This window comes from Cherax quadricarinatus, chromosome 80 (assembly GCF_038502225.1).
Source record: "Cherax quadricarinatus isolate ZL_2023a chromosome 80, ASM3850222v1, whole genome shotgun sequence".
Lineage (NCBI taxonomy): Eukaryota > Metazoa > Arthropoda > Malacostraca > Decapoda > Parastacidae > Cherax > Cherax quadricarinatus.
In genome coordinates this window covers 13223179-13367357 of record NC_091371.1, presented here as the reverse complement: position 1 = coordinate 13367357, position 144179 = coordinate 13223179, and the positions used below count along the sequence as shown (strand labels likewise).

The 144179-nt window shown below is 40.5% G+C and overlaps 4 protein-coding genes across 5 annotated transcripts in view; 1 reads left to right on the top strand and 3 right to left on the bottom strand.

Moving 5' to 3' along the window:
* The window catches only part of eya (eya transcriptional coactivator and phosphatase 2), a 427289-nt gene extending 363392 nt beyond the window's left edge, over positions 1–63897 (bottom strand). For both annotated transcript variants that reach the window (XM_070102143.1, XM_070102145.1), the window contains exon 1: positions 63717–63897. The gene's annotated coding sequence lies outside the window, so the exon portion shown is untranslated. The remainder of the gene's footprint in view (positions 1–63716) is intronic.
* A 13286-nt stretch (positions 63898–77183) lies between these two features.
* On the bottom strand, positions 77184–86979 carry Sil1 (Sil1 nucleotide exchange factor). The gene is made up of 8 exons (XM_053796526.2): positions 86764–86979; positions 84890–85118; positions 83304–83590; positions 81853–82078; positions 80847–81019; positions 80120–80272; positions 79616–79840; positions 77184–78045 (listed from the first exon to the last, which is right to left on the bottom strand). Exons 2-8 carry the CDS (start codon positions 85101–85103, stop codon positions 77824–77826), a joined length of 1500 nt encoding a protein of 499 aa, XP_053652501.1. The 5' UTR covers positions 85104–85118; positions 86764–86979; the 3' UTR covers positions 77184–77823.
* A 293-nt stretch (positions 86980–87272) lies between these two features.
* On the top strand, positions 87273–100779 carry twr (signal peptidase complex catalytic subunit SEC11 homolog C twr). The gene is made up of 5 exons (XM_053796525.2): positions 87273–87431; positions 90072–90181; positions 91314–91463; positions 91571–91748; positions 93822–100779. Exons 1-5 carry the CDS (start codon positions 87381–87383, stop codon positions 93870–93872), a joined length of 540 nt encoding a protein of 179 aa, XP_053652500.1. The 5' UTR covers positions 87273–87380; the 3' UTR covers positions 93873–100779.
* Positions 100780–105184: 4405 nt separating this feature from the next.
* On the bottom strand, positions 105185–125299 carry LOC128702324 (uncharacterized). Its single transcript, XM_070102136.1, has 4 exons — positions 125171–125299; positions 117276–121558; positions 115622–115785; positions 105185–110128 (listed from the first exon to the last, which is right to left on the bottom strand). The coding sequence occupies exons 2-4, from the start codon at positions 121414–121416 to the stop codon at positions 110105–110107; spliced, it is 4329 nt and encodes a 1442-aa protein (XP_069958237.1). The 5' UTR covers positions 121417–121558; positions 125171–125299; the 3' UTR covers positions 105185–110104.
* Positions 125300–144179: the final 18880 nt, after the last annotated feature.

Here is a 144179-nt window from a genome sequence, read left to right as displayed (position 1 = left end):
ACAGAAACACAAGATTAATTGATCTGTACATTTCGAACCCTTTATGAAAAGGATCCCCGAGCACTGGGTACTGACGAGCCTACTGTGTAGGCGAAACGTTTCGGAATAAAGTTGTCTAACTGTTGCATATGTGTCTTACCTAACAACCTGTCGGTATTGTATACCATTTTGATGTTCATTTAGATACATTCTTCGCGTACATACCTTGTGTGCACCTGGGAAGAGGTCAAGTGAGCCTCGCGTACATACCGTGTGTGCACCTGGGTAGAGGTCAGGTGAGCCCCACGACACCTGACAGCACTAGACACGCATTAACCAAATATCTTCAATACTAATCTTTACAGGAATTCGAAGTGGTCCACAAAGTGAGGAATCTCTCGTGGAAGCCACGTACAACGTGCACGTTTTTCTTAGTAGTGATCAACATGTGTGTAATAAATAGGAATCCATTCCTTTATCGAATACGTTATAAGTCTTAGATCTAGACTGTTTTACTGATTGATGATGTAGAATTTGCACTGCTAAGAATAAACAATAACTCTGCCAGACATCAAAAGCACTAACACTCGGGAGCCCTGCTCAAGGGTGTTCCGGGGGCGTTGACCCCCGGAACACCCTTTAGGTATACCCTTGTAATTGTGGATCTTGATACCAAAGTAACCAGGATGGAAGGAAAAAAAAAACTACGGAACGGGTGAGGTTTGAACCTAAGGCATGTGCATCCTTAAACTTTAACGCAATAGCCTGTGAGTTTTAGCACTCGCTCGCCATTGGTTCAAAACCCCAACCGTCCCGTGGTTTGTTTGCAACTGTGTTATTACGATTTCGTGAGTGAGGATGGAAAGTTTCCCTACAAGTATCTGCAGGCATCCTGACGCCTCCCAAAACCCTCTGAATATCCAAACAACAAACAACACACATGCAGTAAGCTTTATTACAAAGCTCCTCTATGCAATGTGATTTTTTCTGTGTATGCAATTGCAAAAAAAAAACTGAATAGCAGGTGGAAACACCTTCATATTACGTGATATTTAATTACTGGATTAGCCTTTTCAATTGCATTTGCAAATTAAAATGCAATATAAAGAAAAGCTTAGTAAAACAGCCGACTGTAATTAAATTTAATTCGGAGCAGAGAATATATTCCTGTCACAATAATAATATTTTAATTAACACGTGTATGAAAGACGAGATATGAGGTGTTTGAGCTCCGTAAACATTTATTATTATTTAGATATATTGCCTCGTACTGGAGGTGGAGTGTCGCGCCCGCCCAGTCTTCCTGGTCACACCTATACTAGCAAGACTTACCTCAGGTTAACCCCAAAGGGTTAATAACCCAAGAAAAGCAATGTAGATAAATGGTCCAGAGAGCTGACAAGTTGATAAATTAGACATGTGCAACACTTGGGTATCTTTATTGAGGATCCTGAAGATCAGGAAGCTGATTATATCGACTCCAGGTTGAGGAACTGATTACCTCAATCTCCTTCTGATCTATACTATTCTTCTTTGTATTGGACTGATGAAGTCACTGTGTGCAGAAACGTTTCCACAATAAAGATACACAAGTGTTGCACATGTTTCTAATCTATCACGTAAGGCAAGTAGAGTGGTTTATTACCGTCAGGGTCTTTTGGTCTTCTTCCCCAGGATGCGACCCACAAAAATCGACTAACTCCTCGTTATCTATTTTCTGATAGATGAATAGGAGCAGCAGGTGTAAGGAGAGTTGTTCATTCGTCTCGATTCGCCCGATGATTGAACCCGGATCTTATCGGCTGTGAGCCGAACTCTGTCACTAAGGTATAAAATACTGACTATAGCAACAGTAACTAGTGGTCACAACCTCTACACCAAACTGCTGTTAACCATGAACCTTGAAATTTTACATACATTACCAACATTCAACGCCGACGCTTCATAAGTTTACATATATCAGTTACAGGGTAGTGTAGGAGCACCCTTCACCTTCACCACCACCAGGCCAGGACCTTGGAGTCTTTCCTAGTTTGAGGATGTGTCAGTGGTTGCTGCTATGTGAGTTTCAGGATTCATCCCACTCTCCTAGGGAACCCCCCCATCCCTCGAGTTCCTTCCACCTGTGGGGTGCCACACCTCAAGAACACTCCCTCCCTCCCTCTCCATCTCCTATGACAAGCTTCATACCTGAGGCCTTCCCTCCAACAGGAGACGCCATACCTCAAGAACACTCCCTCCTACACCTTAACAACACTCCCTCATCCTCCTCCTCCTACAAAATTTACACCTGAAGTCTTCTCTACAGCAGGAAGCGCCACACCTCAACAACACACTCTCCTCCTCCTGTACCTCCTCCAACAAGCCTGGCCACGGCCATTACTTAACAAATGATCCTTCGTGGAGTTTTTTTTATGTCTTGACTTGCATAATTTGCAGTGTTGTTGCTACCACGGGAGTTATGGTGTTACGGACTTCATAAGGATATCATTGTAAATGTTTTCTTTCAAAAAAATTAATATGCATTTGTGTGATTGGCATTTGGAACTGTTTTAATAACGTGTTAGTACAAGAAGCACTAGTGATTATAAAGTTAAGTTATGGGAGAGAACAGTGATATGAGATAGCATTCAGTGCAGACTTCCCGGACCTTGCTTGTCTTTATTCAGTCTTTCATCTGAGTACATTATATGTGGTAAATTATGGTACAAACCTTGGTAATTGATACCGACAAAATGGTTTAAAAAAGACAGGTGAGCAAACACTAAGACATATTTATTAGAAAACGTTTCGGTCCTGGGACCTTGATCACTTCTAACACACTGTTATTAAATAGTGTGTGTGTTAGAAGTGATCAAGGTCCCAGGACCGAAACGTTTTCTAATATGTCCTAGTGTTTGCTCAGTGTCGTAAATCATGTCTTCTCTGGTTCTTCTGTCCTTAGAGTCCTAGGAGTGTAACACTGCGGCTCAAGGGCCGAATACAGCACCCCGAGTACTTAGTACAGCCACACTTAAGTGTGTTGCCATATTTTTTTTTACTTAATTCAGTGCACACATGAAATATGCTAGGAGGGCGTAGCCCCCCCCCCCCCCGTCACAACCCTTCACTGACTCTAGTCAGGTCTTATGCCACCAAGCTTAAATTATTTAACAGTTGTAACTGATGCCGAGTGTAAACAAAAAAGAAATCATGAGGGCTACACACACACAGAATTCTGGTCATGTGATCATGTAATCAGATTCATTTTTTAAGCCTCACAATGCACTCTCTTTAATCACCTTGCGAACCCCTACACGTCCTCCAGATTCTTGACGTTTTATCAGTATAGGTTCTAGACATGTTCTGAATACTCCAGGATGGTCCGACATATAGGATCATGAATGGCACTTGGTTCAGGTTTCTGAAATATAATCTTGGGTAATTCAATCGCATATTCACTGCGTAAGTTATTCGGCTGATGTGTGCCCCAAGTGAGGCTTGCAGCCTCGGTTCCTCTAGTCTGTACTCATCTTCCGGTTTTCCTTCTCCTCTCCCAATGTTTATACTTTGCATTTGCTAGGGTAGATTCTAGCAGTCGCCTTTCTTAACACCCCTGCACTTTGTACAATGTACAGGTTATATTATTCCCTTTGCCTTGCCTCCCCGGTATCTGATCTCATTAACAGAGATACACAAGACTATATTTTTAATGTGTGTGTGTGTGTGTGTGTGTGTGTGTGTGTGTGTGTGTGTGTGTGTGTGTGTGTGTGTGTGTGTGTGTGTGTGTGTGTGTTCGTTCCCGTGGTGTGGGGTAAAGAGGCCTATACAACACCGTGAGAAGGCAGTTTGTCAGCCAGTGCTCCTTGTTCTCGCCCAGATGACATGATTATGGAGGCAGTTTTGTTACCGTCTTGTAATAGTGTGAGCCAGAGAGAGGTCAGGAGCCAGTTCCGTGTGTGTGTGTGTGTGTGTGTGTGTGTGTGTGTGTGTGTTGATTACCTTATGTAGCTACATGAGAACCAGAGAGTGTCGGGAGCCAGTGCCCTTTAGTTAATAATCCGTTATGATGGCTCCCAAGACTCCACGGGCTTTGTCGTATATACATCCCAAACCGTAAATATGTCAGGCACATGTGCTACTGTTGTTCATCTTTATTTACGAAAGGTTTCGCCTTCTCAGGAGGCTTCTTCAGTCGAATACTGAAGTGGCTAATATTAACGATGGTAGAAGCAGTGGAAAGGTAAATATGAGGCGATTAGTCCCTCACATAGCCTGGATTACTGTGATCGAGGTGTTTATGTATACTGTTTATATTAAATACTTCCTCCCTAAATTACCCTCTCACTCCCTTCTCTGAGTAAATGTTTTCTTAAATCTCTCTCTGGCACATTAAACTGTTCAGCTTCCTTCTTCCATATTTGTGTTCCATCATCTTTGTTTCGCCTTTGTGTCCCCTCGTTCTGGTCTTAAATGTCTATACCTCCCTCCGTAACCCCCCCTTTCTGTCTCTGTGCCTGTGTGTTTGTCTGTCTGTCTCTCTCTCTCTCTCAGTGAAATCTGAGAGTCGTACAGAAACTTGATTCACTGCACAACCCAACATTAGTGTTGTTGTAGTTAACCGTCGTAAATTGCTAAATATTGACGCTACAACAGTATTGTGTGTGTCAGCTGGGTGGCAGTGACCTGCCAGGAAGGAGCTAAGAGTGACCTGCCAGGGAGGAGCTAAGAGTGACCTGCCAGGGAGGAGCTAAGAGTGACCTGCCAGGAGCTAAGCGTGACTTGCCAGGGAGCTAAGAGTGACCTGCCAGGAGCTAAGCGTGACTTGCCATTGAGGAACTAAGCGTGACTTGCCAGGAGCTAAGAGTGACCTGCCAGGGAGGAGATAAGAGTGACCTGCCAGGGAGGAGATAAGAGTGACCTGCCAAGGAGGAGCTAAGAGTGACCTGCCAGGAGCTAAGCGTGACTTGCCAGGGAGCTAAGAGTGACCTGCCAGGAGCTAAGCGTGACTTGCCATTGAGGAACTAAGCGTGACTTGCCAGGAGCTAAGAGTGACCTGCCAGGGAGGAGCTAAGAGTGGCCTGCCAACGAAGAGCTAAGAGTGACCTGCCAGCGAGGAGCTAAGAGTGACATGCCAGCGAGGAGCTAAGAGTGACTTGCCAGCGAGGAGCTAAGAGTGACTTGCCAGCGAGGAGCTAAGAGTGACCTGCCAGCGAAGAGCTAAGAGTGACCTGCCAGCGAGGAGCTAAGAGTGACTTGCCAGCGAGAAGCTAAGAGTGACCTGCCAGCGAAGAGCTAAGAGTAACCTGCCAGCGAGGAGCTAAGAGTGACCTGCCAGCGAAGAGCTAAGAGTGACCTGCCAGCGAAGAGCTAAGAGTGACCTGCCAGCAAGGAGCTAAGAGTGACCTGCCAGCGAGGAGCTAAGAGTGACCTGCCAGCGAGGAGCTAAGAGTGACTTGCCAGCGAGGAGCTAAGAGTGACTTGCCAGCGAGGAGCTAAGAGTGACCTGCCAGCGAGGAGCTAAGAGTGACCTGCCAGCGAGGAGCTAAGAGTGACTTGCCAGCGAGGAGCTAAGAGTGACCTGCCAGCGAGGAGCTAAGAGTGACCTGCCAGCGAGGAGCTAGGAGTGACCTGCCAGCGAGGAGCTAAGAGTGACTTGCCAGCGAGGAGCTAAGAGTGACCTGCCAACGAGGAGCTAAGAGTGACCTGCCAACGAGGAGCTAAGAGTGACCTGCCAGCGAGGAGCTAGGAGTGACCTGCCAGCGAGGAGCTAAGAGTGACTTGCCAGCGAGGAGCTAAGAGTGACCTGCCAACGAGGAGCTAAGAGTGACCTGCCAACGAGGAGCTAAGAGTGACCTGCCAGCGAGGAGCTAAGAGTGACCTGCCAGCGAGGAGCTAAGAGTGACCTGCCAGCGAGGAGCTAAGAGTGACCTGCCAGCGAGGAGCTAAGAGGAGTGAACTGCCAATTGTACAGACAAAACGTTTCAACACCATTCTTCGTTGTCTAGGACTGACGAAGCCACTGTGTGGAGAAACGTTTCCTCGGTAAAGATACCCAAGTGTTGTTAAATTAGACACATGTGCAACACTTGGTTATCTTTACTGAAGAAACGTTTCTCCACACAGTGGCTTCATCAGTCCTATACAAGACGAATGGCGAAGATCAGAATGAGTTTGAGATAATCAGTCCCTCAGCCTGGAGTCGATGTAATCTGATTAGGCATCTAATACTATTTCTCCAGGGCTGATGGACTGGTTACATTATCTTCATTTCATTACTACACCTGCTGCCTCTCTATTTAACTGAAGAAGCCTGCTATGCAGGCGAAACGATTCAATAATAAAGATACCTAACTGCTGCACACATGTCTTAATTATCAGTGTGTTACCGAGAACAGTTTTCTCATTTAAGAGGTTATCAGTGGGTGGGTAGAGGGTCGTCACACCGGCAGCAAGAACCAGTCTGACCAAGCAGACACCAGGTTAGAGCAAGGGTGTAAATAAACAGTGAAGTGTATGTCTCTCAACCCAGAGGTTTATATCAGTCAGTGTATATACACTCAGAGGTGTATATCTATCAGTGTGTATATACACCGAGTGGTGTATATCTTTCAGTGTCTTTGAGTGAATATAAGTCAAAGTATATATATATATACATTGATATATATATATATATATATATATATATATATATATATATATATATATATATATATATATATATATATATATATATGTATATATATATATATATATATAGACACACGTGCAATTTTAGGATATATGATTGAAGAAACGTTCCGTCACGGATGGTTTTTAGGGTGGCAGTGGCGAAATGTACTCACAAGAGTAGTCTCACACCGCATCTGTGTTATATTTCCCAGCTCGCTGTATTTGTTATCTCTTGCACACCCAGAGTTGTATACCTCAGTGTACAGATACGAAGAGTTTAAATACCCAACTTAGAGATTACAAGTAGCAACAGCAGTGTTACAGGTAGCAACAGCAGTGTTACAAGTAGCAACAGCAGTGTTACAAGTAGCAACAGCGGTGTTACAAGTAGCAACAGCAGTGTTACAAGTAGCAACAGCAGTGTTACAAGTAGGAACAGTGTTACAAGTAGCAACAGCAGTGCTACAAGTAGCAACAACAGTGTTACAAGTAGCAACAACAGTGTTACAAGTAGCAACAGCGGTGTTACAAGTAGCAACAACAGTGTTACAAGTAGCAACAACAGTGTTACAAGTAGCAACAACAGTGTTACAAGTAGCAACAGAAGTGTTACAAGTAGCAACAGTGTTACAAGTAGCAACAACAGTGTTGCAAGTAGCAACAACAGTGTTACAAGTAGCAACAGTGTTACAAGTAGCAACAGCAGTGTTACAAGTAGCAACAACAGTGATACAAGTAGCAACAGTGTTACAAGTAGCAACAGCAGTGTTACAAATAGCAACAGTGTTACACGTAGCAACAACAGTGTTACACGTAGCAACAACAGTGTTACAAGTAGCAACAACAGTGTTACAAGTAGCAACAGCAGTGTTACAAGTAGCAACAACAGTGTTACAAGTAGCAACAACAGTGTTACAAGTAGCAACAACAGTGTTACAAGTAGCAACAGCAGTGTTACAAGTAGCAACAGCAGTGTTACAAGTAGCAACAACAGTGTTACAAGTAGCAACAGCAGTGTTACAAGTAGCAACAGCAGTGTTACAAGTAGCAACAACAGTGTTACAAGTAGCAACAACAGTGTTACAAGTAGCAACAGAGTTACAAGTAGCAACAACAGTGTTACAAGTAGCAACATTGTTACAAGTAGCAACAGCAGTGTTACAAGTAGCAACAACAGCGTTACAAGTAGCAACAACAGTGTTACAAGTAGCAACAACAGTGTTACAAGTAGCAACAGCAGTGTTACAAGTAGCAACAACAGTGTTACAAGTAGCAACAACAGTGTTACAAGTAGCAACAACAGTGTTACAAGTAGCAACAGCAGTGTTACAAGTAGGAACAGTGTTACAAGTAGCAACAGCAGTGCTACAAGTAGCAACAGCAGTGTTACAAGTAGCAACAACAGTGTTACAAGTAGCAACAGCAGTGTTACAAGTAGCAACAGCAGTGTTACAAGTAGCAACATCAGTGTTACAAGTAGCAACAGCATTACAAATAACAGCAGTGACAAGAACAATGGTACAAATAACAACAGCGTTACAAGTAACAAGAGCATTCGTAAGAACAGTGTTACAAGTAACAACAGCATTACAAGCAAAATCACCGCCATTACAAGAACAGTGTTACAACAAGGACAGTGGTAACAATAGTGTTACAAAGAGAGAGAGAGAGAGAGAAAGAGAGAGAAAGAGAGAGAAAGAGAGAGAGAAAGAGAGAGAAAGAGAGAGAGAAAGAGAGAAAGAGAGAAAGAGAAAGAGAGAGAGAGAGAGAGAGAGAGAGAGAGAGAGAGAGAGAGAGAGAAAACCTGGGAGAGTCGAAGACCTGACACTAGACTCTCTTTTTTTCCCTTTAGATATGTAACCAACCACTTAATTATTACTCTGAGAGCACTCTGTTTACTGACAGAGTGCGTGATAGTGTGTGTGTTTGTACTCAGTGTTGTGCTTGCAGGAGGTTGAACACAAGCTCCTGGTCTCGCATCTTACCCACTTCAAGCCTTGTTTAGTAGGTTCCTGGGCATCAACACACTCAACTTCAAGAGTTCTCAGTTCTTACGTCAAATGCACTGTAGGAGTGCGTCATGAGAGTGCGTGTGCTCCTGGAACGTTAGTGAGTGCATGAGATGCGAGTGCATGAGATGGGAGAGAGTGCATGAGATGGGAGTGCATGAGATGGGAGAGTGCATTAGATGGAAGAGTGCATGACCTGACAATGCGCATGAGATGGGAGCGATGAAGAGCGTCCTGGCAATGTGGGCGAGTATGGGTGGAAATGGGGTGAATATGGGTGGGAGGGTGGGTGAATATGGGTGAGTGTGTGGGTGAGTATGGGTGAGTATGGGTGGAAATGGGGGTGAGTATGGGTGGGAGTGTGGGTGAGTGTGGATGGTAGAAGCTCCTTGGTAGGGGTGGCAGTAACAGCCTGGTTGATCAAGCACTTGACAAACCACAAGGCCTTGTCAAGGACCGGGCCTTGGAGGCGTTAACCCCCCGGAACACCCTCCAGGTGAGTGGCTACTGGCTCCCTGGCAGGGGAGGCTACTGGCTCCCTGGCAGGAGTGGCTACTGACTCCCTGGCAGGGGAGGCTACTGGCTCCCTGGCAGGAGTGGCTACTGGCTCCCTGGCAGGAGTGGCTACTGGCTCCCTGGCAGGAGTGGCTACTGGCTCCCTGGCAGGAGTGGCTACTGGCTCCCTGGCAGGAGTGGCTACTGGCTCCCTGGCAGGGGAGGCTACTGGCTCCCTGGCTGGAGTGGCTACTGGCTCCCTGGCCGGGGAGGCTACTGGCTCCCTGGCAGGAGTAGCTACTGGCTCCCTGGCAGGAGTAGCTACTGGCTCCCTGGCAGGAGTAGCTACTGGCTCCCTGGCAGGGGAGGCTACTGGCTCCCTGGCAGGAGTGGCTCCCTGGCAGTAGAGGCTACTGGCTCCCTGGCAGGAGTGGCTACTGGTTCCCTGGCAGGGGAGGTTAGGGGAGGCTGACTCCCCCTGGCAGGGGAGAGCTCCCTGCTACTGGCTCTCTGGCAGGGGAGGCTACTAGCTCCCTGGCAGGGGAGGCTACTGGCTCCCTTGCAGGGGAGGCTACTGGCTCTCTGGCAGGGGAGGCTACTAGCTCCCTGGCAGGGGAGGCTACTAGCTCCCTGGCAGGGGAGGCTACTGGCTCCTGTATCGTGTTCTTCGTCAACTTCAACGCAAATAAAACTGTACTTCAGAGTTTTTATGGTGAACCAAGTGGCCAGCTGTTTGCTGCTGTTGCTGCTGCTATCTGCTGCTGTTACTGCTGCTATATGCTGTTGCTATCTCTTGTTGCTGCTGCTATCTGCTCCTGTTATATGATGATGTTGCTGCTGTTGCTGTTACTGCTGCTATATGCTGTTGCTATCTGTTGTCGCTGCTATCTGCTGTTGCTCCTGCTGCTGTTATACGATGTTGTTGTTGCTGCTGCTGCTATCTGATATTGCTGCTGTTGTTATCTGCTCTTGTTGCTGTTTTATATTGCTGCTACTATTGTTATATGCTGTTGATGCTGCTGTTGTTGCTGCTGAAGTTAACTGCTGTTGGTGCTACTGTTACCTGCCGGTGCTTCTGCTTTTATTATCTGCCGCTGTTGTTGTTACCTGCTGCTGCTACTGCACTGCTGCATACATTCTACTTAATCTAATGAGTATTTTGTAAGTCATAATCGTATCTCCCCTGTTGTTAGATTTAACAAGTGTCTCCTCGTGGTTCAACTTCCTCCGTGATAATCTCGTTTAGTTTCCTGGTATGTTTGACCAGGTGAGGGTTCAATGCTGGCGCCGCGTACTCAAACATTTATGTTTAACGTCTTAAATGAATCTTCATTATTATTATAATCAAAGGGGAAGCGCTAAACCCGGAGGATTATACAGCGCCTGTGTTATTGCTGTTCTTACTGTTGAACAGCGGTTTAGTGCCGATGAAGGTAGCGTAGGTAGCAATGATACGGCCGTGGACTAGATTGGCTTTAATCGGGTAGGAGTGAGTACACAACGGGCAGTGTGAGGGAGTGACCGCAAGCCAGTCCGTGGAGGGGGAGTACTTGTGTACGTCAAGTCAGGAGTCGGGTGGTCTGTGCTTCCCACCGACCTAGGTAGGCCTACAGAGGGCAGCACTGAATGCCGCGAAATATGAACTAGTCAGAGCAGACGGCTAGGCTGTGTGCTCTGACAGTACAGGCTGTCTACACCTGGGGGGGATAATGTGGAAGGCATTCAGGCTTAATTTGGGGAACTGGAGCACAGATCCAATTCCGTAAATCAAGAGCCCCTCACCAACATCAAGGAACCTTCCTTGAGGGGAATGAATCTTCAGGTTCTTCTAAGCGGCTCTCGGGTTATTTTTCTTTACGTTTTTTCGTTTTTTTTTTACTTGTCAGCTGTGTCTAAGGACACATGTAAAAAGAGGTATCCGATGGTCCTAGTATCCAACCCATGTGTACGCCATAAGAGGTAAGCGTTCAAATTTGAAAGTTTTCTATTTTTCCTCCCCTCAAAGGTCTCTTGATGCTGGTGAGGGGCTCTTGATCCAGGGAATTGGATCTGTGCTCCAGTTCCCTGAATTGAACCTGAATGCCTTCCATCTCCCCCACATGCGCTGTATAATCCTATGGGTTTAGCGCTCCCCATGATTATAATAATAATAATAATCTAGTTTTCCTGGGCCACCTAGTTGCTAGATGTGTTGCTGAGCTCATTGTATCTTGTTTCTGGCAGCAGTGATGATGTATGATACTGACTACATGATGAATAATACACATGCACAACACCTGCGTATCTTTTATCATGGTATAAACCTTGGTAATAAATACCGACAAGTTGGTTTAGAAAGACACGTAAGCAAACACTATGACATATTTATTAGAAAACGTTTCGGTCCTGGGACCTTGATCACTTCTAACATACAGAGATAGAAAGACATTATATATATAGGCGGAGAGTGAGATGTGACGCACGTGACCTGAGGAATGTCATAAGAACATAAGAATAGAGGAACACTGTAGAAGGCCTACTGGCCCATGCGAGGCAGGTCCTTATCAAAACAACCTCTGCCTATGATGAGGACGGGTAGACGATGAAATCATGTGACTCCTGTGTTGTTGGGTTGGTGCTGCTTAAGTATCATGTATGCCAATGTTTTTGAAATTTTGTAGTTTCCAGTGTTGCGTTCTATAGTGTCGGTGACGGCGATTAGTGAGGCTTCTAGGCACCGTCGGCGTCTGAGGTCTGGTTCGGTGAGAACGAGTTGTGCCTCGTTCCAGTTCATCAAATGCCCCGTGGAGTCTCTGTGGAGGACACATGCGTACCTTACATCGTCTCTGTTAGAGGCATTTCGATGTTCATTCAGGCGGACTGCACATTTCGATGTTCATTCAGGCGGACTGCACATTTCGATGTTCATTCAGGCGGACTGCAAGATCTCTGCCTGTCTCGCCTACATATTTCTTGGGACAGAACCCACAGGGGATAGTGTAGACGCCTGCTGCAGAAGTTAGAGGTGTGGGGCTGCGTTTCGTAGTGAGGTCTTTGATAGATGATGTGTTTATGGTGGAAACGTTGATGTTACTCATAGCAAGTGCCCGGCGAGTATTCGTGGCAACATCACCACATGGGAGTACTATCAACTGCTTAGGGGGCTGTTCCATGGGCGGTTTGTTGAGGATAGCTTGTGCCTTGAGTCTGCAATCTCGGATGAAGAAAGATGGAAACTGAAGACGTGTAAAGGCTTGTGTTATGTAAGTGTATTCTTCTAGAAAACAAGGGCTGGAGATGCGAAGAGCTCTCAAGAAGCCAATGAGGACTCTCTTAGTGCGGGTGTCTTGGTGTGAATAAAAGTGTATAAGATCGTCCTTGTTGGTAGGTTTTCTATACACTTTGAAGAGAAGTTTGTCACACTCGGGAGATCTGCATAGTAGAACGTCGAGGGAAGGAAGTTTGCCATCATTTTCGAGTTCAAGTGTAAACTTTATTGATGGTCCAACTGCATTGATCTTGTTGAGAAGGGCCTGGATATTGAGACGTCTCGGATAGAAAACCAATGGCTAAGATACGTTGATGATATATTGGTTTTCTATCCAAGACGTCTCAATATCCAGGCCCTTCTCAACAAGATCAATGCAGTTGAACCATCAATAAAGTTTACACTTGAACTCGAAAATGATGGCAAACTTCCTTCCCTCGACGTTCTACTATGCAGATCTCCCGACAGTGACAAACTTCTCTTCAAAGTGTATAGAAAACCTACCAACAAGGACGATCTTATACACTTTTATTCACACCAAGACACCCGCACTAAGAGAGTCCTCATTGGCTTCTTCTTGAGAGCCCTTGTTTTCTAGAAGAATACACTTACATAACACAAGCCTTTACACGTCTTCAGTTCCCATCTTTCTTCATCCGAGATTGCAGACTCAAGGCACAAGCTATCCTCAACAAACCGCCCATGGAACAGCCCCCTAAGCAGTTGATAGTACTCCCATGTGGCGATGTTGCCACGAATACTCGCCGGACACTTGCTATGAGTAACATCAACGTTTCCACCATAAACACATCATCTATCAAAGACCTCACTACGAAACGCAGCCCCACACCTCTAACTTCTACAGCAGGCGTCTACACTATCCCCTGTGGGTTCTGTCCCAAGAAATATGTAGGCGAGACAGGCAGAGATCTTGCAGTCCGCCTGAATGAGCATCGAAATGCCTCTAACAGAGACGATGCAAGGTACGCCTGTGTCCTACACAGAGACTCCACGGGACATTTGATGAACTGGAATGAGGCACAACTCGTTCTCACCGAACCAGACCTCAGACGCCGACGGTGCCTAGAAGCCTCACTAATCGCCGTCACCGACACTATAGAACGCAACACTGGAAACTACAAAATTTCAAAAACATTGGCATACATGATACTTAAGCAGCACCAACCCAACAACACAGGAGTCACATGATTTCATCGTCTACCCGTCCTCATCATAGGCAGAGGTTGTTTTGATAAGGACCTGCCTCGCATGGGCCAGTAGGCCTTCTACAGTGTTCCTCCATTCTTATGTTCTTATGACATTCCTCAGGTCACGTGCGTCACACCTCACTCTCCGCCTATATATATAATATGTCTTTCTACCTCTGTATGTTAGAAGTGATCAAGGTCCCAGGACCGAAACGTTTTCTAATAAATATGTCATAGTGTTTGCTTACGTGTCTTTCTAAATCATCTTTTATTATCTCCGGTTTCAACACCTAACAACAACTTCTGGCTTGAATTGATAAAGATATACAGGTGTTTCACATGTGTCATGATACCCAGGTGTTGCACATGTCATGATATCCAGGTGTTGCTTATGTCTTGACCCAGGTGTTGCACATGTGTCATGATACTCAGGTGTTGCATGTGTCTTGACATCCATGTGTTGCAGGTGTCATGATATACAGGTGTTGCACATGTCTTGACCCAGGTGTTGCACGTGTCATGATACCCAGGTGTTGCATACGTCATGATACCCAGGTGTTGCACGTCATACTACTCAGGTGTTGCACGTGTCATGATACCCAGGTGTTGCAGGTGTGTGTTGATACCCAGGTGTATCATGATACCCAGGTGTTGCAGGTGTATCACGATTCCCAGGTGTTGCAGGTGTATCATGATACCCAGGTGTTACAGGTGTATGATACCCAGGTGTTGCACGTGTGTCTTGATACCCAGGTGTTGCACACGTCATGATACCCAGGTGTTGCACGGGTGTCATGATACCCAGGTGTTGCACGTGTCTTGATACCCAGGTGTTGCACGTGTCTTGATACCCAGGTGTTGCAGGTGTATCATGATACCCAGGTGTTGCAGGTGTATCATGATACCCAGGTGTTGCAGGTGTATCATGATACCCAGGTGTTGCACACGTCGTGATACCCAGGTGTTGCACGTGTCTTGATACCCAGGTGTTGCACACGTCATGATACCCAGGTGGTGCACACGTCATGATACCCAGGTGTTGCATGTGTGTCATGATACCCAGGTGTTGCACGTGTCTTGATACCCAGGTGTTGCACGTGTGTCATGATACCCAGGTGTTGCATACGTCATGATACCCAGGTGTTGCACACGGCATGATACCCAGGTGTTGCACAGGTCATGATACCCAGGTGTTGCACACGTCATGATACCCAGGTGTTGCACACGTCATGATACCCAGGTGTTGCACACGGCATGATACCCAGGTGTTGCACAGGTCATGATACCCAGGTGTTGCACAGGTCATGATACCCACGTGTTGCACACGTCTTACTCGTGTATCTAGTTTCTGTCGGAGTTCTCTCAATTCTTCCTTTGCTTTCATAACTTCTTAAGTGTTAGTTGCTAGCTCCTTTCTTTACTTTAACAATATCTCTCCAGATCCCACAGTAAGTATCTCTTTGAATTTCGTGTTTAATTCTTTGTATACCTCCCTATCATCCTCTGTTACTTTCCCTCCCTCCTTCTTGAATCTTATTACCTGGTTTCTTACTTTTATTGTTCTCACGTAGCCATGAATTGCTTTCTGCAATATTTACATCTTAGCTGCTATGTTCTGTTTAGTCGAGTTTCTGTTTCCCTTGTTTTCTCTGCTCTTCTGCTTACCTCATTTTTTGTGTAGGCTCTCCTTGTGTGTTAGTGAGAGAGAGTGAGTGAGAGAGAGAGAGAGAGAGAGAGAGAGAGAGAGAGAGAGAGAGAGAGAGAGAGAGAGAAAGAGTACCCTTCTCCAGAACATCACTTCATCTGAGATCATTTATTCCCAGGATGACTCGAGTATGGAACACATTCGTACATCATTATGATGTCAACAAGATAAAGTCAGTTGATCAAATGAAAATGCTGGCCCACAGATGGCTCCAACTTCATCCTGTTCCCTACTTGTATGTTTCATAACAATAAAAATGCTTTCAAATGAGCTGATGTAGGTAACAGCTCTTAGATTGTCAATAAAGTTAGGAATCCTTAACCTGTAAATAGCTTGTCAATAAAGTTAGGAATCCTTAACCTGTAAATAGCTTGTCAATAAAGCTAGGGATCCTTAACCTAACCTTGTCAAACCCTGTGTAAGAGAGAGAGAGAGAGAGAGAGAGAGAGAGAGAGAGAGAGAGAGAGAGAGAGAGAGAGAGAGAGAGAGAGAGAGAGAGAGAGAGAGAGTAAAAAAAAAGTCAATATCTGATGTTTGTATCATATTTCCTCAGCATAAACCGAAAAGTCACACACATCTGTCAGTTACCTTAAACAACATTACCACCAACCATCATCACAAGGCTTCCTTCCTTCCTCTCTCCCTTCCTTCCTCAAAACTTACCCCTTCATTCCCTCTTTCACCCTTCCCCTAGTCCCTCACTTTACCTCTCTTCACATCCATATTCTCCTTCCCCCCCCCTCACTATAACTCTCTCCATGCTCTCGCTCTCCCTCCCTTCCTTATGTTCTTTCTCACTTTGTGCTTCCTTCCATACACCTCCCTTTCCTTGCATCTTCCCTTCCCGTCCCTCCCACTTCTCGTAATATCCCACACCCGTCTCCTTCACGTCATAACCCGCTCTGCTCATCACCAAATATTTTGTTTCTGAGGTAAATATTGAGTGAACGCCCAGCGTGGAGAGAGAGAGAGAGAGAGAGAGAGAGAGAGAGAGAGAGAGAGAGAGAGAGAGAGAGAGAGAGAGAGAGAGAGAGAGAGAGAGAGAGAGACAGAGACAGAGACAGAGACAGAGACAGAGAGAGACAGAGAGAGACAGAGAGAGACAGAGAGAGACAGAGAGAGACAGAGAGAGAGAGAGAGAGAGAGACAGAGAGAGAGAGAGACAGAGAGAGAGAGAGACAGAGAGAGAGAGAGAGAGACAGAGAGAGAGAGAGAGAGAGAGAGACAGAGAGACAGAGAGACAGAGAGAGACAGAATGATGCTGACTTATTATCCCAGGTTACAGTACTATGACTATTATTATTATCAGAATTAAGTGCTAAACCCAAGAGAGTCATGCAGCATCTCAGGTTATCAAGCTGGATCATTTACCGGGACTCGAACCCAGCGAAACGCAAATCGGCGAGTACACAACCCGTGAAAAGTCTTGTGGACAAGTCGTAAATCCTGGACGCTAGCGAAAGAAGTATCTTCTGGTCATCTTACTGACCTTGCTTGAAGGCCCCGTGACCTTGTCTGTCCGCACCCTTCCCCTCCCTCACCCCTTCCCCTTCCTCTGAGACAAAGGAAAACCTGTTCCTTGCAGACGAATAAATTGAATAATTGTAGAAGTCATTTACGTCAACAATATGGTAGATAGAATTTCAACCATTACCAACGTAAATTATTGTAATATATACAACAGACTGCCCCCAGCAGCGGTAACCTGGACATTAAGTAACTCGGTAGCTTAAGACACTTGTAATTTTAGTACCCAAGACAATCTGGCCCCGAATGAGGGTTTAAATATATTAAACCACGGAACGGGTGGTGTTTAAACCCATGGAGAGTGAGTAGTAAAACTCCACCCGTTCCGTGGTTTGTTTACAATCGTCTTAGTACGATTTCGTGAGTTATAAATTTATTATACAGTGGAACCTCAGTGTATGAACTTTACTGGTTCCTAGGTGGTGTTCGAACTACGAAAGTTCGAAGCCCAAAACAGCTTTTCCCAGGCTTTATCATCCTCAGATGAGTCAGTTCAACATCCTGGAGGATGGTGAACTGACTCTTCCAAAAGTCTTTGAAAGTCAGGTCAGTGTCAGAGGTCACTTCAAAGCACTTTGAAACAGGACTTTCCTGTAAAGTTTTTTACAGCTGAATTTTAATCAAGTCAGCGCGTTCGGACTCCAGAAAAAAACATCCAAAGACTGGTTCAATTTTCTAATCAATATTGTTCAGACTCCGGTTTGCTCGAGGTTCGGTACGTTCGAACACCGGGGGTTTGAGGTTCATAAACCGCAAGTCATGTTCTTGAAGCTGCAGTTCACTCATACACTAACATCCATAATATGCGAATTAAACTTTTAATGGTCAATAATAACCCACATGGAGACAGACTCAGAAGATATTTCCATTCCCTTCTGAGATCCTCTTCATCTGCTGAAGAGGATCCCAGAAGGGGGTCGAAATATACAGACCAATGTGGATGACCATGTGGATGACTGAGCACTGACACGTGTTTATTACGTTTTAGTTATCCATAAACTGCCAAGTGTGTATATAAACACCTTTACATACATATCTCGGTGTATATAACTGTGACCAGGCGAGGCCTGGTCATGGACCGGGCCGCGGCGGTGTTGATCCCCAAAACACCTTCCTGGTAGGTATACCAGCTGAGCAAGTGCCTGGACAAAGCCTATGGCCAGTCACTTAGTCCTTGCACTCTAAATTCCTCGCGCTCCTCTCGTGTGAGCTAAAAACAATCTTTTGGAACAAAATTCTTTTGTAACATCGAGTTTAAAGTCTGGGACACAGACTCCGAGACTCAAAGAGCAACAAAACTCTTTAATCTTTAGCGTCTTTGTTGTACCCTGATATCTCCTTCAAGGAAAAAAACAAGAGAGATAATATTTCATTCAGACTTTTAACTCCGGAGGGTTAGCCACCCAGGATAACCCAAGAAAGTTAGTGCGTCATCGAGGGACTATGTCTTATTTCCACTGGGGTCCTCAATCTTGTCCCCCAGGATGCGACCCACACCAGTCAACTAACACCATTGATACCATCTTCCTTGCCTCAGAGAATTTCCCCTTCTACTTGTTGCTGTCTTGCAACACTGCATAGCTCCTGACGACGCACGTGTGAAAGATCTAGAGCTAAAAAAATATCCTCCCCATGTGGCTTATTCTGCATATGCTATACATCTCTTGGACTGCGGTGTTATAAGCCATACTTAATGTGGCTTTCCAGGGTGAGATGTCACAAGAATACTCGCAGTTTAGTCACTGACTCCACTGGGAGGCCAAACTAATATTGTCAGGAATTAATGAAGTGGCCGAGGCTCTGAGGCAAGGGGAAGGGTCTTGACAAGCAAGTCTTCGCTACTAAACTGCCACCAACCCCACCACTATAACCACCACCACACCACAACCACTAACATCACTACCACAACCGCCCCACAAAACCCCTACTACCATCACTACAACCATCTCCAGCAACTTCCTCACTACCACCTCCTCCGGGATTTACCACCGCACACAACATCTGCTAAGTCCGACCTAAGGAAGCTCTGATATTAACCCTTTGTGCACCCTGATACACGGGCGCAAGTCACCTAGGGGACCACTTTTTGTATACACCAGTAGTGTCACCGTAGAGTCGCAGCCACGGCATGTGATATTCAGTTTCAGACAATACGAAGCAGCAGAGTACAGACTTTGGGGTCCAGGGACACCAGTTCGAGTCCCCTCCCTCCCTCTCCCTTTCCCTCCTTCCTTCCTTTCCCTTGGCTCTCCTCCCTTCTGCAGGTCACGGTAATGCCTCCAACGCTAATATTTACAACTTTATTATTTTTTTTATTCCGGCCATTCTTTCTCATTAGGCCGAGACAATGTTGGGCGAGGGAGCCGTAAATGGCTGGCAAGTCTCGCGTTACCTGCGGAGGAAGACAACTTCTCTATCACCATCTTTAACACTCGCACACATGTGCGTGTGTGTATACTTGAAAGTATATATGTATGCTTAACAATTCACAAACGGGCGAAATTATTTACAAACAGCAGGATTCCAACCTGCAAACTCGGCATCAGAGTACACAATACTTTATCCACACAGCCAGTCTTGAGTCTGCCTGTGTGGATAAAGTACTGCATACTCTGTAGGTTCAAATTCTGCTGTGGACAGAGATAATATTTGTAAATAATTTCGCCAGTTTGTGAATTGTTAAGCATACACATACTTTCAAGTGCACACACACACACACACACATACATCTAGAAAGTGATGTAGTAGAGGCAGGATACATTCACAGCTTTTATGAAAAGGTACGACAAGGTTCTTAGGGCAGGGAAAGAGTGGACCTAGTAATGACCAGCGAAGAGGCAGGGCCAGGCGCTGTGACTCGACCCCTGCAACCACAAATAGGTGAGTACACAGATACACACACACACACAATTCACACACACTATTCTAACAGGTCAAGAGAAAGGAGAAAAGAAAACATTACTATCTTGTTACTGTTCATCACATGTGAACGATGTGTTCAGATGAGGTGTGAGTATATATATGAACATAAGTATTTATAACGTTGAACAAATGTATATGACGGTATATATGTATGTATGATAGTAGATGTATCTATTGGAAGATAAGTATATGACGGTAGATATATGTGTGTATGACAGTAGATAATTGTGCCTAACGATAAGTGTATGAATGTAGATAAATACGGTATGTTTAACGGTAGACAAGTGTTTGTGTGTTGGAAGATATATGTCTGACGGTTTATAAGTGTGTCTGACGGTAGATAAGTGTAGATAAGTGTGTATGATGGTAAAGTGTATATGATGGTAGATAAGTACATGTATGATGGTAGATAAGTACATGTATGATGGTAGATAAGCATTTATGAAGGTAGATAAGTAATTATGACGATAGATAATTGCGTATGTACGAGAGAGAGGGGGGGGGGGGGACGTGGGGAGGGGAGGTATACGAGGGATTGGGGTAGGGGACGCTACTGGATCTGGAGTGAGAATGAATGAAGGAGAGTGAACACTCAGTGAAGAAGTTGATATCCTCGAGGGTGGAACTGGACTCCACCATGACCATGGAGAACCATGTGTTGAACCTTGAACCCTTGGCACATCTCAACTTAAAAAAAAAAAAGAGGAGCGTTAAGGCGTATCTTGTACTTGCTCCTCAGCATGGTCTGCAACACTATATGATATACAAGTCCGCTTGCACTTGTCGTGTGCAACTTTCCCTTGGGAAGGCCACCCCATTTCAACCATCTCCAAGCCCTATTCTTTTGGAAGGACACCCCTTTCCCCTCACCTCCCCATCCATTTCTTTTGGACGGCCGGCTCTTACCCCTCACCTCCCCTTCCATTGCTTTTGGACGGCCGGCTCTTACCCCTCACCTCCCTTTCCATTTCTTTTGGAAGGCCGGCTCTTACCCCTCACCTCCCCTTCCATTTCTTTTGGACGGCCGGCTGCCCTCGCATCTCTTACTCTATATCATAAACTGGTTAAGTCTCCCAGCTCAGGCTGACAAATTTCATTACCTCATGTACGAAACACATCCTGTGTGATGGAGTATGACAGGCAAATACCTTTCTTCCCGGCTTGACACAGTTTCTGGAGAGCGAAACGTTGCCAACGTTGCACGTGTATCCTTTTACTTAATTTTGTACCCATTAATACATGAATGTGGCCGTGAGAAGTGCTAAATACGTAGGGGTCAAACCGACAAGATGGGGACTTAGATACATATGCAACACCAGAGTATCTTGAAGACGTGTGGCTAACCAGTGGCTGATTACCTCATCTGCTGTCTTCGTACCGTATTGTCCAGCATATAAGACGAACGAGTGTCTACTGTATGCTGGCACGATGTTTCCAAGCAGTTGTAACGTAACGTTAGTAAACAACTGCTAAAGCGTAACCTAAAGCCTTGAGCATATAAGGCGCAGGCTGATTCTCCAAGTCTTTTTACGAGAAAATAAAGCGCGCCTTATATGCCTGAAAATACAGTATATCATCTCTCTATTGAATAAAAAACAGCCATTGGTTGGCTGTTTTTTATACCCAAGTGTTGCACATATGTTTACCTCCTCAAAATTAGAGGCAATTAGAATAAAAAGGCACATTACCGTGATGGAACAATACACGAAGAGGAAGAAGAAAACGAAGAGGGGGAAGAAGAATGATGATGATGATGAAAGAAGAACTACAATATGAGCTGCAGCAACAACAACAACAGTAAGCTACAAGAGTCGTGCAGCTGAATCCCTAGACAGTTATAAACACTTAATCAGTTCTCTATCAATTCAGGACGCGCTCTGCACTAAGCCGTCTCCTCTATATACTGACATTATTTTCTACCGTGATTTTTTCATATTAAATTCCCTCTACAGAATTTCTATAACTCACACTTTTATCCCTTCGGCTTTTACCACTTACACTTGTATATAAGTGTCAGGAACCCACGTTAAGGTTCCACTGTGGAGCTGTAAATCACAATATATCTGAGGATTTTGTCTCCCACAACCCAGCTGTCAACCTTGCGCCACAGCCAGATCCATTTCAACATTAGCGATTCTTGGCATAATTCTTTTGTAATTTCTTCCTTTGTCAGGGAACGGTGTGAGTACACGAGCTCCTGGGAGTGTGCCCTCCCTCTCCTTCACACCCACCATAACGCAACACTTGCTTGTTGCGGGTTACCTGCAGCAGTGTTAGTTACCAGTTGTCATAGGCACTTTTTGTTAGACACTTGGCCTGTTTTGTGTGGTGGGACACCTGTAGAAGTGTGGTGGGATACCTGTAGAACAAGTGTGGTGGGATACCTGTAGAAGTGTGGTGGAATATTTGTAGAAGTGTGGTGGAATATCTGTAGAAGTGTGGTGGAATATCTGTAGAAGTGTGGTGGAATATCTGTAGAAGTGTGGTGGAATATTTGTAGAAGTGTGGTGGAATATCTGTAGAAGTGTGGTGGAATATCTGTAGAAGTGTGGTGGAATATCTGTAGAAGAGTGGTGGAATATCTGTAGAAGTGTGGTGGAATATCTGTAGAAGTGTGGTGGAATATCTGTAGAAGTGTGGTGGAATATCTGTAGAAGTGTGGTGGAATATTTGTAGAAGTGTGGTGGAATATCTGTAGAAGTGTGGTGGAATATCTGTAGAAGTGTGGTGGAATATCTGTAGAAGTGTGGTGGAATATCTGTAGAAGTGTGGTGGAATATCTGTAGAAGTGTCGTGGAATATCTGTAGAAGTGTTAAGGCTTTTCCTCCTGCCTGCCCGCCACACCCAACAATGACTAATTTCTAGCATTACACCAACATCTCGCCTTTCTTAAACATCTGCAGGTTGATGAATAAAGCATATGCAACATCTGGGTATCTTTATTGACAGATGGTGTGCTCCATTATCGAGCCATGAGAATGGAGCCTTTTATATTGGAGCCAGTGGAGAAAGTGGACAGGTGCAGCAGTCTAAGACATCATTACATGTGGGTGGGGTCCACTACTTGAAGTAGGTCAGACTCATAAGGTAGGTCAGATGGTTTCCGTAAAACATGTGACTGTCTTCAACTGCTACATTTCTATACATCTACAATTCCACTGCTAAATCTATGATCTACCTTATGGGCCTGATTTATTTCCATTAGTGGGCCTCGCCCATATATGACTATAAATTCAATTGCTGCACCACTCCATTAATTCCACTGGTTCCAATATAAAAGTCACTGTAATAGACTGATAAAGCCACTGGTGGGTTAAACGTCTCTCAATAAAGATACCCAGATATTGCCCAAGTGTTATATTGATCAACCAACAAGTCTTTGAAATTTTGACACAGCCTTCTTGAAGATTACATATTTTCGACTGTATTAAAAAATAGGATTTGGTCCACAGACAACAGCATACACAACATACCTAACATGAATGTTAGCCCCGCCTATGTATCTACAGATCGACACACAACATACCTAACATGAATGTTAGCCCTCCCCCCCATGTTTCTACAGATCGACACACAACATACCTAACATGAATGTTAGCCCCGCCTATGTTTCTACAGATCGACACACAACATACCTAACATGAATGTTAGCCCCGCCTATGTTTCTACAGATCGACACACAACATACCTAACATGAATGTTAGCCCCGCCTATGTATCTACAGATCGACACACAACATACCTAACATGAATGTTAGCCCTCCCCCCCATGTTTCTACAGATCTGCACTGCACACACATACATAACATAAACCATACCACGGGCAGGGATAGAACTCGCGAGGTTAATGTATGGAGGGGTAGACATCTAGTAAAGAGATAGAAGGCACTGTTGGCATCGATGTGTCCGATCAGTGTCCATCATTTCACTAATGGTGTTGGAGCCAAGTGAAAGGCTGTGGAGTGCTGTCAGGAGATTAGAGACTTTCAACTGGTCATGGACCTGGCCGCGGGGACGTTGACCTTCGAAACACCCTCCAGGTATACACTGCTTGCAAGGCCACTGTTACTTGCTCTATGGTGGGTTAACTGGAGGATATTAGTTAGCATTTGAAAAGGCTTATGGGGCGGCCTAGATTCCTTCCATGCACTGTGATTTTACACAAATAACCCGCACATAAAAGAGAGAAGCTTACGACGACGTTTCGGTCCGACCTGGACCATTGATAAAGTCACACAGTGTGACTGTCAATGGTCCAAGTCGGACCGAAACGTCGTCGTAAGCTTCTCTCTTTTATGTGCGGGTTATTTGTGTATTGTTCCAGTCACGGTATTGTGCCTTTTTTTTTGTTATTTACTGTGATTTTATTCATGTCCACTAATAAAGATTCTGCTGTGCTTACTAGGATACAAACATCTTGCTTGACGAACAGGCAGAAAAGGAGAGGGAAGAAGACTTCCCCTCTATTTTAATAGCTTTGTGCACTATAGCCATCCAGTTAGAGGGGTCACACTGCTAAACACCTTCCTAATACTCGATCCATGTTTACCAAAGAGAAGTTCTGATCCAGGGTTGTAGCATAAGTGAATAAACGGTTAAATGGAAGGGAAATGTTGGTACACGGCTCTTACTGCAGCAACTCTTATGCATGAAGTGAAGGCATTAACGAAGTTTATAATAAAGGGGATATTAACAAGGTCTTGAGGATATCTCTCCAAGAGAGAACCCGCACTAATGGATTTAAATTAGATAAGTTTAGATTTAGAAAGGACATAGGAAAGTATTGGTTTGGAAGGGTAGTTGATGAGTGGAATCTACCTAGTTGGGTTATTGAGGCTAGGACTTTGGGTAGTTTCAAATTTAGGTTGGATAAGTACATGAATGGGAGGGGTTGGATTTGAGAGGGACTTGCACATCGGAGCTTGTTTCTTGGGTGGCATTGAAAATTGGGTTGGTCAAATGTTTGTTAGTGGGATAAATTGTGAAGGACCTGCCTAGTATGGGCCAACAGGCCTGCTGCAGTGTTCCTCCTTTCTTATGTTCTTTATTTAATCAAAGATTTATGGCAAGTGAAGAGAGTAATGCACGCGCATGCAGCGTTGGCTGCTGTCTCGCAGCCTAGTGGAGTCTCACGCCCAATCTAAGTTGGTTTCAACAGGGTATCTGCATCCTAGGTAACTTACACTATGATAATTGTACTTATGTGTACCTGTGCCTAAATACTTACAAGCTGATGCTACCTCGGCAACAAGGTTGCGGGGGAAACTGCTAACAGCAAGGGTCTGACTTTTCCATCGTTCTTAGTGCACAGAGGAATGCACAAAAAGAAGAAGAGAGGTCTAATGTTTTCGGGGACACCACCAGCGAGGCCAATATTGGTGACTTGTGAGCTCGGACACGAGACTGCATCATCTTCAAATGCTGGATTGAGCATTTGTTTTGTCGTGCTTTTAACTTTTTAAAACACCTGCAGATCCAGATGGGAAGGACTCGTATACAAGTACATGTGTGTGTGTATGTGAACATAAATATATATATATATATATATATATATATATATATATATATATATATATATATATATATAATATATATATATATATATATATATATATATATATATACACACACACACACACACACACACACACACACACACACACACACACACACACACACACACACACACACACACACACACACACACACACACACACTCCCGAAAAAAAATATTAAACCTCTCAAAATATTTGGTTAGCAAGGATGCTGGAAAAAAATATATATATCATGATTTGCGTGTGTATAGAGCGCCTCGTTAGCCGCGCCTGTCAGCCATTATTGTTTAAATAATACAATATCCCTGGCACTTTATTGTATCCCTCGCTCCAAAAAAATACATAGCAATTGTAATACAATATTGGAGGCCGTAGAGGCGACCCTAACTGTCGGAGTTTCTTTTATAGTTTGATGATGTTTTCACAATGGTAAAAGGTGATTACTGGAGCCAGAGTAACACGATACCAGGCACAAATATTTGTTGGCGATGGGGTAGTGCCCCCTACCCCTATTGGGGAGGGAAGGAGAGGATTGTTAGCGGCCCTGTGGGAGGGGGGAATTCCCATGAGAGATGGATGGGGGCTGGGCGGGGGAGATAGTTAATGGGCTAGAGAGGGGGGGTAGGGTAGTTAAGGGGCTGGGGGGACGGAGGTGATAGCTGAAAGGGAGGGGGAAGACTGAGAATATAGCTAACAAGCACTGGGGGGAGTTACCTGGAGGGTATACCGAGGGTCAACGCCTCGGGAGCCTGGTGCATGGCCAGGCCTCCTTGTGGATCAGGGCCTGATGAACCAGGCTGTTACTCCTGGCCGCACGCAATCCAACGTACGAGCCACAGCCTGACTGGTTAGGAACTGACTTTAGAAACCTATACAGGTTCCTCTTGGAGACAACTAGGGGTCTATTGTTAATCTCCTTGTGTATGATGTGAGGATGCTGAATAGTCTTGTGTCCATTACACTTACTGTCTTATCTTTCAGTGTATTCTCGGCACCTCTGCTTTTCACTGGGGTGATTTCAGTGTACGGACTTGGGACCAGTCCTATGAATTTCCGGGTGTAGATTATGCTACATCTTTCTCGCCTGTGTTCCAAAGAGTACAGGTCAAACGTTTCCAGTAATTAAGGAGCTTGACAGAACTTGTAAGTGCAGTGAAGTTCTTTGTACATTCTCTAAATCTGCAATTTCGCAGATTTCATATTCCATCCTAGAGAGAACAAGTGTCCTCAAGAGGATTATCATTGGCTTGGCATCCCTTGTTTTGAAGGTTCTCATTATCCATCTTATGATTTTCCTGGCGGTGGTGATAATGACAATGTTGTGATCTTGAAGGCGAGATACTCTGACGTCATCACTTCTAAGTCCTTCACATTAGTTTTTCACAATATGATGTAGCTAGAATGTTTTTTATACTCTGTTCTAGCTTTTATTTCCTTATTTTTTATAACGGTAAACACACACGCACACACACACACGCACACACACACACGCACACACACACGCACACGCACACACGCACACACACATACGCACACACACACACACACACACACACATACACGGAAAAGGATCTTGGGGTGAGTATAATACCGAGCACATCTCCTGAGGCACACATCAACCACATAACTGCAGCAGCATATGGGCGCCTGGCAAACCTAAGAATAGCATTTCGACACCTTAGCTAGTAATCGTTCAAGACTCTGTACACCGTGTACGTCAGGCCCATATTAGAGCATGCAGCACCAGTATGGAACCCACACCTGGTCAAGCACGTCAACAAAGTTAGTCCCGGAGCTAAGGGGTTATGTCCCACGAGGAGAGCTTAAGGGAAATCAACCTAACGACACTGGAGGACAGGAGAGATATGGGGGACATGATAACGACATATAAAATACAGAGGAATTGACAAGGTGGATAGGGACAGGCTGTTTCAGAGACGGGACACAGCAACATGGGGTCACAACTGGAAACTGAAGAGTCAGATGAGTTACAGGAATGTTAGGAAGTATTTTTTCAGCCATAGTGTTGTCAGGAAGTAGAACAATCTTGAGGCAGGATCCATAAATAGCTTCAAGAAGAGATACGATAAAGCTCATGGAGCAGGAAGATAGTGGTCCTAGTAGCGACCAGTGAAGGAGCGGGGCCATGAGTTATGAATCGACCCCTGCAACCACAATTAGGCGAATACAATTAGCTGAGTACGTATACACACACCTGCATAGAAGTAGCCAGTCACTGCAGTGTCCACAGAAGTTCCATCATGGCCTCCACATACCCCCAGTGAAAAGTAGGGGCGCCACTGGTACACTAAGAGAAAACACTAAGTGTCCGGGGCCCAAGACTGTTCAACAGCCTCCCACCAACAATAAGGGGCATTACGGGAAGATCCCTGGTTGTCTTCAAGAGGGAGCTGGACAGATACCTAAAGACGGTGCCGGATCAGCCGGGCTGTGGTTCGTACGTTGGATTGCGTGCGGCCAGCAGTAACAGCCTCGTTGATCAGGCCCTGATCCACCGGGAGCCTGGTCGTGGACCGGGCCGCGGGGGCGCTGATCCCCGGAATGCCCTCCAGGTAAGTACTACAAACATTCCTCCCTCACCCTCCTCTTCCATCAAAATTCTTCCCTCACCCTCCTCTTCCATCAAAATTCCTCCCTCACCCTCCTCTTCCATCAAAATTCCTCCCTCACCCTCCTCTTCCATCAAAATTCCTCCCTCACCCTCCTCTTCCATCAAAATTCCTCCCTCGCACTCCCCTTTCATTAAAATTCCTCCATCACCCTCCTCTTCCATCAAAATTCCTCCATTACCCTCCTCTTCCATCAAAATTCCTCCATCATACTCCTCTTCCATCAAAATTCCTCCCTCACCCTCCTCTTCTATCAAAATTCCTCCCTCACCCTCCTCTTCCATCAAAATTCCTCCCTCGCACTCCCCTTTCATTAAAATTCCTCCATCACCCTCCTCTTCCATCAAAATTCCTCCATTACCCTCCTCTTCCATCAAAATTCCTCCATCATACTCCTCTTCCATCAAAATTCCTCCCTCACCCTCCTCTTCCATCAAAATTCCTCCCTCGCACTCCCCTTTCATTAAAATTCCTCCCTCACCCTCCTCTTCCATCAAAATTCCTCCCTCATCCTTCTCTTCCGTCAACATTCCTCCCTCATCCTCCACTTCCATCAACATTCCTCCCTCATCCTCCTCTTCCGTCAACATTCCTCCCTCATCCTCTTCTTCCGTCAACATTCCTCCCTCATCCTCCTCTTCCATCAACATTCCTCCCTCATCCTCCTCTTCCGTCAACATTCCTCCCTCATCCTCCTCTTCCGTCAACATTCCTCCCTCATCCTCCTCTTCCGTCAACATTCCTCCCTCATCCTCCTCTTCCATCAACATTCCTCCCTCACCCTCCTCTTCCATCAATATTTCCTCTCAAGGAGGGGGTGGGGGTAATGACCCTCTATACTTGTAAAAACCTTGATGAAGGCCAAACTACCCTAACTCTTCCTTGGATCAAACAGTTTCAGCTCACATTCGCTAAGCGTTGTATGACCCCTACGGGTTTAGCTCTTGCGTATACGCATAATATCAGTAAAGCTAACAAATTTCTCATTGGCTGGTCGAGGATTTGCAGGCGGAGTCACTCCTACCTCTGCCGTCTGTCAAAGACTCAAACTCTAATTTAATTGGTGCCTTGGCTCTGGATGGGCGTGGCTCTGATAAGTAAGATCCTTATCAGCCAATCGATGAAATGCATCAACCTCAGAGCCAGATGTTATCGTTAATCCTGAATTATTTTGCATCAATCACCCGAAGTAAGACAAAGGTAGGGACCAGTGTTTACCCACTCTTGTACTACTGGGGGGGGGAGAGTGGTGTGTGTGTGTGTGTGTGTGTGTGTGTGTGTGTGTGTGTGTGTGTGTGTTTGAAGGGGTTGATTCAAAGCTCCTAACTCGTGTGTGCATATATCTCTGCTGGTGATATAAAACTACTAAGAGAGTTAAGGCTTGGAGTGCAGAAATAATCTTCACTGAATGCAAAAGTGATCTAACAAGTTGTTGCTGGAGTTCAATCCAGATTAATACGAGATCATGCGGGCTGAAGAAGGTAACGGAACCTTCGGTCCGCCAGAGACAGTACAGCCCAAGAGGAGAGAAGCCGCAAACATCAGAAAAGATAAAAGGAAATCCCACATGAGAATGATAGTCTACAGATTATATTTCCTTGTTTTTGTTTTCTGTGGGACTGCCTGTCTCTCCGTGCACTAGAATCACTGCAGGAAATAGATCTGGGGCAAACAGAGCACCAAATATACATATTTATTACCTGAGGTACATAAACTGTAAAAGAAAAAATGATGTACCCTAATTTTTTAAAGGGGTGGACAGGTAAGCCAACTTAAGTCCTCTGTCAAATAACCAAGAGTTCCAGTGGTGGGTCATCATATGACTCAGACCCGTGTCAGGAAACACTTGTCCTGGTTCCTGATAAATCTTACCTAACTCAAACTGCTAAAAGTCAGCATGATATGGAAGACTAGCAAAATTCAGAGAAACTTTCCAGAATATGAACAAAGAATCCTTCAGAACTTTATATACGTGAAATCCTCGCCTGTTTAAGCATGCGCAGAAACTCGAAAAGGTTCAAAGATTTGCATCCTGACTAGGCCCAAAACTAAGAGTGACATATATTATAAGGAGTGATGAAAGGAATTTAATCAGACGACCTTGTCGGAAAGTCTACAGAACACATGATGACGATGCAATTTTTTTTGTAAGATGAATTGATAGGATAGAAAACGACAGAATATTTGAATAAAGAGGACTAGCGACAAGTGGATACAGGTGGAAGCTGAAGATGGATGAACCATAGGGATGTTAGAAAGTATTTCCTTGGTGTCATTATTACTGATAAAGTGGAATGAGTTGGAAGAGGAAGTGGATGAGACCATCTCAATACACAGTTTCTAGAATAGATATGCTAAGGCAGAGAAGGTTATGAAATCGGTAATGTCTATAAGAGGTGAGACTCACCCCCAGCAACACAGTCTGATGGATCAGGCCAGCAACCATGAGGCTTCTGGGACCGGGCCGCGAGGAAATGTGACCTCCGGAAGCGACTACAGGCAACTTACAGGTAAATGGTCACAGATGCAACTTGACAAAGCTCCTGGAGAGCGAAACGTTGCTATAATAAAATGTCACGTTAGCTGCAGCTGTGTTCATTTACTTAATATTTTGTAGGTAATTCTACCATTATTAATAACTTGTCGGTAACCTATTACCCCTTCACTACCGCCACTCTCCCCCTTCCCCCCTCTCGTGCCACAGACACACCTCTCAGAGCATCCCCCACCCCCTCAACATCCTCCTCTCCCCCACCACCCAGTGATCCGAACATCAGCGGCGAGAATGGCTGTGGCCTCCCCAGTGTCCGGTTGCCTGGGTAAATATGGCAGCTCTCATCTACATAACCGGATTATGACGGCAGTGGCAGCGTCACGTCCGTTGTGGTGACGCTCTGACCATGATGGGTTGTCATGGTCACGCTCACAGGGGTGAGAGAAGGGGCACCGCAGAGAAAGGTAGAGGGGCAGAAGACGGAAGGAGAGTGAGGAAAGCGGATAGGAGAGAGAGTAAAAGTATTAGGAAAGTCTTATGTGGAATAAAAAGGAGAACGAGGTGCAAAGGGAGAAGACTGTAATGGAAGATTGAGGTAAATGAAAGAGAAGAGGGGAGTGAAGGAGAGAGAAGAGGAGACAGGTGTGAGAAGAGAGGGGTGGTCACTCTCATGGACAAACAAAGTAAAAAATGAGAGGAAAGATTGACTGCTTTATATTACTTATATAACATTAGAACATATGAAGAATTAGACACGTGCAACATCTGGGTGTCTTTATTTGTAAATGAGGTAATCAGTCCCTCAACTGAGGGACTGATTACCTCGTCTTTTGTATGTAGCTCTACAGTCTTCCCATTATGTTCTTGAATTTGCAATGATAAAGCCACTGGCTGGCGAAACGTCTACAGATAAAGATACCAAGACGTTCCACTTGTGTGTAATTCTTCATTTTGTCAATATTGTATACCATTCGTGTACAACACTAATACAGGTTGGTTACTCTGCACTATAAACATGTATTGCTTCTCACATTATATACGTGACCCCACTCACTGTCATACGAAATAAACATCTTCACAAAAGAAGCAAAACTATTTAACGTCAATTACGAACATGTCTATAATTTGTTTTAAGTCACTGACTAAAAGTCAAAGCAAAATGAGACAAAAGGGTAAATATTCCCAACATTTACGCCGAAAAGATGCTAGCAAGCATTCTCCGGGGAGACTGGCACTCCTGAAGAACAAAGGTGCCTGCCCTCTGAACACAAGATGCACCACCACACTAAGATGACCCAACGTTGAGGAGTCAAAGGAAGACCTGGTTTAATTAACTTGGAAATTTACTGTGCCCTTTTTGTTTGTTAACAAAACTCGATACAACCATAGTATGCTGTTACCGTCTTCTCTATGGTAGTTACTCAGTGGGAACAAAAGCTAACTCCGTTTTCTTGTCACATTCCATCACGCAGGATGGTGCTCATATAAGGTGTTGAAATCTGTCAGCCTGAGATGGAGGCTCCAGTAACACAATGAGGATATCGTCAAGTATTCCAGCAAGGGTTCATCAAGTACGGCTCCTTCAAAGGCCTCTTTTTAGCATAGCTGGAATAACTATCACTTGGAATTACCATCTCTCACAACACTGTACCTGAGGAGTGTTCCCAGGGTCAACGTCTCTGCGGCCCGGTCCACGACCAGGCCTCCCCCCTCGGTCCACGACCAGATCAGGACCTGATTAACCAGGCTGTTACTGCTGGCCGCACATAGTCCAACGTACGAACCACAGCCCGGCTGATCCGGCACCGACTAAGTATCTATCCACCTCCCTCTTGAAGGCAGTAAGGGGCCTATTGGTAATTTCCCTTATGCATGGTGGGAGGCTGTTGAACAGTCTCGGGCCCCGGACACTTATGGTGTTTTCTCTTAGTGTACCAATGGCGCCCCTAATTTTCATTGGGCAGGCGATGCAAAATACCCCCAGACTTTTACTTTCGTAGGTAGTGATTTCTGTGTGCAGATTCGGGACCATTCCTTCTAGGATTTTCCAAGTGTAGATTATGATCTCTTTCTCGCCTGCGTTCCAGCGAGTACAAGTCAAGTGCTTCCAAGCGTTCCCAGTAGTTGAGGTGTTTGATGGAACTTATATGTGCGGTAAAGGATCTCTGTACACTCTCTAGTTCTGCAATTTCACCTGCTTTGAACGGAGATGTTAATGTACAGCAGTATCCCAGCCTGATCCACCGGGATCAGACCGACTGAACAGGAGAAATGGAATTTTTATGAAGATAGCTTCATCATTCCAGAGCAGCGAACAGATCTCATAAGTTGTGGTATTGTCTGTAAATGAAGTAAGGTGTGAAGAGAGGGGAGAGGAGGTACTTCTGTTACAGTTGCTAATTCTGCTGATGGTGGTGGTGCTTATACTACTGATGGTGGTGGTGACGGTGATGGAGGTGGTGGGAAAGAGAGGAAGATGGGGTGGTGGGTGCAGAGCTAGTGCTGTTGTTGCTACTGCTGCTTCTACTGATGCTACTACTACTACTACTACTACTACTACTACTACTACTACTACTACTACTGCTGCTGCTGCTGCTGTTGACGCTACTAATGGTGCTGCCACTACCAGTGACTCTGGTGGTGGTGGTGGTGGTGGTGGTGGTGGTGGTGGTGGTGGTGGTGGTGGTGGTGGTGGTGGTGGTGGTGGTGGGATAGTGCTGTTGCAACTAGTACTAATGGGTCTGCTGATGGTGCTATTGATGGTGCCGCTGACGGTGCTCTTAATGGCGCTGTTAATGGTGCTGGTGTTGTCTGCCGATCTTTAAAAAAATATCTCGTCCTCGTCTTGGGTGTCAATTACGGAACATTATATGATACATTCACCAGCTCAAAAATAATACCATCAATTCTGATGAACTGCGCCTTCATTATTTTATGTTAATTAAAATAAAATTAAAAATATTAGTTGTAAACAAACACACACACACACACACACACACACACACACACACACACAAGATGCCATAATGGTTTATATGATGAAAATATGAAACGAAATAGTTACATATAAGGTCATAAAATATTAAAACATAGATAAAACAATATTTCTTAGTTAGATAAATGGACACATGTAACTAATATGTCATTTTACGTTACGGCTTGACGAAAACAAACTTGCTGAGCTCAAGAAACTTTAAAAATTTTGTTTTGGCACAGTGGAACAATGGGATGAATTACACCGGAGGCAGCTACAACCACCGCAAATTTAACAAAAATTATGCGACGAAATAATTACCGTATATGGGAGAGCACGAGAAAAACTGCTTGTGTAGCTACAAATATTGAATTAGTGCCACAACCCATCTACTACAAATACTGAAATAGTGCCACTACCCACCTGCCATAAATATTAAATTAGTGCCACTAATCACCTTCTGAGTTTCCCTAGAATTGTTCTGGTTGGCACTAAGAATGCCATACTACAGTACGACTACCTGTATGTTGACACTCAGTACCTGAACACTGATGGTAATACAATGTCCACATGTCGTCATTCATGTCAGCGTTGCACACATCTGTACTGTGGATTATGTACCTCTGGAATCTTAGTTCCAGGCTCGCAGCTCTTGCAGTCTGGCCTAAGACCAGGCCTAAACTGGAAATAACTAAGGCTTACTAAGTAACACGCGGGAAAGTAAAGACAAATGTATATTCAATTTCAGCAGAAGACTGTAAGGTTGTAATGTTCGTGTTCGTCAGGTAGAGGTTTTTGTCACTCCTTCCAGAGTGCAAAACGTTTATCAGGCTTCGGTTTAACGCTTATATGACAAGAAGCACCCTTTTCGGATAGTTACTATCACCTTACTATCATTAATAAATGTGTTTTCACAAAATAAACTATTACGAGTATTAAACAGAAGCCTATTAAACGTTTTGCACTCTAGCAGGATTACCAGTGTCTTCTTTCACGAAGATATAAAATACAAAGTCCATCTAACAAACTTCTACTCACACTCATTGTACACGGGAAACTAATTCCTGTGTAATAAGTTTAATAACATCAGTAAATAATAAATAATTACATCGTATTTACATTAATGCTTCTGCCCCCTCCTCTGTATTCGACTGAAGAAGCCTACTGTGAAGGCGAAACGTTTCGGAATATAGATACCTGTTGTATATGCGTCTTATTTGTCAATATAGAGTCAAATGTACTTCTGTTAATCTTTTTAGATCTCAATTCACAGGATAAACCGGCCGCTACAGCCTACAAGCTGGATATAAGGTACACATTGACCACTCGCTCCAATCTACAAGATGGATATAAGGTGCACACTAAACCAGCTGCTACAACCTACAAGATGAATATAAGGTGCACATTAAACCAGCTGCTTCAGCTTACAAGATGGATATAAGGTGCACATTAAACCAGCTGCTACAGCTTACAAAATGGATATAAGGTGCACATTAAACCAGCTGCTACAGCTTACAAGATGGATATAAGGTGCACATTAAACCAGCTGCTACAGCTTACAAGATGGATATAAGGTGCACATTAAACCAGCTGCTACAGCTTACAAGATGGATATAAGGTGCACATTAAACCAGCTGCTACAGCTTACAAGATGGATATAAGGTGCACACTAAACCAGCTGCTACAGCTTACAAGATGGATATAAGGTGCACATTAAACCAGCTGCTACAACTTACAAGATGGATATAAGGTGCACACTAAACCAGCTGCTACAGCTTACAAGATGGATATAAGGTGCACACTAAACCAGCTGCTTCAGCTTACAAGATGGATATAAGGTGCACATTAAACCAGCTGCTACAGCTTACAAAATGGATATAAGGTGCACATTAAACCAGCTGCTACAGCTTACAAGATGGATATAAGGTGCACACTAAACCAGCTGCTACAGCTTACAAGATGGATATAAGGTGCACATTAAACCAGCTGCTACAGCTTACAAGATGGATATAAGGTGCACATTAAACCAGCTGCTACAGCTTACAAGATGGATATAAGGTGCACATTAAACCAGCTGCTACAGCTTACAAGATGGATATAAGGTGCACATTAAACCAGCTGCTACAGCTTACAAGATGGATATAAGGTGCACATTAAACCAGCTGCTAGAACCTACAAGATGGATATAAGATGCACACTAAATCAGTTCTGATATGCTTTCTTGAGCATTTCACTCGTAATTTTGGTGTGGCGCGAGGTCGTGGCGCGGGGGCGATGCCGTGAACCAACAACAGGTGTATAACAGATAATATCACAACGCTGGGGTACAGGAGGGGTGATGAGAGCGGCACTGGTGTCGTATGGGTGGGTGAAGATGAGGAAAGAGGGGTGATGGGAGGGGAAGGGGCGGAGTAGGGGTAAGTGGGCGAAAAGTGGAAGAATGGGGGAGGGGTGGACTTGTAACTGTAGTGGGAAAGGAGTGGGTTGAGGTGGGTGAGTGGGTGATAAGGATGGGGAGGCGAGGTGAGATGATGGGATTTGGAGGGATGGAACTTGGACGGGTGGTGGGGGTATTGGGTGGGCGAGTATGGGGGAGGGTGAGGGCACGGTCTAGGGGCTTCCCTGGGGTCAAGTGTCGTGGACGCAGATTGGCTGGGCGGTGCCCCAGGGTGTTCCTGGGTCAGGTGTCATGCCCAGGCACCCCCCTCCTCTCCTTCACCCCCTTCCTTTCCTCTCCCTCACCCCTCCCTCTCCTCTTCCCCACCCCTCCCTCTCCTCTCCCCTACCCCTTCCTCTCTTCCTGAATTCTTCATCTCTCATACTAATAATAAAATAATTATAAAATTATAAATAAAATACTACTACGACTAATAAATAATAATAATAATAATTATATTTCAGCATGACAGAATAAGTGTACAGGGATGGGTGACAGTTGTACATGCAGAAAGGCCCTCCTATTCATGACTCTTCCCCTCCCTCGCCCCTCCTATTTATGATCCCTCTTTTCCATGACGCTTACTTTCTATGAATCCTCCATTTCCAACCCCTCCTTTCCCCCTTCAGCGCCCTCCATCCCCTCCCCCTCCCAACGTTCACATCCCATTGCTTCACCTCCCTCCTAGTTCCTCTCTTCCTTCCATTTTCTCGCTTCCTTTCTTCTCTTCTTCCTCCTTTCCATTCATCTCATAAATATAAATATTTTTTCCCTTCAGTTAATTATTGTAAATTATATAATTTATTCACGTAAAAAAGGGTGACTGTGTTCAGCGAGCCACTAGTCAGAATAAAGATAGACAATCCAAAAAAAATTTTCACGAGCCTCAAAACCCTGTCAATGTATGCCAAATTTCCGACATAACCCTAACTCTACTAGCCTTTGAGAAAGCCATCGACAACATGCCCATGCACTCAGCACCAGGCCCAGACTCGTGGAACTCTGTGTTTATTAAGAACTGCATGAAACCCCTCTCACGGGCCCTAAGTATGCTATGAAGAAGGAGCATAGACACAGGTAAGATTCCAGTTACTAAAAACAACGGATATAGATCCACTCCATAAAGGTAGCAGCAAAGTAATAGCTAAGAAATATATACCAATAGTTTTGACGTACCACATCATAAAAATCTTTGAAAGAGTTCTAAGCAGCAGGATAGCAAACCACTTGGACTCCCAAAAATGGCACAATCCAGGGCAACATGGTTTCAGAGCAGGTCGCTCCTGCCTCTCGCAACTATAGGACTACTATGATATGGTCTTAGATGCACTGGAAAACAAACAGAATGCAGATGTAGTATACACAGGTTTTGCAAAAGCCTTTGGCAAGTGCGATCATGGTGTAATAGCACACAAAATCCGTGCTATAGGGATAACTGGCAAAGCAGGCAGATGGATCTTCAACTTTCTAACAAATCGAACACAACAAGTAGTGGTAAACAGAGTTATATCGGAAGCTGCCATAGTGAAGCGCTCTGTTCCACAAGGCACAGTACTCACCCCTATTCTGTTCCTCATTCTCATATCAGACAAAGACAGAGATGTAAACCAAAGTACTGTATCATCCTTTGCATGAAAGTGTCATCCATTGAGGAAACGGCAAATCCCCAAGAAGATATAAACCAAGTTTCCCAATTGGCAACGGAGAACAATATGATGTTCAATGAAGACAAATTCCAACTACTCTGTTATGAAAAACTGGAGGTAATAATAACTAGGACTGAGGCATTTTCGTCTCTCAACCTTTGAGTAGTGAGGACGTGTGCTGCTGCTGCCCCTGGTGTTGATTAGTGGCAGTTATATTTTCACAGCATGGCGCAGGCCAGCCGGAGACGCATAAACACAGTCTGTGTTGAGCTTATCCGTGGGGCTGTGACAGGAACTTCTATGGACCTGCTACTACCTGCAATCATACGAGATACATATGGTATTGCTAACGAGGAGATATGTGGAGTAGCGCTGAATGGCACGACGAGGATCTTTGTCAAGTTTAATTTGGCAAGTGTGTATGAGGCGGTGGTAGACAAGTACCAGGAGGTTACTTTGACAGTTAACTCCGCTGTGACCGTGCGACTTCACGACGTTTCTCGTCATTACACATGGGTTAAGATTAGAAATGTGCCATTCGAGGCGGATGATTCTGACATCCATCTTGCGATGGGCAAATATGGTACAGTACATATGGCCACTGTTGGGAAGTGGGCTACTGGGCCATATGCAGGGATACTCGAAGGAACGTATTCTGTGAAGATGACATTACGTTACCCTATTCCGTCGTACGTAGTGCTGCCAGAATTTCGGACCCAGGTGTTTGTGACATACGCTGGGCAACGCCGGACCTGTCAGCTGTGTGGGTCATATGATCACCTAGTGGCTCTGTGTGGAAGGAGGCATGGCTACATGGAACAACGGCAATGACATACAGCAGTAGAGAAGGGTGAGGAGCAAGATTTGCCTTATGTGACTCTGCCTACACAAGGTGGGTCCTGGAGTGAGGAGGTCGAGAGAGCGGAGGAGATGGAGTCAGCAGGTGTGACGAGGGGGAAGGACACCCCTTCACTGAACACAGCTCAGGTGTTGGAAGAGAACACCCCGACTGCGAGTGATAGCGATGTGGAAGACTCATTAGCCATGGCTTTAAATGTGTTATTGGCTGACAAGAGTATTGGGAAGGTTGGGAGTCCAGACCTAGTTCTTGGGTCTGCTGTGGATTAGGGCGTGGAACAGGATCTGCGGTCTGCACAGTGTGATAAGAATATTTTGATGCAAGCAGTGGAGGTGGAGGTCCACCGGAACAATGTAACAGACGACATGATGCAAGCAGAGGGAGCATCACAGAAGCGCGCTGCTGCGCTGTCTGACTCCGAGGATGTGATCACGCCTGCTCAGCGCACTGGCAAAAAGTCCTGGGCGGAAGTTACGCAGAGAGGACACAGTGGCCCTAAGGGGCAGGAGTTGGTTAAGAGTGTTTCTAAAGGGGGGAAGAGGGACCGAGGTGTTACAAAACGATCTGGTGGCAGACAGTACCAGGGTCAAGAAGGAAAACCACTCTGTAAGCTTCAAGTGCATGACATTGAACATTAATGGATTGAGATCAGAGAGAAAGTGTGTATGGTTTAGTGAATATTTGGTGCGTAATAGTGTTGATGTGGTGTTCGTGCAGGAACACAACTACAGACCAGGTTATGAGTTGAAGGTGAATGGGTATAATGTGTATGTGGAGCATGCGATAAGGTTGAAAGGAGGAGTTGCCATCCTGGTAAGGGAAACTAGCCCGTTCGTAGTGAGGCATTGTGAGGGTGGGGAAGGGAGGGTGATTCGTGTAGATGGGTGGTGGGGTAGGGTACAGATGAGTTTGGTGTGTGTGTATGGTCCGGCAGAGGGAGATGTGCGTATTAAGAATATATTTGTGAAGGATGTCCTAGTATATTATTTGCGTGCTTTGCCGGGTGTAGCTGTAATTAGTGGTGATTGGAATTGTGTGATAAGGCGTAAAGATGTGGAACCTAGAGGGGCAGGGTATTGTTCGGGGATTTTGGGGGAATTATTAAATGGAGTGGGGTTAATGGACGTTGGAGGGGTGGGGTTGTAGAACATACTTTTGTTAGACGTGGATATGAGGCTAGACTGGATCGCTTGTATGTGCCCCGAACAGTAATAGTGAGCAGAGTGCGTGTGGTGGACGCGGTTTTTTCGGATCACAGAGGAGTAATGGTGGACCTAGAATGGGAGGGATTGCCTAGAAGGGGTCAAGGTTATTGGAAGTTAAATGTGAAGCTTTTGCAGGGTGAGGAATGTCGTCAGTTTTTTGCGCAATTGTGGGAACGGTTGGTGGATGAGGCGCCGGGGGATGATGAACTGGTAAATTGGTGGGATTCGGTGGCTAAAAATCGTATCAGAGAATATTATATTTGTCATGGGAGGTAATATAATCAGTTAAAGTATGGGTTTCAAAGATATCTTGAAGGGCAGCTGTGTGACTGTTATGCACGAGAAGGAGCAAGCTATCCAGTGCAGGACATTGAGGGTTTAAAGGAGAGTATTAGGGTATTGCAAAACGAGCGTTTTGATGGTGCGTGAATTATGGGAGGATTAGAAGAAGTGCTATGGGGTGATCGGCCGTCGGCTTGCGTGTTAAGAGGCCAGAGAAAGAGGAGAGTGACGACGGAGATGATGGGGTTAAACGTACATGTAGGGATGGAAGGGTATAGAGCAGGTCAAGCATTGGTAACGACAGAGGGTATGAGTGGATATGTAGACGCTTGGTTTAAGTCATATACGCAAAGCGTGGGCATCCGTGAAGTGGCATTGGGGGGAAATGGGAGAGTATGTGCAGTGTGAGCTTGATGGTCAAGATTGGGTGGCATTAGGTGGGCCGATTACGGAGTGTGAGATTTGGCAGGCATTGTCAGGAGTGAGTTTGGGAAAGGCGCCGGGTATAGACGGACTGCCAAATGATTTTTACGTAAAGAATTGGGGGGTCCTGAGGGTTTTTTTAGTAAGGCTGTTTAACATACTTAAGGCGGCTGAGGTAATGGGAGAGCAGCAACGGACGGCCGTTGTGGTGTTGGTACCGAAAGGGAAGCAGTCAACGGTAATGGATTATTGGGCACTTTCGCTTATGTGTGGAGATTATAGGTTGTTTGCGAGAATATTAGGGAACAGAATCAAGAGGGTAATAGGCAAGGTAATTGATAGGGGGCAATGTGGGGTGCCAGGAAGGTCGATGTATGAAGGGCATGGCATGATTCGAGAATATAGAGAAACAGGGGGAGTTGGGTGATGGAGGTGTATTGGCGTTAGATTGGAAGGCTTCTTATGATAGTGTAGAAAGGGAAGCGTTATGGAGGTTCATGCGTTGGCAAGGTTTTGGGGAAGAAATAATATCTTGGGCAAAATTATTGTATCAGGGGGCGTCGATGAGGGTGCAGGTTAACGGGAGGCTAGGAGTTAAAATACAGATGCGACGGGGACTGTGCCAAGGCTGCCCACTATCACAAATATTGTTTGCGTGTATGCAGGATCCATTTTATAGGGCCATTCGGAGGTGTGTTGCGGGAGGTGGGGAGGGTACTGACCGGGGGAAGGGGGGGCTGGTATCGTAGGTTATGTGGATGACACGACTGTTTTGGTGAGAGGTAATAGGGACTTGCTTAGGGTGGGTAAGGTGGTGGATGTGTTTGGGGAGGCTTCAGGTATGAAAATTAATGTTGAGAAGACTAAGTTTCTAGACCTAAGGGATAGTACAAATGGGGATGAGGTGGTAGGGGGTGGGTGGAAGGTGGTGGATCAACTAATGATATGTGGGATAATTTATGTGAGAAATACACGGGTGGCTCAAGAGGTGAATTTGGTGCGAATAGTGGATGGAGTATTGAAAAGACTTGGTGGTTTGAGGGCGGCACAACTAACGCTGCATCAAAGAGTAATAGTGACGAACATGCTATTGTACAGCAAGATATGGCATGTCATTGTCATGTACCCGCTGATGAGACATGAGGTGAAACGTTTACAACATGGGGTTTTTAGGTTTATATGGGGATCGGGCTGCGAATGGTTAAGTAGAGCGGTGTTAACACTTCCGGTCAGTCGGGGAGGGCTGGGACTTTTACCTCTGGAGAAAAGGATGATGAGCGTGTACCTAAAACGAAGTTATATAAGGGAGGGGAGCGGGAGGGGAGGTGGACTTGTGAGAGTACGTAAGGATATGCAACGGTGGTGGGGGGATAGTAGGGATTTAATAGTTGGTGAGGCCATGTTGAGGTTATTAATGACAGTGAGGGACCCGTCGTGTGTTAAATTGCGGGTCCTCGAAGGAGTGGAAGGCAAGTCAGTGGTGGCTGCTGTTGAAGGAGCATACCCTATGTATGCGTGGAACGAAATATGGACGCGTCTAAAACAATTACGTGTAAAACCAGGTGTTTGGGAGGTAATGTTTAGATTTTTACATGGGATTTTGCCGTCTGGGGTTGTCCTATTCAATAGGAGGATAAGGGAGGGAGGGGAATGTAGTGTGGAAGCATGGAGACAATTTTGCATGCGGTATATTTTTGTGACTGTATAGAAGTTGTGCGGGTCTGGTTAGGAAAGGTGTTTAGGTTAGTGGGTGGGGGAGGGTTGCAGGTGTTGCGGGCTTTAAGTTTGGATATAGGTGGGGTGAGTAAGATGGTGGAGAATGCAGTGGCGTATTTGGTCACGGATTTTATATATATGTCATGGGCCATGAGGGAGGTGGGCGTGGATGAGAGGATAAAGGTGTTAGCTGCGACATTTTACAGAACAGTGTCATAATAGGGAAATTTATGGAGGGAGTTGGGAGACTGCTTTTGCTGAGGGCTATCGGAGTTTTCGGTTGAGGGATTTATGGGATTTACGTGCAATGTAAGGGGTCACGGCGGGCTGGCTTCCCGATAAGGACAGTGTGAAAGGGTTTAGTGTGGAAGAGAATGAATATAGTACTGAGACATAAGTGCCTTTGACTGTGTGATGAGCGGGTTGTGTGTTGTGAACGATACAAGTTCTTTAATTTAATTATTAATTATGTAATTGACAAAGGACGACAGATGTCGTAATGTGATGGAATATTATATATCTGCAACGAAATTATTGGTATGTGTGTAATGAAATGACAATGTGGGTGCACTGTGTGAATGCGAAATATATATATACACATGAAGTATTGCGTGTGATAGGAAGGCTTCAGTATTTATCGACGTGTGAAGGTCATGCACTGTTATGTTTTGTGCTAACAGACTTACATCTTAGTAGTGGTTTTAATGATATGGCTGAAATATTTTTAGAAAGCTTGACTTATCCTGTTTTCTTATTACATATTGTTTTTTCATGGGAGCTCTATATAGCCCATAGGTTTAGGTTACCTTTGAGTTGATATATGTTTTTTTTTTTTTATTCGCCGGTATTCTCCCGGCCCGGGTCTTTTCCAAGTAGTGGTGACCCGGCCTTGGCTCCCTATCTGGGGAGTGTCTCGAGACTTAAGTCCCCCATGGGAGGAGGTACAAGTACCTCCTCATCTTTGGGACCAAGTGTCCCCAGGCCTAGCCACATTCCCGGCCCTCACGGGGCTCGTAGGGAGAAGCTAGGCCTCTGGTCTGCCATCTACCCCGCCTCAAAGGGGCTCGTGGGGATGGCAGTCTTATGAGCTGCAGATGGTAGCAAGCTCAGGCTGAGTTGATATATATTATAGGGTAGTTGATGGATGACATAGGATTAGGTTTTTGTTTGTTTCACTGGTCGTGTTGTAAAGTGTATGCAACATATGTATATATTTATACCTTCCTCGAGAAGCTGATATGTTTGGGTGTTTAGTAGATATACGTTGTACATGAATCATGTAGAATTGATTTTTATATTATATCAATACATTGAGTTATACTGAATGTATCATGTTGTTCAGTATGGAATAATGCAAGCATTTCATACAATATACAGTTACATATAAAGATTGTTACGTGTCAGGTGGCCTGACACGCAAGAAGGGGGAGGGGGTAGTGTTTTCAGAATGTAAGGTGTACATTCCATGGCAGGATGTATAATCAGGAATTAGATGTACTTACCAAGGAGTCTTTAGGTTAGATTTAGTGTTCCAGACATAATGTCATTACTTAAAGGATTGGAATGGTCATTGTTTACTGTACAGATTTGTGTATTTCAGATGTAATATGTTAATTGGAAAGTACATGTATTATGCAGAATTTTTCACCACTGTTTTCACTATGTAATTTGTCGTTTACTTTTATGTACTATGTATGTCTTTTAAATAAAATATATAAAAAAAAATAACTAGGACTGAGTATACTACAAACTCCAATCACACAATAGAGTGGAAAAGTAATATGAAGGACCTGGGTGTGGTGAAAGAGATGCAAAGTCAATGATGATCCTTTTTAAATCACTTGTTCTCTCTAGGCTAGAATACTGATGTACATTAACATCCCCTGTGAGGGAAAAGTTCAACAGATAGGAGTAGCATGGTAACAATAGTTTGATTGCCGGCTGCTTGTTAAGGTAGGGTCAGTCTAGCTCCCGCTATCCCCTCCCCCCCTTTCTCCCCACCCCGAAAGGTGACGTGTGGGGCTCTGGTCAAACAGTAATCACTCGACTCACAGCTCCCAGCACAACTGTAAGTAAAAGCCTCTGCTCCTATTCTAGTGGATATTGGTTGAAAGCTTCACTTTTGACCAATAATAAACTAAGTCCTTTCAGTTTTAAGCTCCACATAAGACCTTTAGATAATCACCACCTTTTTTAAGTATCTTGCACTTATCATGGAGAGTGATTTCTTAAGCAGTGGGTAACCTGTCTGTCTTTCCTGCTTGGAATGACAGATCGGGCCACCTGCCAACCACCGAGAAGTGTTGAAGGAGACGGACTGAAAGTGGTCTTGGGACGTCACTTCATGATCTACCTACCTGATTAATTGTACAGGACACTACCCCTCATCTTTGCAGTGGTAAAGAACCCGCGTTCCTGTCATCTGGACTGACTATTCAAGGCTATAGACTCTGTGAAGAACTAGTCGTTGGGTTGTCACTCAACACCTGTGACCCCCCCCCCCCCTCATCAGCAACGGCTAAAATTCCTACAAGACGGTGTCAACCTCAACCAGACACCCCAGTATAACTGTACATATTAGCGTTGAATTCAAATGTCATTTTTCCATTTCATTTTACTTTCAAGTAGGATACACCTTCATATTTCAATGTTTTATCTTTGCATTAATAATTAATAAAATGTATCTTTGTGAATTATTTCTTTTTCTATTCATTAATTTTCCTGAGGAGGAGCCAACCTTGGTAATACTGTCTGAAGTTGTTAGAGGGCTGAATAATCCTTCACATCCCCATTCAAGGCAGGTGAAATTGCAGATCTAGAGAATGTACAGAGAACCATTACTGCACGTATAAATTCCATCAAACACCTTAACTATTGGGAACTCCTGGAAGCACTTGAGTTGTACTCACTGGAGTGCAGGCGAGAGAGATATCATAATCTGCGCCTGGAAGATTCTGGAGGGACTGGTTCCTAATCTGTTCACAGAAATCACTCCCTACGAAAGAAAAAGACTTGGCAGGCGATGTAACATACCTCCAGTGAAAAGTAGGGGCGTCATTGGTACACTAAGAAAACACACAAAAAGTGTCTGGGGCCCAAGACTGTTCAACAGCCTCCCACCAGCAACAAGGGGCATTACCAATAGGTCCCTGGTTGTCTTCAAGAGGGAGCTGGACAGATACTTAGTGCTGGATCAGCCAGGCTGTGGTTTGTACGTTGATATGTGCGTACATGCATTTGTGTACACGTATGTACGTACGTGTATACAAAGACACCGAGAAGTTGGCTAAGGAATAGACCAGAAACCTGATCTGAATAGGTAATTACAGCGACGTAGAGGTGGTGTGGATAATATGAGGGAGGCAGTGGCCATGAGAGGTCATTTGCCTTTGTGGACACCAGTGTTTGTTCCTGGCGTGACAAGACACAAATAACCCGCACATAGGAGACAGCAGCTTATGAGGACGTTTCGGTCTGACTTGGACCATTGGCAAATCCCTCTAACACAAAGAGGGAGCCAGTATATATTGGAGAGGTGGTCAGGGACGGGAGGAAGAGAGAAGTGGATAAGTAGTGGTGGAGGTAATGTTGATAGTGGAAGTAGTAGCAGAAGTAGAAGTGGAAGTAGTAAACTGGGGAGTAGCGGTAGTGGCACAAGAGACAGAAAGGGGACAAGGTAACAATAACGGGACAGTGTAGTAGATCTACTGGCCCATGTGAAGCCTCCTTCCACAATAAAAGTAACTTACATTGATGTAATTTCGATGTGATCACAATATCCGTGTGTGCCTTCAAGACCATTATAAAAAACATTTGTATGTTATGCATCCAAAGATTAATAAAAACTTATTACTAATATATTAGTTATTCCACTCATGAATCTCCTTAACCCATAGTGAAGAGTGCATGTCGCACGAAGAAAGGTTAAGGGAAATCGGTCTGACGACACTGGAGGACAGGAGGGTCAGGGGAGACATGATAACGACATACAAAATACTGCGTGGAATAGACAAGGTGGACAGATACAGGATGTTCCAGAGATGGGACACAGAAACAAGGGGTCACAATTGGAAGCTGAAGACTCGGATGACTCAAAGGGATGTTAAGAAGTATTTCTTCAGCCACAGAGTTGTTAGGAAGTGGAACAGCTTGGCAAGCGATGTAGTGGAGGCAGGAACCACACACAGTTTTAAGACGAGGTATGATAAAGCTCATGGAGCAGGGAGGAGGACCCAGTAGCGGTCAGTGAAGAGGCGGGGCCAGGAGCCGAGTCTCGAGCGCTGCAACCACAATTGAGTACAATTAGGCGAGTACTCACAGAGCCTGACTTGGCAGACGCCGGGTGGGAATTACAGGACGGAGGAATGAGCCTTCATTAATCTTCTCAAACTTCTCTGTTGTTTTCCTTATATGTAACGATATAGGTTCGAACTTATGAACTACGATATGGAAGTAATGAGTGTATGGACTCGCTCATCTTCCTATTTATGTGGCTGTGGAGTCTCAGTTGTAATGTAACCTTCGACACTATTCTATGTCATTTTCGATTTGTAATATTTCTTCTCTATATTACTTCCTAACTTTATATATAATGGTTATAAATATAACTTTAATTTTTAAAGGGGTGGACCGGTAAGCCAGCCGAAAGCCTCGGTCAGATGACCAAAAGCTTCAGCTGCGGGTCATCATCTGACTAAGATCCGCCTCAGGAAACACTTGTGCTGTTTCATGGCAAATCTTACCTAACCTAATCTTTTACTTCAATATTCTTTCTTATTTTTCCCAGTGTTCTGTAGTCTTCCCATGCTCTTCGTCGCCTCACTTTGATCTCTCGTTAGCTTTGTCAGAGGGCTCTCTCTCTCTCTCTCTCTCTCTCTCACGGGGCAAGTGTTATCTCAGTTGCGAGTGAGTGTTCTCAGTAATAACCACTATTTATTGTTCACTAGAATAATGCCTCCCTGTCAAACACAGCATAAAATAAAGAGCTCAGCTCTTGCTTACCTTAAGACCATAACATGAAAAGACATTACACCTGTGGGTGCGTGTAAGCACCCAGTATCTTCCACTCCATGCCTGGGATCACCCACATTGACAATCTCTCCTCTCTGCTCAGTGGCCCACACAAGATTTCTGGTATGGCCACTCCAAAACTCTACTACTATGTAGGTTATATATTTCTATTTACCTCCCAGAATCTGGTTCAGGCTAATCTTCCTTATCTAGAACGTCGGGTTTTATATGTATCTGTGTAACTCGAGCTTCCTGGTCAGTTTATGCAGGAATAATCGAGAATCGAATGTCTTTTAAATGTCCAGAGTTCTGGGGTAAAAGTGCTGGTTACAGTACAGTTGTAATGACTTCCTCGGATGTTTATGGTGTGACTCTTGCAGTGTTTGACTTTATGTGGAGCGTTGGTGCTGGAGTGTAGCTTGTGGGGAAGGGGGTGGTGGTGGAGGTGGGAATGACGGTGGTGGGGATGACGGTGGTGGGGATGGCGGTGGTGGTCGTGGTGACGGTGGTGAGTAAATCAAAGGATGAAACCAATAAGAAGTGCCACACTGTTTAAGGTTTACTTGGAAGGAATCAGAAGAAGACATAACGTAACTAATGAAGACGGATAACGTACCACAATCTAAGACTACCATCCACACAGGAACCAGGAGAGGCAGGAGGAGCTTAAAGCTATTAGTGAAATTGAAAGAAATTCCAAATATTTCTTTTCATATGCCAAAAACAAGGCAAATACCACATCTAGTATCGGGCCCTTACTCAGACAGGATGGGACTTACACAGACGACAACAAGGAAATGAGTGAAATATTGAAATCCCAGTACGACTCTGTGTTTAGTGAACCACTAATCGGTCTGAGGATCGACGACCCAAATGATTTCTTCATGAATGAGCCTCAAAACTCCATAAATGTATGCCAGATTTCCGACATTACCCTAACTCCGATAGATTTCGAAAAAGCCATTGACAACATGCCTATGCACTCAGCCCCGGGCCCAGACTCGTGGAACTCTGTTTTCATTAAGAACTGCAAGAAACCCCTCTCGCGTGCCCTAAGTACACTATGGAGGAGGAGCTTGGACATGGGTGAAATTCCACAGTCACTTAAAACAACGGATATAGCCCCGCTCCATAAAGGTGGCAGCAAAGCATTAGCTAAGAACTATAGACCAATAGCTCTGACGTCCCACATCATAAAAATCTTTGAAAGAGTGCTAAGAAGCAGGATTGCAAATCACCTGGATTCCCAAAATCTGCACAATCCAGGGCAACATGGGTTCAGGGCAGGTCGCTCCTGCCTCTCACAACTACTGGATCACTATGACATGGCCTTGGATGCACTGGAAGAAAATCAGAATGCAGATGTAATATACACAGACTTTGCAAAAGCATTTGACAAATGCGATCATGGCGTAATAGCCCATAAAATACGTGCTAAAGGAATAACTGGGAAAGTGGGGAGATGGACCTTCAACTTCCTAACAAATCGAACACAAAGAGTAGTGGTCAACAGAGTTAAATCGGAGGCTGCCATAGTGAAGAGCTCTGTTCCACAAGGCACAGTACTCGCCCCCATCTTATTCCTTATCCTCATATCAGACATAAACAGAGATATACACCACAGCACCGTATCATCCTTTGCGGATGATACTAGGATCTGCATGAGGCTGTCATCTGCTGAGGACGCGGTTAACCTCCAAGAAGATATAAACAAAGTTTTCCAGTGGGCCACGGTAAACAATATGATGTTCAATGAGGACAAATTCCAACTACTCCGTTATGGAAAACTGGAGGAGATAATGACTAGAACAGAGTATACTACTGACTCCGGCCATACAATAGAGCGGAAAAATAATGTAAGGGACCTGGGAGTAGTAATGTCTGAGGATCTCACTTTCAAGGATCACAACAGTGCCACGATCGCACGTGCAAAGAAAATGATAGGATGGATAATGAGAACTTTCAAAACGAGAGATGCCAAGCCCATGATGATCCTTTTCAAATCACTTGTTCTCTCTAGGCTGGAATACTGCTGTACATTAACATCTCCATACAAAGCAGGTGAAATCGCAGATCTAGAGAGTGTACAGAGATCCTTTACTGCACGTATAAGTTCTGTCAAGCACCTTAACTACTGGGAACGCTTGAAAGCACTTGACTTGTACTCGTTGGAATGCAGGAGGGAGAGATATATCATAATCTACACTTGGAAAATCTTGGAAGGAATGGTCCCAAATCTGCACACAGAAATCACTCCCTACGAAAGTAAAAGACTGGGCAGGCGATGCAAAATGCCGCCAATAAAAAGTAGGGGCGCCATTGGTACACTAAGAGAAAACACCATAAGTGTCCGGGGCCCAAAACTGTTCAACAGCCTCCCATCAAGCATTAGGGGAATTGCCAATAAACCCCTGGCTGCCTTCAAGAGAGAGCTGGACAGATACCTAAAGTCAGTGCCGGATCAGCCGGGCTGTGGCTCGTACGTTGGACTGCGTGCGGCCAGCAGTAACAGCCTAGTTGATCAGGCCCTGATCCATCGGGAGGCCTGGTCGTGGACCGGGCCGCGGGGGCGTTGATCCCCGGAATAACCTCCAGGTAACCACACCACTATCCGTCACCAACTACCATCCCCACCATTAACCACTATCCATCACCAACTACCATCTACACCATTAACCACTATCCGTCACCAACTACCATCCCCACCATTAACCACTATCCGTCACCAACTACCATCCCCACCATTAACCACTATCCGTCACCAGCTACCATCCCCACCATTAACCACTATCCGTCGCCAAATACCATTCCCACCATTAACCACTATCCATCACCAACTACTATCCCCACCATTAACAACTATCCATCGCCAATTACCATCCACACCATTAACCACTATCCGTCACCAACTACCATCCACACCATTAACCACTATCCGTCACCAACTACCATCCACACCATTAACCACTATCCGTCACCAACTACCATCCCCACCATTAACCACTATCCGTCACCAACTACCATCCACACCATTAACCACTATCCGTCACCAACTACCATCCACACCATTAACCACTATCCCTCGCCAACTACCATCCACACCATTAACCACAATCCTTCGCCAACTACCACCCACACCATTAACCACTATCCGTCACCAACTACCATCCACACCATTAACCAATATCCGTCACCAACTACCATCCACACCATTAACCACTATCTCTCGCCAACTAACACCCCCACCATTAACCACTATCCCTCGCCAACTACCATCCCTACCATTAGCCACTATTCCTCACCAACTACCCGCACCATTTAACTACCATCCCTCACCAACTACCATCCCCACCATCATCTTCATCGCTCGCCAAACAGGGCACACACGCACACACACACAGAGATTGGACACAGTAACAAGGGGACACAGTTGGAAGCTGAAGACACAGATGAATCACAGGGATGTTAGGAAGTATTTCTTCAGCCACAGAGTAGTCAGTAAGTGGAATAGTTTGGGAAGCGATGTAGTGGAGGCAGGATCCATACATAGCTTTAAGCAGAGGTATGATAAAGCTCACGGCTCAGGGAGAGTGACCTAGTAGCGATCAGTGAAGAGGCGGGGCCAGGAGCTCGGACTCGACCCCCGCAACCTCAACTAGGTGAGTACAGCTAAGACTCGACCCCTGCAACCACAAATAGGTGAGTGAGTACACACACACACACAAACTTTCAACATCTCACCCCTCCACTACCCCTGCAGAGGAGTGGCCTAATCCACTTCAGAAGCCATTGTGGTCTTGAGGAGGGTGGGCATTGTGGGTGTTGTCGAGGTGGTGATCGCTGTGCGTCCCGCCGCTCCTTTCCCTGACAAAGGTCCTGGGTCATCCCGAAAGGCCCCCCCACCACCTCTGTTTACCTACTTCTGAAAAGGATCCAGAAGAGCGCTTACCGATCGACAGATGTTAGCCGCTCACCTTGTAATAACCCCCAAGATGGCCCCGCCAGCCTCAGGTCTTACAAATACCGCCGGTGATAAAGAACAAATTTCAAGGATCGTGTAGCTCGGCACAGTTCACTTAATTTCCCTTTTCGAGACTAAGTTTATGTGGGAGAACTCGTGTCAGTTGTATAAGGAAGGTATTCACGTCGCGCACTGCCTCTCAGGACAGATGTTACCACTACACACCCTACAAAGGTCTACTTAAAGATGAAATTGCAATGAATTATTTATTTTAGTCCGAAAGAAGTGAAATATATCTTTCATTACTTGATACATTCGGAAGAGCGAAAGATGGAGTTAAAAAACTTCTAATTTAGAAAAAAAAAAAAAAGCTACTGCCCAGTACATGTAAAATAAATTGATGAAAAAGATCACAATGTATCTACCTCATCTGCTAGGAAAATGATAGGATGGATAATGAGAACCTTCAAAACTAGGGACGCCAAGCCCACGATGATTCTCTTCAAATCGCTTGTGCTCTCTAGGCTGGAATACTGCTGTACACTAACTGCCCCCCTTCAAGGCTGGCGACATTGCAGACCTGGAGAGTGTACAAAGAACTTTCACTGCACACATAAGTACGATAAGGCACCTAAATTACTGGGAACGGTTGAAGGTCCATATGTATTCCCTGGAACGCTGGCAAGAGAGATACATGATAATATACACTTGGAAGGTCCTGGAGGGATTGGTACCAAACCTGCACACGAAAATCACTCCTTATGAAAGCAAAAGACTTGGCAGGAGATGCAACATTCCCCCGATGAAAAGCAGGGGCCTCACGAGTACACTGAGAGACAACACAATAAGTGTCCGGGACCCAAGACTGTTCAATTGCCTCCCAGCATACATAAGGGGGATTACCAACAGACCCCTGGCTGTCTTCAAGAAGGCACTGGACAGGCACCTAAAGTCAGTACCTGACCAACCGGGCTATGGTTCGTACGTCAGCTTGCGTGCGGCCAGCAGTAACAGCCTGGTTGATCAGACCCTGATCCACCATGAGGCCTTGTCTCAGACCAAGCCGCGGGGGCGTTGACCCCCGAAACCCTCTCCAGGTAAACTCCAGGTAAGGCCATAACAACATCACACTTCAGAAAATAACGGAAAATACACCCGTTCATACTTACAAATTTTCAAAGGAGGCTTCCTCTTTTACTGTCAGGTCCGTTATCGACGAAGCAGCTTTTCCATGGAGCTTCAAGTGAACAATAATTACAGGCCATGTCAGGCATTGTCACTCTCTTAGGGTCGTTTTTAATGGAGCAGTCTGTAAGCCATTCACTCTGTGCCAGCTTGCCACATGGGAGTGTGTTGTGTCCCTTGCTGCTGTTAGTTTGTACACAACCGTACACAGAAGAAACCTATGACAACGTTTCGGTCCGACTTGGACCATTAACTAGTCACACTTTAGTTAATGGTCGAAGTCGAACCGAAACGTCAAGTTTTTCTCCCATGTGCGGGTTATTTATATATTGTTCCAGTCACGATATTGTGCCTTTTCATTCTTTGTGTTAGTTTACATGTCGGGGAAAAAACTGTGACCGGGTATGTCATGAGATGACCGTCCAGGAGTGCCATCTCCATGGTGGGAGCACACTAAGACGGTGACACGAGAAGACAGGACAGTTAATGGCTATATAGTGTGCCACTGCAGCAGCAATGACGGCTGGTTTCTCAGTGCTGGACACACTTATTTGGTTAGGTCCCTTACCACGGCGTGTTTATTTCAACGGCCTAGGGTTACTGCGCCTCATTCCGGAATCCCGTGTGACTGCGTACTAAACATTTATTATAGTACAAAGAATGGAGAGAGAGAGAGAGAGAGAGAGAGAGAGAGAGAGAGAGAGAGAGAGAGAATACGTACATACATGTTAAGAACACTGTAGATTTAACTTACTACAACTTAATAAAGTCAAATAATGTGACATATTTCCTTTGAGTTCCCTGGTAAGTTATACAGACAAGCATACGTAGCTGCCATCAAATACTCTACCTTCAAAATATTAATAATTCAGAGCTATTACGTTTTGAGTCTTTCTTTTCAGAGAGAAGACCCGTTAGTAACAACCGGTGAAGATCCACTCAGGTCTTCCTACTCTTTTCAGATACACATACATAAATATAAGGCAAAAATGTTCTATAATGCTTTATCTGGTTTTATTCAGTATAATACTAAGCTTATAGAGTCACTTAGTAAATTAAATAATTGATAAAATTCAAGTATACCTTTTCTTATATATTCTTATGTACACAATCACTGTAGTTTCATAATCAATGTCCACATCAATGAAACACTGGATAGGGTGCCTTTACCCACTCCTCAGTCAGTTATATACACTACAGCTAGAACTGGTTAGAAACTATCACGAGACTTCAATGGTTGGAGAACACAGACGTGGTCTATTGCTTCACTATATGGCTGACTGCACAGACGCAACCCGTCAAGTATTCCCAGACTGACGTAATCCAAGCAACCTCGGTTGAACCTAGGAATCCTGGTTCAAAGGTTCTCCTGAGATTTGCAACAAGAGAATAAGAGAGCTCCGTGGCTTGGTGCTTTCTCTACCAGAGGTGAGAATGAACTACTATGGGTAAAACTCTTGCTTGACGTCACCTCGGAATGAGTGAGTTTGTGAAGCATAAACCACCACAAGGCAATTCAACATATGAACACAAAACATCCTACAAAATAAATCAATAATTCATGGCCAGATAATATTATAAAACTAGGAGTCTTTATTTTAGCTACGAATAAAGGTACCAGTAACATAATACTAAGTGAAAAAGCCGTAATTACACACTAATCAATTGACCCTTCTTCAATTATGCACAAAGGGCGTAACAAGAGCAAACTGCAAAGAATAATCAAGATTAATTTTCCATAAAACATGAGCACAATAGTCTCAATTAATTTACTCTGCCACTTTTAAAATTTTAAGTTTTTATAGTTCATTCCGGCCTACATATTCTCTTAGAAACAGGGCCAGAATGAATCTCTTTATGAATGATTTGTAATATATTTTTCATTTTTTTTTCGTGTTACAGAAGAGTACCATGACGAAGAGGAGTAGGCTATATGGTACTGAATAACGTCTCGAGTGTCTGAGCTGGTAGGTACTGTACCTGTCCTGAGAGAGGGAGAGAGAGAGAATGAGACACAGAGAGCCAGAGATAGAGAGAGTAAGAGATTTTATGGGTTGGTGGTGTGTGAGATAAGCGAGGCGTGATGGCTGTAACCAGGGCCCAGCGCGACAGATACACGCCAGAGACCTTCCACTCTTGACATCTAAATCTGATTCAAGACACCCGTCCCAGCGTCCCCCACAGCGACGTGGGGGGCCCGTGGACGCTCCTGGACGTTCTGTAATCCACTGCAGGAGGGACGGGGCAGGACATCTCAAGGAACACACAATATGAGGAACAAAGTGTTACACGGTATGCAAAAAAAGGAACGCCTGGAGGCTGATGAAAACGTTTACAAGACCTATAAAAATCCCTGAAATGTTGATTAAACGTCAGACAATAGTGACGTAATGTTTAAGAAAGTTCCAGATGAATAAGTGTTGCCAAATGTTTAAAAGAGGCTCTTGATGAACAGGTGCTGCCATTAAAGTGTAAGTCACATTTTATAAGAACGCCTGTACACCAAATTATTATAATCAAGGGGGAAGCGCTAAACCCGGAGGATTATACAGCGCCTAGGGGGGGATGTGGAAGGCATTCAGGCTTAATTCGGGGAACTGGAGCACAGATCCAATTCCCTAAATCAAGAGCCCCTCACCAACATCAAGGAACATTCCTTGAGGGGTGTACACCAAAGAATATACAGTAGAGAACTTTTATTATTATTATATTCATGGAGAAGTGCTAAATCCGTGGGGGGGGATCACACAGGACCTGAGGAAATTGAAGTAATCAAATTTGATACGAGGAAGGGGAGGGTATGTCCAGCTCCTTGAATGAAAAACTTCCGTAGCACCAAGGGATAGAGAGAAACTAACCGCTGGATTACTGTACCACCCGACGGGTTTAGTGCCTTGGAAATATTCAAGGCTCATCCATGATGGATAAGGGTCAATAGAGGTTAATAATAATAATAAGAATTTATTTTCCAATAAGACATATCTGATGCAAAAGTTTCTTACATAGACAATCCAATGCACCGAAAGTGCTAACTCCATATGGGTCTTATAGCTCCTGGGAAATCGGAGGGAAGGGGATAATCAGGTTTGATTCGAGGAAAGGGAAGGTAGATCCAATGCCTTGAAAAAAGAGCCCTTCACCAGCATGAAGGCACCCCATTTGAAGGTAAGAGTACAACTGAAGGCCAGAGAAGGCTCCAAGACATGCTGAACACTAATGAACACTAGCAGAGTGAATACCGTATATGTTGCAGGTGCCAGGGAGATTGGAGGATATTCAAGAATGATGCATAGACCTCAAAGAAGAATGAAGGGAGCACCCGTGGATGATTAGGCTTTTGTGTAGGCTAGAGATGGCCCCTCCAGGATAACATTCATGGTTTGTGATGGATGAAGGCTGCAAGCAGAGGGAAAGCTAACCCAACCAGCACAGGATATATACATGATTAAATAAAAGTCACAAGTCACAATACCGTGGCTGCATCAATTCACACCTAACCCACAATTTAAAGAGGAAACTCTGGCCGACGTTTCCATCCATGATAGACCATTCGCGACTTGATAATGATCAAGGACAGGCCATAAATTGTGAACCTAAATGGTTGTTCACAACGCCGGCAAGAATTAAATGTAAAAACAATACTGCGACAGAAAATCGTGCACTGCAAAACTAAACTGCTGCTGTGTTTCTCTTTAGTATTAAAGTCACTTTTGTATTCGACTGAAGAAGCCTACTGTGAAGGCGAAACGTTTGGTCATGAAGATACCCAAATGCTGCAGGGTTGCACCCCTCAAGGAAGGCTCCTTGACGCTGGTGAGGGGCTCTTGATCTAGGGAATTGGATCTGTGCTCCAGTTCCCTGAATTAAGCCTGAATGCCTTCCATCCCCCCATAGGCGCTGTATAATCCTACGGGTTTAGTGCTTCCCCCTTGATTATAATAATAATAATGCAGGGTTGCAATAATGTCCGGAGACACAACTGAAAAGTGGATATCCCACTTATTGTCTTTCTTGGGGTAATATGGATTACTAACCCTCCGGGCTAATACATATTCCGAATAAAATCTATATCATCGGGAATCATAGGGACATCAACAGACACTGTATGGGAAGTGGACACCAGGAGATCATGCACTGGGATATAAGTGGACACTAACAGACCTTGCATGAGATGCAAGCGGACTAGAGGAAGTAACAAGATTGCAAGATGTTATGATAGACTAAGACTAGCTATAAATATTAATGGTAGTGCGACTTGTATAAAGATGCCAATGACAAAATGAAAAGTATGTGAACTCAGACAGGACCATACACTGGAATATATCTTAGAGTGTCTAAACATCCAACCTTTCAAAGAAACCTCAATGAAAACCTTCCAGGATATGGTAAAACACTTCATTGTGAATGATATCTGAAAATTTGAGATTGTATCCACATTTTGCGTCGACTACACGAATTAACTCATTATGCTGACAAGACTAACTCAATTATGACCAATTGTTCCTAAGTGGTAATAAGATATAAACTTTTTGAGACTATATTCTATACTGTATTGTGTCCATTAGCCATATGAAGCAACTGTAATATGAGAAATTACTAATACTTGTTAGGGATGTAACAATGCCCAGTGGGGTCTGATAAAGACCTACTGTGACCACTCACAGGATGAGCATGAGGCACATAATCAATTAGCCTCCCAAGCAGCACAACTAACCAGCAGATTATGCTGCAAAGGGATACCAGCAAATCTTATATGCAACAAAAATGGACACCGGAAGGCCATGCATAAGATGCAAGTGGACACCAAGTGACTCTACATAAGACGCAAGTGGACACCCAAGCGAGCAGAGACGTGCAGAACCACTTCTAATGAAGGGTCGCGACCTTGTTTTACGAGCAAGCACAAGCGCACGTCTTGTGAATTGTGGACGCTTCCAGCGGGGCTATTTGTTCCACCAGAGCTGCTCTCGACGATCTCAGTTCACCATTAACGAGAAAGTAAACCCACTTGTCATTTGGACACCAACTGACGCTCCCAAATCACAGAGATTATTGTGAAGCTTTAAGTAAATTATCTCTTAATAAACTTCAGTCACTTTTACACATTCTCATACACCTGATCCCTCTCTACCACACACAATATATGATAACCACAAAACAAATTCTTATAATCTCAGTATCTGCAACAATCAACACTAGTTTTCATACAATTGGTTTGAATGTACAGTAATAATAATCTACATTCTTATAATTTTAATTATGGGAAAGCTAGCACACTCAGCTCATACACTAAGGTAAGTTTATTCAGGTATACACAAATACAGTTACACAGATTATCATACATAGTAGCATATGTGTAGAGAACCTAGGATAACCCAAAAAAGTCAAAGCGACTTATTTCCATTGGAGTCCTTTTAATACTAGAAAGGAGATACTATCTTATTATTATACTATAAAGGAGATATACTAGGAATAAGGTAAAATGAGTTATTTATATTTACATGTGTGTTAGCTAAAAAATAAATCATTCTCCTCCCTTTCTGTCGCTACTTTCATTAGGCATCTTTTGGCACTCTTCTTGAACTGGTTCATGCTATGACTGACTTTGGCATGTGTAGGCAGTATGGTCCATTCCTTTATTGCTGTACAATAAAAGGTGTTTGAAGCCTGGCCACTTACTGTGGGTACTACAAATTTGTGCTCTCTTCCCCTAACCTAGATTGCTTAGGTTCCCAGCCTTGACAAAATTAGCAGCAAGATATTCTGGACACTGAGCAATTTTATAAACTTGATTTAACTTCAGTTGTTTTACTCTGTCTTCAACATTCAGCATATCCAATTGTTGTAATTCATCCTGGCCTACATGCTCTCTTGGACCCAGGTCCAGGATGAATCTTACCATTTTGTTCTGGGTGATTTGCAGTCTAACTTTCAGTTTCTTGTCAAGGCAGAGTACCATGAAGAGCAAGCATAGTCCATATGACATTGTATGAGGGCTAGACATAGGGTCCTGAGAGCCTCAGTAGGTAGACACTGTGCTTGTCTGTAGAGGAACTTCAGTCTGGCATTAGCTTTCTTTACCACACTGTTCCCTATCAGCTCTCCTGACATGCATGGGTCAAAGGGGATTCCCAGATATTTTACTGAGGAAACTGAAGTGATGGGTTCCCCATTACACCGAACATTAAAATTATTTACCCTTCTCAGTTTATGTTGCGTTCCAAAGAGTATGGCTTCCGTTTTCCCGAGGTGTAACGATAGTTTGTCTGCTAACCATTTGCTGCCGGACTCCAGTTCTAGTGTTATTACATTAGCTATAACTTGTGGGTCTTTACCTGACACTAACAGAACACTGTCATCCGCGTACAATAGGAGTTTGCACTTGACACTGATGGGCATGTCGTTTACATAACACATAAATAATAAGGGACCCAGAATGCTACCTTGGGGAACTCCACATGCTACCGGCAGGGGTTTTGATTCCGTTTTGTTGATTTTGACAATTTGTTTCCTTTTACTAAGATAGGACTTAAACCAGTCTATGGAACCTATGCCGATAGCTTCAAGTTTCTTACATAATATATTGTGGTTGACAGTACCGAAGGCGTTTTGCAAGTCTAAGGTTATCATTCCTATGAAGTTCCCTATCGATATTTTAATTCTCATGTAATCCATCAGATTAATTAGGGAGGTGTCGGTTGAGTAAGATCTCCTAAAGCCTGACTAGCAACTATGAAGAATGTTGTTGTCATTAAGATATTTAACTATTGACAGTATATCGCACTCTCTAGAATTTTGGATATTACACTGAGTATACTAACAGGCTTATAGTTGCTGACATCTGACCTACTATTTTTCTTGAAGATAGGAGTAACTCTGGCCTCCTTGAACCCCTCCGGTACGGCGGTATGCGTGGTGATGGACAAATTTATTATGTGAGCAATGGGGATTGGCAATTCAGAGGCACCATCTTTTAGGAACTTAGACGGGATGTTATCTGGGCCGGTGCTCTTAGCTGGGTTTAACCTGCTTAGTTCTGATTGCACGAAGTCACGGAGTTCGAATCCCCGGTACGGCTGGAAAACATTTGGACGTGTTTCCATAAGATACCTGCTGTCCATGTTCACCCATCAGCATAAAATGGGTACATGGGTACTCGCTAAATTGTGCTCACCTAATTGTGGTTGCAGGGGTCGAGACTCGGCTCCTGGCCTCGCCTCTTTACTGACCGCTACTGGGTCCTCCCTCTCCCTTCTCCATGAGCTTTATCATACCTCGTCTTAAAACAATGTATGGGTCCTGCCTCCACTATATCGCTTGCCAGACTATTCCACATCCTAACAACTCTGTGGCTGAAGAAATATTTCCTAACATCCCTTTGACTCGGCTGAGTCTTCAGCTTCCAATTGTGACCCCTTGTTTCTGTGTCCGACCTCTGAAACATCCTGTCTCTGTCCACCTTGTCTATTCCACGCAGAATTTTGTATGTCGTTATCATGTCACCCCTGATCCTCCTGTTCTCCAGTGTCGTCAGACCGATTTCCCTTAACCTTTCTTCGAAGGACATTCCCCTTAGCTCTGGAACCAGCCTTTTTTTCTTCTTTTTACACAGGGTTTGATAAGGTTAAGGATCCCTAGCTTTATTGACAAGCTATTTACAGGTTAAGGATTCCTAACTTTATTGGCAAGCTAAGAGCTGTTACCTACATCAGCTCATTTGAAAGCATTTTTATTATGAGACATACAAGTAGGGAACAGGATGAAGTTGGAGCCATCTGTGGGCCAGCATTTTCATTTGATCAACTATCTCCTTGACATAATGCTGTACGAATGTGTTCCATACTCGAGTCTTCCTGGGTATATATGATCTCAGATGGAGTGATGTTGCAAACCTTTGCAATTTCTCTAATTTCTTGACGTGTTTGCCCAGGTGTGGGTTCCAAACCGGTGTTGTGTATTCCAGTATGGGCGTGACGTACACAGTGTATAAAGTCTTGAACGATTCCTTACTGAGGTACCGGAACGCTATTCTCAGGCTTGCCAGGCGCCCATATGCCAGTTATTCTGGTTAATGTGTGCTTTGGGCGACGTACTCGGTATTATACTCACCCCTAGATCTTTCTCCTTTAGTGAGTAGAACTAGTGTTGGTCGCATCCTGGGACAAAATTGACGTAATTTGCCCGAAACGCTCTGCATAACAAGCGGCTTTCTATACTGTAGTATGTCATTGATGTCAGCTAGGCCTGTATACCATGTACATGTACCTGGGAGGCAATCAAGTCCGATCCAAGAGCGTGGAGGGTAGCTTTAGTTCCCTAGATCAAAATCTCTTCATCTGCTTAGAGGATCTTAATACAAATGAACAGAGTATTCGAATTCTTACCTTTGCTTAATGTTATATTTGTATTGGTACCAACTCTTGTAATGCGCTAAGTATTTATAACCTAGAAGTGAATGACAGGCCTCGAAGAGGGAGTCCTGTTTATTATTAACAGAGAAGCACTAAAAGCCTTAGTGCATGTATACAGATACACCTCTCTCGGTGCTTTACACTGAGACAGACGCTTTTCTGTATACATACACTGTTGTGCAGGCATAGGTTAGGTTGGTTAATGGAGTTTAAAGTCTATCGACTAAACGCGGGTCATAAAGGCTGCATGTCACATGTTTACCACTAGGAACGTACTTTAATACTTAAAGTATGGATTAAAGTAAAGCCTCAGCATATACATATACACACACACACATTATATATATATATATATATATATATATATATATATATATATATATATATATATATATATATATATATATATATATATATATATACATATACATACATACACATTCAGAGACATACACTTCACGGTGTATAAATTCTTGCTGCCAGAGACAAAGCTCCTCGTAAATATATTACAAACCTCTCCATGGCAACTCTAGGGGTTACGTGACCCTCAAGCATAAACGTCAATTGAAGCAGAGATGAATCACGGCTGGACTCACACTCCCTCCCAGAATTTTGCCGATTTGTAGAAAAAAAAATCTCCTACCACCACTATGCAAATCCGAGTTGTGAACGTATAGTGCACTTTGAACAAAAATACAAACTTTCGCTTCTTTAGTAAATCTGTTCTGTAAACGGGTGTACCGAAGCGTTGAAATGCGTTCAGATGTCCACCAAAAATCTTATCTCAATGTATCAGAGATTACACGTTTACCTGTGAAGTGAAAAGGAATGTGATAAAAGGAGCAGCGGGATGTTATGAGAAAACGGAATGCGTGTGTATGAGAACAAAATACTTGTACTGAGGAAAAGACTGCTTGTGTATGAATGAGATGTTCGAAACTCAAAAAGGAGACGCGGAGGTGCAAGTTTTATATTTTATTGAGCATGGGATGCACAATAAACTAGCCGCTGAGGCGGCAAAGCTAAACTAGATTTTTATCCTGAGGGCGAATTTATTGGGCAGCGCCACTCATTGTGAGTGTACATATTGCCACACCATTTGAAATAGCTTTATCCATGGCCTTTTTAATGTACGAGCATCACTACCTTTGCAGTCCTTATATAAACGAAGCAAAACCTAGGAAAATCTGAAATAGAAGAAAAACAGAAATGTTTCCAGGAAAAAAAGAATCCAGAATACCATCTGGCAACGTCAACACTCACTCCCGTCTCCTAAATTTCCACCAACCTGTTAGACACTGGCTGTTAAACAAAAAAAAAATCAAATTAATATAATACAAACGAACACAATGGTTTTTATATTTCCCCGTCATCAAAACATCTTCCATATATCACCGGTTGAATTAAAAGAAAAAAATCGGTTTGCCCTTTTCCAGGCAGGTGGTAAGGAAATATTCAATAAACGCAAGCGAACAGAATTGAAAATCCTAAATAGGATTAAATTTTCTGAGAGCCTTTTCTGAGTCGCTTGAAGGGTGGGTGGGGGGTCAGATACCCTTCAATTACGCCATTGTTTACTTTTTCCTTCCCTAAATCGCTTACGAACAAAGGGGACACAGATGAAAAAACTTTATATGTTGAGAAATGGCTCCGATATTTGATACTTACAGAATTATTCTCTTTTAGCCTGGTCCAGCGGTTCCTCCACCACCCGACAGAGGTGCTCCCAAGCACCCAGTTCAGTGGTGTTCGCAGCACCTGGACCAGTGGTGAGCCATTACCTATTCAAATAGTTACCCATTAAATAATCCAGTAGTTACCCAGTACCACATCCAGTAGTTACCCAGTACCACATCCCGTAGTTGCCCAGTACCACATCCAGTGGCTGCCCAGTACCACATCCAGTAGTTACCCAGTACCACATCCAGTAGTTGCCCAGTACCACATCCAGTAGTTGCCCAGTACCACATCCAGTGGTTGCCCAGTACCACATCCACCCAGTATCACATCCAGTGGTTACCCAGTACCACATCCGGTGGTTACCCAGTACCACATCCGGTGGTTGCCCAGTACATCCGGTGGTTGCCCAGTACCACATCCGGTGGTTACCCAGTACAACATCCGGTGGTTACCCAGTACAACATCCGGTGGTTACCCAGTACAACATCATACAACATCCGGTGGTTACCCAGTACAACACATCCAGTGGTTACCCAGTACAACATCCTGTGGTTGCCCAGTACCACATCCAGTGGTTACCCAGTACCACATCCAGTGGTTACCCAGTACCACATCCGGTGGTTACCCAGTACCACATCCGGTGGTTACCCAGTACCACATCCGGTGGTTACCCAGTACCTCATCCGGTGGTTGCCCAGTACCACATCCAGTGGTTGCCCAGTACCACATCCAGTGGTTACCCAGTACCACATCCAGTTACCCAGTACCACATCCAGTGGTTACCCAGTACCACATCCGGTGGTTACCCAGTACATCCGGTGGTTACCCAGTACCACATCCAGTGGTTATTCGTCCCCAATCCACTAGTGTTCAATTCAACAGATTCCCATTCTTGGATCCGGTAATCCCCCCAGTACCCAGTCCACCAATCAACATGTACCAGGTGATTAATTTGTCTCAAGTAACACCTGAAAACTGTCAGCCAACTTTTCAATAAGACATTTTTTACATATACGTGTTTAAAAATGTAATTTCCCAAGCTTTTTCGTTTATTTACCCCGGTGACTTGAGAGAACGATATATATATAAGTACTGAAGATATTAAAAGATGGCGCAGTGGTATGAAAGATGAAATTATTTTTGAAATATATAAAAGGCTGGGTGGATAGAGTGCATTTTCCTGGACTGCCAGAAGACCTTCAATGTGGTGCCTCACAAGTGACTAAATTGCAAATTTAAACTTCACCCATGATGAAATGTCACGTTTTTTTGTTAAAAATATAGACACGAGTCCATAAATATGTAGCCTCATCTTACCTCGTGTTATATTAACTCTTGCGACAAACTGCTGTCATAAATCAATAGAAAAATATTGATGCACTTCAAAAGAAACATCTTGTCCAAAATAATGAGATATTAACTGATATTCTGCACTAAATATTCAGGAAAAATCTCAACAATTAATATAACTAAGATGTCTACGAAACAATCATTTGGATACTTACTTTTTCTCGGGACGGCGTCAAAGTTGAATACAGCCACGAATCACTTGAATTGTCCTTGTTAATTGCATCAGAATACCCATGAACTCCATATGTAATTCACTTATAAGTCACACAGCACTACATAATATCGACATTTCTTGTTAAAAATAGACTTACAAGAGTAACAGTCCTCTACCTTTCACAAACGAGGTAAGACTGACGGCTGGCAGGAAGATAGTAATCAAAATGTTTCACCTTTTTTTTTATATATTTCAGTTTAATCAATATATCTATTTTAATTTAAAATTATTACAACGTATTTATACCGTTTCATTATATGCTAAAAAATGCTGGTTATGACATTGTATTGTGAAGACGTTTCCTCCACCAAGAACTTTCAAATCACATACAGAACAAGACATGGGTAGTTTAATAGTACATAAAATCTCCACTCCATGTCTCCTAAAGAATGTAATTATATCACTCAGGTTTAGCTAAACTTCACTACTCAACACATACACTGAATTTCCCATTAACAAAACCAATAACAACTTTTCCATTAAAGTCAAAATCTGAGTCACCAACATTTTATCTCAACCCATAAAAGGCTTCATCAATAAAAGGACGGTAATAAACACTATCACCATCGTCTGTACCATCCCATGTGAAGGTTGTGATAAGATTTATATCTTTGAAATCTCTAGACCTAGACACACTGAACACATTAACACTTGCCGAAGCTAGGTCACTAAAATACATGCAATCCACACGTTTAAAATATACCTGACACTGCAACACCATGATATCTTGGTTCATGAGATATCTGAGATATCTGGTCTCAGACCGGGCCGCGGGGGCGTTGACCCCCGGAACTCTCTCCAGGTAAACTCCAGGTAAACAAGTGTTTAGCATGACCTACTACCACTAGTGGTAGTAGGTCATGTCTACCACCATTATCTCAAGCCTAGCCTCCTCTATCTCAATGATCCGAGAAGGTATCCCCGTATCCAATAAGGCTTCCCCTTTCTACCTCAGTGATCTGAGAAATATTTCCCTGTATCCCATAAGCACAGCCTCCTTTATCTCAACGATTCGATACAGGTATCCCCGCATCTCATAAGCTCATCCCCCTCTATCTCAATAATAATAATAATAATAATAATCTTTAGTTCTTCAAGTACATAGTACAATTTAATATAGACCTAATTGACATTAGTGACATAATATATAGAAAGGCCCTTGTTATGGAGAGCATTTCAGGCAAATTACGTTAATTTTGTCCCCAGGATGCGATCCACACTAGTCGACTAACACCCAGGTACATATTTACTGTTCCTGTTCACCAGGTGAACAGAAACAGCAGGCTTACACCCGTACTGGGGATCGAACCACGGACCTCAATGTGTGAACTGAGTGCGCGACCAACCTATATCGCATAAGCCTAGCCCCTCTACATGTACCTTTAAATCATGTTCATCTACCTACTGTAGTGATCCTCATATGTTCATACATTTTGTTTTTACATAACGAAATTAAATTGAGAGGGGGGAAGGGTAGTAAATGTACCCTAAAATGTCTTAGGACAGAAAAATGAACAAGTTCTCAGGACCGAAATGTTTCCAATAAAATACCCTGGTGTTTGCATTTTGTCTTTTTTTTTTTTTCAACAGAAGAGTGTGGTGATACAATGGTAGAGCACCGACAGTATGTATTATTATTATTATAATCAAAAAGAAGCGCTAAGCCACAAGGGCTATACAGCGCTGCAGGGTAGGGAAGGAAGCGAGGGTATTGGATGGCAGAAGGGAGGAGGGATGATCAGTAGGTTACAGAAAACAGCGGGGCAGGGGATAGTACGGGGGTAGAGGGTAGCAAGAGATTGAAGTAGAAAGGGCTGAAGGTATCAGAATTTGTGAAGTAAGTCAGTTGTTGTCAAAAAGTCAATGAGAGAGTCTGGATGAAAGGTGGGTCCATCAGCGAGAAGGGAAGGTAAAGAGAGAGCAGCAGAGCGAAGATGACGACGGAGGTAAATTCTGCGTGCTCGTTGATAAAGTGGGCAGCCCAACAGAATGTGGCTGACTGGTAATGGAACTTGGCAATTCTCACAGAGAGGAGCAGGGCGCCTCTCCATGAGATATCCATGAGTAAGACGAGTATGGCCAATGCGAAGACGGGAGAGAGTAGTCTCCCAACCTCGACACTGGTGATAAGAAGACGGCCAGTAACCTATACTCGATTTAATAGATTGAAGTTTGTTGCCGAGCATAGTAGACCAACGTTGTTGCGAACGGGTGTGAAGTTGGTTAGATATTGCAGCAAAATAGTCCGTAAATGGAATACCTCTACATGAAACTGGTAGGTCATGTACTGCTGACTGCGCAGCAGTGTCTGCCTGTTCATTGCCCTGTACGTCAACATGACCAGGGACCCAACAAAAACCAATATCTTTATGCTTGGTAAAGATGCGGCGTAGCCAAAGTTGGATACAGAGGACTAAGGGGTGAGGTGTATCAAATTTCTGTATAGCCTGTAAAGCACTAAGGGAGTCTGAGACAACCACAAATGATGACACAGGCATAGATGCAATACGGATAAGTGCTGTAAGGATGGCATACAATTCAGCAGTAAAAATACTAGCCGAAGATAGTAAATGCCCTTGTACGACGCTGTCCGAAAACACTGCTGCGAATCCTACGCCATCAGAAGACTTAGAGCCATCTGTGTACACAGCAATGGCATGAGAATGAGAGTGAAAGTGGTCAAGAAAAAGAGAGCGGGAAGCGACCGTAGACAGTTGGGCTTTCGAGCAAGGGAGAGAGAAAGAACAGACTCGAACAGCTGGAACTTCCCAGGGGGGTAGGGAAAAGTGAGATGCTACATGTACATAGAAAGGTGGTAATTGAAGAGAAGACAAGAGCGAATGAAGGCGAAGAGAGAAGGGACGGAGTAAACAGGGGCGGCGAACAAATAAAGAATGTCTACTAATATCAGTGACCATTCTATAAATGGAAGGATTGCGGAGATCATGAGAGAGTACATAGTAGCGAAGGCAATGGGCATCACGGCGATCGGATAAGGATGGAACGTTCGCTTCTGCATAGAGGCTCTTGACAGGGGAAGAGCGAAAAGCACCAAGGCATAAACGTAATCCTTGGTGATGAATGGGGTTAAGGCTAGAGAGAGTAGCAGGAGATGCCGCTGAATAGATCTGGTCACCATAATCAAGTTTCGATAAGATAAGGGTGGAATGTAGGTGAAGGAGGGTTTGACGATCAGCTCCCCATGAAAGATGAGCAAGGGTTTTAAGAAGGTTCAGCCGGCTGTGACAAGTTGCCTTCAGAGAGGTAATGTGAGGTTTCCAGGATAACCTACGATCAAAGAGGAGGCCCAGAAACTTGACTGTATCATGTTCAGGGATACGGAAGCCATAGAGGTACAAAGGATGATCGGAGATGACAGAGCGTCTAGTGAAAGTAATTTGGTGGGTTTTAGTGCTGGAAAATTTAAATCCACGTGTGGTGGCCCAATTGGAAACACGGTCGACTGCATGCTGGAGAGAAACAGTAATAAGGTGACAGTCAGCGCCTGCACAGGCAATAGCGAAGTCATCAACATAGAGTGATGACCAAATATTTGATGGAAGACTAGAGGCCAAATCATTAATAGCAAGGAGAAAAAGTGTTGTGCTCAGAACACATCCCTGGGGGACACCTTCAGCTTGGATAAAGTCCGGGGAGAGCACATTATTAACCCGAACACGGAAATGCCTGTCAGTTAAAAAGTTCTTAAGGAAGGATGGTAGATTGCCTCGAAGGCCTAAGGAGTGGGCTTGGCCTAAAATATTATACCTCCAAGTTGTGTCATATGCCTTCTCAAGGTCAAAAAATATGGCAATAACTGAGTGGTTATTCGCAAATGCATTACGAACATACGTATCAAAGCGAAGTAAGGGGTCTATGGTAGAATGTCCCTTACGAAAGCCATATTGACGAGTGGAGAGACTGTTGTGTGTCTCTAAATACCACACTAAACGTCTATTTACTAGGCGTTCCATCACTTTGCAAACTGAACATTAAAATGGTATAAAATACCGACAGGTTGTTAGGTAAGACACATATGCAACAGTTAGGTATCTTTATTGTGAAACGTTTCGCCTACACAGTAGGCTTCTTCAGTCAAGTACAGGAAAGGTTGATAGAAGCAGAAGATACTTGAAGACGATGTAATCAGTCCATCACCCTTAAAGTTTTGAGGTGGTCAGTCCCTCAGTCTGGAGAAGAGCATTGTTCCATAGTATGAAACAATATGGAGAAGAAGTGACAGGATGGAGCTTTTATAGCGCCAAGAGGTGAGAGGGACCTCTCAACATCTGAGTTCTTACCTCTCCTACGTCTCACCTCTTGGCGCTATAAAAGCTCCATCCTGTCACTTCTTCTCCATATTGTTTCATACTATGGAACAATGCTCTTCTCCAGACTGAGGGACTGACCACCTCAAAACTTTAAGGGTGATGGACTGATTACATCGTCTTCAAGTATCTTCTGCTTCTATCAACCTTTCCTGTACTTGACTGAAGAAGCCTACTGTGTAGGCAAAACGTTTCACAATAAAGATACCTAACTGTTGCATATGTGTCTTACCTAACAACTTTGCAAACTGCACTGGTAAGAGCAATGGGACGATAGTGGGAGGTTTCATGTCCCGTAGTGCCTGGTTTGCGGAAAGGGAGAACAATGGCGGATTTCCACAGCTGTGGAAGAACTCCTTGTGACCAAATAAGATTGTAAAGGCGTAATAGGACTGCAAGGGCTGACTGATGTAAATGTTGTAGCATACGAATATGAATGTTGTCGGGCCCAGCTGCCGATGATCGGCAAGCTGAGAGTGTTGCCTCCAGTTCTTGAAGTGTAAAAGGCACATTATACTGTTCTTCTCTTGAGAGAAGAAAAGTCCAAGAGTGCTAACTCTCTGGCAGACTTTGAGGAAAGAAATGAGGGACATAGATGGAGTCCCTGAGAAATACGGACCACATGATTGCCAATTTCATTGGCAACATCTAGTGGGTTTACTATATCAACACCGGCAACCCGCAGAACAGGAGCTGGGTCAGGAGAATATTTACCACTCAGTTTTCGTACTTTTTTCCAGACTGCACTCGTAGAGGAAGCAGAGGTGATGGTGGAGACAATCTCGCCAGCAAGTGCATTTAGCGTCACGGATGACACGGTGAGCGATTGCACGCTTCTGCTTAAAATCAAGAAGTCTCTCTGTGGTTCTATTGTACCGGTACCTGCCCCATGCAGCACGTTTCAAACGTACTGCACGAGCACAAGCAGGAGACCACCAAGGCACGCATTTCTGAGAATGCCTGCCGGAAGTTTGGGGTATAGAATGAGAAGCTGCGGTTAAAACAGAGGACGAGAAGAGGTGTAAAAGTTCATTGATGGAGGACGAAGAAGGAACCTCTCTAAAAACAGTTAGGTGTGAGTAAAGGTTCCAATTTGCCTGATCAAATTGCCAGCGTGGGATGCGAAGAGGTGGTGAATATGAAGGGGAAGTAAGAATGATTGGGAAATAATCGCTGTCATGTAAGTCCAGAAGAACAGACCAAGTGAAGTCTAATGCGGCAGAGGAAGAGCAGACTGAGAGATCGATGCAAGAGAGTGTGTGAGTCCGAGGATCAAAATGGGTGCGAGTGCCTGTATTTAAAACATGGAGGGGGTGGGTGGCAAGAAAAGCCTCTAACTGAATGCCATGGGAATCACAGTGAGACCCCCCAGAGGAAATGGTGGGCATTAAAATCACCAAGTAACAGAATTGGTGGTGGTAATGACGAAACAAGAAAGGCAATATCTGAAATAGATAATGCCCGAGGAGGAGAGATATATAAAGAACAGAGCGTATACCACCTATGCAAGTGGATACGGGCTGCTGTGTAATGCAGCGAAGTATGAACAAATAGCTGATGGTATGGAATATCAGTGCATAGAAGAAGGGCACTTTCATTAAAGGTCCCATCAGGAAAAGGATCTGAAGAATACAATAAATTATAGCCTGAGATGGGAGAGATAACAGCAGAGTGTAATTTTGGTTCCTGTAAGCAAACACCAACAGGGGAAAACTGGGAGAGTAACATCTGAAGCTCACCCCGATTACCCCTGAGGCCGCGTATATTCCAATGTAAATAGGCCATGATTGGCAATGATAAAGATGCCTGAAATCCGCAGGTAAGAGTTTCTACGGACTAGAGGGGTTAGAAAAGTCCACATGCGGAGGCAGTGGAAAACGTTCAAGCAGCGAAGGAACAGTGCGTTGTGAAGAAAGGTGTTGCGCAGGTGGAGTAGAGGAGAGAGAAGGAGCAGAGGGTGGATCAGTGTCCATTGATGGTTTGGTCTCTGCAATATATTCAGAGATTGCTTCAAGTGTTTCAGAATTCAGAGACGTCGTATGGGAGACAATATTGGAAATGGTAGGGGGAGGATGAGTAAAGATTGGAACTGTAATGGACTGTACCAAGGTAGGGGGGGGCGAAAGGGTGGAGGGAACTGGAGAAGCGTGGAAGGGAACAGAAGTGGCAGAAACCTGGGAGGTGGCAGAAGAGGAAGAAACTTGGGAGGGAACAGGGGAGGAAGGTACAGTACGAGGAGGAGGGTGAACCTCTACATTGTAACAGAGCCAGTGAGAGGGGGAGAACCAGGTACAGAGACAGGGAAGGGAAAATGAGGAGGTGGAAGATGGGTAGGAAGTGTTAACGGACCTTTTTTTGACTTTTGAGAAGTAGAGGGACGATTGGGAGGAGGTGTCATACGAGATCTCGTCGCTACTGAGGCTTGTGAGAGAGAACACGAAGAAGCGAGATCAGACTGAGATGTTGAAGTAGGGACGTCTGAGCCGAGAACAGCAAAAGAATTAGCTACAGGAGTGACTATGGGAGAGGTAACCACAGAGGTGGGTGCAGAAGATGGGATACCAGAAGTGGGGGGACGTTTTGAAACACGGGAATAAGAAACACGAGGTAGTCTCCCTTGGAGGCGGAGATGAGAAACTGCCATGGCATAAGGGAGACCTTCTGCCTCTTTGAGGCAACGGATTTCCCGCTCGTTTAAGTAGACTTGACAACGGCGAGAGTACGAAGGGTGAGCCTCATGACAATTAAGGCAAGAGGGAGGTCGATTGCAAGACGTATTAGAATGGTCATCGGCACCACAGACTGGGCATTCGGCGATAGATCTGCAATATTTTGCTGGATGGCCAAATCACCAGCAATTTCTACACTGTTGCAGTGTAGGGATCACCTTTCGAACTTGTAACCGATGTCCTGCTACATAAACTGAGGATGGGAGTTCACGGCTGTCAAAAGTTAAACGAGCCACATTGCTAGGGTATCGTCTCCGCCCGCGGGCAGGAAGAAAGTGTCTACCTTGAGGATTGGAAGATTGTGTAGCTTTAAAAATAGGTTGGATAAATACACGAGTGGATGTGGGTGGGTGCGAGTTGGACCTGATAGCTTGTGCTACCAGGTCGGTTGCCGTGTTCCTCCCTTAAGTCAATGTGACCTGACCTGACTAGGTTGGGTGCATTGGCTTAAGCCGGTAGGAGACTTGGACCTGCCTCGCATGGGCCAGTAGGCCTTCTGCAGTGTTCCTTCGTTCTTATGTTCTTATAAAAGAAATGTGAAGTCTTTACAATGAGGAGAAAACAGAAAGCCATCAAGATGTGCCTCTTTCTAAACTCTCCAGCATTATTCATAGGCAACTGATGCACACAGGTTCACTACCTACTTCAAACATTTAATCAACGATCAATTATATTCCATGATGTAGGAAGCAATAAATTTAAGTTTTATTATAACTTTTATTAAAAAATTATCAAGGTTATAAAAACAAATTCATTTCATAAATATTAAATATAAATAAAATTCCTGCTAATAAGCAATACAAGATATTCTCATGACTAGACAAGAAGAGATAATTATGCTGTCTCAAATACAGTAAATATTTAGCCTAACAAATAATGAAAAGTAAGACTTAAAAAAAGTATGGCATATTTAAAATATACATTTCAAAATCATATACCTTCTGAAATATTAGAAACTTTCTAAACATTTTTAGTGGTCATTTCCTAACACTGAATGCATAAAATCACATTCAAAATATCTGGTGGAAAAATCTGAAAATGTGTGACTATTCTATTCAAAAGAGCAGCTGTCTGTATAACAGATACAAGATACATAGAAGTGGACAAACACTAGAAAAATGAGCTAAAAATCTAGTAGAAAACAGAATTTGAAATTATGTCATGTAAAATAAAGCATGAAGGTAGGAACATTTAAACAGACTAGCAAGTGTTGTAACACCAAGTGTAGCCGATTTATTTTTTACAGTTATTCCTAGCACCAGCTTTTTTTTGTTAATAAAGTATATGCTGCATATATGCTAAGCTTCCTTTTGAATTTTTTACTACATACATTACCTGCATAATAGGTATCATATTTAAAAAATGGCCTAAGCTTATGTCAGTCATTCAGCACTGCTTGCCAAGGGGCACTGACAGGAGAAGGTATGTGGAGGAGGCTATATTTGTAGCAATAAGGATGCTGTAGTTCAGAGGGTAATTTGAATGTCTATGCACTTCTGGGAAGATAGCTTTTAAATGAATGCTTTCTCATTTAGGGTAACCCTACGTTGGCGAGAGAAAGCCGTTGTTTTATAAGGAAAAAGTCAGTTGCAGTAAAGAAGTCGGAAATTCTGCATTAAAGAGATGTTTCACGAAGAGGACAGCTAGTGTGAGGGTATCAGCACATTAGGCTTCAGAAATGAAGCCAATGTACTTTTTGATAAAAACAGGGAAATCAAAAGATGTTTGACCAGCAGCCTACTCTTTCGTGAAAATCTAATTAAGACTAAACACCATTCTGTTAATGAGTGGAAAATGTATGAAAATATTTAGCTACATACTTACAAAATACTGTATAATAAAGGCCATTAGAGGCATTTTGTAATAGCAGGCAACAGCATTATACACATCCATTAAATATGGAAAGACTCCTATGGAGCTTTCTACAATTTTCTAAATGTTAAGAATGGGTATTACCGAGTGGTCTTCACTTTGTAGTACAGTGGAAATTTCGGAATGGCACCCGAGTTACTTTATTGAGCAAAGTGTACACATTATGAGAGGCAAACATTTCTTTCATCTGCACTTTTTACCATCTCACATTTGCTGAAAAGTATTTAACTAGGACAAATGGGATTTCCACATATAAAATGTAATCCAAGTACAAGAGGGCTATGAAATTATGTTGTCTAATATCCTCACACTCAATAGGGCCTACCTGTACCATTGCCCTGAAAGCAAACTCTCATAAGCAAATTGCTGGGGGTTGGGTTCAGGATAATGGGACTGTGCAGGCTCTGCTTGGAGCTGTATTTGAGACAGTATTCCTCAAAAGTTTAACTTTGGTACGAGCATAACAAGCAACTGATACGTGGTTTTACGAAAAACTATTGTGATATCTAATTATCAAAAGATTATTTAATGAATGACTAATTCTTCAGAATTGTGGACAATTTTTCAGGTTATGTATATAGAGGTAGCTACAGACTGGTGTACAGTATAGGTGCAAAATTTCAAGTGTATAGCGAGTCAAAATTAATTGAATTACAGGCAAATATTCATATTGGACATTATTATTATTATAATCAAAAAGAAGCGCTAAGCCACAAGGACTATACAGCGCTATTCATATTGGACAACAGTTAAAATGACTAAATAGTGTAGACACATGCAATGTGAACCAAATACTATACAGTACTTCACTTATAGTTTGGTGATTACATTTAATGCACTGTTTATATACATATTATACAGAGCTACAGTTCTTTCAGTACTGGCATTCCTGTGGTTCTAGTAAGAGCACCAGTTTACAGTTATTAAATTACAAGCAAATTATTTTTTGGGGCAACTCGTGGAACTTTGAAAATTAAAAACTTATGGCCCTGGCAAAAAGGGGTACATTGCCAAAAATAATTAATGAAAATCAGACATGCATATTGAATGCCTTGATATGTAGTGCAGGAGCCAGACCCTACTAAATATCAATACCAACTAGGCAGGGAAAAGTAGTTTTTAGGAAAAGTTTGTTTAGAAGAGTGTCTTCATATGTGAAAACCATTGCAGTGGCAGCACAGTGCTACTGCAGTAAACACTTAACATACTCAACCTAAGAGCATTATTATTATAATCAAAAAGAAGCGCTAAGCCACAAGGGCTATCAACCTAAGAGCAGTTTCAAGTTAAAAAAAAAAAAAAAAAAAAAAAAAAAAAAAAAAAAAAAAAGTAAAATTAATATTAGTCTTGAATAACTAGAATAATGCCATAAAACTAACCACAAGAAAAAAAAACCATACCACAGGTGGGATTGAACCCGCGGTCAGGTTGAACCCTCGGCGGGTTCAATCCCGCCTGTGGTATGGTTTGTTTGCAATCGTGTCATTACGATTTCGTGAGTCATGTCAACCACAAGAAAATAGGACTTCTAACACTAGATTTATTCATTCAACTCTGACAGACTGTTTATCATTTTGTACTTCACAGGTGTAAGCTAATAATAGATCCACAAAATGAAAGCATCAGTCTGCCACTCTCATCCTTAACTGATTACACTGCATCTATGTTAATATCAGCTACAGAAAACTCTCTAGATCTTTGAGCTAGAGCAAAACAAAGCCATCAGAATTATCGTTAGTTGTCCTGAAACAACTGAAGATCCTTAACACAAGGAAGGAACATGGTATTCTAATATTAGTGAAAGAATATTTGAGCTTAATTGGTATTAAAATGTTGAGAAATGAACCAATCACCATACATCCTGCTAGATGTCTAGAAGTACTATAAATGAACAAATCTAAATGAATTGTGAAAACTTGCAATTACTTACATTAAAATTCTATAATCTGAATGAATTGTATCACTATAGACAACAAGAGAATTTTGCCCCTCCAAAGAAACTGTATTAATTTAATATCACATATCTTAAAGCCCCTCCCAAGAAGCTCATCACTATTAATCCCTTTCTTAAATCAATTGCAATGGCAACTGCTCAAGAAGAAATTTCTCTTAAATGTAAGAAAATATCACAAATTATACACATTTATGAATCTAAACAAGACTATTGGAAGGGCTGCAACTATTCTTGTTGCCACCTCACTAGATAAGAATTACAAGCAGCAACTACAACATTACAAGTAAATAGTTGCTTGCTATCCAAATGACATTAAACTTATGAAAATGTGCTTGATTCCTTAATCATTACTGATTCTGTCATTACTGAATACACTTGACTCACAGTGACAAACATGCTCAATGGAGAAGTCAAGTACAGTGGTCCCTCGTTTTTCGTAATTAATCCATTCCTGGAGCCATTACTATAAACGAAATTTACGATTTACCAATCAATTTTCCCCGTAAGAAATAATGCAAATACAATTAATCCGTTCCTGACACCCAGAAGTATTAAAACCAAAAATATTTTTACATGAAATATACATGTAGTACATAAACAATACAATGAGAAATGATGAATGAAACATTAACAGCATAACACTTACCTTTATTGGAGATTCTTCTTTAGTGTATGGGAGACTGGAGGAGGAGAAAGAGTGGATTGTTTATAGTTTGGAAGGGGAATCCCCTTCCAGCAACACCTCAGGTACCAAATGCTTTTCTGGGGTTGCTTGTCTTCTGTTTCTTAATGCCACTAGGACCACCTTGAGAGTCACTGGAGTCCTGTCTTGCAAAATAACTGTGGAGAGAGCTCTGTTTCTGGCATCTCTAACACTTCCCTAAAATGGCCCAAGACTTTGTCACTGTACATGTTGCCAACTTGGCTTGCAACAACCTTGTTAGGGTGATGTTTCTCCATAAAGCTTTCCATCTTACCCCACATAGTAAAAATCTCTAATTTCTGAAGAAGGCACCTTCTTCCATCTCTCTTCCTCCTCCTCTGCAGCAAGATTTTGAGCTGCGATGTGTTGCTCTTCCTGCTGAAGCTCTTGCAGCTCCTCAGTGTTGAGCTCTTCGATGTGGTCTTCCACCAATTCTTCCACATCCTCCAAACTCACATCCAACCCCATGGAACTCCCCAGTGCCACAATTGATTTTACAACAGACATAGGCTCATCGGGGTCAGTTCCAAACCCTTCAAAATCCCTCTTGTCGACACAATCTGGCCACAATTTTCTCCAGGCAGAGTTCAAGGTCCTGGTAGTCACTCCCTCCCAAGCCATACCTATAAGGGTTATGCAATGGAGGATGCTGAAGTGTTCTCTGCAAAATTCCCCCCGATTAGACAAACATTAAGGATGCTTAAAGGGTTTTGGGTCCGGCATTGCCTTTTCCTTTTGGTTAGGGGTCCTTTTGGTTTTCCAAAAGAGGGTTTATAAAATTGAACCTTGTTCGGGTTTTCAGCCCCCCCACCTCTATACCCGGGAATTTGCACATTTTTCGCGTTGGTCCGGCTGGCAGCCTCAATCCTTTACCCACTGTATCCCAGAGTTTTTAAAATCCCCCAAACCACCCTTTTTGCTGGCCAAAACCCCCCACACACCAATTTAGGAAATTTTTTTCCAAACCAATGAACTCCCTACCCCCACAAATAATAAGAAAAAGAGTATCTCCTGCTAATTGTTTCTCATTTACCCACCAAAATAATTTCAACCCTTAATGGGGATCTCTTTTTGTCACAAAATTCCCCCTTTGAAACAACAGCACCCTTTGTTTCCCCCGCCAATAAATAAGGGTGTGGGTTTTTTTATACATCCTGACACCCACACTTGTACATTTCATATTGTTCAATGATTTTTTTTAAATTAAAAATTTTCCCACCTTTTTTTCCCACGGGTTTGGCACTGGAGTTTTTTGGACCCATGGTACTTTTTTTAGTTTTTCAACACTAAAATGAAAAATTAAAAAATTTTTCCTACCGGGAGGACCTTGCCACGTAAACAATGCCAGATGTCTCCCCGCCAGGGTGGTCCTGCCCCGACAAACTACATCAGTAAACCTTTGGCATATGTTTTTTTTAAAATACCATGATTAAATTTCATTGCGGAACTAGGGGGACCACTGAAAGATATAAAAAGATAGTCTTGTTTCCCATTATAGAAATTTAAAAATGCCCCTTGAAATTGAAAAATTGTACCTTAAAAGACAAAAGAAATACAACTTTGGTTGGCATATAAGCTTTAAAAAAACATTAGGAAAAAATAATAATATCAAACTAAGTGCAAAAACAGGGAAAAAATTAAATTTGTATAAAAGTTAAATTAGAGTTCATACGAGAAAAACTGAAATATGGATGAAGGCCATTACATGCAGTGACCCAACTGTGAAAGGCCACAACCAGAGCTCATGCTATTTTTAAGGAATGTTCATATACAGTTTATACACAAGGGCTGCATATATTAAAGTGGCTATGAAGATTCAGTCCATATGAAAGAGCTTTATGAGGCAGCAGAGGACTCTGAAGATATATTTTCCATCATAAACATGCTGTTTGCACAAGTGTTACATGTAACTGATCATTAAAAGGTGAACACCTTCTGTTCTTAGTGTTAATACTCGCACATGAATAATACAAAAAAGCATTTGAAAAAATCCAAAAATATCGTGTGCCTTCATGATCAAACGGCTTTCATTACCAGCACATGTTAATGATTTGTCAAGTGTGTATTTTGGCTAGCTTATGTAACTATCAAGAACAGTCAAATTCAACCTTCCATGCATCATGCACACCTGTCCAGTTGAGGAAAAATCAACTGTAGATGTGTTGCAGGTATTAAATTGAGATGCTACTTAACCATGGGCATCACAAATCGATGTACACTTGACCTTGGAGAGCAAGAATACGTAAAAATGTTGGTGGTTTACGTTAACAAATTGCTCTTTTGGATGATAAATTAAACTTCTAGATAGCTACAGATGAAGCAGGAATGGCATACTTTTGTGCTTTTGTAGCTTAACATTGGTATACCAATAGGAACTCCTCAGTAACAGAAGCCATTTGCTTCTACAAAAACAAAATTTTCAGGCATTTTTTTGTACTTTCAAAACTGATCAATTTTTGAGTTTATAATTCACTCCTTTGGCCTATATTCTTCACAAGTCTTTGGATCATATCAGCAAGACTCCTGAATAATGCTTGACCCCCATCATCATTGTCTTGAAACTGCTCCTTGTATGCCAAATCATCGTAGGTATGAGCTAGGTGTCTCAGCAGAGGTAGAGCATCGTAGAACTGGTAGCGACAAACATTGACCATACTGCCCATAGCTGCTATAACTTTGTCCACCTGTAAAGTAACAGTTCATTAAACAGACATTGCAATGAGTAAAGAAAAAAATATTGAAGAAAAGGTGAGGTCACCTTCAGGGATCACTAATAAAGGAAATAATTTTAATAAATACTGGGATGAGGGCATGAAATGTTCTTCTCAAACCATAGAAGTAAGGCATAACATAGGGGAAGACCTAAAGATCATGATATTTTTTTAAAATATTTTAGGTTTTAAAATTTAACGAGTTTTTTTTTTTTTCATCTGAGAAATGGTATGCAATTATGTTCAATCCAAGGAATGAGAGAACAGGTCCAATTCCTCAGATCAAGAGCCTCTCACCAGCATTAAGGAACCTCCCTCAAGGGGATAGCAAGTTAGTGAAAAACAGAAACCAAGCAATTTAAATTAATTATAAAAGGATGAATATTTACAGCATCACAAATCAAAGAAAACCCAGGGTGCATTGGGGTCTTTACAGTTATCAATGGAAAATGCAAGAGATATTTTCCAAAGATAAAATGAATTTCATTTACTAAACTGATCTTCCTGAAGTGCAAGTCTCTCAAACATACACCTGGAAAATAGTACACTGGTTCAGAATTTGCAACTTATAAAAAAAGAAAGCATATAAATCTATAGGGGAAGGAAGGCGGGGTAGGGGTCATCCTCGAAAGGGTTGGAGAGAGGGGTAAAGGAGGTTTTGTGGGCAAGGGGCTTGGACTTCCAGCAAGCGTGCGTGAGCATGTTAGATAAGAGTGAATGGAGACGAATGGTACTTGGGACCTGACGATCTGTTGGAGTGTGAGCAGGGTAATATTTAGTGAAGGGATTCAGGGAAACCGGTTATTTTCATATAGTCGGACTTGAGTCCTGGAAATGGGAAGTACAATGCCTGCACTTTAAAGGAGGGGTTTGGGATATTGGCAGTTTGGAGGGATATGTTGTGTATCTTTATATGTGTATGCTTCTAAACTGTTGTATTCTGAGCACCTCTGCAAAAACAGTGATAATGTGTGAGTGTGGTGAAAGTGTTGAATGATGAAAGTATTTTCTTTTTGGGGATTTTCTTTCTTTTTTGGGTCACCGTGCCTCGGTGGGAGACGGCCGACTTGTCGAGAGAGAGAAAAAAAAAAAATATTCCTTACAATGGTAGACTGAAAATTGACCCTCATGAAATGCACAGGTGCAATAAACATGGGACAAAAAGTTAAATATAAATGGTCCAGCACTTTCCAGCACCATCTTTCAAGCTGTAACTTAACTGCTACTGATCAGCTGAGCTGCAATACCTATGTCAGATCAAGCTGCAAGCACTTGCAACCTAAATGATATTTTGGTTTATAAAAAAAAAATGCCCAATTTAATGTCCCCATCATTTAATATAAGCTTCAAACCTGTAATTTCCTCAACACGTATTCCAAGCCCAAGTATACTCAAAATACCCATCTTAATTTCTGCCATTCTATTATGCCAATACTGTATTACCAAAGATGGTTTTTTCCCATATTTATATTAAAATCTGCCATAAAACTTTCTAATACAGTCTTTTGAAATGAATACACAATTTACTGAATGCCTAGCTCACCGTATCATGATCCGGTCTCAGTGGCATTTCATTCCTTAATGCCGCACCCATGTCATAGCGCCGATCCCGCCGGTCAAAGGAGGCAGCTGCTAGTAGTGAAGATACTGCTGGACACCACCCTCCTGTTGCAAGTTGCTCATATATGTTGAGGCGGAGAAGCTGCTGTAGTCTTTCACCTTCTGCTTCCTCTCGCTCCACTAAAAGGTCATGCAGAAGAGATACCACCTAAAAAGATTAATAAACATTTGATTTAGAGATATGTAAGGTTCTTAATTTTTCCCTAGATTATGTCAGGCTTGTATAAAGTAACACTAATACCACACCATACGTTTCATAACATGACTGGGAGGCAAGTTGGAGTAGCTCTAACTGGAAGGAGGGTAGGTGTGGGAGCAGTTCTCTACAAGAGGGGAGAGGAAACTTCTCAATGTACTTTTAAAAGTAACCAAATACTAGGTCTGCTAAAACACTTTACTGACTAAGAATAAATCTTCAGAAACTGACCTTAAGCTGGAGAGGTAAAGTTCGAAAGTCTCTTCTGTCAAACACTTTGCGCAAGACCTCCAGTCCCCCATGTTGCACTAATATTTGCTGACCATAGGGAAATCCTCTTACTAAACATGATAATGCAAACAAAGCCTTCCGTGCAACACCGTCCTGTAAGTACACAGGCCAGTGATTATAGCAGGGAAGCATTCACCATTAGCTATTTAAACATAATTCTGATTTGTATAGAAGATTAACGAGCACTAGCATTTTCATTAGTCATCATAAATTCTGAATAGTACCGCTTCCAGCCTGGCAAGCAGCTTAACTTCTAAAGCTGCTAATCATTTGTTCACCAACAATATCACCACTCCTCCAACTGCTACTAAATAACCACTACAATTAAGGTAATGAATGGCAAGTAGCCAACGAACTATGAATGTACAACACGCACAACAGTGCGAGCCTTTTTATTGGGCAATTTTTCTCCCTAGAGCTTTATCAAGTCTATATAAAATCTACAGACTGGTCAGGTGCAAGGCAGTACTGGCTGGGTATTTAAGAAGACTAAGGCCTGCTAGAAACTCAAGTTTATTTTCTATTACATGACATAACATGTATTATATTAAATATTATTCTATTATACTCGGTAAAGCTCATATTTAAGATTGTATGCATGCATATAGTACTTGTATTTAGAGGAAATGAAACTACTGCAGCATAAAACATACACAAGAGAACTGACCTGTGAATCATAGGCAACTATACGGATGAGTGACTGAACCAAGCCAGCCTCGACTGCAGCAATTTGAACTTTTGGATTACTTTGAACTGCTGACCCCAACAGATGAAGAGCACTTTGTTTAATAGAACTACTGCTGGAATTTATTGCTGTTACTACAATCTGTTGGAGTCCACCTGAGATGAATACAAAAATTTAAAACAAAAACATAACACTGAATTTTGCAATTGCCCCTGTTACTGTGCTTTTTAATAGACGCTATTCTAAATACTGTGAGTTAAAGCAGGCTTTTAATTTTTTTTCTAACGTAACTGCTGTCTCCCATCGAGACAAAGCAACCCAAAAAAGAAGAAACGTACAGTTTTCTTCTTTTTACATTTAGTAATTTGCACAGGAGAAGGGGTGACTAGCCCTTTGCTCCCGGCATTTTAATTGCCCCTTATGACATGCATGGTTTGTGGGAGGTAGGATTCACTTCCCCATGGAGATTAAAACTGAAGACAGTATTAATTTTTAACAGTCAAACCTGGGTTTCTCTAATATTTACTTTGGAGACCTTACTTAGTTACTAATGTCAAATAAGCTGTCAGTCGTATCTGTCAAAAAAAAAAAAAAAAAAAAAAAAAAAAAAAGGAAGAAGAAAAGGAAAACTGGATTGTTTCCTTAATATCTACAACATTCAAATTCTACTAGGCATTTCCTAAATTAACTTCTTTAAAACAAAAGTGATGATTTTTGGACCAAAATTTCCAAGACTTTTTAATACATATTATGTGGTACAATAGAATCGAAACAGAATGTATTCAGCTATCTGTTAACAATATATTTATGTGATAATGGTGAAAGTGTTGAATGATGGTAGTGTTTCTTTTTTGGGTCACCCTGCCTAGGTGGGAGATGGCTGACAAGTTGAAAAAAAAAAATGTGGCAGAATGACAATGTAAAAAGAGAACCAACTCTGAAATTTTAAAATTGAGATAAGCAAACGATGTATCAAAATACAACTTACCCATATCAACAAAATTGATGGCATTGTCAAACTGATGAACAAGGTATTCCAAATCTTCAAGAACACTGGTACGAATATCATCTGAATCCGATATTTGGTACCGTTTCATTAATTTTGATAATATATCAAAATCTGTTTCCACGGTAAGATTCAACTCGTCAAAATCTTTTTTTAATTCTTTATATGAACGAAACTTTCCCTGGGACTTTGCTGCTTCTTTATGGTCCTAAAAATAAGGAAAAACTATATTAATTCCAAAATTTATTATTAGTATTATATTCATAAGGATATACTAAAGCTGTAGAGGTCATACAGCAGCCTAGGAAGTGGGTGGTAATCAGATATGATCTAAGGAAATGCATGGTAACTCAAATTCCTTGGATCACAAGCTGTTTACCAGCATCCCACTTGAGGGATCAGTATGCTACAAATTTGTATGGCTCCTATCCTCAATCTAAACTATTTTTACTATACTGTATATTGAGAGAAGTGCAAAGCCCATAGGGGGGGTCATACCTTACTTGGAAAATGGGAGGAAATCAGATTATCCAAATAAGGGAAGGATAAGTCCATTCCTTGCAAGAAGAGCTCCTCACTAGCATCAAGGAACCTCCCTAAGGTGAATATGTTTAATCCAGAGAGAATCATCTTAAATGATTATTTGGATTACCCAAACACCTACATCCTTTACACTGTAGAGCCCACAAGCTTCATCACTTCCCAGGGGCAAACAATTTATATGACCCAAATGGTCTGTGAGGCAAAGGCATTAGCAGCTTTCAATGCAGGGGTTCAAATGAATACAATTCAATTATTTCATGTTGGTTAACCAACACAGGAAGGAAAAAAAAACTAAGAGTTCACCCTCCTTACTCCTCAAATTCAAAATGTATGGTATAAATCTTTAACAATGCTCACAAGATTCCATAAAATTTCTGTACTAATGTACACTATTATAAACAGTGTTATTTAACTTGTACAGAGAATGCAACAGTCTCTCTAACTCTTGCAAAAACAAGGGTTCAGTCATATTCTGTTGCAATTTGAGCCATTCATATTCAGCTATCTAATAATACACTAGTTTTTACTTACTGTATCTAAACTTTCTAATGCAACATTAAAACAAAAGAACTAAGAGAACTTTGAAAACTACTTAAAGCATGCATTTCATTATTAATTATTACCTTGATTTTTTAAATACACTGTACTGCATATTTACGAGTAATTGCATTTTTTCAATGTTATTTCTAAATTTTATTGAGGCCCTGTAAAACTTCAGAGAACTCTAACAAAAAAAAAAAAAAGCCAACAATTTTTTAAGCATCAGGTAAATCATGAAGAACCTTCAAATGCCTAAGTGATAGGCAAGGTGCAATTCTATTTTAAATAAAAATCCTGACTTGGGTCACTAGAGATTCTTTAACAAAAAAATAAAATTATACATCACTCACCTCTGAGGTCAAACCATCATCGTTCCTGATATTTTTAAGAGCTTCAATGATGGTCTCTCTCATAAATGCAGATCTTGGACTATCTTCATCATCTTCATTAATGGGAACCTCCTCTGGGTTAGAGACATCGGAAACAGTCATTCCAGTAACACTCTTGTGTTCTGACTTCTGCAGTCTCTCTACAGACTGTAGATATTCTGACCCATCATCATCATCCAAAAGCTTAGCTTCTTTCAATCCTGTTTGGAGGTTCATCCTTATATGGAGACCTGGGAGTACCACGTGATCTGTGAAAATGATTAATGAAAAATCAATTAAAACATTATAACTTGGCAATGTAAAAAATCTTTTTTTTTTGTGAAAGCCACTCATTACAAATTTATTTGAAATAGGAAATTAACACTTTCAGTACTTTTAAGTGGTGCAACTATTTACATAGTTAACACTAAGCTTCTCCATAGGAAAATGGAGAAGAATCCTTCCTCTAAGCCATGTGTGTCTTAAGAGGCAATAAAATGCCAAGAGCAAGGGGCTAGTAACTCCTGTATAAATTACTAAATGTAAAACAAATTTTTACATTTTTTTTTTTCTGGGGTCACCATGCCTTGGTGGGAGATGGCTGGTGTAAAAAAAAAAAAAAAAAAAAAAATAGTTGCAATTATGTAATGCAAGAAAATAATGGCATCTGTAGTAAAATGTTACATACATTTAAACAGCTCTAAAATTAGGCTATAGAATGCCATCTACAGCACAAAATTATTATACTGTATAATAGGAACAAAGGGGGTTGAGGAAACGAGGAAATATTCTAGGCCTTTGGGCTCTAGACACAAAAGAGGAGAGATTAAATTTAGAGTATTATAAAATACTTAGTCAAGCAGCATTCAAGTGAAACTAATTTCATATACGTGTAGATCATTGCTGTAAACTTGCTGATACTCATTATGTTTATTTTTTTTTTTAACACACTGGCCATCTCCCACTGAGGCAGGGTGACCCAGAGAAACATTTTCACCATCATCATTTACACTATCACTGTCTTTCCAGAGGTGCACAGATATGGCAGTTTAGACGTATACATGAAAAATGCAGTAATACACTACTGTATAGTAAATATGTAGTTAATAGTTCTAGTATGAGACCTCCGAATATAAGATAGATAACACGCTTCAACAAAGTCAATCAAGTTTAATAAAGCCATATAATTGGTCTCAAGTGCATTCCTTAATAGCAACTTCCTGCAATAACAAATGTAGTTGTGCTGGGTGTACAGACTAAATTGGCATATTTATTATGAATTACTCTTATATACTGTACTTTATTATGGTGTCCAAAGCATCATTCATATTGAAAAATAATGTCTTTTCTTACCCCACAAGTCCCAGCCTTCTCTTCCCCAATGAGGATGAAGAAAACCACATTCCAACACTTCCCAGAGATTATGACTTGCTTTTGGACGGTATGGTGTTCTCTAGTCTATATTCTATGCGAGAAATATAAGAACTGCACACAAAATATATATGTAGCTATGACATTTTTCCTACTTGACATGCGTGTTCAAAAAAATAAAATTAAGAAAAACTCACCAGGCTTTATAACTTGCCATTCTCTGGTAGGAATGAATATTTTGTTCATGTCACTAGGCTTCTCTGATTCAAAGCTTTCAACAGTTACTTCATTATCTTGGTCCTGATCATCATCTGCCTCCACCACTGCCAACTGGCTGTCTTGACTCCGTGTGTCTGCTATCAATAACACCATTCCGACTACCATCAGTAGCATCCTTATCATCCACTTCATTTTTGCGTATAAGAACTGTACACAATAAATTAGGAACAAGATTCATTAAAGAACTTAATGTCATAATTATGCAGTGTACAGTGCATACATGGTAAATTCTCAAATTTTAATATTTACATATTTCAGTAGCTAAACTGTTTCACTATATATATGATAATACAGGTTTCAAAATTACACACATACTGTACTAGCAATATGTAGACCATTGAATCATATAATTTGGCAGTTATAAATAATACATTAACAAAGGAATGAACAATTTAAATAAGGATTTAAATTTTTTAAAATTCAGAATTGTGTGATTTGGAATAAATGCGAGATGCAGAGTGTGTAATAAACATGGTAGAGGTTCTCACCAAGGGACAACCAGAATATAGGCCCCCTTAAAAAGAAAAAAAAAAAAAAAATATTTGGTTTCTTTTTGAGTTAGAACTGTGGCTACATTTTATAATTTAAAGCACTAAAATGATCCATACTACTGGAAAATTAATCATTGCTTTTTTTTTTTTATTTTTTTAGGAAATATTAGGCACACTAATATTTAGCTTATTGATAGTGTATTATGTACATTCCCTAGTATTAAGCAGGTTATGAAATAGAAAATTATAGTTTGGGAAAATAGGAACAAAGCCTTTTCTTTGGCAACTGAACTTAATGTTAGCTAATCTAGACCAGGAGTTAAATTCTAGGTTAGGTTAGCTTTTGTTCCCCAAAAAACCATTTTCCCCATTAGCACAAAATGTAACTACCTCTCACTCTACTACTTCATGTCTTTCATAACTGAACTGCACAACACAACATTAGAGAATTTACATAAAAAAAAAAATACCAAGCAGTAAACCGAATATTGACCAAAAAAGATGAATTGAATTCATGTTAAATATGTAAATGATTTCTCAAGATCATATATTTTCCATTGGTTTCATTTGCTATAGGTACAGATGATATAGTTTAGTATAACCCAACAAAATTAACCTGTGTTTAAACTTTATTTAGGTACAAGTATATATAAGTACAATCATACATAGTAACATATGTGTATTTTACCTAGGATAACCCCCCAAAAAAGCCAGCGACTTACTAACATTGGGGTCTTCGTTCATTTTCATTATGCTCTCAAGAATTCTGAGATTTAGACTTATATAAGGTTCATACCCAAGGTAAAGTTTCTAAGTTGGAAAGTGGTAGATACAATAGATCACAATAAAGTTGATGTTGCTGAGAGTTAACAAGGACCCCAATGGAAATAAGTCACTTTGACTTATGGGTTATCCTAGGTAATTTACACTATGTAAAATGATTATACTTATGTGTACCTGTACCTAAATAAACTTACTAAAAGGCTTGATAAGTGAGATGAGCACAACTATAGTGAATAAGTAGATAAATTTATGCTGGTACAGGTACACACAAATACAGTTACATAAATTATCATACATACCACCACATATGTGTAGTATGTATGATAATTTACCCCCAAAAAATAGACAAAAGTGAATTATTTCCACCGGGGTCCTTGAAGACTGTAACGGTGTTCCTGAGAACTAAGAAGTCCTCGATGACTGTAAATAAGTCACTTTGTTTGACTTCTTTGGGTTATCCTAGGTAATTTACATTATGATAATTGTACTTACATGTGTCTGTGCCTAAATAAACTTACCTACTGATGACTGGTGTGAGGACCACTTTAACGAACTGTATAGGTATTCCTGAGAGCTAACAAGGCCTTGATGACTGATGTAAGCACCACTTGTGAGAGAAGATAAGAGTATGAGCAATGGTGAGTGGTGACACAGTGATGGTGAGACTAGAGATGAGGTGTAAGTGTTATAATAGTGTCTGCCACGCTGTACCAACCCTGGACTCCCACGTCACTTTGTTGTTACATCACTACCTGCCTAAACCATCTCTACTAACATACTCTTATAAACTACCCATTTAACCATCATAATAACCACCATCACAATTCTAGCAATATTATTTCCAAACCACAAATAAAAACCATTAATTCCCACATGAGCCACTAGATAAATCATCATTTACATTTAGTTATTTATCTCCTTATTAATTTCAGCACGGATAATTTAAGAGATATACCTCAGAAATAGGGAGCTATAAATGTAAATGGTGTTTTTAAGTAGTGATTGTTAGTGGGCTAGTGAGGTTAGAGGAGTTAGATAGATAATAAGGTAGATGTCCACCAGCAGCAGCGTAAACATCCTCTGGGAACGCCGGGATCAACACTCCATACATTGACCTCTTATTTACACCACCAACATGCTTCAGTTAGATTTCCTGGATGATTTGAGACGTATGAACATACGTCAGGTTGGTTTTGTTGTTAGAGTTGTAACTGTAACCAGGAGGTAGGAGGTTAAGATGGTGTGGAGGTACAGCTGGGGTCTGGCCTCTGCCACACGTTGTCATATGTCAAAAGTTTTGGCAGATGGCAAGGTCCAGCTGCCATCCAGGTGGTGCTGAGGGGGGTGACAGGGTTTTCTGTAAATATCCAGTATTAGTACTATGTATCCAGCCCAGATTTTCTTTGGATTAGAGGTTTGTTACACTTAATTTGAAAGTACAAGTGCACTACTCTACTGCAAGTGGTATTTCAGAATTATATTTTATATTATTTGCTTTCTTTTGTGCCTAATAATGTTTTATTACATGTAGTTTACATCTTAAATATCAAACTAAATGGTACATCAAATGCCTGAAGAGACATCACACTGAATGACCCACACGGGTTTATTGCTTCATGGAAATACAGTGAGATATAACGAATATCCACTGTGCTGTATGACCCTTGTAGGTTTGGCGCTTCTTTATTATAATAGTAACTTAGATGATCCTATACCTGGAGGGGATTTTGGAGGCGAGTGCCCTTGTGGCCCGGTCTGTGACAAGGTCTCATGGTGGATCAGGGCCTGATCATCCAGGCTGTTACTGCTGGCCGCATGTAAACCGACATACGAGCCACAGCCCTAGGGTAAATCTACAGTGTGTAATGTAGTTGTATGCCTGAAACCTCGATATGCATGCTGCCCCATAAATGAAGGGATCTTATAAAAACAAACTGGACTTCCCCTTCCCTTCTTTGGATCAAATCTGAATGCCTCCCAGGTGCTTTATGTGATTAAAATGAAATGAAAATGTGTTTTCTAGATCACTGTATATTTTCACGTCAAAAATAGGTGCAGCTCTTCCCAAATAAGGTTTGTCTTTTTTTTAATATTTTGTTTTCTAATCAACTTTATTTAATGCAGGCACTTGACACAAAAGCCTCATTATATTTTTGGCATAAAAAATAATGTAATATGAATACTGACAGTTTGTACGTAAGTCACAAATAACGGGTAAAAGAAACTTTATTTGCATACAAGGATGCAAGCTGCAAGTGTTTCTTTGATATACTACCGTGTGTACAACTCGACTTGTTCAGAAACTCCATGCAAATAAAAGGCCCAAACTGTGGCACTTACTGACTCAAAATACCAACAATTTCCCATCTCCCAACAGCTTAACACTGTTAAAAAATAAAAAAAGAAGCCTATTAAATTTTACTTAAATATTTTATCCAGTAAATGCCTGTAAATACTCGTTCAGTATTGTCACCACTATAATTCTATCGTTCCATAAAATGCACATCATTGATTTCATGTAAATTATCTGGTATTGCCTATAATTATATATTGTGACTAGAATTAAGTATTATAGTACAGTATGTGAATTCTAGGATTAGTTTTCCCAAAATGTTCGTCATAATAAGTAGGTTTTGTTTAGACATTGTTATATTAAATTTTTCTTTTGAATATAACTATCAAAAGTAACCAGGTGTACCATCAAGTTCTATGCGAGTCCAATGAGAATTTTTCTTTAAGGCATTTTGTCTGCAACAGCCTGTTATACATGCAAAACATTCACTAAAGTTTTCTTTAACTGGAATTTCTTTAAATTCTCATCATATCCATAAAATTATTCATGATTAAAAAAGCTTTAAGGGTATTAACATTTACAAGGTTTCAAGGGTCATCTGAACTTGTGACTCGTGAAATTGTAATAATGTGATTGCAAACAAACGACGGTACGGGTGGGGTTAGAACTCCTGGCAAGTTAGTTGTAAAACTCCAGGCCATTGTGTAAGCCACTAGGTCAGCTGGCTACAGTAAAATTCGTCCAGCTAGGTATATTTATACAGCTAGGTATATTTATACACCATAGGAAGGTTAGCAAGTTTTCACAAATGAATCTCCTTCCAGATGGCAATAGAAATGTATTGTACATGCACATGTATGCATAAATTGTATGTACAAATAAATTTACAAGTATGCATATGTACATGCATGGATATATACATAGAGTAAATGACCAGGGCAGGAGTAAATGTCCACCTGTCAATGTGTTTGTGACAATATGAGTACAATTTCAGCACCTAATATTAGTGTGAGAACAAAGATTGGTTATGAAATGACTAGAACTACTATAAATTGTAATTATCAGTACATAAAAATTATATAAAATATAAAAATGAGAAATGGTATATCGGCAACACTTCTGCAAGCGGCAGGACTCTGTGTTGCCGTCAGGTGAGCATTAAGTGCCAACTTTGCAGCCTCGTATCTCAGTAAGTACTGATCCTAATTTTTTTTTTTCATCCTATAACACTTGGAAAAATGTGCTCTTTATTTTCATTAAAAATTTATTTTTTTTATTTTTCAAAATATTCGGGGCACTGGGGTAGAGAACGTAATAAGTTTGGACAGTTTACAGGTTAAAACATCACATTTCTCCTCCAACCCTTGCTGGGATGACTCCACTCCATTTTACTTTTTCATTTATTTCTATCAACAAACCATCAGAGATAGTGTAGAGTACTTTGATATGCTGTAGTAATTATGTACCATACTAATTATGCATTTTTAAAGTGCAGCAACAACCATGTCCTTTTTTTTTTTTTTTTTTTTTCAGCTCTTCTATCAAGTGCTGAACTTTGCTATGATAGTTTCATCAGCGCTTATGATTTGGAAGGGACTGATGGTTGTCACAGGCAGTGAAAGTCCCATTGTAGTGGTGCTCAGGTATGCTTTTGCTGTAGTATTAAATAGTTTAAGCTTTTGTAAAGGGAATAATAGAGGATTTTAACTGATATTTCATATAAGCAATATCATGGAAGTGAATTTCCATGGGGGAAAGTGGAGAATGATTCTTCCTCCGTAAGCCATGTGTGTCATAAGAGGCGACTAAAATGCCAAGAACAAGGGGCTAGTAACCCATTCTGTATAAATTACTAACTTTTTTTTATCAAGACATTGGCCATTTCACACTGAGACAGTTACCCAAATTATTAAGTGTAAAAAAGATTTTGGTTTAGAAAGACACGTAAGCAAACACTATAACATATTTATTAGAAAACGTTTCGGTCCTGGGACCTTGATCACTTCTAACATACAGAGGTAGAAAGACATTATATATATATAGGCGGAGAGTGAGATGTGACGCACGTGACCTGAGGAATGTCATAAGAACATAAGAATGGAGGAACACTGTAGAAGGCCTACTGGCCCATGCGAGGCAGGTCCTTATCAAAACAACCTCTGCCTATGATGAGGTTGTTTTGATAAGGACCTGCCTCGCATGGGCCAGTAGGCCTTCTACAGTGTTCCTCCATTCTTATGTTCTTATGACTTTCCTCAGGTCACGTGCGTCACATCTCACTCTCCGCCTATATATATAATGTCTTTCTACCTCTGTATGTTAGAAGTGATCAAGGTCCCAGGACCGAAACGTTTTCTAATAAATATGTTAGTGTTTGCTTACGTGTCTTTCTAAACCAACTTGTCGGTATTTATTACCAAGGTTTATACCAAAAAAGATTTTGTTGTTGGGGTGGGGGTGTCACCCTGCCTCTGTGGGAGAGTGCCCAGTGTGTTACAAAAAAAAAAAATCTCTAACTTCCACATACTCATTAACTGCAACTATACTATATTCATAAATATTTGATATTCTGTACATCAGAAAGGAGGGTTAACCAGTGCAGTTTTTTCCTTGTTATTCCATCCACTGATAATTGTTTTTGCACAGGCCAGTTGCAATTATTTTAATTGTGCAATTTTGTGCTAGGGCAGCTCTGACCTATTGTGAAGGATAAAAAAATCTGTGATCAATAGTGGTAAACTAAAAATATATTTAAAATTGTTTTGCATTTACCAGTGGGAGCATGGAACCAGCATTTCATCGTGGGGATCTTCTCTTCCTAACCAACTATGACCACGAACCCATCCGTGCTGGGGAGATTGTAGTCTTTAAGGTTGAAGGACGAGATATTCCAATTGTTCATCGTGTCATGAAGGTTCATGAAAAGTATGTTGCTACAGTGTTCTTAACTTGGTCAGTCATATAAACTAAACATATTTTGAATACACGTATTCTTTGTTGCATATATACAATTATTAATATTTTACTTGCAGAGAAGATGGAACTGTAAAGTTCTTGACAAAGGGTGACAACAATAATGTAGATGATCGTGGTCTGTATGCCAATGGACAGGCTTGGTTAAATCGCAAAGATGTTGTGGGACGAGCGCGAGGCTATGTTCCATTCATTGGCATAGTGACTATCATCATGAATGATTATCCAAAGTTTAAGGTGAGTTTATTAACATATTTTTTTAAATTTGAGTAATATCATACTATCTAAAAAAAAAATGTTCTTAACCCCTCTCACTGTCCTTTACATAACCCTGCATTATTTGAGGCCAGTGTTGCTTCCATAGATCTAATTCTTAATTGTAGTTCCCTTAAATGTATTATAATTGGCAGATTTTGTCCTAGGCATGAGAGAATAGGTCTGTTCATTGAGTGTAAACTAAAAAAAAATTTCTGCCCCATTTTAACCCAAACCTTGTGTTTGGGTTAAATTAGCAAATTTAAGGTGTTTTCTAGGGTGATTTTTATGATTTTATTGGCTATTTCTTGGTGTCAGTTGATGAAAGCGATTTTGATTGGTTTCAGACCAGATGTGGCCTGAAATAGGTCTCAAAGTAGCTGAAATATTCAATTTTTGGCCCTTTTCCTAAGGAAGAGTAGGGGCCCTCACAGCCTGTGTACCAAGCGCTTCTACTGTTTCATGGGTTTTTACAAAGTCTGCTTCAATTATTTGTGAATCAAAACCATGACCACTCATTCTTGGTTAAATCTTATCATCTAAGAAATAGGGGAAACAATTTTTTTTTTATGGTCATGGATACAATATGGAGGGCAAGTACACTGTATTATATAGCAAAGGCAAAGGAACATGATTAGTAAACAGAGGAACGGTTGTTTAGAAGCTGGAATGCCTAGCATTCCTTTGGACTTGTTTTCTAAATTAGAATTCATTGAATTTTTCTAAATTAGGCCAAATTACCGACTTATGGGCAATTTATTTGGTGGATTTAATATCCAAGAACTGGGTCATTTGAAATAAGTCTCATGCTGATGCTGAAATTACACTCAGACCACTGCCTTTATGCATGTGTAATTTCAGAAGTTTTCATTAAATTTCAAATTTTTTTTGGTGTTTATTTTTTTTTTTATTTTTTTTTCAACAAGTCGGCCGTCTCCCACCGAGGCAGGGTGACCCAAAAAAAGAGAGAAAATCCCAAAAAAGAAAATACTTTCATCATTCAACACTTTCACCTCACTCACACATTATCACTGTTTTTGCAGAGGTGCTCGGCATACAACAGTTTAGAAGCATATACGTATAAAGATACACAACATATCCTTCCAACCTGCCAATATCCCAAACCCCTCCTTTAAAGTGCAGGCATTGTACTTCCCATTTCCAGGACTCGAGTCGGCTATATAAAAATAACCGGTTTCCCTGAATCCCTTCACTAAATATTACCCTGCTCACACTCCAACAGCTTGTCATGTCCAAAATGCCATTTGTCTCCATAAAAAAAAATTCTCAGCCATTTTAAAAGATAAAATTCTTTTTTTACAGACACATTGTTGCTCAGCACTTAATTTCAGGGGTCACAACAGTGAAAAGGTTAATATGAAGTACTGTTTACTGAATAACGGTATTTTTTCATTAAAGTTTTCCAATTTAGTGTTCTGTTGTTTAAATTGATATCCAAAATACACTTCACATTAAGAAGTTTGCAACTTTTACAGTTTCTTTGATTAACTACTGGAATGTGGTAAGTGTACAGAGCATTGAGCCTCCACCACACTTTGCACTGAATGACCCACACAGATTAAGTGCTTCATGAAATACAGTAGAACCCCTGTATCCACTGATTTGGTATCGGCAGTTTTAGTTGTCCACGGTTTACTGTGGCCCAAAAAGGCCTCTTAATTTTGCATAATAATGGCCCCAAAGTGCAAAAGTAGAAAAGCTGGCAGTTCTTCAAAGCCTTAAAGAAGCTGTGAAGTCCTTTCCATCAGTGAAAAATAATTTTCCACTTTATTATGCATAATTTATCAGTTAAACTTTATAGTAGGTATGTATAGGACTTGTATATATAGGATTTGCTACTATCCACGGTTTTGGTATCCATGGCAGGTCCTTGGAACGTATTCCTGTGGATACAGGGGTCCTACTGTACAGTCTAGACAAGTGTTTTGATATCGAGTAAATTTAGCTTAGCCCTCAGCCTTTTAATAAGTGAATCATTTGTTAAAACATGAATATTTGGTGACCATTAATTTGTTTTTCGTTTTCCTTTTTCAGTATGCTGTATTAGCTGGTTTAGGGATATTTGTACTTATACATCGAGAATGAAGTGGAATACCTTAACTCTGACAAAACACAATAAGGACTTAAATATAATTTTTTCATAAATATTGTTTACATGGTACAGTATTTCCATATATAAAAGATTCTTAATATTTGAAACTGAAGATATTTAATAAAAATTTTAATGGGATCTGATGTAAGCAGTTTAATAATTCCTTAAACAATTTTATACCACTCAAAATGTGAGAAAGTATTTAAAGGAAAGCTGCCTTCTAGTGTTTTAATTTATTAAATGGGAAAACAATAGCAAATAAAAACATTTTGCTTAGATGAATTAATGCAAAATATAACTGCTGAAAACTGGTACTGTATGAGGGTAAGTGTACAGAGTGCAAAATAAAGACGTGCCCTTGCAGCATGGTCTGTGTGTCAGTATACCTGTATATGAGCGTGTTCAAATGCGGATGTGACTACTTTAGTGCTCGTGCAACTGATTATTCATATGTATTTACTTAGAGGTATGCATGCATGATTGTATAGATGTCCGTGCTTTCACAAACATTTACAGTCCTGGAAATCACTTAGCTTGGCACAGAGTCAGATCTCGTGGACTATTTTTTGTCATTAATGTAGGATGAATACTAATTGAAATCTGTTGTTTGCTATATTCAGATTACATGTGGGTGGGTTTTTTTTTTTTTTAATTTATCATTTTCCAAATGATTTTGTATGAAGTCAAAATATACTTTGGATCAAATGTTGCCAAAGTAAGAGGACACTTTAATGTCAGTATTGCTGATCATTGTTTCTATTTATATAGAAGCCTCGCTTTAATTTGTGATTTCACTTCTGTGGTCCTAAAGGATATTAAAGCTATAATTTTATTTTTAATTTTGAGCCTCATTTGATTTGGTATTAAGAATGTGTGATTTCATTATAGGAATTGGAGGTGATGGGTTTCATTTTTTTTGAATTATATTTTTATGCATCTTGGTTATTAGATTGTTTAGATAATCACAGCTTTCTAAATGTAAAGGGTATAGTAAGTATTCCTCTTTCCTTTATGATCAGTAAATGTTAGTCTAATTAGGGTTAATATTACATCTCATAAAATAATCGTAAAGCACTCCTTCCCAACCGTGACAGTTTTGGAAATGGGTGAACATTTTTACACAACTCATCACTAATTATGTTGATCTTGATTTCATTTGTTTTAATCCTCTTGGAAAGGTGGTTATTGGGGGTTAATGATTTATATATATATATTTTGTATATTAAAATTTATCAGCTTTTCTACAAAAGGTATAAAATACAGGCAATTGAGATAGTTACTCTTGTTGCCAAGTGAAAGAGAAGCATTTAATAATTATATGAAGTCTTCACCTTAGTCCTGTATTGCATGAATGTTTATACTTTGAAAATTTGACACACTCACTGTAAAGATGAACAAATTCAGTCTTTTAGTGATGTATCAGTCACATTCTCAAGAGAACAGTTAAGGGAATTAGCTATAGGTGGCTTGCACACAGGATTGCACATCCTCTGAACTGGACTTTGCCATGTGGCTGTTGTGTGACACTAACTTAGTGTGTCATCATAGATGAAAACTAGCATAACAGGTTTTATTAACAAGTGAATAGTTCTATAGCACTAAGTGCCCATACTGGTTTAATGCTTTTATGAAAATAATATTGTGATTGTGCCCAGCTTATGTTTTGGGCTTTAGTTCAGATCACAATTGGCATTTGTTTGAGATTTTTTTTTCAGTCACTGATTTCCTTGTAACACTTATTCATAGTTATTAACCAATCACCTGATGATTAAAATCTTTCTTCTTTCAACGCACCAGCCATTTCCCACTGAGGTGGGGTGCCCCAAAAGGAAAAATGAAAGTTTTGCCTTTTAAATTTAGTAATATATACAGAAGAAGGAGTTACTAGCCCCTTGCTCCTGGCATTTTAGTCACCTCTTACGACACGCATGGCTTACAGAGGAAGAATTTTGTTCCACTTCCCCATGGAGATAAGAGGAAATAGACAAGAACAAGAGCTAGAAAGAAAATAGAAGAAAACCCAGATGGGTATGTATGTATATGCTTGTACAGTGGACCCTCGCCTAACGATATTAATCCGTTCCTGAGAGCTCAACGTTAGGCGAAATTATCGTTAGCCGAATTAATTTTCCTTATAAGAAATAATGGAAATCAAATTAATCCGTTCCTGACACCCCAAAGTATGAACAAAAAAAAAATTTTACCACATGAAATATTAATTTTAATACACACAAACTGAAGAAGACATGCACAGTTACATGACACTTACCTTTATTGAAGATCTGGTGATGATTGATGGGATGGGAGGAGGGAAGACTGTGGAGACTGTCCTTTTCCGGGGTTACTTCCCTTCTTTTAATGCCACTAGGACCAGCTTGAGAGTCGCTGGACCTCTGTCGCACAACATATCTGTCCATAGAGGCCTGTACCTCCTGTTCCTTTATGACATTCCTAAAGTGTTTCACAACATTGTCAGTGTAATAGTCACCAGCACGGCTTGCAATAGCTGTGTGAGGGTGATTTTCATCAAAAAAGGTTTGCACTTTAAGCCACATTGCACACATTTCCTTAATCTTTGAAGTAGACAACTTCTTCAATTTCTCTATCCCCTCCTCCGGAGCAGTTTCCTCAGGTCTGGCCTCTTGCTGTTGAAGATGATCCAGCAGCTCGTCAGTGGTTAGTTTGTCATTGTCCTCTACTAATTCTTCCACATCCTCCCCACTAACCTCCAGCCCCAAGGACTTCCCCAATGCCACAATAGATTCCTCAACTGGCATAGAATTCCCAGGGTTAGCCTCAAACCCTTCAAAATCCCTTTTGTCTACACATTCTGGCCACAGTTTCTTCCAAGCAGAGTTCAAGGTCCTCTTAGTCACTTCCTCCCAAGCCTTACCTATAATGTTTACACAATTGAGGATGCTAAAGTGATCTCTCCAAAACTCTCTTAGAGTCAATTGAGTTTCTGAGGTCACTACAAAGCACCTTTCAAACATAGCTTTTGTGTACAGTTTCTTGAAGTTGGAAATGACCTGCTGGTCCATGGGCTGCAGGAGAGGAGTGGTATTAGGAGGCAAAAACTTGACCTTAATGAAGCTCATTTACGCAGAAAGTCGCTCTGCCACGTCTGAAGGATGACCAGGAGCATTATCTAATACCAAGAGGCACTTAAGGTCTAATTTCTTTTCAATTAGGTAATTTTTCACAGTGGGGGGTAAATGCATGGTGTAACCAGTCATAGAAAAAGTCCCTAGTGAGCCATGCCTTACTGTTTGCCCTCCACAGCACACGCAAATTAGCCTTGAGGACATTGTTTTTCCTGAACACTCTGGGAGTTTCAGAGTGATACACCAATAAAGGCTTCACTTTGCAATCACCACTAGCATGAGCACACATCAACAGAGTAAGCCTGTCTTTCATAGGCTTATGTCCTGGGAGTGCCTTTTCCTCCTGAGTAATGTAGGTCCTGCTTGGCATTTTCTTCCAAAACAGGCCTGTTTCGTCACAATTAAACACTTGTTCAGGTTTCAGTCCTTCACTGTCTATGTACTCCTTGAATTCCTTCACATATTTTTCAGCTGCTTTGTGGTCTGAACTGGCAGCCTCACCATGCCTTGTCACACTATGTATGCCACTACGATTCTTAAATCTCTCAAACCAACCTTTGCTGGCCTTAAATTCACTCGCATCACCACTAGTTGCAGGCATTTTTCTAATTAAATCGTCATGCAACTTCCTAGCCTTTTCACATATGATCGCTTGAGAGATGCTATCTCCTGCTATCTGTTTTTCGTTTATCCACACCAATAACAGTCTCTCAACATCTTCTATCACTTGCGATCTCTGTTTCGAAAATAAAGTTGCACCTTTGGCAATAACAGCTTCCTTGATTGCCGTTTTCTTGGCCACAATAGTAGCAATGGTTGATTGGGGTTTTGTGTACAACCTGGCCAGCTTGAAGACACGCACTCCACTTTCATACTTAGCAATGATCTCTTTCTTCATATCCATGGTAATTCTCACCCTTTTTTCTGTAGGGTTGGCACTAGAAGCTTTCTTGGGGCCCATGGTGACTTATTTTGCAGGTGCAGTCACTTAAAAGGCTGTGATAATATGAAATGTTCCAATTGTATGCTTGGAAGTGACCGCGGTGGCTGGCTTGTAAACACTGGCACCCACGGAACAAGTGAGGTGGGCTCAGGCCGCACGTGGACGTGTCTCGAACGAATCGCGTTGAGCGAGTTTTTTAGCGCTAGCCCAGGCAAAATTTTTGCATTAAAATGTATCGCTAGGCGGATTTAACGTTATGCGATGCATTCGTTAGGTGAGGGTCTACTGTACATGTATGTGCAGTGTGACCTAAGTGTAAGTACAAGTAGCAAGACGTACCTGAAACCTTGCATGTTTATGAAACAGAAAAAAGGACACCAGCAATCCTACCATCATGTAAAACAATTACAGGGTTTTGTTTTACACTCGCTTGGCTGGACAGTTGCTGTCTACCAACCTACTACCTATATCTTGCATAAATAAACAATTTTGATATGTTTTTGAGTTTTAAGTTTGTAGCCTAAAATTCATAGGTCAAGAAATGTAGGTATATGAAATAACCTGTTAATATAAGATGCCCAAAATCTTTTGCAATAAAAAACTGCTTTATGTAAACCTGATTATTCTTAATTTACTGAATTTTTTTTTAATGTTTTTTAGAAATGTACTTCAAAACATGGATTCATAAGATTCTTCATACAGAATGTGGAAAAAGTTTAACGTGGAGAAATAAGAAAATTGTTATGTGTTAATCAATGGTTGAACAAAATAAAAAAGGTATAAAACTAGTGCTGATTGTAATCTGAACATAAGTTTGGTAATAAACTGAGTCTAATTGTAATTAATAAAATATGAAAGCTTTATTCCTGGGTGATAGTCAGTTTCATCTGATTGTCATAAGGAAGTCAGGTCAGTCCATAGATGAGGTGCAGTCCTCTTTTATATACTGTATATATATATACCTGTATAAGCCACTTGTTACTAATTTCCTAAAGTGTGCTCATTGTGATTAATACATGAAGAAAGTATTTGGAGTTTCTTTTTATCATTGTGATTAGGTTGCAAAAATACAGTTTATAACAATCTAGTAATTGCAGTGTCAAGGTTCTTCACTAAACATATACCATCTAATAAAACTTTAGATGGCAAAATGTATGTTCACTTTAGAATCAAAAGTTACAGTGCTGGTATATTGTCCATTTTATTGGTTTTTCTCAACCTTGACTGCTCAACAAGTGTATGCAGGTGCATAAATAGCATTATTGTTTCTGTAATTGCTATGTATACATAGTATATATTTTTGGGGACAGTCTTTATGCTGTAAGTGTGTTCATGCTGACATGTCAGTTGGTCCTTGCAGACCATTAATGTAGATTAACAAAAATCAAGTGGAGCTCTTGTACATACATAAAATCTACATTTTATGCCATATTGTATCTTTCTTGTGACCTAAAGTGAATTTAAAATTTATATATATATGTAAATTTCTTCAGAGTAAGGAATTCTTTGTAGGATGTTATATATGTATTATTTGTAAAAATAGCATGCATCTTATGCTAAGTATTATGAATACTGAAAATATTTACAAATACTTTAACTGGAATTAAACATATTTAAGGTTCAGGCATAATTCATTTTTCAGTTTAGTTGACCTTTAGTTGTTACATTTGACTAAGGTATAACTAATATAATACTGTACAAAACCTTAAACTTGAAAACCTGTTTAAAGTGAGAATAGGTATTGACAGTAAAGTGAGTGATGCAGGTACATGGTCATATAAGGTCAATGTTTATTTAAAACTTGGCATAAGAGGGAAGGCAACAGGTCCATGCTGTTTCTTACCCATGGCACTCAGCCTGCATCAATATCATCTTGATAAAGATTTGGATGTAATGGCGTGTGTTATGTAAGTACTGTACATCTTATTTTAAATTTATCTTCTGTATGAAAAAGAAAAAGTTAAATGCAGACCCATGTTACTTGATACTAAACATTAATCATTTATTTTTATAATGGCCTAATTTTCATGTGCAAAATACAGTATTAAGACATTTTCCTACCCTCAAGGGAGGTGTCTCGATGCTAGTGAGGGGCTCTTGGTTCCAAGTACTACACTTTCTCCCCTTGAATCGAACAAGAATGCCTCCCATTCTTGAGGTGCAGTATAGCCTCAGGTTCCAACTCCCCATGCTTTGACCTTTTCCTTCAGTTTTATATCCCTACTATGATACAACTGTAAATATTCTTTTAATTTGTGTATTGATGGATTACACATTGGACTTGGCCTCCCTTTCCTTGGATCAAACATTAATAACTGTTGGGCACTATATGACTCTTATGGGTTTAGTGCTTCCTCATAAATATAATATTTATTACCCTGGCCCACAAAAATCTCAAGATGTTTTCTTAAGTTTTGTGTGAAGAATTTTCTAGGCTGGAAGGATGATGCATAGAGCTTTTAATCAAGGGGAAGCACTAAACCCATAGGGGTCCTCCAGTGCCTGGGGAAATAAAGGGGATTTAGGTTTGATCCAAGGGGATAAGCCCAGATCTTTGGATCAAAAGCCCCCTCACCAGCATCAAGGCACCTCTTAGTTGAAGCATAAAAAATTGCAGTAATTCTTTTTGCAGTAATAGCATATTAATCTTTGAATGGCTAGATGTACAGTATTGTTGTTTGTGGGAATTTAAAGCAAAATGCTGTCATGGACAAAATATTTTTTAAAAGTCTGGGAGCTCTGAGATGGGTGAATTGCAGCATTTTCTTATTCTTGACTGCCTGTTGATGCTTTGTGCTTATGGAACTGGTGTGACATTTTCATTCCATCATTTGAATAAGAATTTTTATATCATATTGTGTGTTATTTTCCTTCCACTTCATAATACAGTAGTACCCCTTACCCCCAGTAGGGCTGGGGGACAATGTTTTCATAACTGTTATATTCACTGGGGGAGCTAAAACAATTGGAGTTTTATAGCTTTTGGGGGAATGAGAGGTATCGAGGCTTGGTCCAAGAAGTTTCCTCAAGGAAGGTTTCGTGATGTTGGCGAGGGGCTCTTAATTAATCTAGGGAATTGGATCTGTGCTCTGGTTCCCTGAATTAAGCCTGAATACCTTCCACATCCCCCACAGGCACTCCCCCTTGATTATTATTATAATAATAATTATGTGTGAGTGAGGTGAAAGTGTTGAATGATAATGAAAGTATTTTCTTTTTGGGGATTTTATTTTTTGGATCACCCTCCCTCAGTGGGAGACAGCCGACTTGTTAAAAAAAAAAAATAATAACTGATTCAAGAAGTAGAGTGTAGGTCCATTTCTTTGGATCAAGATCAACTCGAGCATCAAAGAACCTCCCTTGAAGGGTTTGGATAATCTAATTTTATTAATGTTGAGTAATTTAATAATCATGTTATTCTTTTGATTATAATAATTAATAATCATGTTAGAATTATGGATCATGATTCATATTGTCCGGTAATGATTTATGGTTATTACAGCATTCGTGAAAAGATTAAAATAAACAAAGCATTATAGTAGCAAGTGCTGAAATCTCAACCAAAGGGACTCATGTTCAATTCCCAGGCATGGAGCAGCACTTTGTCCCTTGTATTTTGATATACAGCCTTCAGTGTCCCTTCCAGCCCTTTTCTTCCCTTAACTCTGATCCCCTTTCCAACTAGCTGTTTATAGACCCGGCACTATTTTCTGCCCCACAGCGCTGCATGACCCTTGTCGGTATAGCGCTTTGTGATTATAATAATTTATGACCCTTGTGGGCATGGTGAGACTGTGTAGGCACCTGGTGTTCAAACTTGAGTTACTCCAGCCCTCTTTGTACCTTAAAGCCCCCCTCAAGGGAGGTTCCTTGATGCTGCTGAGGGGCTCTTGATCTAGGGAATTGGATCTGTGCTCCAGTTCCCTGAATTAAGCCTAAATACCTTCCATCCCCACCCACAGGCACTGTATAATCCTACGGGTTTAGTGCTTCCCGATTATATAATAATACCCTAGCGCACAATGCTGTAAGTCCCGTATGAGTTTAGCACTCAAATTGATTATATTGTTACCCAAAAGCAACAACATTGTGGTGGATGAAAACAGTCATCACTGCAGACTCGCAGGGTAAGCTTATGGAAAAATAATTGCAACTAAGAATTTTTAGTATTTTATCACCACACGAAGGTATTGGTGCCTTAGGTACCTGTGAAGGGCTCTTGATCCAAGGAATTGAATCTGTGCTCCAGTTCCCAGAATACTTTCCACATCCCCCCACGGGCGCTGTATAATCCTACGGGTTTAGTATTTCGCCGTAATTATAATAATTCTTGAGTACTGTGACTCCTAAGGTTTTACTGCTGCTCCCCAATTAATAAATAACAAAAAGGCACAATACCGTGACTGGAACGATACACAAATAACCCGCACATAAAAGAGAGAAGCTTACGACGACGTCCAAGTTGGACCTAAACGTCGTTGTAAGCTTCTCTCTTTTATGTGCGGGTTATTTGTGTATCTCCCCAATTAAATAAAAGTTAATTTTGTCTTTCGAAGGAGGTTGTTGGCAAGGGGTCTTGACCCCTATGGTCCACTGCCCTGCTGCACTCCATGACCTACCCAATACCCCTGCACCCTTCCCTGCCCTGCTGCTCTGTATGACCTGTGTAAGTTTAGTGCTTTTTGATTATAATAATTGACCCCTGTGGGTTTAGTCCCCTTAAGGGAGGTTCCTTGACATTGGTGAGGGGCTCTTGATCTAGGGAATTGGATCTGTGATCCAGTTCCATGAATTGAGCCTGAATGCCTTCCATCCCTCCCCCCCCCACAGGTGCTGTATAATCCTACAGGTTTAGTGCTCCCCCCATGATTATAATAATGCAGGTTTAGTGCTTCCCTTTATATACTGTATACCTATGTTCAAAACCTTGCCTGCTATAACTTCATGCTTGATCTTTATTGAACATTTCCATTCATACTAGTGTATATGCAGCAGTTTTTCCTGAAAAAAATAATTCAATCATTTACTAGAATTAGCTGGTGTTTTCACAGCAGAAAATGCAATGCTCACTGCTGTCACGTATTACATTAATGTCCGCCTCGTCCTTCATGGTAATTTCATACTAAGTCCTTGGACAAGTGCGTTTGGAACAATGAATAGATTCAGCTGCTCTTTTACAATTTTAGTTTGCCACATAATGTTGGACTATCCTGTCTATCAACGAGCATGCAGAATTTACCTCCCACAGCGTCACCGCTCTAACAGCCTCGCTTTATCTTCCCTCTTTGCTGACGGCCCCACCTTTGACTCAGACTCCCTCTTTAGCTTTTTGACAGCAACTGATTTATTGCACAAATTTTGATAAATCCTTTAGCACTCCTCACAACCCTTTCTATCTCTACCTGTTATCCTCTCCACCCTTGCTACTCTGATCCAGCAACACCCCCTGCCCTGCAACGCTTTATGACCCTAGGGAGTTTAGCGCTTGGTTTTGATTATAATAATAATCAGCTGCTCTGTGTTTGGGAGAGTGCTTAGATTATATTATTTTTTATTAGAGAGCATCTCAACTTTTCCAATATCTTGATTTGCTGACTGCCCTTCTCTGTGAAAAGATTTTATTTTATTAGCACATTGGCCATTTCCCACTGAGACAGGGTGACCCGAAAAGGAAGAAACGCTTTCATCATTCACTCCACTGTCTTGCCAGAGGCACACCTACACTACAGCTAGAAAAACTGCAATAGATCTCCACCTTTCCTTCAGAGTGCAGGCACTGTACTTCCCACCTCCAGGACTTAAGTCTGGTTAACTGGCTTTCCTGAATTCTTTTACAGAGCTAGTTTGCTCTCATTCTTGTCTAACATGCTTGCTGTAAGTCCAAGTCCCTTGCATGCAAAACCTCCTTTACATCCTTCATTCCAACCTTCCCTAGGATAACCCCTACCCCACCTTCCTTCCACTCCATATTCATATGCCCTCTAAGTCATTCTATTTTGTTCCATCCTCTCTAAATGTCGAAACCACCAACAACCCCTCCTCAGCCATCTGGATAATACTTCTAAAAACCTTGCACCTCCTAATGTCCGAGTTACGAATTCTCTGCATTATATTCACACTGCACATTGCCCTCAGACACATCATTTACACTGCCTCCAGCCTTCTTGTTGCAACACTCATCACCCATGTTTCACACCCATATAAGAGCACTGGTACCACTATACTCTCATGCATTCCCCTCTTGCTTTCATGAATAATCTTGTTCTTCTCCACAGACTCCTTGGTGCTCCGCTCACTTTTTTTTCTCCTCATCAATTCTATGATTCACCTCATTTTTCATAGACCCATCTGCTGACAAGTCCACTCTCAAATATCTGAAAACATTCACTTCCTCCATACTCCCTCCCTCCACTCTGATATAGTCTTTCATTACCTTGATTTTTTATCCTCATTACCTTGCTCTTTCCTGTTCACTTTTAATTTCCTTCTTTACATGCCCTTCCAAACTCATCCACCAACCTCCACAACTTCTCTTCAGATTCTTTTCTAAAAGAAATGTCATCAGCAAAAAGCAACTGTGATATTTCCCACTTTGTGTTCGATTCTTTATCTTTTAACCCTACACTTCTTGCAAACATCCAAGCATTCACTTCTCTTACAACCCCATCTATAAATATATTAAACAACCACGGTGACATCACACATCCTTGTCTAAGACCTACCCCTTACTGGGAAATAATCTCCCTCTCCTACATAATCTAACCTGAGCCTCACTATCCTCATAAAAGCTCTTCACTGCTTTCAGTAACTACCTCCTATTCCATACATTTGCAACATCTGCCACACTGCCCCCCTACCCACCCTATCATACCCTTTTTTCAAATCCATAAATACCACAAAAACCTCTTTACCCTTATCTAAATACTGTTCACCTATATGTTTCACCTTAAACACTTGGTCTACACACCCCCTACCTTTCCTAAAGCCTCCTTGTTCATCTGCTCTCCTACTCTTAATTCTTTCAATAATAACTCTACCATACACTTTACCAGGTATTACAAGTTAAAGTAAAAATTCAGTTAATTTGACATAGTATATTTTTTGCATTTTGTTTGGAAGTTTACTTTCACAGTGGATGAAGTCGTATACAGCAATGCCTTTAGCTTGTTTGCATAATTTCTTTTGTGTATGGAACTGTAACTGAAATTACATAGCATGCAATTACAATAAAAATGAGGAAGCAAGTAAAAGACTAAGGTATGGTACTTACTTTTTTATTGATTATTGTAGTTTTCATTCCAAAGTGTTATTGTATAATAAATATAGTTTTGTAATACATGGATGGCTTAAAATACTCAACAAAGTTATACTTAAAAATTCATCAGTTCCCTATATTAGTGTTCATTTATATAAAAAAATGGCACGGTGGGTACATTTAGTTTTCCATCCTGCACTGTATAGTGCTACATTACTAATTTATTTTTAAAATACAAAATACTCAGGTAAACACCCATATATATAGGCTCATGACCAAATTAATTTAGTTTCAAACCCTCTGTCAGCAGTTGCCATTACTGTTAATTACATTACTCAACACCTTACACAACATTAATTTCTACCTTTGCTCTTGTATCTCTATTTGCCTTCAAACTTATTGCATATAAGTTCAGGTTACCCCACAAACAATTACTACCATCAAAAATATATAGACAGAAATATATGAAGGATGTATAAGATAAAACTTAATTTACACTTAACTCGTAAACGGTCCAAACGTATATATAAGTTTTTTCAACATTTGAAAATATGTAAAAAAAAGTAGAGCTTTTTTGTTTTTTTTTTACATTTGAAAATGTGTAAAAAAAAACTTTGATCTACTTTTTTTTTTTGTTATATTTGAAAATATGTAAAAAAAACGTAGAGCTACTTTTGTAGCACTACACATGTGAAGGTAGATCTGCTTGGACTGTTTACGGGTTAAAAAAGAAAGATATAAAAGCTGCTAATTATTGTTAAACTTATAATAAAATGTGGGTAATATGAGTTTGGGAGGCAAACAATGCATGCAAAATTAAACCACCTTATGCTATTGTCGTAAGGAAGCACTTCACCTAAGGTGAAGGTAATTCTAATCCCTTGGATCAATTCTTTCACCAGCATCAAGGTATCTCACTTGAGGGGACCACCTAGTTATAACAAATGCTTTAAGGCATCCACCCGTTCTCATTTAAAAAAAAAAAAAAAAGGTGAATGTTTTTATTGAAGATGTATGCAACGGTTGTTCACCAACTACACATCTGTTAACCACTCTTATCATGTTAAGAGCTTCAGTCCAAAATGAAGAAGCCCACTGTGTTGCACTAGGCAGAGCTTAAATATGCTCAATCATTTCTTACTTTTGTCTGTGCAACTTTTATTTACACTTTCCTAAATTATTTGTATTAATGGGCACTTGGTTCTTTGTACCCTTCATCTGCATTGTCAAACCAATGCTTTCCTGTAACCTTTATAAAATCAATGATTAATCTACTGTTGAGTGTAATGTCCTTGTGTGATATTTTGAACATTATATGCAGTACCTTCTATTATACCATGACTCCACTTTAAGAAATAGGTCAACAAATTTTAAATATACAGTTAACCCTTGAGCAGCACAGGTTGGAACTGCAAGGGTTCACAGATTTTTTTAATAAATATATTGTATTTTTTTGAGATTTGCTACTGAAAAAATGAGAAAAAGTTATGCATGTTATGAATGCATAAAATATGTGTAGATACTAATCTATTTTCCTAGGTAGTAGGTTGATAGACAGCAACCACCCGTCCTGAAAAGCAAGTGTGAAACAAACCTGCAATTGTTTTATAACCTCAATCTTTCACTCAATTCCTTAACAGTTAACAAAATTAAACAAGCTAATAAAGTATCCAACCTACATTTAATGTATATGTACATTAAATGTTTAAGAATGTTCTACTTAGGCAGTCTTCAAATTTTAAATATAACCAAGGTACACAAAGAAACCAAATAAGGCTATGGTAGATTTTGTAACATTGTTAAGTTTCTTTTTGTACCTTAGTAATATTTTAAATTTGACTTGTTTAAATAGAACATTTTTGTATTTGATACAGTACAGCTATTCAGCTTAAGTGTTTTGAACTGTATTATCACTAATGGAGTCTTATACTCTTAAAACATTTGGATAGATGAAAAAGTTTGGATACTGAAGATTTTAGCACAACTTTGGTGTTTCTATTCTGTATTTGAGCATACTTATGCATGCGTGCATGTGCGCGTCTGTATGTGGTGTCCAAATCTCAGCTCCTGGTCCCACCTCTTTGCCAGCTGCTACTGAGTTCACTCTTTCCTCACTTTGAGAGCCTTATCATACCCCTTCTTAAGGCTGTGTATAGATCCTGCTTGTACCACTTAAATGTCCAAGTTATTCCACTTCCTGGCTACTCTAAGACTAAAGAAATACTTCCTAACATATGTGACTCATTGTTTTCAACTTTCAGCTATGCCCTTGTGTTCCTGTTTCTCATCTCACGAACACTCACTCCTTATCCACTCAGTATTTTGAAATTTGTCATATCACCCCTAGTCCTTTCCTCTCTATCATCAGGTTTAGCTCCCTTAACCTCTCCTCACAGGACATACCCCTTAGCTCCAAGATTAGTCTTACTGCAAACCTCTGTACCTTCTCCAGTTTCTTTAAAAGCATGACAAGGTACAAGTTCAATAGTGGTGCTGCATACTCCAATGACTGCCTGACATATACCACATACAGTATCATGCATGACTCCTTAATTATGCTGAAAGGCTGTGTATGTGCACATGCGCACACACATTAATGTGTATGTGTGTATATGTATGTGCGTGCATGTACAGTAGGCCTGCAATATCCACAAGTCCAGTTATCCAGTTTCAGTTATCCTCGGTTTACTGTGGCCCAAATATAACCCTTAATTTTTCTTACTCAAGGCACCAAAGTGCAAAAGTATTGATGACGATGGCAGTTCTTCAAAGCCTAGGACAAGCCCTGAAAAACTGCTAATTCTCCACTTATTGTGCATAATTTATCAATTAAACTTTATCATAGGTATGTTCATAAATGAAAAATGGCTTGTATATAGGGTTTGGTACTATCCATGGTTTCAAGTATCCACGGTAGGTATTGGAATGTATCTCCTGGGAAAATGGGGTCCTACTGTATATGTATGTGTGTGTATATGTGTGTGTATATGTGTGTGCATTGTGTGTGTGTGTATATATATGTGTGTGCGTGTCTCTCCAAAGCAGCTCACCCTCAGGCTACTGACACTCAATGACCTCTTGAAAGAAATTCATGATGCCCTGTCAGTCACTGGATCTGCCACAACCTCCTGGTGATTGGTAATACCTGTCTTCATGTCCCACCCAAAAGGAAGAAGTCCCTAGAAAAAACTATTGTTAGGGCAATAAACAAATTCCTTAGAAAGGTCAACCTCATTTGCCTTCATTCTAGTGAAAAACACCCATCAGAGAACTGCAAGCAAAACTCAAGAGCACAAATTAGCAAGAAAATAGATGAAGATATTATTGGGAAATTCAGATACCACTGCTCCTAGGAATTCTACTGAAGCAAAACCTCGAAAGAACAGGCACCCACTCAAGTTCCAAACACGAACAGTGACCTTCCTGACCACTAAGGAGTATAGAACCTTAACCACCTTCAAGATAGATGTGCTATGACATTCCTACTGGACTCAGCAGGTGGCTTCACAGGTTTAGGACCACAATACATAAAACAAATTCTGACTTTAGTACTATGTTTCAGAAAGCCTATTGTCTGAGTTCACCAGATTGACAATGTCTAGCTGGGTGTCCCCAAGACCATTCAGCTCCCCCCCTCCTTGTTTTGGTGTATTGTTCTATCCCCTAAGAAAAAACAGGATGCAGCAGGCCCATTGCTGTTGGCAAGACTCTGATATCTTGTGTGCCAGACTAGTGGCTAAGTCATGTTGTGGTTGCAATGCTGAAACCAACTGCTTGAGTTTGGGATTCAACAAGGCTGCTCAAGCAGCATGGACAAACATTGCTAATTAACTCAAAAAACTTTACTTATTTATTTATGCATGTATATAAATGCATCCATGGAAACAAGTTATTTAGCTCCCCACCCCCCTCGAGAAGCTAGCTAAATTATCAATACCTTAGTGCACTACAGCACCAAGCATGGCAGCGTAGTGGACTAAAGCATCAAGAATTTAGCTAGCCTCCCGGGAGGCTGGCTAAATAACTCAGGTTCAATCTCCGACTGGTCACAGTATGTTATCTGCCCGAAATGCCTAGGCATGCTAGAGGCCTGCCTTGTAAATAATATTTTACAATATGTAAACCACACATAGTAAGCTTTGCAAGGAAATAAACATTTTCATTTTCATATACAGTATGTGCATGTGTACATACACAAATATGACAAAGTATGATATATCAAATACATATTTCTGTAATTGGAAAATTTAAGTTAATAAGAAGCAATACATTCAGGCTAAAATAAAGTTAAACTGAATTAAACTATTTCTTACAAAAGTTATATAAAAATATTTTATATATCATTTCAATGTTTATTCAAAAAATATACTGTTTTTTAACAACAAAAACACATCTATTTATCAAAATGTATAACTACCAATTGTAACAAATTTTTTTTTTTTTGAGAAATGTAATGTCCCAAATTATTAAATAATAAAATTATTTTACAGCTTATTAAAGAACAGATTCTAAACAGTCTAAAGTATATATTTTGTCACCTATAATGGTTTCTGAAGCTAATAGAATGTGAAATTTTTTATTAAAAAATATCAGATGCTGTGATATACAATATTTTCTTTGCACCCAAATTAACTCAAGTAAAATTATTTAGGAAAATTAAAAGTTATACAGGAATCAAATTCATGATCAGTGCATAAGTCAACAAAATAAAGCATTATTTTGTATTAATAATTTATTTGAACTATATGGGTTTTAATGAGAGTTTCATACAGTAAGTATACTACTGTAGGTGCAAATTTAAAAAAAATTAGTACAGTCCTTAATTATACCTCAAGAGGTACTACAGAACAAACAAATGTAATAGGCAATGGGTTTAGCATCACTTCTTGATACAACCACCTCAAACAGCTCTATGACCAAGTGCTAGGAAACTTCAAGCTGGTGCACCTGCAAAAGATAAATAGAATCAATTACAATATGCCCTAACTGACAAACAAGCTACATACATTCTCTGTGTATTAATTTTCAAGCAAGCTGTCATGTGGACAACAGTAATACAAAGGGTGGTTGTGTTCCACAAGTTTCTGCAGTACTGCATATCAGTGGTTGTAACACTAAATTTTCTCCTAAGTGCCCTATTTGTAGGTACAGGTGTTTGTAACATGTGGTGTTTTTAAGTTAAGGCCATTCTGAATTTTACTGAATGTACTGTACCTTTTTGAATACATTATTTTTTTATTAACACATCGGCTATTTCCCACCAAAGGAGGGTGACACCCCCCCCCCCAAAAGAAGAAACACTTTCATCATCATTCATTCCATCACCTTGCAGGCACACCTATACTAGTTAAAAAAATGAAACATACATACCATATATAATATATATGTGATAGACTAATCCATTCACTGTACAAAAAAAAAAAAAAGACCATCTTCACAATCATTCTGTACAGTATTACCATGGAGCTTTACATTTTTCAATGCAACTGGGCCAGTAACGATAAAATGGGAAAGCAGATTGTACAATAATGCACATAGGTAAAGGTGTGCAGGTAATGAACAAAAAGGCACAATACAGTGACTGGAGCAATGTATGTACAAATAACCTGCACATAGGAGAGAGAAATGTATGATGACATTTCGGTCCAACTTGGACCATTTACAAGTCACACTGTGTGACTAATCAATGGTCCAAGTCAAATCAAAATGTTGTCATAAGTTTCTCTCTCCTATGTGTGGGTGAATAAGCCACACTTACAACTCCCGGCATTTTTAGTGCCGCAATGTTTGGCCTGCCCAACAGGCTTTTTCAGTCAGATACAGGTGACTGCAGTACTGGAAGCAGTAGTAGTACTGACGTAAGGGCATAAAGGTGCGAAGGTAAAGGTATACATCAGTCCATCACTTTCAATGGTAGGTGGTCAGTCCCTCAAGCCTAAAGCATAGGCTTGTGGCCTATGCTTTAGAGCTGAGATAAAGTAGTTCAAGTTGGTATCACAAGCGAGCATCGCCCATGAATAGAATAATACAGTGAAACCTCAAAAAATCGAACTTAATCCGTTCCAGGAGCTAGTTCTAAATTCGAAAAGTCTGAAATTCGAAGCAATATTACCCATAAGAAATAATGGAAATACAATTAATCCGTTCCAGAAATCCAAAAATATTCACACAAAAAATACATTTTGTAGAGATTAATTACAGTTTTACATACAACAAATACTATAGTTTTTAATTATGTATAGTAATACATATAAAATAACATTTTTACTTACCTTTATTGAAGATTGGTGATGGCATCTGGAAGACAGGGAGGAGGAGAGAGGGAGTTGGGGTTAGTGTTTGGAAGGAGAATCCCCCTCCATGAGGACTTCAGGTAAAGCCCTCTCTGGGGTTACTTCCCTTCTGTGTCTTTTAATGCCACTAGGACCAGCTTGAGTCACTGGACCCCTGTCTCACAAAGTAACTGTCCACAGTCCTCTGTTTCTGGTGCCTCTTTAACATTTCCCTAAAATGGGACATGGTTCTGTCACTGAACTTGTTGCTAAGATGGCTTGTTTCAACTTGCTCAGGGTGGTACTTCTGCACAAACATTTGGGCATCATTCCACTTGGCACAAATCTCCTTAATCTTTGAAGAAGGCACCTCATCCACTCCCTATATTAACACCTTTCGCAACATCAGCTTCCTTGATTTGTTCTTTCTTTGCCAGGATAGAACCGATGGTCGACTTGTTTTTCCCATACATCCTGGCAAGCTCAACAAGTCTCACACCACTCTCATATTTCTGTATTATTTCCTTCCTCACATCTATGGTGTTTCTCACTTTCTTTACCACAGGGGTACCACTAGCAAGTTTCTTTGGGCCCATGGAAGCTTATTTCACAGCCCCACAAGCACTAAACACAACGAAATAATCTTAAAATGCGTGAATGAGAGCGCAGGTTAGTGTTCACTCAAGCATAAAGAAAGCTAGACTCCCCGCCTGCGTGGGGACGCGGACAGAGCGAGCGGCAGACAGGTCCCGTACCCGGCGGTCCGAAAATAGGGGCGCGTTCAATAATAGGGACACAGTTTGTCTGAAAAAATGGTCCTATTTTCGAAACGTTCAATTTTTGAGGTTCCACTGTATATACATATGTCTGACACAGCAATACCATACCTTAGTACAAGAGAAGTCTTCCAAAGCTCCTTTGTTAAAAAAGTGTTTAGCACGACCTACTTCCACTTGTCGGTGATGCTCACTGGTGGAGTCAAGTCCAGCTGCTTCATCTCGCTTCTGCTCCAGTATAAAAGGTCTGGCTGCATGCCTATGCTTCAGGCTTGAGGGACTGACCACCTCTCTGCGAGAGTGACGGACTGATCACACCAATACTACTACTACTACTATTACTACTAGTTTCCAGCACTTCATTCATCTGTATACAACTGAAGCCTGTTTTACAGGCAAAATGTTTCAGCAATAAAGATTCAAAAGTGTTGTATATGTGGCTTATTTGTTAACTTGTCCACCGGACTCGTGGCTTATTTGTTAACTTGTCCACCGGACTCGTGGTTTAAGTGGTAGCACCCTCAGCTCACAACTGAAGGACAGGGGTTCAATCCTTTACCTTTGATATACCTCTGAAGTTTTGAAAGCATGGACCTGCTTCACATGGGTCAGTAGGCCTGTTGCAGTGTTCCTTCTTTCTTATGTCCTTATGTACTCTCAGCCCGGCCATGGGCCAGGCTCGTCTGGTGCTTGCCTTGTTGATCTGGCACCTGGTGAAGATACTTGGCCAGTTTCCTCTTGAAGGCTTCTACACTTGTTCCAGCCATGTTTCTGATATCTTCTGGCAAGATGTTGAATAGTCTGGGACCCCAGATGTTGATAGTGTTCCCTTAATGTCCCGCCACACCCCTGCTGCTCACTGGGTTTATTTTACCCTCCCTCCCATATCTCTCACTCCAGTATGTTGTTATGGCGGTGTGCAGATTTGGAATGTGAAATGTTAAGCATGTATCCTTACACCTGTTACATTTGTTCACCTAGTGGCAAGTCGGTACCTGGATGTTAGCCAAGTGTTATGGGTTGCAGTCTGGGAGGGGTGTTAATACTATACCTTACTAGGAATAGCCTTTAACCCTTTCAGGGTCCGTCCCGTAGATCTACGGCTTTACGTTCAGGGTCCAAACCTTAAATCTACGTCATGAGCTCAGCTCACACTGATAAACTGAGTGGTACATTTGGGCCTAGATATGAGAGAATACATCTATGTGGTATGTGTGCACCACATAAAACAAAACCTGCAGCACACTGTGTATAATGAGAGAAAAAAACCGAGACCATTATTTTCAATTAAAACAGCGACTTTGCAGTGTTTTCTCGTATGTTTTTTATAGTTGTATTTGCGATTTCTTGGTCTCATTTGATAGAATGGAAGACATATTACAGAAACAGGGATGATTTTGATTGGTTTTAGCACTGGAAATGGCTTGAAACTGAGCTCAAAAGAGCAGAAATGTTAAATTTTTGCTGATGTTCAAGAGTAAACAAACGACCTCACACGTCTAATACACGCCAGCTCGTGGGTCTAATATACATTCACAAATGTGGTGATAATATTTATACAATTATTACAATATTGCATAACAGTAAATCTTCTATTTTTTGGTGTGAATAAAAATTCATTATGTGAATAAAAAATCAAAATGGAATCTATTTGTAAAGCCTCAAAACATAACTAATGAACAGAGGAAATGTTAGTTTAGTGCCAGGAATACCTACATTGTTTATTCTGGACCCTAATTTGAAATTGGAATATTTTGAACTTTGTGTTAATAACCCTTTCAGGGTCCAAGGCCAAAATCTGAATTGGTGCCCCAGTGTCCAAGAATTTTCAAGAATTTTTTTTTTAATTTTTTCTTATGAAATGGTAGAGAATCTTTTTGTGAATGTAATAAAACAAAAAGTACGAAATTTGATGGAAAATTGACGAAATTATGCTCTCGTGAATTTTGATGTGTCAGCGATATTTACGAATCGGCGATTTTGCTGACTGACTCCCATTTTAGGTCAATTACATTATTCCAGTCGACCAAATTCTTAGCTATTTCACTAGTATTACTTCTGTTCTATCGATTGAGCACAAGAAATCGCCAAGTCAACTGTTTCAATTACAAAATAAAGTGACCGGAAATTGGTGATTTGGCCAATTTAACACAAAGTTCAAAATATTCCAATTTCAAAATAGGGTCCAGAATAAACAATGTAGGTATTCCTGGCACTAAACTACCATTTCCTCTGTTCATTAGTTATGTTTTGAAGCTTTACAAATAAATTCCATTTTGATTTTTTATTCACATAATGAATTTTTATTCACACCAAAAAATAGAAGATTTACTGTTATGTAATATTGTAATAATTGTATAAATATCATCACCACATTTGTGAATGTATATTAGACCCACCAGCTGGTGTGTATTAGACGTGTGAGGTCGTTTGTTTACTCTTGAACATCGGCAAAAATTTAACATTTCCGCCACTTTGAGCTCAGTTTCAAGCCATTTCCAGTGCTAAAACCAATCAAAATTATCTCTATTTCTGTAATATTTCTTCCATTCTATCAAATGAGACCAAGAAATCACAAATACAACTATAAAAAACATACGAAAAAACACTGCAAAGTCGCTGTTTTAATCGAAAATCACAGTCTCAGTTTTTTTTCTCTCATTATACACAGTGTGCTGCAGGATTTGTTTTATGTGGTGCACACATACCACATAGTTGTATTCTCTCATATCTAGGCCCAAATTTACCACTCACAGTTTATCAGAGTGAGCTGAGCTCATGACGTAGATCTACGGTTTGGACCCTGAACGTAAAGCCGTAGATCTACGGGACGGACCCTGAAAGGGTTAAATTGGCCAAATTACCAACTTCCGATCACTTTATTTTGTAGTTGAAACAGTTGACTTGGCGATTTCTTGTGCTCAATTGATAGAATAGAAGTAATACTAGTGAAATAGCTAACAATTTGGTCGACTGGAATAATGTAATTGGCCTAAAATGGGAGTCAAAGTCGGCAAAATCGCCGATTCGTAAATATCGCTGACACATCAAAATTCGCGAGAGCATAATTTTGTCAATTTTCCATCAAATTTCGTACTTTTTGTTTTATTACCTTCAGAAAAAGATTCTTTACCATTTCATAAGAAAAAATAACATTTTTTTTTTTTAAATTCTTGGACACTGGGGCACCACTTCAGATTTTGGCCTTGGACCCTGAAGGGGTTAAAACACTAAGCTGAAGTAGAATAACACCTCTTAGCACATAAAAAAATTCTCCTGTATAAATAAAAAAAAAAATCCCACACGCAAGAAGTATTAAATAAAAATGATTAGTTGGTCAAAAATTAAAAATCAAACCCTAACAGCCAAGAAACATCATTCAAATGACTTACCAATAGATCACGAGCCCCATCAGGAACAAGATTTCTTTTGCACCACTCATATATGTGCGCAGCAGCCTTTTGGACATCACCAATCTTCTGGGCACCAACCCACACTCCCTGCACTTTGTTTGTCCCTTGGGAGATCTCGCTTGTAGTATACACCACTGAGTCACCTAAAAATTTAAACATTCATAATAAAAAAATATCGGCAAATACAGTGGACCCCCGCATAACGATTACCTCCGAATGCGACCAATTATGTAAGTGTATTTATGCAAGTTCGTTTGTATGTGTATGTTTGGGGGTCTGAAATGGACTAATCTACTTCACAATATTTCTTATGGGAACAAATTCGGTCAGTACTGGCACCTGAACATACTACTGGAGTGAAAAAATATCGTTAACCGGGGGTCCACTGTAATGAGTTTCATTCCAAATTTATGTCTTCAATAGGCGATTCTCTCTTGTCAATAAATTACCTTCATAAATATACACTGTATTAGGACTGCTTTATATCACATTTTTTTACTTTAAACTAATCTAAATGCAAATAAATTTGAAAAAAAAAAAAAAAAAAAAAAAAAAAAAAATATCCCAAAATTTTAACTCTAAATTAAATAATGCTTGTTGATGAATTACAATTAAAATGAAATAAAGAATAAAACAGAGGAAGAGGGAGTGCACCTGTGTGCATGCGTGTGTGTGTGTGTACATACTCGCCTAATTGTGGTTGCAGGGGTCGAGACTCACCTCCTGGCCCCGCCTCTTCACTGATCGCTACTAGATCCTCTCCCTCTCTGCTTCCTGAGCTTTGTCATACCTCTTCTTAAAACTATGTATGGTTCCTGCCTCCACTACTTCACTTGCTAGGCTATTCCACTTCCTGACGACTCTATGACTGAAGAAATACTTCCTAACGTCCGTGACTCGTCTGAGTCTTCAGCTTCCAGTTGTGACCCCTTGTTTCTGTGTCCCCTCTCTGGAACATACTATATCTGTCCACCTTGTCTATTCCCCGCAGTATCTTGTATGTCATTATCATGTCTCCCCTGACCCTTCTGTCATCCAGTGTAGTCCTGTGTGTGTGTGTGTGTGTGTGTGTGTGTGTGTGTGTGTGTGTGTGTGTGTGTGTGTGTGTGTGTGTGTGTGTGTGTGTGTGTGTGTGTTTGTGTGTGTGTGTGTGTGTGTGTGTGTGTGTGTGTGTGTGTGTGTGTGTGTGTGTGTGTGTGTGTGTGTGTGTGTGTGTGTGTGTGTGTGTGTCTGTGTTTGTGTGTGTGTGTGTGTGTGTGTGTGTGTGTGTGTGTGTGTGTGTGTGTGTGTGTGTGTGTGTGTGTGTGTGTGTGTGTGTGTGTGTGTGTGTGTGTGTGTGTGTGTGTGTGTGTGTGTGTGTGTGTGTGTCACAGTATATATTTATATATACAGTATGGGATAGAGAAGAGTGAGGGGAAAGAGGGGAGGAGGTAGAAAAAGGAAAAGTGTAGGGAAAATAAGGAGAATCAGGGGCTCGGAATGGGTGGTTGTAGATGAGGTAGACTAGAAAAGAGTATGGAAGACTTAATTGGCTATGTCCAAATTACCTTGAATGTTTATATAAAGAATCTACTACATAATTTATGAAAAGCTGTTATATCAGCATTAAATACAGAGGACCTGCAACACCCACCTTGAACAAGAACGTGCCATAATTCGACGCACCGGAGGCTGACACCATACAGATAACAATGGTCACGGGAGAAATAATGCTGACTTCCATCTGTGCCTTGCAGACGGCCAACGTTCGAGTGGAGTTCAATAATAGTACCTCTCAAATGATTTTCTTTCATTTCCTCTTCCCAAATCCTATTGCCATTTTGCTTGTAAGGTAATTCAATGGAATCATTGGTTTTGTTATCCACCAAGCTTTGAGCTACATGGGACTCGTATGGGTTTTGGTTTCCTGACTGACCATTTATGTTCAAAGCCTGAAGTTTTCTGTCTTTGGACACAGCTCCTGGATGTGAAGAATTCATGTCATTTTTCAACAAGCATGACTTGTCAATATGGGTTACATGAACACTACTTAAATCAATTTTGGCCCATTCCTGTGTTCCTGGTGGAGGGATGTGCGATGGTTTACTACCTATCCACCCACAAGTTGCAGCCAAACTAATGGTATATTCACAGACATTATGGTGAGGCACTGGTATGACATAGAAATTACATGGCCGAGACTCAAGAGCTGAAATTTTTTTTTTTTTTGTGACAGGTTTCAAATCAACAAACATATTTTGACGAGAGAATTCAATATAAACTTCTCCCCCAAGCTGGATGCTATGCCACTGCGCAATTCCACCACCTTTACATCCTTGAATAATCCGCCCATTTATGTGTTTACCACAGTATTTATGGCCACTCTCTTTGTCATTTTCTACTTTGTCTTGCATTTCCTCACTTCCAGACTCTTCTTCTAAAATCTGCATGACTGTGAATTCAAAATATTCTGGAAGCATTTCTTTTTTCACCTTTTCAACCTGGCCAGCTTGCAGGACATATTTCAATTCTAGATTAGAAGGATTAAAAAGTGAGTATGGTCCTGGTATTATCTTATGAGGTTTCTTGCCCATCCATACTACACTAGCAATACAACTGACTGAGTACCCACACACACTCCTCTGACTTTCATGGGGTGTCCCAATATACAAAGTACACTGCAACAAACGGTCTACTGAGCATAAAGATCTACAGGGGTCAAATGCTTGACCATCAATCCAAAACATAGTGCGGTGAAACAGAATGTATTTGTGCTCCTCAGCTTCTTCATAGGTACATTCAATAATGCCAAATTTATTTTTTGTGAAGACTATCCAGCCACACATGATTTTGCCCAATGAAAGTGCATCTGTTCCTTCAACTGTCACATTTCCCTTTATTATTGCTCTCTGAATATCAATAGGCAAAATGTCAAATGCTAAATCTTTAGGTTTACTTGATGTCAATTGCAAAATTTCTTTCCTTATCTTATGCTGGTCTGTATACTGCCAAACTGCCAAGGCACAATATTTAACTGTTTCACCAAGAAATTCTTTTGGTGCTATAGAATATGCAAGCACTGACCACATGGATGTTGTAATAGTATTAGAGCTCTGTAGATCACTACCACGGTGCAATCTGACTCCATCAACAAAAAGTGACTTGTTCCAAAATGCTACTTTCGCACATCCATGAGGAGTTTTGCATGTAATCAACCCAACAGACTCTGAGAGGCTAGTTACACTTCCCTGGAAGTAAGCGAACACAACCTTAGGAAAGTGTGTCTCTTCAGCATTGATAGATTCCTTGAGTGATATCAGTACTGGCTTTTCTGTTTCCAATTTCTTCAAGTCAGCTGGCTCTTGTCCGATCCAAACACACACAGCCTCACAGACAACTTGACAATTAAATACTATTCTTGGTTCCTTCAGAGGCACCACCCATGCTTTTACAGACACCTCTGTGTCTGCAAAAAATTCTGCAAGAGATTTAAATTGTTTATCAAACTTCTCACCATCAATATAAAAGTTTTTGCTATGAAAAGCTACAATGCTGTTACAGCAAATCATGAGCCCCTGATGACAATTTGTCACTAATACAGATCCTGCTATAACACCTTCAACAGTATGAAGTTCAATTGCTGAATTTTCCTCTTTCTCATTTATAGTGCTCGACTGTTTATCTGTTTCAGACTCCACATGAGAATCTTTCTTTGCTGCAGGAACTTCACTATCTCCATCTTTAGCCTTTACACTCTGGCTTTCTGATACATGTTTCTCATTAGCTTTATGAGACTCAATCTTGCCTGTTGGATTTTTATCACCATTTATAACAGATGAACTTTTTAATGGCGATTCCAAAAACACTGGTTTTTTCCCTATCCATACCATATTTGCCTTCATTGTTATCAGGAACCTATCATAATACTTGGGTGGTACCTGTTTGGCATACACATTACACTGGCGATATGTATCAATTACATTTAGAGATATGTGCTCAGGTAATAATTCTCCATCCACAAAGAGAACCGACTTATCAAAAATTAGGTAAGTAGCCTCCGCCTGATTACTTCCGCTTTGTATTATGCCATAGTATTCAGTTATCATTGTAATCCATCCAGACATATGGTAACCTAAATCTTCCTTCTCAAGTGCATAACTCCCAAAGTTATAGCTATCACTCATTTCAGCTTTGGAATCACTGGCTTCTGCCATTATTCTAAAAAGGTTCATAGTTATATAGTTTTGATACTGATACTGCCAAAGAGCAATTGCATAGTACTGAAGAGAGCCATGGTTATTGTCTGAAGAAACAGGGTATGCCAATACAGACCAAGAAAAAGATTCCAGTAATTGTTGCTTATCAAGAAGGCGACAGCTAGAGTGAAACTTGTATCCATACATATACAAAGTTCTCCTTTTGAAGGAAATTTTAACTGTTTGTGTAGGAGATATGTTGCTCTTTAAAACACCTGAAGCAAATGATAAACTTGTAATATTTCCTATGAAATGAGTAAATACTTTTATGTGAGAGGTGGCAGTTTCAACTAAATTTTCAGCTAATTTTCCATCATATTCTTTCTTGAGGTTTTCCAAGTTTTTTGGTGTATCTCCATACCAAACACAAACAGCAAACCAAACAACATTAATATGAAATATGACTTTTGGCTTTGCAAGAGGCACTACCCAAGCAGTTAAAGGAATTTTTCTAGCTTTAAAGAAATCAGATAGAGACATATGGCTTCTGAATTTTTCCCCATTAATATAAAAGGTTTTTTTGGTAAAGGCAATTATGTCTACAAAGCTCGTCATAAGTCCCTGTTGATGGTCAGCCAATAACAATGATCCTTTCATTATGCCCGCTTCTTGCTCAACTGGTATCAATGTAGAGTTTAAAGTAATTTCAGAGCTGCTGGCTTCATATCTGCCTTTTGCCACTGAAGGCAACTTCCCTCTCTCATTCATATTTTCTGTCTTTTCAATATCACAGAATCCTGGCAACTGCCTAACCTTTACCCATGGAACAACTCCTATATTATCCCACTGGTTCATGTGTATCAAATAGAACCTTCCCACTTGTCTTCTCACAGTTTCTGGTAATTCTCCCTGCCAGGCATATTTTGCCAGCCATGTGTCTGAGGTATAATGTTGTTTTGGCCAGGTAGGTAAATGAGGCTCTGGCCCTATAATTTTGGTGCTGCCACCTGCAAGTACTTTCAGTTTTGTAACATATGCATGGATAATGGGGACTAATTTATTAAATCCCTGTGCTATATCTCTTTTGTTAGCTCTTTCCCCATAAATATAAAAATCTTCTAAATTTACCATTACATTATTCCTTGTGTCTCCAAAAAGGATTTTATCCTCAAAACATCTAATCACCTTTCCTGTATAATAGCTAACAGGCATGTAAACAATATCATTCTGACACACACTCTCAATGAAGTCAGGCATAAATCCCACCCATGCATAAGCAGCTTGCCACATGACCTTCCCTGCAAGTTTGTATGGCCAAGAGTGTGGAACCTCATTTGGATACTGGCTTACATAAGAGTAAAATTCTGGTGCTTCGTCCCACTCACTAGCTGCTACCCTTCTTCCGAGGTAAGCAAGATCCTCCATAGTTGCTTGCCTTCCATGGAGGTACAAATTTTGCATGTTAACTATGGCAACATTCCTTTGGTCAGAGAAGAAAACCTTGTCTTCCCAAAATGCTCTCACTCTTCCTACATAATAATGCAAGTTTTTCTTTCGAGTGGAGAACATTAAGGGAGGGTATTGTAGAGCCGGTTCCATTTTCCTCACTGATAGACCAGTACAGGTCTCCTTTTATTCTTTCTTACTGCTATAATATATAATAGCTAATAATAATCATCTTTACTGATTTTTTCAGTAGTGCTTACACTGTGTGAGGTTCATTTTAATTCAACACCAAGCCCTGAAAATAAAACAAAAAATCTTATGTGGAAAAAATTATGACTAACACATTAAGTATGAATTAATCCTTTCAGGGTCCTTGCCGTAGATCTACGGCTTTACGTTCAGGGTCCAAACCGTAGATCTACGCCATGAGCTCAGCTCACTCTGAGAAGCTGTGAGCAGTAAATTTGGGCCTAGATGAGAGAATACATCTATGTGGTATGTGTGCACCACATAAAACAACTCCTGCAGCACAAAGTGCATAATGAGAGAAAAAAAACGAGACCATAATTTTCGATTAAAACCGACTTTGCAGTGTTTTTTCGTATGTTTTTGTATAGTTTTATTTGCAATTTCTTGGTCTCATTTGATAGAATGGAAGATATACAACAGAAATAGAGATGATTTCGATTGGTTTAAGTACTGGAAATGGCTTGAAACTGAGCTCAAAGTAGCAGAAATGTTAAATTTTTGCCGATGTTCAAGAGCAAACAAATGACCTCACAAGTCTAATACATGACAGCTGGTGGGTCTAATATACATTCACAAATGTGGTAATATTATTTATACAGTTATTACAGTATTGCATAACAGTAAATCTTCTATTTTTTGGTTTGAATAAAAATTCATTATGTGAATAAAAAATCAAAATGGAATTCATTTGTAAAGCCTGAAAACATAACTAATGAAGAGAGGAAATGTTAGTCTAGTGCTAGGAATGCCTGCATTGTCTAATCTGGACCCTATTTTGATTATTATTATAATCAAAAAGAAGCGCTAAGCCAAACCCTATTTTGAAATTGAAATATTTTGAAGTTTGCATTAAATTGGTCAAATTACCAATTTCCAGGCACTTTATTTTGTTGTTGAAACAGTTGACTTGGCGATTTCTTGTGCTCAATCACTAGAATAGAAGTAATACTAGTGAAATAGCTAAGAATTTGGTTGACTGGAATACTGTAATTGCCCTAAAATGGGAGTCAAAGTCGGCAAAATCGCCGATGCGTAAATATCGCCGACACATCAAAATTCACAAGAGCATAATTTCATCAATTTCCCATCAAATTTCGTACTTTTTGTTTTATTACCTTCAGAAAAAGATTCTCTACCATTTCATAAGAAAAAATAAAATTATTTTTTGAAAATTCTTGGACCCTGGTGTGCACTTTGAAATTTGGCCTCTGGACCCTGAAAGGGTTAAGAAATGATATAAAGTAATTGCAATCAGCAAGTCCTTGACTTACAAACATGCTGATGAACTTCTGTATTGTGTATATCATTGAATCATTATTGTGCATATTATTATATAATAAGAGTTTATATTATTATTTTACACAATACACAAGGTCCCCGTGTTCGTAAGTTGAAAATTTCCTGTATTATGAATATTATACACAATTCAGGAGGTCTCCAATGTTTGTAAGTTGAGGATGTAATGTATACAAAATACATTCTACAAAGCAATGTAATATGCCATAATACATTATACATACATAAGAATAAAAAATATTAAATGTTACACAATCTGTACATTGCCAAATCCACACTTCTGTTGTCTAAACAGTAGACTGCACAATAACATCTGAGATGCAACAGTATATGCCTTATTAAAATTTTAGTTTTCTTTTTTTAACATGTCAGCTGTTTCCCCACTGATGCAGGGTGACCCAAAAAGAAAAAAAACTTTCATCATCATTCAACACTTTCACCATCATTCATACATAATCATTGTCTTTGCAGTGGCACTCAGATACGACATTTTAGATGTCCCTTCAAACAGCCAATACCCCAAGCCCCTCCTTTAAAGTGCAGGCATTGTACTTCCCACCTCCAGGACTCTAGTCCGGCTAACCAATAATTTCACATTTCATAAAATAAAATACAGTATTTCCTTCATATGATTAAAAAAAAAAAATTTGACTAGCACCCCATATGTAAACAGATGCTAAACCATGATAACCAATGTGTTGTGTTTAAAATTTCCAATTTCCTTATTTCTGGTTAAATATGTTTTTATAGGTTTATGTAACCTAGCTTATAAACTGCTACCCAGCTAACATGTAAATAGCCATTTAACAAACTGTTCATTACCCTGCTGTCAGACAAACACTTTCAAGAAAAATACACCATTAAACAATAATGCTCGTTTAAAAACTGCTTGACCATAAGGCATAATTATTATTATTATAATATTCAGGGGAAATGCAAAGCCCTTAGGGGTTGTCCAACACCTAGGAATGGAAGTAAGGCTTAATCTAAGGAAGGGTAGCAAATTCAATTCCCTGTGGCCTGGTGGCTAAAGCTCTCGCTTCACATAGCAAGGGTCCGGGTTCGATTTCCGGTGATGGTAGAAACACTGGGTGCGTTTCTTTATACTGGCTTTGTTCTCCATCAGTAAAATGGGTACCAGAGTGTTAGTCGACTGGTGTGTCGCATCCTGGGACAAAATTTGCCCGAAATGCTCTGCATAACAAGCGGCTTTCTATATAGTATGTCACTGATGTCACCTAGGACTGTATATGTACCTTGTACATGTACTTGTAGAATAAAGATATTAAATATACGAGTGGGAGGTGCTGGGTTTGATTGGTGTCATGGGGTATGGGATTTATTTCTTGTGTAGCTTTAGGTAGAGGTCGTTTTGATAAGGACCTGTCTCATATGGGCCAGTAGGCCTTCTGCAGTGTTCCTACATTCTTATGTTCTTAAATTATGATTATTATTATTATAATCAAGGGGGAAGCGCTAAACCCGGAGGATTATACAGCGCCTGGGGGGGGGATGTGGAAGGCATTCAGGCTTAATTCAGGGAACTGGAGCACAGATCCAATTCCCTAAATCAAGAGCCCCTCACCAACATCAAGGAACCTTCCTTGAGGGGATTAAATTATGAGCCCCCTCACCAGCATCGAGGAATCTCGAGAGGATTATTATTACATTAATGGGGAGCACTAAATCCTTACTGGATCATAAAGCACCCAAGAAATGGAAGAATTCAAGCTTAATTCAAGGACTTGGAGCACAGATACAGTCAAATTTGCTAAGAATAAATTTCACTTGGTCTCCCCCCCTACATATGGTTTTACATCTCCAAACAATTGTTTTAGTCATACACATGTGGTAAATTATGTAAGTATAGCCTAGAAAAACCAAGAGATCAAAAAGTGAATTACCAATGGTTTTTATTAACATTACTTAACAATGACTTAAATAAGTTTATTCAGGTACAGGTACACAGCAATACAGTTGCATAAATTACCATACATAGCAGCACATGTGTAGATTACCTAGGATAACCCAAAAAAGTCAAGTGACATTTCCATTGGGGTCCTTGACAGCCATTTCACCCGTCATTCCTAGACACCTGTCCACTCGACTTACATTAACAATCGTTAACTCTGGCGTACCCTGACTACCCAAATTACTAACTAATCTACGTATGACTAAATGACATACATTACAAAATTCCTGTTATTGTTATTATCAGGTCAGCTCGCCATGTGGACAAATTCAAATTTTCCTTTCTGGTATTCCACCCTCCCTCTCTAAGACGCATTAACATTTACCTCGATTGCTGTCAAAACGAAGAAAACACTTGCATATAGATATAATATTGACAAAACATAAGTACCTGGCTGGCAGAATTGTACAAAAATGGCAGGGAAAGTCCATGCATATATCTTCACCAGCAGTAGCAGGAAGACTGGGCGCTTGTCTCCTCTCTCCCAGCCTCATGCTTTGTCATTAAGTAACTTACATTTGAATTCTAAATCATATTATTTTCCGGGAACATATCTTTCTGTTTTGAAGATATTTTTATACTATTTATTCCTTACAGGATAAAGCTCATAGTTACAAGGATTCCAATTAAAATAAGTCAATTAGATGTATTTCTTTTCTGCAATGTACAAAATGCAGTTTATATTAAATTATTAAGTACAAAGGAACGCCCCAGCATGCAGTGCATTTTGGGCAGCATCTAGGTAATTTACACTATGTGTGATAATTGTGCTTATGTGTAACTTTGTTTAAATAAACTTAATGGAAATAAGTCACTGGGTTATCCCAGGTTCTCTACATATATGCTGCTCTGTATGATAATCTATATAATTGTATTTGTGTATACCTGAATAATGTATTGTAGATGAATGGTGTCTAATTTATCTTCATACCTGAATAAACTTACTTACACTATGTACTTAAGTGTACCTGTACCTAAATGAACTTAATTAAAAGTGCAAATTTCAGTTGAGTGATTATTATTGCTATAATTTAGGAGGAAGCGTTAAACCCATAGGGATCACACAGCACTTGAGGAATGAGAGGTAATTAGGTTCGATCTAAGGAAGAGAAGAATAGGTCTAATTTCTGGAATCAAAAGCCTCTCAGCAACATCGAGGAACCTGCTTTAATGACAGTAATATTCATTTTAACTCAGCAGCAAGGAAAGCTGCTCACAAGGGATCACAACTTGAAGTTGAAAACTCAGATGAGCCACAGGGATGTTAGGAAGTATTTCTTCAGTCACGGAGTTGCCAGGAAGTGGAACAATCTGCAGAGTGATGTAGTGGAGGCAGGATCCATACACAGCTTTAAGAAGACATACGATAAAGCTCATGGAACAAGGAGAGTGGACCTAGTAGCGACGAGCGAAGAGGCGGGACCAGGAGCTGTGAATCGACCCCTGCAACCACAAATAGCTAAGTAAATTATGATGAATTATGTAGTAACCATCACGGAGACGAGATACTGAGGAAGAGGTTGCAGGGATTGATTATTATTATAGTCATGGGGGAGCGCTAAACCCGTAGGATTATACAGAGCATGTGGGGGGATAGAAGGTATTCAGGCTCAATTCAGGGAACCGGAGCACAAATCCAATTCCCTAGATCAAGAGCCCCTCACCAGCGTTAAGGAACCTCCCTTGAGGGGTGCAGGGATTGAGTCATAGCCCCTGGCCACACACACACACACACATATATACATACATACATACATACATACATATATATATATATATATATATATATATATATATATATATATATATATATATATATATATATATATATATATATATATATATATATATATGTGTGTGTGTGTGTGTGTGTATACTTCTAGACTTGTATTCTGAGCACCTCTGCAAAAACAGTGATAATGTGCGAGTGTGGTGAAAGTGTTGAATGATGATGAAAGTATTTTCTTTTTGGGGATTTTCTTTCTTTTTTGGGTCACCCTGCCTCGGTGGGAGACGGCCGACTTGTTGAAAAAAAAAATATATATATATATGTATATATATATATATATATATATGTATATATATATATATATATATATATATATATATATATATATATATATATATATATATATATATATATATATATACTAGGGATCCCAGGGCAGCTAGTTTTCTGTTCCAGCGGCTCAGTGCGGCTGTTCAAAGGGGTAATGCATGCTGCATTTTGGGCACACGCCCCAGCTCTGAGGAGCTGGATGAGATTTTCGCCTTATAATCGGTGATACACACGTAACAACATGTACCGTATATGCCACCTATATATATATATATATATATATATATATATATATATATATATATATATATATATATATATATATATATATATATATATATATATATATATGTCGTGCCGAATATGTAAAACTGGTTAATTAGCAAGAACTCATTTAAAATTAAATCCTTTCTAAAAATGTCTCTTACACGTTTAAAGATATATTTTTTTCATTAATGTTGGTGTAAAAAATTTTAATTTTGCAACAAAAGAATCTTAGAAAACTTACCTAACCTTATTATAACAAGAACAATTTATTATAGCCTAACCCAACTAAATATATTTTAGATATGTTTACAATAATTTAATACTAAACAAACATAGTGAAATATATTTTTTTCGTTAGGTTCAGAATGATTTTGGCGAAATTATTGCATACACAAATTTTCACTTGTCCTATATGGCAAGATGAGCGTTGCTATTTAAGCCAAGATCGCAAATTCTGCCTATTCGGCACGACATATATATACATGTATATATATATGTCGTGCTGAATAGGCAGAACTTGCGATCTTGGCTTAAATAGCAACGCTCATTTTGCCATATAGGACAAGTGAAAATTTGTGTATGCAATAATTTCGCCCAAATCATTCTGAACCCAACGAAAAAAATACAATGGGTTGTGTTTGTTTAGTACTAAATTATTGTTAACATATTTAAAATATATTTAGGTGGGTTAGGCTAAAATAAATTGCTCTTGTTACAATAAGGTTAGGTAAGTTTTCTAAGATTCTTTTGGTGCAAAATTAATTTTTTTTACATTAACATTAATGAAAAAAATATATCTTTAAACGTATAAGAGAAAATTTCAGAAAGGACTTAATTTTAAATGAGTTTTTGCTAATTGACCAATTTTACATATTCGGCCCATATATATATATATACATGTATATATATATATATATATATATATATATATATATATATATATATATATATATATATATATATATATATATATATATATATATATATATATATATATATATATATATATATATATATATATATATATATATATATATATATATATATTCCCTGGAACGCAGGAGGGAGAGATACATGATTATATACACCTGGAAAATCCTAGAGGGACTAGTACCGAACTTGCACACGAAAATCACCCACTACGAAAGCAAAAGACTTGGCAGACGATGCACCATCCCCCCAATGAAAAGCAGGGGTGTCACTAGCACGTTAAGAGACCATACAATAAGTGTCAGGGGCCCGAGACTGTTCAACTGCCTCCCAGCACACATAAGGGGGATTACCAACAGACCCCTGGCAGTCTTCAAGCTGGCACTGGACAAGCACCTAAAGTCAGTTCCGGATCAGCCGGGCTGTGGCTCGTATGTTGGTTTGCGTGCAGCCAGCAGCAACAGCCTGGTTGATCAGGCTCTGATCCACCAGGAGGCCTGGTCTCAGACCGGGCCGCGGGGGCGTTGACCCCCGGAACTCTCTCCAGGTAAACTCCAGGTATACATTATATATATATATATATATATATATATATATATATAATATATATATATATATATATATATATATATATATATATATATATATATATATATATATATATATATATATATATATATATATATAAACATCTTATTCCACAGTAGGATTCGAGCTACACTTCATCAAAGTACGTTGTACTTACGCCACTGCGTATTTTGATGCACTGGAGGAATCCTGCTATGGACTGAGTGTGTGTGACTTAATTAATGTTTGCATAAATAACTCACTACGATTGTGACCAAATATAAACATGTAAATAGTTAATTACCTTTGTAACTTGTTCAGTTATCAAAACTTTGTAGCCCAGTCCCTGGACCCATTATGTACCTCGGTAATCATTTGACTATCACCCACAGGATGAGTATGGGGTGCATAATAAAGATGTTGAACTTAATTGAGAGATAATGTTTGTAAATAATTTCGCCCGTTTGCGAACTGCTAAGCATATATATAAGTAGGCAAGCTCTCTCCACCTCGGCATGGGTGGAAACTTGGAGCATGTTTCCTTACACCTGCTGTCTTTTTTCACCCAGCTGTCAGTAGCACCTGGATATTAGTCAGCTGGTGTGGGTCACATCCTGAGGGACAAAACAAGACACAGACAGTCCTAGATGACGCACTTACTTTCTTGGGTTATCCTGGGTGGCTAACCCTTCGGGTTAAAAATCCCCCCCCAATTTTTTTTATCACAGCCAGACGTGAGCGCGCCTCTGAGTCATCGTCCTACATGTTAATCAAACCTTTGACAATATAGACAACCACATTGCTAAGAGTGATACCAAGATTGCATACCTTTCTTCCAACACCATTAAGGATTTCATTGCTACTAAAAGCAGGCAACACTATTTCAAGTGAGTCATGTGACAAAATTTATGTTGGAGAAACCTCAAGTAGTAGCACACAAGAATCTATGAACACCACTAGACCCCAATGGAAATGTCTCTTTTTCTGACTTTTTTGGGTAATCCCAGGTTCTCTACACATATGCGGCTATATATGATAATCTATGTAACTATTTGTATACCTGAATACACTTACTTTTTTTTCATGGACTTCCTGAATGCTGAACTAGTCATCAGGGACTCCGACTGTCGCAACAGGCGGTGTTTAGAATAGTCAATCATTGCTACCAGTAATACTATCACTAAGAATAAAGGTATACAGGAAACAGGACAAGTGTTTCCTGACGCAGGTCTTAAGTCATATGATGACCCACAACTGGAGCTTTTGGTCAACTGACCGAGACCTTCCACCTGCTTTCCGATCTACCCCTCTAAAAATTCAAAATACAGCACAACGTATTTATTATATCATAGGTGAGCGCTAAACCCGTATGATTATACAGCGTACGTGGGGGGGGGAATGGAAGGTATTCAGGTTCAATTCAGGGAACTGGAGCACAGATCCAATTCCCTAGATCAAGAGCCCCTCACCAGCATCAAGGAACCTCCCTGGAGGAGACAACGTATTTAAACACAGCAGAACACACATCACTTAACCCCGCCCATCTCTTTTCTCTCCTCCGCCACAATATAAATTACTGTCTCTTGCTCTCTAATACTTGATAGAAGAAACCTTTGGTGGGTTATACGTATCCTCAACAAATGTCTTGATAATCACATTCGTGCGTTTTTTACTTGCCACAAATGACTGCTTCTCGGTATGCTGTCACACAGTAAGACAAATAATATCTACATCCTGACAATCCTCGTCCATCTTTGTCTCGTCCTGCATAAAACCTTAAACGTATGATAATTGTACTTATATGTACCTGTTCCTAAATAAACTTGCTACTAGGTACCTCTGTGATGTAAGGAGGGATGAGGGAGAACTTCATGGGTTGCCAGTCAGGTGATCCCAAGTTCCTCTCAAACTGGACATTATGATTCATACACAAATAACCCGCACATAAAAGACAGAAGCTTACGACGACGTTTCGGTCCGACTTGGACCATTGACAAAGTCACTTTGTCAATGGTCCAAGTCGGACCGAAACGTCGTCGTAAGCTTCTGTCTTTTATGTGCGGGTTATTTGTGTATCGTTCCAGTCACGGTATTGTGCCTTTTTGTTATTTAATTATGATTCATATCCACATTGTTACGAGATGCTCTACATACATGATCCCCTTCCCTGGATCGAACATGAATGCCTCCCATTTCCCAGGTACTTTATGGCCCCTATCGGTTTAGTGTTATCCATAATAATAATAACAATAATAATAATAATAGTAATGCTTTACATACTTAACAGTATATATTTACATTCCTTGGTTTTCTCTACTGTTAGTGCCGGGTAAATTGCTATTCAGTCAATTAAAAAAAAAATGAATTTATTCTTTACTGGAATTACGTGATACACGATGGGATAATTATATATATGAAAACTTTTCGCTCTAAATAATAATAAGATTTCTCTACTTTCATGGTGTCAGTGGGAGGCCAGAGTGCCCAGGGAGCGCTGGGTACTTCTAGTTTAGTTCCAAAGTGCAAAAATGTTGGCAGAGTTGTTGACATTGTGACGGTAGCCACACGTGATCAACACCAAGGTGAGCTCACACTTATTTATGCATTGACATTGATGGGGATAACCTTGAACATCATGTAGGAAAACAACTGTGAGCATGTTTGTTCTCGTGCAGGTGAAGGAGTCTTGATGCAAGGAAAATGGTGCTTCCCGCCTCTTCCTTAGGTCACACCTGATTACCTTCCATTTCCTGGGCGCTATATGACCTCAACGGGTTTGAAATATAAAAATTTAAGCCAAATTGGTTCATAAATGTTAGTTAAATTGTTTTACCTTATTAAGTTATCGTGTTTTAAATGTGCTTTGTGTACTCTTGTGTATGTATGTAATCTGTACCCTCAAAACCATTGTGAAAATTTAAATTATTTTGTAGTCATTTGTCCCCTCAAGGAAGGTTCCTTGATGCTTGTGAGGGGCTCTTGATCTAGGGAATTGGATTTGTGCTCCAGTTCCCCGTATTAAGCCTGAATACCTTCCACATCCCCCACACAGGCGCTGTATAATCCTACGGGTTTAGTGCTTCCCCCTTGAATATAATAATAATAATGTAGTCATTTGTAGATTGTGCTAAATAAAAACTTAGCTGTATTTGAATTAAGTAGTGTATAGAGGTATAACAGGATATATAATTGTGTAGAATGAAAAATTACGATGCCGAATATACTAGATACATACAAAGTTTACATTTTATGATGACAACTTAGGATATCATTACAGTTATTCAATGGATTTAATTCCATTGGGGCTACAGTTCTTTTAGCTCATTCAGACATGCATTATTTTAAGCAAAATATGGCACGTACATTTAATTTATATACATTTAAGCCCAGTTTGCATTTCGTACATTACATATTGCTTTTTGTGTTGCAGCATTATTAGTAATACGAAAAAAAAATACTTGCCTCTTCTATTAGGCTGCAGATACCTTTAATTTTGTATTTTCATGCTGTATATGGCCATTACTTGTCATCATAAACTAGGAGAGCAGAAAAAGACTGAGAAAGAAAATAATTAGAAATAGCATTATTATAATCGGGAAAGAGCCATACCTTTAGGGGTCATACAATGCCTTGGAAATAGGAAACAATCAACAATGCCTTGGAAATAGGAAACAATCAGCTTTGATCCGAGGAAGATAGGTTAATTCCTTGGATTTAGAGCCATTCTCCACAGCATCGAGGCACCCCTGAGGTTACCCTTAAAGGGTAAGGGTTAGGAAACTCCTGAATGTTTATGCTTTTCAATGAAGGCAATGGCATTCTAACTGATATTAGTATTGGGGTTGATCGTAAACTGACGCAATCTTGTCGATGTCCAAATTTAGTTGTATCGAACTGTATCTGTATGCCTCGTTGAACACGCGGAACCAGGGAAAGTATATTATATCTATACAAACAGCGAAACAGGAGAGTGTTATAAAATATCCTTGATTGTGGGTGTCTTGGTGCTTGTGAAGGGCACCTGATCCAAGGAATTGGAATTATTTTTCCTTTCTATGATTTAACTTGATATTTTCCTTCCCTCAAGCGCTTATAACATGGATTGAACACTTCCCATGATTAATAATAATTATAATAATACAGAAAAGCTTTTTTTAATTTCTAACATTGATTTCTACATGGTAAAAACTACCTGCTGAAGCAGAATTGCTGTATTCACAAAATATCACTAAACCTGTATGGGTCATTCAGCGCTGGCAAAGGTAGCTTTTAGTTTTTTCAGAATAACACTTTTTGTTTCAACTTTGAAGTACTTTCAATAGAAATGGAAAAGACTTCATGACAAGATTCCTGAAAACCAAAATAATAGTAGCCACAAAATGTGTTGTGATGAATGTCAGCTCATGAACGCCTCGCGGATGGTTCTACTTGGTTCTCAGCTCTCATGAACGCCTCGCGTATGGTTCTACTTGGTTCTCTACTCTCAGAGAGCATACAGTGTGCTAATTTAGTTTTGTTTGCAGAGGTAGTCGTATCTTCTGCCCCGAATTCTAAACTCTTATATACCGGTTTTACAAATTCTTGGCTTCTAGAGCCCGATTGTATCTACGTTTGAAAATGCGTTTTGTGTTTGCTTCCACCACCTCTTGTACCCGAGGTCGATTTAGGGGAGCATCGTCTCGGCGGCTCGGCCCCAGACCAGGATTCCGAGTTGTTGGCCCGATCGACCAGGCTGTTGGGGTCAGCCTTACCAATACCTGGAGAATGCCTTCTCTGAAGGACTTCCAACCTTCAACGTTGGTGTAGCCTAACGAAAAAAAAAAATGACTGATTTTTGGGCTGTATAGTGTCACTTTTATTGAAGAAACTGGGAAAATTATTACTCTAATGAATCGGGATGAGTTTATATATTTATAAAAAATAATTAATAGAAAATTTGAGATACATGATTGTAGTGGTTTATTTGAAGACTCTAAGGCGGTTAACGGCGTAAATAGTTTTCTAAGATTAAAAACTGGTCGAATATTAAGTGTCAGCTTCTCATCTTTTATAAAGTATGTCCAATATTAGGGTTAGCTTAAGTAAATGTAATTAAGCACCGGCCAGTATATTATTGGGTTTTCTCAAGTCTTCCAGCAAAAGGCGTCTAACATTCTTATATTGCCTGAAAAATATATTTATAAGGGATAGATATTTCTGGTAGTTAGGTATTACAAGTATAACTCCAAAATTGTCACCCAAAAAATCAGAGACTTCATAAATGTTGCAAATGAAAAAAAATTGGTCGTGATTCAAATGATAAGAAAAACAAAATTAACGTTTCTAATGGTATGCATAGCTTAAATAAAATTAAATAAATTATGAATATTTGCTTTCTGCCTAACTCAACCAGAAGATGAAAGAGCACTCGGATTGTGCTTAGTCAAGAGACGGGGTTATATAAGGGCCTGACTTTTTCTTTAGAAATGTTCCCTGGAAGTGTGATCCCGTCATTTAGTCGGAGTGAGAAACAATGATCCTCTTTTTACATGGCGCGTCGTTAGGGAATGTCATTGTAACTTTCGAGCTTAGTGGGTTCCATAAATAGACTGTAATTATCTGATTACATTTTGCTGAACGAACTCGCGATTAAAAAACTTTCTGAGAAAGATTCATTTTGCATAATACAGTTGGTTTCATTACACCAATATTACTGTCCAAAACAAACTAAATATGAAAATTACTATAATCATAAAATAAATTTATAGTACTAAGGATCTTGGATGTATATTACAATTGCAAAAAAAAGTAAGTTCTTACATATATAATAGATAATAATTATTTTAAAATTAACATGTTCACCAATTCTTGCCGTGCTTAATTTTTTTTTGTGTGTGAATGAAGTTAGGTGCTTTTAGCCAAGGTGAAGTATACGCCAAGACTCCCACGCTTTTCAGAGGAACCCAGGCGTAGTAGTAGTAAGAAGAGAAGGCATGTTGACGTTTAAGCTCTTCTCTTTGTCTCCAGCATCATCATCCAAGCACGTGTTTTCCGTAGCATTTAATGGGTAATCATTAAATTAAGAATCGTTTTATTCATTTTATATAGAGTACAAAAGCGAAGAAGTAGTGAATTGTGGAAAACAGTGTGATTCTTAACAGTAGAGTCTTTGATTCAAGGGAGCCCAACTTACGCGCCCTCCATAGCCAAATCAATAAAGATGGCGGGATTTTCACTGGCGCCACATACTCGCTCATTGTTGGCAGTAGAATTACTGACAGTGTTCTCTCTCTATCTTTTTTTTTAATTCATAAAATTTAAAGTGAATTCCAATATCACGTGTAAGTATTTTGAATGGCAGCACGACTTACAAAAGAATATAAACTGCAAATTTTGGAGATAATGCTAGATGTGGCACATTGATTCCAAACTCGCGCATGAGCTTTGGAAAAGGAATCGCGATGCCATTCCAACTTGTGGATGCCTCAGTGGTCTGGCAACAGTGGTATGGAGTGCTGTGTTGGAATAGAGGCTGGACACTCATGACTTCAACATAAATACACCTCAATGTTTTGAGAGTTTCCTGTGAAATTACATTGTTTAATTACTTTCCTGGTACAACAGATGATTACTAACAACATTTTGGTAAATAATAGTATTTCTAAAGTATATTTTTTAGTGTTTAAGGCGTAAGAAAGTGGAAATATATTTCACAGGAAACGTGGGTGCTGGACTCGGGAACAGGTGGGGCGTCAAGAAGTTTTAATTCTCTCGACTCAACCAACAAAGTTAGAGGTAAGTCTTATGCAAAACTTGCCTCAATTTGCCTTTAATATTGTGTAATTGTATTGCGCATATTACCATTCTGAGTATGTATGTATGTATTTGGCTGCATGTGCATTTTGGCATATGTGCATGTTTATATTATTTCTGCGCAATTTTTAAAGTGGTTTTGTTTCTGATCTTTGTAAGTTTATTAGGCTGTATAAATGTACTCGTCTATAATTTACACATTATATATATATATATATATATATATATATATATATATATATATATATATATATATATATATATATTATATATATATATATTAATATATATATTAATATATATATATATATATATATATATATATATATATATATATATATATAATGTATATATATATAATATATATATAATATATATATATATATATATATATATATATATATATATATATATATATATATATATATATATATATATATATATATTTATTTATTTATTTATTTACAGTTTAAGATCGCCTGCGTTCTGACGTGATTTAGGAGTCATATATGTGCTTTAATCCTATATATGTAGTGAACTTCAACGGTGGCTCTTCCTAACTCGTGCTACACTAGCCTTGCATTGTAAATGTGCTTCTTAACATGTCTTACCTCATCTGGCTGTTCAGCTTCCATCGCCGTCCTTTCCCCCTGGTTTCTCTCTCTTATGTCAAACAGGTTAACTTACTCGGAATATTTTGTCAGTAACAGTGTATGGTATTTAAAAGGTTTTACAGTGCAGCATTTCTTCACAGTTTTTGCTCCTCAGTTGTGATACAAGCCTGATGGTGAACCTCTGAACCTTAGCCAGCTGTTTAAAATGTTTTTGGGATGGAAGCTTAACGACGAGAATAATATACCCCTTTTTTTTTAGCATGAGTGTAAACAATTTTCAGTTATTCCTAATTTAAGTTTCTTAAGGCAGTTGTGGAAAATTGCATTTACTTGGATGTATAATTATATACATAACAGTAAATGAACTATGATAACTTATTTATCAGTTAGACAAGTAGGAATTTGGGACACTTAGGTCGCAAAAAATGTCCCCCTTCGATACCTACCACTGTCATATCCACAAGTTGCTCTGGACCTATTAATTAAATGAAATATACATACACCAGGAATACTGGTAAATATATAAATTTGTGGACTGTATATTAAAAATAATAAATGGTTATATAAATACACAATTACATAACAGAAGGAAAATATATCTTAATATCACTCACCAATTTGACTGGAGATTAATGTGTATCATACTCAGAAAGCCTCACTCTAACTAAATCTATGAAAATAATGCTGGCCAGAATTACACACAAATCTAGAGAGCTTATCTGAGGTTCCTGGAGCTGTCTTGACCAGTCGTTTGATATCTCAAGTTATGCAGGAATGCACATCCACCAATTTCGCCTCCTATTTGAGAGGTGTCAACACAATTTTAACCTCTAGAGCACGAAAAATTCTTCCCATTACACCAACGTTTGTACAAAATTCAAAACCAAGATGGCGAGTCTCGTCTGCCCAGACGCAGGCTTTCCGTTTTCTATAACATAAATATTATTAAATACAGTATGGTCATCTATTTACATATAAATACTGAATTTCTGGAAAATATATACAGTATTTTCCACAGCAGTTGTTGTGTTCATAACCTTCAAGGAAGTGCACGAGGCAGGTGGAAAGGTTTTGATCCAAGAAATTGAAGCTACTTTTCACCCCTCCTTGGATCAGACATGATTACTGCCTATTTCCTAGTGTGATTCCTAGTTGTTTAGCTATTCCCCATAACAATAATAATTATTATGTTCACTAGGATGGAACATGTCGCTGAAGTTATTCTATTGATGTGTCCTTCGTGGGACAGGTTTGTTGTGATAGCTACTTCAACATTCTTTTCTTGGATTAACACTTCAGTTATGTCTTATCCCAGGTGGTGCGTCGTCTTTGCTCTCCAGCTCCATGCCTCAGTACGGTACTTCATATTTACTGGGGTTGAACTCGAGTAGCATCATGGGTGCGCTCTCTCCTCTCTCTCTCTCTCTCTCTCTCTCTCTCTCTCTCTCTCTCTCTCTCTCTCTCTCTCTCTCTCTCTCTCTCTCTCTCTCTCTCTCTCTCTTTCCCCTCCCCTCCCCTGATCGAAACTGAAAAAAGGACAAAGATGCGCGGCGATTTGATAGTGTGAAGGAATGTAAATTTTGTATGATGTGAGGTGGAGATATGTAAGGAAAGAAGAAAATGCAGAATGTGGAAGGAAGAAAAGGAGAAGAGAGAGGAGGAAGAGAAAAATGAAGAAAGAAGAGGGAAAGGGAAACGGGGAATATGAAAAATAAAAGTTATTTAGTGGATGGCAAACAAATAAAGAGGAACATATGAGTGAGGGTAAAGCGAGTGGTAGCCATTGCCAAATAGGAAGGGTAGATTGCACGGCTGCCAGCTGAATTGTTGCTACGGCTACCACTAGCTGAATTGTCACGGCGACCAGTTGAATTGTTGTCACAGCCACCAGCTGAATTGTCTGTCGAATGTCGAGGCTGCGACCAAATGATCATCGTATCTGTAACTCCAGGACCATTGCATTTCTGATTCCTTTGTAAATTTGTCAAATGGAAAGTTTTTAAGTGATAGTTATACTTTATAATTCTCAATCGATGAACCTTGATACCAGTGAAGGACTTGATATAAGCAATTAGAGTTTATCCTACCATTCCTTGAATCAAACTTATCTGAATCCCTAGACGCTGTATGGCCTTTACGGGTTTAGCGTCTTCCTATAACCATGACACTACCCAGGTTAGGGGAGAGTTGCATGCTGATAAGATAACTTGTGGAAACTCGAATGTTAATGATGAAATATTAACCAGTAATCAAAGTCCGAATAAGCCGACTGATATTGAGGGTTTACCGTTATGCGACTAATGCTAAGAGAAATATTACATATATGCATGGAATGTGTACGAGGCTGTCAGTGCTGTTTCACATCCAGTACGGGCAAAATAGTAACTCGTGTCGCGATGTCAATTGCTAAACCTCAATACGAAAACCTCGTTGTGTGATGGCTGTACTGTAGATGAAGATTGAGACACTTATGCAACATGGGAATCTTTATTCAGGAAACGTTTCGCCACACAGTGGCTTCATCAGTCCAATACAAAGTAGAAATGCGTAAGGAGAGGAGGAGTTTGAGGTAATCAGTCCCTCAGCCTGGAGTCGATGTGTTCAGTCCATCAATCTTGTAGAATGTACAGCATAGGGCCGTAGACGTGGCTTATATACTGTAGAGAGGTCAGGCGAAGCAGGAGGAGGTGGGGTCATAGTGGATGGTACCACTATGACCCCACCATTCATCACAGCTGTCAGACACTGCAGCATCATGGGATCTTGTTACAAAGAATTCTTCAACACTTGTCCAACCTTTGGACGAAGACCTACTTCGACTAGTGGATGGTACCACTATGACCCCACCTCCTGCTTCGCCTCACCTCTCTACAGTATATAAGCCACGTCTACGGCCCTATGCTGTACATTCTACAAGATTGATGGACTGAACACATCGACTCCAGGCTGAGGGACAGATTACCTCAAACTCCTCCTCTCCTTACGCATTTCTACTTTGTATTGGAATGATGAAGCCACTGTGTGGCGAAACGTTTCCTGAATAAAGATTCCCATATTTTGCATAAGTGTCTCAATCTTCAACTTGTCGGTTTTTCAAACCATTCATCACAATTGTACTGTAGATACTGTTCTGCTCAGCCTTCTTACCTAACCTTACAGTACCAAACCTTAAGTAATTTAACCTAGCCTAACCTAACAAAATAAAATTATGAAAATAGTTTTTGCAAGTTTATAGGGAGCTTTAAGAAATTGACTTTGGGAATTAAGTAAGAAATTTAATGTAAACTGAGGATTGGTTCTATAGTTATCGTTCTTTGTAAAATGTTATATAAACTAGTACAGTTGTATAGTGCTGTGTATCTAATTTTGATAAAAAATAATAGTACGCGGGTCAAGCAATCTTAGTTTGCACCCGCTTCTTCGATTCCTGATAAAGTTTGGCTTAGCTGTTAAGGCAATTCAATTTGGTCTCCGAGGACGCATCGTCCCGTCATCATCCACACTTTCCACTACGTCAGCAAGTAGTTAGTGTCCATTTAGTGAGAATTGAGGAGCCGATCATAACCACCATCTGCGTGTTTATGTTATTACCCTTCGAGAGTGCTTCATAAGATATAAATGGTCGTCCAGTCTTATATGGGCTGTGAAGAAGTAGATTTTATGACCTTCAGGATCATATAAAAAGTAACTCCCTGTCATGACGGCCATTCTGAATTAGCTAAATCATTGAAATGAAAGAACACGTGAATGAATCTAAGAGACGCTAATTTTTAACTAAGATTCCCTTCAAGGGATGAAGGGCTCGTGATCCAAAGAAGCGAAAGTATATGTAAAGCGAAAGTAAATGCATCAAGCAGGATTGGAACCCAATCGGCATATACTTTCGTTCGTTTCTACAAGGGGCATCGAGTATAAATAGTGTGGAAAATACTGTATATATTTTCCGGAAATACGGTAATTTATAGGTAAATAGATGCCCTATATTGTATTTTTAAAAGAAGAATGTTATCGAAAATGGGAAACCTGCGGCTGGGGGGGGGTGAGTCGCCATTTTGTTTGAATTTGGATTAGAAACGTTGGTGTAATGGGAAGAATTTTTCGTGCTCTAGAGGTTAAAATTGGGCTGACACCTCTCAAATAGGAGACGAAATTGTTGGATGTGCATTCCTGCATAATTTGAGAATCAGGCGACAGGACAGGACAACTCCAGGAACCTCAGATAAGCTGTCTAAATTATGTTTAATTTCTGGCCAGTAAATTCTTCATAAATGTAGGCAAAAGTTGGGGGGGTCCTGTACATGACACATTAATCTCCAGTCAAATTGGTGAGTGATATTAAGATATATTTTCCTTCTGTTATGTAATTGTGTATATATATAACCATTTATTATTTTTAGTATACAGTCCACAAAATTTATATATTTACCAGTATTCCTGGAGATGTATAATTCATTTAATTAATAGGTCCAGAGCAACTTGTGGATATGACAGTGGTAGGTATCGAAGGGGGACATTTTTTGCTACCTAGGTGTCCCAAATTCCTACTTGTCTAACTGATAAATAATAATTATCTATGTTCATTTACCGTTATGTATAATGATGATACATTCAGATAAATGCAATTTTCCACAAATAGTATCACTCGTGAGGCCAGAGCATACAGGAGAACGATACAGCTGGGAGACCATGCCTGAAGCTTACTGGTGCATTAGTTTAATATGTTTATTATGCACCCCATACCCATCCTGTGGGCGGTAGTCAAAAGATTACAGAGGTACATAATGGGTCCAGGGACTGGACTCCAAAGTTTTGATAGCTGAGCAAGTTACAGAGGTAATGAACTCACAATTACAAGGTAATGAACTCACAATTTACAAAGGTAATGAACTCACAATTTGTTAGGTAAGACACATATGCAACAGTTAGGTATCTTTATTTCGAAACGTTTCGCCTACACAGTAGGCTTCTTCAGTCGAGTACAGAAAAGTTGATAGAAGCAGAAGAGACTTGAAGACGATGTAATCAGTCCATCACCCTTAAAGTTTTGAGGTGGTCAGTCCCTCAGTCTGGAGAAGAGCATTGTTCCGTAGTCTGAAACTATATTATTTCATATTGTTTCAGACTACGGAACATTGCTCTTCTCCAGACTGAGGGACTGACCACCTCAAAACTTTAAGGGTGATGGACTGATTACATCGTCTTCAAGTCTCTTCTGCTTTTATCAACTTTTCTGTACTCGACTGAAGAAGCCTACTGTGTAGGCAAAACGTTTCGAAATAAAGATACCTACCTGTTGCATATGTGTCTTACCTAACAATCTGTCGGTATTTTATACCATTTTAATGTTCAACTCACAATTTACAAAGGTAATGATAATGGTAATGGTAGGTCTGGTCACAATCTTTTAGAAAAACATGGCTTGCAGTCTACCGAACGTTGTGAGGCAACTGTAGCTGAGTGGTCGCAAACTCGTGGAGAGTTGCCAGTCCGAGTTCGAATCCTGCTGGCTTCTTTTTTCAGGTCACCCTGCCCCGGTGGGAGACGGCCGGTTTGCTGAATATAAATATATAAATTATGTATATATTATATATATATATATATATATATATATATATATATATATATATATATATATATATATATATATATATATATATATATATATATATATATATATATATATATATATATAATATGGCACAGAAGATTTAAGAGATACATTGTTGATATAAAGGTGGCATATATATATATATATATATATATATATATATATATATATATATATATATATATATATATATATATATATATATATATATATATATACATGTTGTTACGTGTGTATCACCGATTATAAGGCGAAAATCTCATCCAGCTCCTCAGAGCTGGGGCGTGTGCCCAAAATGCAGCATGCATTACCCCTTTGAACAGCCGCGCTGAACCGCTGGAACAGAAAACTAGCTGCCCTGGGATCCCTAGTTACCCTGATGAGTCTTTTTCCCAGCTCCTTAAGGAAATTAGATGCACTCTTTCCCCATGAGCCAAGGATCTCTGAGCCTATGGGAACAAACATATAATGATGGGCAAGTTCTCCAAATTTTCTAGACTTTTGGGACTCCCTAAAGCTGGCAGCTGCCCCTCCTTCCTCCCTGGTGTATTGGAGATAGGTATCAGCCAAGGTAGATGCACATGTATAGTCCCACACCACCTGCTTCCCATCTGTCCAGGCTTGAAGGGTGATACCATCTGGACGCTTCTGGCTGCCATCAGATCTGCATATATATATATAGATATATATATATATATATATATATATATATATATATATATATATATATAGATATATATATTTTCAACAAGTTGGTCGTCTCCCACCGAGGCAGGGTGACCCAAAAAAGAAAGAAAATCCCCAAAAAGAAAATACTTTCATCATCATTCAACACTTTCACTACACTCACACATTATCACTGCTTTTGCAGAGGTGCTCAGAGTACAACAGTTTAGAAGCATATACGTATAAAGATACACAACAACTGCCAATATCCCAAACCCCTCCTTTAAAGTGCAGGCATTGTACTTCCCATTTCCAGGACTCAAGTCCGACTATAAGAAAATAACCGGTTTCCCTGAATCCCTTCACTAAATATTACCCTGCTCACACTCCAACAGATCGTCAGGTCCCAAGTATCATTCGTCTGCATTCACTCCTATCTAACACGCTCATGCACGCTTGCTGGAAGTCCAAGCCCCTCGCCCACAAAACCTCCTTTACCCCCTCTTTCCAACCCTTTCGAGGACGACCCCTACCCCTCTTTCCTTCCCCTATAGATTTATATGCTTTCCATGTCATTCTACTTTGATCCATTCTCTCTAAATGACCAAACCACCTCAACAACCCCTCTTCTGCCCTCTGACTAATGCTTTTATTAACTCCACACCTCCTAATTTCCACACTCCGAATTTTCTGCATAATATTTACACCACACATTGCCCTTAGACAGGACATCTCCACTGCCTCCAACCGTCTCCTCGCTGCTGCATTTACCACCCAAGCTTTCATATACATATATATATATATATATATATATATATATATATATATATATATATATATATATATATATATATATATATATATATATATATATATATATATATATATATATATATGTATATGAAAACTTGTTTATGTACTGTATTGTGTATGGAAAGGGAAATAATCTGACTTTTATAAGGGAAAATTGAGAAACCTTAATTTCCTCTTGGAAGGAAGAAAAAGAAACTTACTTATAAGGAGACGGATAAGCTGACTTGAGGAAGATGGAGGAACGTTGTTTTCGAAGAAAAGTGGATAAACCGAGCGGTAGACATACGAGGTATTTCTGGGGAGGAAGGTTAAGATAAAACGACCAAGAGACTGCATCAACTCTGAACCATCCAGAAATTATTATTATTATTATTATTATTATTATTATTATTATTATTATTATTATTATTATTATTATTATCATCATCATCATCATTATCGTCATCACGGTGGTGCATGAATGATGTCAGTCTGGAAGTGGAATTGACGCCAGATTTTTTTTTCTGTGTATATAGTAGTTGAATTGCGTGCAGACAGCTATGTTCACGTGACTACCACCTCACCTTGACTATATTTATGACCTTAGAAGGTACATTCTTCATGAGGGGTCTATCAAATAACGCTCCTGCCACTCCTAGCAACGCCTCTTGTTTCCTCAAAGTTGAAGAATATATTTTGAGCTTGCAGGCCATTTATTTTGTTATATCGTTTATTTGTAGACATAATAGTTGGTCGAACTGTTTAACAATCATCCCCGCTTTTCAGAAACTGTAATTATTATATGGTATATATACCGAGGGGTAAATATACCTGATAATAATTCTCAGTGATTATACACTGAGAATTATAGTGTATATATACTGAGAGTTTACTTCAGTTCCCAATTAAACGATTAAATTATATTTATTTTTAGTATACAGATATATTTGCAACCTTAATAACCCAGGCGCAATCGATAGGCCTTAAACCTATTGGAAACCCGTACAGTTTAGCATTTAACATGAAACCTTGCATGTCAAAGAACTCAATTGCAATCTCACAAGTCTTTAATAGTCTTTCCTCATGGCCGACCCAAGACTCATC

Excerpts from the sequence above, each read along its gene's own strand:
- Sil1 (XM_053796526.2), bottom strand. The coding sequence starts at position 85,103 with ATGAAGTGGATGATAAGGATGCTACTGATGGTAGTCGGAATGGTGTTA. Across the intron at positions 79,841-80,119 it reads CTTTACCTCTCCAGCTTAAG|GTGGTATCTCTTCTGCATGA; the intron begins GTCAGTTTCTGA and ends TAATCTTTTTAG. Across the intron at positions 78,046-79,615 it reads TGAGACCGGATCATGATACG|GTGGACAAAGTTATAGCAGC; the intron begins GTGAGCTAGGCA and ends GTTACTTTACAG.
- twr (XM_053796525.2), top strand. The coding sequence starts at position 87,381 with ATGCTTCAGTTAGATTTCCTGGATGATTTGAGACGTATGAACATACGT. Across the intron at positions 87,432-90,071 it reads GACGTATGAACATACGTCAG|CTCTTCTATCAAGTGCTGAA; the intron begins GTTGGTTTTGTT and ends TTTTTTTTTCAG. Across the intron at positions 90,182-91,313 it reads CCCATTGTAGTGGTGCTCAG|TGGGAGCATGGAACCAGCAT; the intron begins GTATGCTTTTGC and ends TGCATTTACCAG.
- LOC128702324 (XM_070102136.1), bottom strand. The coding sequence starts at position 121,416 with ATGGAACCGGCTCTACAATACCCTCCCTTAATGTTCTCCACTCGAAAG. Across the intron at positions 115,786-117,275 it reads ATGGCACGTTCTTGTTCAAG|GTGACTCAGTGGTGTATACT; the intron begins GTGGGTGTTGCA and ends TTAAATTTTTAG. Across the intron at positions 110,129-115,621 it reads ATGGGGCTCGTGATCTATTG|GTGCACCAGCTTGAAGTTTC; the intron begins GTAAGTCATTTG and ends TATCTTTTGCAG.